We start from the raw sequence: 144,179 nt of genomic DNA, 5'->3' as shown, positions 1-144,179 counted from the left end.
AAAAGGAAAAGAGAAATTTCATTATCAGTTAAGTAATTAGGAACAAAGATTCTAGGTTTGTAAGGCTTTAGGCAAAAAAAAAAAATAATGTCCAACTCTTAACATAGCTTAGTATTTAATATACTGCCCTTTTTGTTTGTTCAGTCAACAAAAATAAATATTAATGAGCTTGATGTCAGGTACAATGATGTAACACTTAAATATTGTGATAATCTTAATGGATCAAGAAACCTACAGGAATAAAAATAGCTCCTATTCATGGCTATAGTCTTGGATTTTTTTTTTCTTGGATCAAAATAAAATACAAGTGTTACATACAATCGCTTTTTCATTGTTGCATTGATCATTTAATACAAATGCTTCTCCTGAAAATTGGGCCATTTTCCAGACATTGTAGATTAATCTTCCAGCTCCACAATTAAAGACATCATGCTGATGAATGAGGTAGTAATGCTGATTTACATTCAGCAGTTATGTGCCTCAAAGATATGATATACAATATCTTTGCCTCTTCAGCAGAACCAGCAAGCAGTCTCTGAAAACCATAGCCCACCAGATTTCTTTGTTACCACTCTCACAGAAAAACCTGTAATGCTTCAGATAGCAGGGAATTCAGCAATACTAGAAATAGTTTTCTTCTTTATCACCTGTTATAAAGGCAAATTAAATGCTTATTGATGACATCAAACTGGTGGTCTTGAAGACAGAAGATTTATTTTACTCAGAGGATTGTCACATCAGAATCAGAACCTGGACCAGTTTTCTTTCCCACTACAGCAAATCAGCCTTGGCCAGAAACAGCTATTCTGAACAGGATGGAACGTATTCATCTTCAGCCATAATCAGTTCTGGATCTCACTACAGAAACTGCCAACAAACCTGTTAATTACAGAGAGTCTAATTCTGTAGATGCTGCTGCCATTGGAACAGAGGCCTTAGAACCTGACAAGTGTCTATCATTTGAAACAAAATGGTGGAAATGCTCCAAGAACAGGCACATGAGAACCTATAATGAATGTGTAAGAGCTTTCAGCTGTGACTTCTCCTTCTGGGGTAAGTCTCTTTACCATTTAGAATAGAGATCTGCTGCTCTTTAAAAATCATCTGGCAGCTTCCGGATTTGAATCAGAGCCGGGCGGGGGGGGGGCAGTGTGTGGTAGGAAGCAGGATGAACAGGAGACTCCTACACCCTCTAGGTCAGAGTGGGGATTTACCCCAGCCTAGCTGTGGAAGGATTTTGGAGAGAGATAAGAAAACAAGGCAGATGTCAGAACAAGTTGCTGGCAGGGATTTTTTCCTGTTTCTGTTCATCTGTGACCAAGACCTTCCAGATCCAAGCCTGTTTGAGTAGGAGAAGGAAACCCTTGCCAAGCTGGGCTCATCCTGGAAGAACAGGCAGCGGAACAGGGGAGGGAGGTGCGAGTGAGTCAATTTTTCACAACCAGCTACGCTTTCAACACCTGGTTCAAAGACACTGCAAATATTTCTACTGAGGAAAAAAGTGCAAACCAAAGCAGATGCCCACTAATCTGAGCAATCTGATCTAGTTGAAGATGTCCCTGCTCATTGCAGGTAGGTTGGACTAGTTGACCTTTAAAGGTCTCTTCCAACACATTCTATTGTTCTAGGATTTTCATGTACTAAATCCTTTAAAAGTGTGTGGTACATTGTTTAACTACATAGGTTTTATACTGTGGCTGCTCACATTCTCTCCATGTCAAATATTCAGCATTTATTTTTTTTGATAGCTACGTTATGGGGTTCATCACTGAAGTCTGTGGTCTTTATAAACTTCTAGATTAAATAACCAGCCTTTCTTGGAACTAGGAAAGAGCAAAAAATAAATTTATGGTTTAGTAATTATGTATGGTAGAACACGTGGAACTTCAAAGGGTTACAAACATTTTTAATGAATTCCTCAGAGTTATAAAAAGTCTACCGGGAAAATCAGAACTCCCAGTGAATGAACAGTATGTTTTCACTGGGGGGGTCGAGGAAATACAGTTGCAACTGATATATAACTCAGTGAAGTTAGAAACATGCTACATTAACAACTGGGTCTTAGTATTTCCTACCATGTGCAGTATACCTTCCCTTGTGCTTTTAATCTCCTTCATCAAAAACATTGAAGGAAATACGGAATATTTAAGTATTGTAGGCATTATAATACCAACATCATATTCAGATAATTAAACCTCTTCTTCACTGAGGTTTAAGATCCTGCCAAATAGCTCATCACTTGTCTGTAGTTAATATACAAAAGGTGCACTTTGACATCATTTTAGAAAAAATAAATGAAACTGTCATAAAGGCTTTTGGTACTTAAGAACAAGTATTAACATAATTGCTTTAACAATATTTAAAAGTGCTGAAGGTCACTTGCTGACCCTTCATGTCTAAGAATATACTGCACTTGGTTTCTGTCTCTTGACAATAAAGTGATCAAGACTGTTTTAATATCCAGATATAATGCTGTCTGCCAATGTTGCTGAAATTACGGATTCATCACAGGATTTTCCTTATCATTCCATGGTTTTAGAGATTTATAACTCCATTAATCAGCCTTTAATATTTATGCAGTAAATTTGCCATCATGTACCGTGGGATTTTATTACTAGATATCTTATTTCCATTTGTGGAAGGGACAAGTCAGATTATTTTCAATTTTCAGAAGACTACTGCTTTTAGACTAGAGGTCAATATACAAACCTTTGCGGATGTCTAACTCAGCATTGCCCATCATTCTGCTTTCTAATACACATGAATATCAAAGACAATCACAATTAAGCAGTTATTTTAGTTCTGCACAGTCTTATGTACCTGCTAAGAAGCACTGACAAGCCAATAGATCACTCACATAACCAAATCTCTTTTCCATACTAGATAAATTCAGAGCTTACGCAAAGCTGTCTATGTCCCTCATGCCTCACCAGGCCCTGGATTTGGAGGTTTTGAAAAGCAGCCACTGCTCCCACTAAGATTTGGTACTTTAGAAAATCAGAAACTTTAATGTGGGGCTTTTGTGAAGCACAAGTGCTACAGGGATTGAGTGCTTGAACAGCACCTTTGAAATCATTATACTTAATTCTTCTAGGGGTCAATTCTGCTCTCAGTATGTAGTAATTAGATTCTTAATGCTAGTATGCATATAAAAATATATTACAGATCAATGCACGGGGATGAATTTCACTCCCTACGCACGATGAATCTTAATTGCATTCTCCTCAAAGTCTTAGATCTTGCCATAGGAGAGCTGTGATCACTCATTTAGACTGGAGAAAGAAGCACTTTTCTGAATAGGTTTCATAGCAACAAAATCCTTTTAGATCCAGTCAATAATGCTGCTACATACTGGCCTAATGAAATATAATTCTGTATAAACTAGGACACATTTTAGACAGTATGTTATATTCAGTCATAAGGGAACACAGGTCACGTACATGGCAGTTATTCTTTGCTTTGCATGTTCAAAGTACTTCAGAAGCAAACTAATTAATCCTCTAAGTAATTAATACTAATTATTTAGTAGATGATAATTATGGTAGTCTACTGCTTTGAACTAATTAGTTGTAAATGTTTTCATGATATGATGTTTTATACGCAACTGTTACGGTCTGCTGGGTTATAATGTGTATCTTATGACATTTATTCTAACATGGTCTGCCATGCATTTATAAGACAGGCCACAACACTTAGCAGATGATCAGATGAAAGCACACACAGGCTAAAGGAGTAGGTTCACACCAGGACTCATGTGCTGGGATTGCCATTACACTAACGGGAATCCAGAGCAAAAAGTGAAGTATTTTGTCCTCTCCACACCATGCAGGGAAACAGTGAGGACTTCAAAATGAGGGGCTTGAGCTAAGTGCGACGATGCACACTCAGGGCACAACACACCTCAGCGGCTGTGCAAGGATGATGGGAAAATGACAGCTGCAGCCCGCTACGTGCTGTTAACAAATGCTGTGTAGGGCATAAGTCAGCTTTAGTACTTAAGGACATACATTCATGCAAGCTTGTTTTCTTTTTCTTAAATCTAGATAGGGTAATTGACTTGAGTTGGTCCATAAGTAAATAACGAGAGACTCACAAGCCCGTAATAGGTATCAACAGTCATCTGAGAGTGAGAAGCAACCAGAACATCCTAACATCCTATGCTGCAAGAGGGAGGACACTCTTTTGGGTGAATGGAGATATGGGCTACAAGCCACTTTGGCAAAGGGGAATCAAACTGGGTGTCCCACATGCAGCAGGACTGCTCTTAGCCCTACGCCTTCCGGCCATGCTTTCAGCAGAACTTTTCCAACAAATTTCATTAAGTGTTTTCTACAGCTGAGGTGGGTAGTGAAATGCTTTGTGAAACCCAGGAAGGCTCATGGACGAGGAACTGAACTGCTCAGCATACCCAGAGCGGAGGGATGTCTAAGCACGTGCTGGAGACACTGGCATCTTTTTGCCTTTGACTATTGCTCTGACAGTGAACAGCTTAGCATCATTTGAATGGCAGTAGTACTTCAACAGCACAACAAGGACAAGTTTTAGCTTTCAGATGCGTTTCAAGTAAGAAAAGAACTGTGTCAGAAATTACCTCATATGGCCCCGTGTTTTGGTCTCCCCTCCAGTGACCCTACATCAAATCCAACAGGCTTGCAAACCAAACGATTTTTCTAAATGTCATCTCTAGCATACAGCATGCCCAAGATCTGAAAGTCAACCTGTGCTCACTGTACTACTTCCACCATTAAAAAACACCATTAAAAATATTTTTGCAGTCCAAATCTGAAATTGCAATTTTTGACAGAACAGAATTCAGCTCAGCTCTCTACAAAATCACTGGTTTAGTACCAACTATAATAAAAAGTTGGATTCCCACTGTGAATAAAACAAAAAGGCAAAGATCACCAGGACACTTTTTTTTTTTAAATACACACACATTTTGAGCATTCCTGTTCCAACACAGACTTTCACCACTTAACCCAACATAAAAGAATTGCGATGAAAATAAATTAATGTGAGGCTGAAGCCAGAACAGTTGCTTACTATATGTATGTTTATAAAAGTACAAAGGGGATTGATTCCCTGAGTTCAGTCAGGTATTAAGGCTCTTCTCTTTCACACATTACAGCCTTTTAAGTCTAGAAAAGCCCATTTTAACTATGTACTCTAACCTCCTGTTTAGCACCAGCTGGTTTTCAAGCAGTAATTTCAGCTTCACAGTCCAACAGCTGGGTTTGAAGAAGACATTTTCTTTCAGAAATATGACCAGTCTTGACTTTACTGTTTCATAGTGATACAAAAATGTGGAACTCTTTGTAAAATGCTTCCATTTTTAATTATCCTCAACATTTAAAATGAACACAGAATAGCATTCTCAGAATTCTCTTTCTACTTTTAGCCTTTTGTTTTTCCTGGACTTTTCTGCCTGACTCAAAAGCCTTTTCTTACCAAATTTTGTGCTTTAATTATATTACTGTCTTTTAAGTCTTTTATAAATAGAGTCCCCACAAATCCACCCATTATTTTGCCAGAGATCATGTTGTGAGATGGCTGTCCTTTAACTTAAACAAAACTGTCGCAGCAGTAGCTTGACTCTAATCCTTGAAGTGTCTGTTTTCCTAATATGTATAGAAAAATCAATATTAACAACCCAGAAAGTTCTTTTGCTAGCTCTTCTAAAACTAATTTGAAAAAGGCTAGCTTTTAAGATGTTTAATTTATGCAGTTATTCTTGTGAGGGAAAGCATGCCATTGCTATTTAAAAATATAAATATTTATCAATGTACAATTTACATTATATATACGTAATATGTATAATATTACATATTCATATACATATATATAATCTATAGCAGTATTGAGAATTTGTACCATGGAGGTCAATGGGACTTTTACAGCCACAGCTCCACCATAAGCTAAGTATAGAAGTTTAAGTGACACATAGGTATTACCTAGAAAAATGCTTTTGGGAGATTTTTAATTATTTTATTGCTTTTCCAAAGTGTCCTACTCAATATTTTCTATTCTCAATATTTATCATTATGTCTGAAATACTGTATATAACCTGGAGCTATATCAGTGGACGCTGTCAACTGAACGTTTCTGGGAAAAGGTTTAGATCACTCTAGTAGCTTTTAAGAGGCCCTGTAGGTTACGGTTCTAGTCATTTGGTAAAACTAAATCTGAGGTTGAAAGTACCATCAGATGTCTGCTGGTAATTATTCACTTAAGCTCACAAATGGTGGCAGTCTTAGCTCTCCTGAGCACCCTTTGGCAATCCAGTCAAATAATCTGTGCCTACCTACTTTAAAACAGTTCAATTAACTCTGTTTAAGTGAAATGTAAAATGAAATTCAAACGTGATTTCAGTGGCCTTCTGTAAATATTGAGTCAGTCAAAAACTTGGACCTTACTTATCCTCTAGATGTATTCTGTGAAGGAGCATACCGTCATGTTGACTGTGTTGGCCTGAATATTTAAGTTTTCCAATGAGCTGCTGCACCCGGAGGAAGAATTAGCATTTAAAGCATATCTGAAATTCCAGAGCCATGCTTCTAAGTATCCTTCTAGACTTTTTCAGATTCTCTTCTCATTAGAAGAGTGTATAGAATAGACTGTGCATTTTACATTTTCTACTGAAGAAGCAGATTATATAGAGAATCTTGGTTTCCCTCCAGATCTTGACTGACATTTGAACAAAGTGGACATCAATGAAATGACCAAACCACATGAAAACAGGTGGAAAAGCCTGTAAAATAAGCAAACAAATTGCTTCTAAATGAAGAAAAGTTATTTTCCCAGACATAAGAAAACTTTGAGTAAGAGTGAATTATGGAGTTCATCTTTTCATATTTAAGGAGAGATGTTTTTCTGCAAACTACTCTTATTGGAAAAAAACCTATTGACTCTAATACTGATGAATCCAGTTGTATGATACACTCTTTAACAGTGTTCTATAGTCAATCCTTAAAAAAACCCACCCTTATATTTTACACAGAACAATGATTTTTCACACAAGCTTTATTCTTGTTATTGTAGGGTTTCTCTTTGATTAGTTCACTTCTGTTGGATGCTCAGATAGCAGTGGGAAGCCAAGAGAACATATTCTCACTTATCTAGCAAGAAAATTTACAAAACAATCCTCTTTATAATAAACCACATTTTCTTTGTCACAACACCATTTAAAGCTATTGTGTTAATTCTGCATATATATGAGAGGTTTTCAGCAGGCAATTTCTTCTTCAAGCACAGTGAAATTTTCTCCTTAAATTCTACTTCCCACACAGGCACTCTTTTTATCAAATAAACATTTTAATTTTTTTCCTCGACAGTTCTAAAAGTAGCTTCTTCCTCTTCTTCCATAGACACATTCTATAATCTAGCTTCATCCTCTTGTACCTCAAATGCTGGATCCTCTTGCCTTTGCTACTTATTTTTCTTATTTTGTTCAAATTGCAGCTCTTTCATTCCCACCGAATCATCCTGTCAGCTTCACTTCTCTGAGTGTCCTCTAAGTTTTCTGACACTTCTCATATCACTATCAAACTTTTCATATTTATCTCAAAAATTATATGTAGACCTAGTGACTTAAACATCTCAGCTTTCATGTCTTACTGCCATCCTCCATATTCTTTATCTCCATAGTGCTTTTGTACTCCCTTTGCCACTAGCTTCCTTACACTTGAACTATTGACCTTCTTCCCAGGAAAAAAAAAACGTACTTTCATCTTTGTTATTCCAAAATTCTCATCAAATACACGTTTTAAAACTTCCTAGCTCAGAAATTCCCTCAATAGATAGCGACAAGTACTGTCTATTCCTGTGCTTCACCATAAAAGACATAAGACAAACTTCATGATCTCTTTTCACTACAAAGATTACCTTAAGACTCGTTTCCTCTTTGTGCATGATCTGTTCCCACCATGTTCTATTGCCATTGTCTATATAATAAATTTATGATTGTGAGCCTAATATTCTTAAATATATGCGGTGCAAAAGACTTTTTTTCTATTACCTCAAATTTCTCCTGAGAAGTATGGGGTTTTTCTCCTGAGCAAAATACTACCTGTGTGTCAGGATTATTTGGCTCTTTCAAATGTCAAGTTCCTATTATAATTCACTGAGATATTAGAGCTCTTCAAAATAAGCAAAGAGAATTTTATAATAGTAAGTACAGAGAAACTATACATAAGGTTTTTTCCCCATTTCTTATAATGGAGCTTTTTGAGTTTCGCTATTACCTTGCAAAGAGGAAGAATATCAGAAACACAAGCTCAGTCTTGCAAAAATTCATACAATTTTTACAATACCAACAGTAATGCTTTGTTTACATTCCACAAATAGAGCTTTCATTCTTTTCATTCCGAGGGAAAGTTACAATTCTTTACAAATCCGAAAAGAATTTATTTCAACAGTGCAACAAAAAGAATGCTGACAACAAATCTGTACTGCTAGATATGGCTGTTGTTTTATAATAAATATTATGTCACAATCACTTTACATCCAACCCATGGAAACCTCATCTGAGCCTTGTGTTGGTATAGAAAAACACTAAAAATAAAAGCCCCCAGAATCTTTAATTATTTCTATTATGAGAGCTTCCACTTGACATTCTTGGGCTATGACCTTGCAAGTTCAAGGAAGTACTTTGCAGGTGTGTGCTGTAAATGCACAGATTATATATGGCTTTACTTGCAATAATGGATTTCTATGATAACTCTAATAACGGCAGCAGAGATAGCCCGCACTTCCAATATTTTGTGGTGTGACTAGTGGAATTTCCTCATTAAAAATATTACTTTTTTAAAAAGGTTACTGCTTCAGCAATTGGGCTGAGCTGACCATAACATCACAGTCCTCTACACTGAATATTACAATTTGTAAGAAATGAGCTGGAGAAGTAAACACATTTCAAGTAGATTACTAAAATGGACAAAGTGAAATGAGACCATTTTCCTTACATGCAGATAGCTTTTTTCCCTAGCCTAGACTGCCTTAACCAATCTGCTCCTTCCAGTATTCCAGAATCACACTTAATAAAACTCAATCTCACTCCAAAAGGCTAGGCCAGTAAAACACAACATATTTCTGTAAACCTGGCTCTATAGCTGCCTGATTGTCACCCTCCTTTTCCCATGTGCAGAAATACATTGCAAATCACTGTCTCTCTTTGCCACCTAGCGGGAAGCCTGATTTTACAATTGCCTTTGAGCTACTTCTCTTTAGAAATATGATCATGGCATACTGCATCAACACAAAACTTGGAAAGGAACTCCGGTGGGCCTTCTGGAAGCATGGTCAAGGTATGAAGTATGCCTACGGTCTAAATTACAGCTAACGTCACACAAAGAAGGCTTTGAGGTATTGCATTGCTTCTCCAAGGTTACATGTAGCTTTTGAAATAAACCAGAGTGTTTTCCAAACTCTTACATAGCATGTAGTATCAAAGTGTGATTCCTTTCTGAAAGAATCAGAAAGTCCCGGCATACTTATTTGCATTGTTAGTATAGGTCTGTTTGTAGGTTCCCCTGCTCTGAAGTTATGTCGGAATACTGTCAAGTCTCTCCTTCCTCAATTTATATTTGCATGCAAAAATTGCTATGGATAAAGATAAAAAAAAAAGTTAGAATTCGTTTAAAATTTAAAGAAAACAAAATCTACTTCAGTTTTTGCCATGTGTCTGTTAAAGTCTTCCACCTTCCAGCTGGGCCAACACTACACATCAAATCCTGCCAATTGCCACCGCTACCATAAGGATGCAAACAGTAAGAACTCAAGTTCTGAGCGATTATATCTCCTGCTTGTGCTTTGCTGAGACACAAGTTAATCAAGCCGACATCACATGCCTGGACTTGAACTGCTTGCAAATGACCCAGCATCGTACCAGCCAAACGCCATCAGTGTTGCAAACTATTTTTTTCTTTTTTTTTTTTTCTCCATTTGATCTTTAAGACATGGTACCAAATCATTGCAGAGCTAAAAACACAGCTTGTAAAAACATAGCTGAGCATTCTCTCCTTCTGGATGGGCTAAACGCACAACACAAGGTAAGGTGAGGACATGGATTTGCAAAACTTGACTGCAGAGGCTGACCTGGCAGCTGGACTCTGGCGGTTGGCCTCAAGTGCTTCAAGATATATCGAGGCAGATTTGACCAGTACAAAAGAGTGAATGCAGTGGAACATCAGAACACTGTTCCTTGCAAGCTCTATACATTCAAAACTATGAAGATCAAAGATCACGAGATCTTTTGGGGGTCAGAGTATACAACTACTAGAAGACACTGACTTCAGGGATTAAAAAAATATATTCATCAGGAACTTGTACTGTTTCTTGCAGCTAGTACTTGAACCTGTAGTATATCAATAAACATCAACTTTAAAGATTTACAGAAACCCTCAAGTATACAGAATAAATAAAACTCTGCTTTGTACAAAAGTTCATAGGCACAAGCCAAATAAAAGTAAGCACCTACCACCAAGTGGTGAACACTCAAGAGAGCCTGAGTTAAATGCTTTATATATCTTTATTCTCTACCATGCAGAATGGATGTCAGAATCTAGCTATTTCTTACCAGTCTTCTTAAATCAGGTCAATAGAGTCTGGCATATTCTATAAGATGTACTCAGATGTGCTGTGTTATTGCTTGTACTGTAACAGCTAAACAGGATAACAGGGCTCTCTCATCTGCTAGCTAACATGAAGCATCATGACATTTTTCAGGCTGTTACACAGAAAGAAAATTACCCATGTCCTCATGTCCCCCTCCTACAGAGCAGATTTATTTAAACAGAAATATCTTCTCCAAATTTCCATCTTGACTTAATATCCTTCTAATGCTGCATTTTCTCTAAAGGAGGGAATCAAGCACTCATTCTTAATTCTTAAAATTTGATAGAGATTGAAATAGTGATTCATTACTTTGACAGCTCTGTATCAGGTCTTGGGTTTGGTACTTTTCCAGTATTCCAGTGAAGTTAAAGACAAGGGAAATCAAAGCAAGTCCTTAATCATGTTCCAGAATATCACAGTTATTCTCAGCCTGGCATTCATTGAAATACTACTGGCATAAATTCACTGCCTGAAGATGCAACTTGCAAGTGGAAATGGGTCAAGAAAGACCCACACTTGATTTGCCAAAGGACTGCTTTGATGAAAAGACAGAAAATGCATTTGATTCATCTTTCATTTCCCCAATGTAAATTCAAGTCCATTACACAAGGGTAAGTGATTAGGGGTGGGGCGCGGGGGGGAAGGCCTAACAGCTTTCAGTGTTTCTGCTGAACTCAATAAATGTCTGCATTCTGCTGAATGGTACTAACTTTTGGATACTTTCCATCTACTGAAGATTGTTCTGAAAGCACTTTGACATTTATAATCATTTCTCCTTCCGTAGCTTTTTTCCATTGCTCAGGCAGATATCCGTATGTAGATTACACATACTATACAATGTAATAATCTGTGATTTTTTAAAATGTTAAGCAAATAGTTTGCTTGATCCCTGCAATGTTTTCCTCTACCATCATTACGAGTTATGGCATCTTCCAGTTACACAGAGCATATTCTAAACAATAAAGGAAGTATGCAGTTATTGTGATTTATGGTGCACTCATCCAAATTATATCAAGTCAGGTATGCTAGCTGAACAGAATGCATACTGTGAGAGGTGATGGACTGGCCTAACATGAATAGCTAAGGCAAAACAGGCTAAGCCTATATCTACACAATAAGGGCTCCCGTTATTGCTGGCAATGTAAATTTAAGTTGATGGTATTATGAAACTCCAAGCAGTCATCTTCTTTTCCTTTTTCTTTTTTTTTTTTTTACATTTCTCCATTCAAGCAATGTTTTATGTACATACGTCGCTAAATTTCTCCATACTCATCACAATTTCTGTATTATTTTTTAAAGTTTTTTTATAGCAATTTCCACACCACACATGGTAGCTTAATATGCAGCCCGCAATGAAGAAGTTTCAGATTTTTGAGATGAAATGGCAGCTTCAGGCACTTAGGTTAAGACCTAACTAATAATAAATTGGTGAAGGAAGTCCTGAAGTGATCATGTGCTCCATAGTTCCTTATCAGTGTTGTCCAGGCAGCTAACCCTCAAAGGCTTTTTTGCTTAAACACAGCATATTCCGAGTTTCCACAAGAAATTAAAATGTTAGTCTCATAGCTTCATTTCTAATCTCTTTCAGCTTAGTTTCTATACTAGGCTTCCTGGAGTTCTCCAACAGCTGAATAACGCAATTAGGAGGAAACAACACAACATCAGAAGTTTATCATCTTCCTCACCAAGAGAGATCACAGTTTAAAGGACAGCTTTCAGTTTAGGTCACCAAATTATTCAAAGGGATGGAGTGAAAGTCACTGCAATCCATTGAAGATAAAGCAGTAAAAGAATGATCCTTCCAAAATACAAGCTTTGTACACTTACGTGTCCTACAGCTATCTGGAAATAATATGGAATTGACAAACTGTTGAAGTGATCTTGAAATGCACCAAGGTAAGAATATCAAGAAATAGTAATAACATTTAAAAAATAGAGATACAATGAATGAATGAAGATAACAGTAAGAGGAGGATTTCATCAGATTAAGATGAACAATTCAATGGCACATCCTTGACCTAGCCATAAAATTCAAATGTATTTTCAAGTATTTATTAATTTTATTCAACAGAAAATTGCTGATAGGTTTGTACACAGAACAAGAAAAAGTTATTAAGAAATCATTACCAGTGCAGAACATAACAATGAAGAATTTCAGGATTAATGCTAACATTGTCAGAAAAGGACCGTTCTTACAAATGTCTGAGAAAATGTCTAGGCATGGACAGCTAACCTAGAACTTTAAAAAGCCTTAATGCTATAACATCTTGTAACAAATATTTTTTTAGAAAGCATTACTCTTATGGTAATGTAATTTCTGTACTTTGGAATTATACTGCTCCTTTTCCCCTGTATTTCAGCATCTGACCAAATTCAGTACGCTGAAATTATTAGTCATTCAGATACTCAGAAGATCTGGTAGGTATTATCACCTATACAAAAAGAATTCCATAAGGAAGTAATGAGCTATTGGTCATACAAACATTTCCCCAATATACAGCTAGCACTATATATGAACAGAGTGCCTATAAGACACAAAGCATCATTTTCTTACGCTGGAGAAACTGGGGACCCCAAGTACATAACAACACAATTTAGAACAGGCCAGATAGATGTTTTGTTGTTATCACAGTGAGAGAACATTCGGACAGCTTCTCCCTCTCTCCTTCCCTGTTCTCTCCCAAATGATTGGAAGGACCCAACCTACATACCATTTTGAAGAAAAAAAAAAAAGGAAAAACAAAAAAAAAACCACAAACCCCAACCAACCAAACCAAACCAAAAGAGGTAGGGAAAAACTATCCTGTCAATGTTTATAAAGCCAAATCCATCCCTGGGAGGGATGGACTCCTTAAGTAGCTTGCTAACTGCAAAGGAATCAAACAGTAAATAGCATGACGATATGGAGAGATGGCTCTTGATGGAGCCTACAGCAGTGGCACACCCAGTATTCCCTTAGCTCGTAAGTGGGGAGTTGGAAACAATCACAGACTGTTAGCATTTAGTCAGAAAGGAATGTTCTTTTAGCAAAGATAACTTCTGAGCCAGACCTCTTAATCTTTAACATTAATGTTTTTAGCATCATACTTAGAGCTTCCACTTAGATTTTCCTTTCCACCCATACAACAATTGGATAGCCAAGACATGACATTTCAGACTCTCAAGCTTTATGTCCATAGCAAGCACTTACCATGGAGGCTTTAAACATGCATGCAAAATTCTTGTAAGCATTAGCATACTAAAAGGACAAGCAAAATGGAACCACAAACAGTTCATATTTCAAGCTGGTATGGTATAATTAAGAATTATGCTCACAAAGTATTAATGACAAGTAAGCAGATTATTAAAGAAGTTAGTAAGTACATTGCTGTTGATGAAGAACATGGGTAAATTAGTGGCCAAGGAAAAAAAGAATAAAGGGTTACAGCAAACTGACTACTACCTTTGCACATAACATTACCAAATGAAGCTGTCAGCCGTCAGAATGAAGGAGCAGGCATGGAGGGCACTCAGCCGTCAGAATGAAGGAGCAGGCATGGAGGGCACTCAGCCGTCAGAATGAAGGAGCAGGCATGGAGGGCACTGCATTCGATGAGTCATAGAGAGAGTAACAGTCATAACAAAGCAGGAGAGCAATAAAATTTGGAATGGCTTAAATTGACTTGAAGCATGGGCACACAAAGTATTTCAGCATTGAGAAGTGGAAGGTAATGAGCTTGTGGGGAAAAAAATTTGGAAGGAAATTCATTCTTAAAATGCATACGTTGCAAAAAGTTTGAGCACAAGTAGAACATAGCACGGTGGTGGCTAAAACTGAGTAGTCTTGGCACTGTGCTTGAGACTACTAAAATGGAAATCAAAAGAAAGCAAGATCAAATTCCAGAAGATATTGGAACAAGTTCAGCTCTGGTGTGAGAAGGTGAACCTCCCACAAGGAAGAGCTCTCTGGTACGACATGTCATACTTGGGCTCAGTACCGGCCAATAAGACTTAGGCAAAATTTCAGGACATATGAGAATTTGTAATGTTAGAAAAATTACTGGCATGTGGCTATACGAACACTGCTATTTTCTCCATTTTACTCATGATTCATCAACATTTCATGAGAAATTCTTGGCCTAGGCTGTGCAATTCATTAATTTGCAGATCACATAACTTATTCATAGGCTTCCATTCTCCAAGCAGAACACAATTTTTAGAATCCTTTTTTCCCCCCAGGAATACTTTGAGCAAGCTTTTCCTGTGCTCTGTGTAATTCCAAAATTGTTTCCATGACTATTGATACGTCTGGGCTTACTCACTGTAATATTCAATGAAAGCAATTAAACAAAACAAAAAAAAAAAAAAGGGAGACAGCCTTTTCTAGTTTTCACATACAGACCTTTTCTCTTCCCTACCATAAATTCTACAAGGTCTGAGGGTTTAGGGAAGCACAAGCTTTATCTTTTTTTTCATTCTCTCCTCCAGCACTTGAGAAAACTGCATTCCCATATAGTATTTCTTTTAAATGTTGGGAGCCATATTCTACCTCTAGCTTAGACTGTGTCCATCTGATTCGATCTGGCCTGCTTCTGTTCACATCATTTCTCCATGGCTGTGTCAAAAGTTGACAAGTGCTCAAAGGAGAAAATGGGCTTCTGTTGCTTCTTTTATCACTATTTGGTAGCAACTTGGGCCATGACGTTTAAAATATTCAACTTCAGTTGCTATTTTGGCTAATGAGAGGTGCATGGAAGAAAAGTAAATAGGAATTTCTAATAATCAGTAAAGCAGCAGAACGGCTATGGAGTTCCATTGGACAAGACAGACACACTTGTTTGTTTCTGAGGTACTATTCCTATTAAGTATCGGGGAGCTACCACAGCATAAGGTAATATCAGAACTTCCCCAAAGGATCACAGCATTCTATCAACTTCACTATTTTATATCTTATCTTTGCGTTCATATTTCCTTTCACTGATATGAGCACATTGCCTAAAGTAATTAGGTCTTTATCTACCACTAGCTGCATATAATGCTTCTATTTAATTTAATGGAGCCTATGGTCATTAAAAATACACAGAACTCTCTTGGTCTTGTTCTGCCTTTTCCTCAGTCTGATATGTTGTTAATATCTGAAAACAAAGACATTAAACTGAGAATACAATTTAAAAAAAATAATCTGAGTTCTTATTGCTGATTGTTTCTAAGCCTTGTTGTCACTTTGTTTAATTTCCACTCTGCTTTAGGTAAAAAGATCTTGTATTGAACTATTTGTGAATATTGGTATAAGGTAACGTCAAAAAAACAGTTTAGATTTTCTTTTGATATAAGATCTCCTCCACTTAAAGTAATAAAAATACTACACATCGGCACAACGCATCATACTTTGGAGAACTCTGAGCGTCTCACAGCAATAAAAGGTATTATATATTTTCTCAAGAGGAATGGCATGCACAAAGTTGATAATGTAATAGCATTTACTGAACCCAGAAATAAATCCCAATTCACAAGCTCTCAAGACAAAGTGGTATCTTTTTCACATGTCCCTATACTGAATAATATAAAACGTGATACTATAATTTAAATAATAATTAACACAGACAAAAGGCAAACCTTTTTTTGAGACATCTTTTCTATTATTCAAATAGAAATTATAGAAGTCAAAAATTCAAAAATATGAGGCTGATAAAATTATGATAAATGCCTATGCTCTTTGTGCTTCTCCATATTAGAGAATTATATCATAAGGCGAACAGTACTTTTTTAAAAAGATTTACACAACAAACACAATATAACATTTTCTATAAGGAACTGTGGACACTGGAAGTGTTTCACTGAAATACTGTGGATAGTAGACTTAGCTATTTTGATGTTTTCAGAGATTACAGAAATAGAAATATATTCAAATCCAAAATTTTCAGCTTAAGACAACTTGAATGAAGCTCAAAGTATGGTAATTGTAACTTTGACTAGAACTAACTAGCTGAAAAATATTTAAAACCTGCTACTTGTGTAGACAGTGTGTAGATATTGATCAAAAATAATCAAACATTGCCAAGAGAACTGATGTTAAAAGGGCGTTGATCTCTTTGGGTAAATTAGCACTATGGATTTTCAGCTGACAAAACTTTTTCCTATCTGATCTTTATTATCGGCACACATTTAATCCAAACTGCTTTTGCTACACGAATAGTATTCTGTTCACCTCAACAAAGATGAACACAGGAGATTCAAAGAGTTACCTATTTAGCATATTTCATCTTCACCTTATCATGCTCATTTTATACCTCTAGGGGACTTTTTCTAATGTTAATGTAAGGGTATCCTCTAATTCACCCACCTACTTCATCAGATTATTTTATTAATGAAAAGTGTGGGGGAGTTCCCCTGCTACTTCTCATTCTTGCCCTAATTTAAATGTACTAGAAGTGAGCAAATCAGACTTCTTAGTAGCCTTCTGTTTCATTATTAAGATTAACCATATTTTAAGTTATTATTGGATATGGTCCCCCAAGTTCTTTTTTCTATCCACTTCATTATTTGCAACTTCCTTGTTTTTCCCCCATTTTCATTCCTTATGTTGCTTCTACTTAATATGCCCTTTTTCCCCTAAGCTTATGGTAATTCAGAGCCACAACTCAGTTTTATACAACTGCCATGACTGTGATAATTGCAACTATATAAGAAAACTGAGACTTCTGATTTTCTTTGTATATTCTTGAATGGGTTTACTTGCAAATACTGGTCACACGTTCTCTGCTTCTTTTTTAAATATATATACAGAATCACATTTGTTTTCATCGATTGGCTGGTACAGTGCATTAACATACCATAAAGATCTCTTCAAAATAACCCTGGGGTAAACACAATCTTTTGCTGATTAAGAGGCTGCAGGTTTACGGTGAGGTGAAGTAACTAGATTAAACTAGATTCATAGTTCATTTAAATTATAGTGATTTGGTAAATGTGTGATGCAATTAAAAATAAATACCAGAATATTTTGGACTACTCACATTCTTTCTGAAGACAGAAAGGTGCTGCTCTAAACTAAAGTATTTTGTTCAGTAAGATTCTTTTTTTGTAGGAAGCACTTCTGTCTCAAGGTGTTTATACCCATGTCTTCAAAATGCTTCCCTCATGCCTTGGGTGCAATCTCAAGTGCTTTTGCACTACCTTTTAGCAATAATTGACACCAGCAGATCCACTTTAAGACAATGAAAGCTACCAGTGTACAGTACTTACAAAAAACTGGGTCCCTAGGGTTGAACACTTATATCTTCAAATATGACCTGATAAAGCACTATATGCCAAAAAAAGTGTCTGCTTTCGAACTCCACCAGTTAGTCTGATGAAAATGCTATCTGTTTTCAAACATTTTGCCATTCTAAACCAGCTTATGTTGCCTATAACAACCTTATAAGAAAAAGACCTTGAGCACAAAAATAAAAACCTCTGCCACTAAACCTGAAGTGATAGTAGCTTTTTCTGCAGTAGCAGTACACTGTACTGCACTAATACTTTTACTTGGTGAGAAATATGTAACATATGGCACATTTGCATTAGCCTTTTAGCTTACATCAGGACAGCATATTTAATGTCAATCTGTTAAATATCCCCATTTACTGCTCTTTCATTCTCACTGCAACGTGGTTTTGGACTGCATGAATTGGTCCTTCTTCAGGTGGAAATAAATCCGAAGATGTACTCCAGGAGGACACCTAGCAACATTAAACCACCTATGTGCATTCCTTCCATGGGACCCCAAATTAGGCTACTGTGAAGTAAAACCTCCTGAAATTCAAACAGCACGGATGTTTGCTCCTCTGTTCCACTGAGCTGCTGCCTGCAGTCCACATCATTTGTTGAACACAGGCATAGCTTCAGTAAACAAGTGGCTACTCTTAACATCTCCAAAAATCAGTTAATCCCAGAAGTCTCTTGTTAGGTACTCAGCAACAGAAGACATTTAAAACTTATGTCTTAAGTAACTTAAATGCCTGGAGAAAAGCTGAAATAGATCTCTACAATCATCATTCCCAGAACAGAACTCTAAATATTGAGTAACATCTCATTTTTTACTTGAGGATAGCAAAAAATTAATTGCTAATGTCAAATTTTGAGAAAAATATATCTGTTCTTCAACAGCTTTATCAACAGAGAAAAATCACTACCATAAATGAAGGAGCATTCAAAACTAGTTCTCTTGCCTGAAATAAATCAACACGGGCAGTGAAAGACACAACAGTCAGTGTCCCAGCCCTTACTCCAGGCACTGTTTGTGAATTACAGTTACAGAATATACTCTAGGTAATTGTCACAATTCAAGGTAATTAAAACCCATTCAGTTTCTTCCCTCAAATTAATTTTAATCAAGGTAATGCATGATGCAGTAGAAGAACTGACTAAATATAGATAATCATTACATTTTTTAATACTTTATTAAGCAGGAGGCATTCAATCTAATAATTAGTGTATTGTGATAGGCAATTGGAAAGCACAGGTCTTAATCCAAACAGAGTAATTTACAAATGAAGAAATACTAGATTATCATTTGCACAGACATTTTGATGCTGACTTACAACATTGTTTCCTAAATTCAATGATGTATGGGAAGAAATTAATATTTGAAAATGAAAATGAGTGTATTTCATCATAACATGATACATATACTCTCTTTGACAGAGACATTATTGGTAATGGCCTCGAGCCAATATCTGGCTGTTATCTTATTTGTACAACGTTGCACTTGAAAATCAGGAACAATAGCTGAGAATGCATTATTTTATTCAGTTCAATCATTCTGGTTCTTTCTCCAACATTGGATTTGTGCAGCAGATGCTCAATATGTTTACTAGAAAATTCTCAAGGCCTATACAACAACTTAAATCCCATTAAAGCTTCACACGGGGACTTCAGTGGTGCATCAGCCCTTTACACATGGGTGACTTTCACCATAAATAATGACCCTTTTGGAGCAAGGTTTTCAACTCTAATTAGAAAACATTTTTGTTTCTCTCCAAGTGGAAAGCTTCCTGGTGTCTCAGTGGTACACCCTTTCCTCTGCCCAGGACTGCAGTGGCTCTGAAGCCCGTATGCCTGCCTTCAGCCACAATGTACAGATGGACGGGTTTATAATCCATAGCATTTTTTAAGGTACTCACTTAAAGAAATGCATGTAGTTTATAACCCGCAGGGGAAATATTCTTTTAATTTTACTTTTTTTTCTTTTACCAGGCAGCATTCATTGTAACCTGTGGAAATTTTTATGAGACTGGCTGATATCTCAGCATCTGTGTTTTGTGCCTTATCCATTCTTAATGGCTTCCTCCTCATATTTGCTTTTCAGGCTGATCTCTATATTACACTCATCCTTTCCCATTTCAAATCTACTGGCAAGAGTAAGAGGATATTTTAAGAAATGTTAAGCTTTACACAACTCCATACTGAATCAGATTAGCCTTTCACTTACACAGGCTAAATGAATTCAGTATAAGTTTCTCCTAGTAAAGCTACAATATGCTTTTCCAGCCACCCCATCCTCTCTCTGTACCATCGACTCAGGAAGTACTGCAAATGTAGTGGAGCAGCTAATTATACTGGAAATAAAAACTAGTAATGTATTCAGAAATTCAATCCAAGAAAGTATATAAACCTGCATATAATACGTATACAGCAGCTGAATTAACAAGATAGCAGAAGTCATGTCAAAACAAGCATGGTCATTTCTTGCCTTTCAGGCTCAAATGCAGACTGTAAAACTGTAAAAAAACAAGAGTAGGAATAATTTTCAACTAGGAGTCCAGTTTCTCTGGTTGAGGAAGATGCAGTTGTGTATAAATAGAAAGAATTATAACATTATGTAATATGCCTATAATTGAAGGGAAGGGTATATTCTTGTTAGAAACTTCCACTTTGAGTCATTACTAAATTTCCTTATTACTGTGAAGTTCAGACATATACTCTTCGACAAAGGTGAATCCTAGGGAAATTTTTAGAAACCTGGAATAGCAACTAACCACTGCTTATTTTCTTAATGGAATTTTATTCCCACAGATGTTTGAAATTATTGGTACTATTGCCTGGTTTTATGCTTGACACAGCTTGTTTGGAGCCAGAATTTGAGCTCCCTCTATGAGTAATAGCTCTGTATTTCTAGATAAACTATTCAATAAGCAGAATATTTTATACAACAGTAAAACCATACGCTATAACACCGTTCACTTTGCACTTGATCCTTGCCTGTCAGCCACCTAGAGCTATGTTTAGCCTTCTTTCTCCTATGCTTTTATTCTGTATAGTATAACATATTAATTATCTTAAAGGGAAATTCAAAAAAGCAAGATCCATGTTCATGAGGTAGAGGAAATGCAATGCTTTTGGTTTTGACCACTTTTCATTTAAGTCTATCTTTTAAATAGGCCTTTCAAACTGTCCAGGGTTACGTGATGTACGTGAAGGAAACTGAGATGTTCGCTGAGAAAGATGGTAGAAAGTGGGGAAAGCAGAATCAGCCTAAAAAAAAAATCTACTTTTCTCATGGGGGTGGGGGCGGTCTTTGGGAGGAAGAGACAAAATTACTCTATTACAATGAAAAAAGCTACAAGATTTCACTCTATAAAATAAGGAGAGATAGTTGCCATGGTACCAGCAAAATTTCTCCTTCCCTTATATGCACACACATGAACCTTTCTTGACCAAATAAAATTATAAATGTGCAAGGTAAAATATTTCCTATCACATTTCTTCACAGTGTTTTAAATAGATATTTGCATTATATTTAGATGAAATCATACAGGTAATAAACTGCTGCAGATCTTTTCCGAAGCAAAGCAACAAACAGCACTGCCATTGAAATGCCTGTCCTCAGAAGGCACTAGGTAACTCAAGGCATGTAGAAGTGTATGTATTGACCCCTCAGCTCTTCTCAGCAAAGAAGGATTTCTCAGGAACTAGAAACTCTCTTAACCTGGACAATATCATATTCAAGAAATATGCAGCTGGCTTAAAGTTTTTTTATGGGATGACTGAATGACTTGGAGTCATGTTCCTGGAGCTCTGTTCTTCATGTTTCTACTGATATTATTACTCTGTGGCCTAAAATAGCATAATCTTATGTTCCAGTCTATTTGTCTTTATAACACATATGACATTTTGTGCCCATTTCCCCAAGTGCACTGAGCACTTAACAGGAAAACTTAAATACAAGAGTTCTTAGACATGCAGTCAAATAGCTATTCAGTGGCCTAATGTGAAAAGACACTGCTAGATTTTCATTGCACTTTAAATGGGTAGGTGTCCATTTCATGCACAGATTTCACACCAGTCCTCAATGTCAGTACAAGCATTGATTTTACATCATGATATTATAGCATCTTGCACCTACAATTGGTCCTTGCAGAGACGTAAATTTAATGACAGACATTTTGAAGACAAGAGGGACCACCTACTAGCACTCAAATAACCTATGTTCTTGCATAACACATGACATATAACTACCGCTTATGCTAATTTCTAGATAAGGAAGAAATTTATATTTCCAAAAAGATCACTGAGGATCACAAATCACTAGAAAAATCACCTATCTTAGAATAAGGTCTTGCAGTAGCTTTTTTACCTTCATAAACTGATTTACAAATATGAGCGTAATTTCTACCTGAGTTTTGTCTGACATCAACTTCTAGCCATTAGATTATGCTGCACTTGCAATCAGCTGAAGTTTTTCCCCATGCAATACACAGATGCGATCAAGCCACCTTTTAAAGTTCTCTTTGACAGATTGTGCTTTTCTAGGTTTCGCTGAAGCAACTTCTGCATCCTTCCAGACAACAGAACTGGACGTAACAGCCCAACAGCAATTTCACTAATGCCATACACACAGGTAGTATCATTTCCTAATTCCAAAAAGAAAGTTCCTTCTTCATAAACCCTCTCAACATGTGTGTTCTCATAGCCAGAGCTTTGCACAGGGAGCTCATGACTGGTAGATTACCCAGTATGACCTGAAAGTCTTTTCCAGAGGCAAAACTGTATTGAGCACAGTTCCTCAATCTGACAATCTGACCTACATTCACTGCTCCTAGATGCATAATATTGCATTTGGTTATGCTGAAGTTGAAGCTGGGCATATTTGGATATTAAAGCAAGCGATTCAGCTCACGCTGCATCATTGGCTTGTCCCCAGCAGGACATCATGTGAAATTTTATATTCCTTCTGCAGGATCTGTTATTTTTTTCTGCAAAGGAGAGACTTCATCCTCCAGTGCTCTCTCCTTTGCACTTTTCACACCAGCGTGACACTCTTAGATAAAGTACTGAGAGGGAAGAAAGATTTCAATGTCATTAGTCATATATTTAACCCTTTATTTTGTCAGCTATCAGCCCACACCCCACCATTTAATCTCCTCAGTGCAGATCTAGAACATACATTCACTGCAGCGCCCCATCGCTCTTCCCTTCTTTTGTTCAGTAAGCAAGCAACAGTGAAAACAGAGGCAGTATTGTGGTTTGCTGCTTTCTAACATGCTGCATGGTACAGACTGACATGAAAGATTGTAAATAGAACAGAGCTTCTTTCTCATTACAGTGATTTTAATGAGAATGATAAATGGGTTCAAATAAAACCATTCAGGCTCCAGTGATAAGATCGCTATCTCTTCCAGTGCCATATCTAACCCAATTTCATGATGTCATTATCTTCCCTGAAATGTAATGGAATTTACAGCAATTTAAAGGATCCATCTTAGTATATTTTCTACATGCTGTGATTTTGCCAGCACAAGAAAATTCCCCTCACTTGATCTTCATTATGACTATACTTCCAGGTATTTCTGCTCACAAATGATAAAATAGCTAGCTACAGATTAACACATACATTGATCTGTATGTGCATAAGACACCTGCCTCTTGGTTGTTGTTTACTCCTAAAAGATCAGAGATCTTCTATTATGACTTGTACTGAGATGAATAATGTAATTAAACAACACCCAGGAGAGGGAGAAATAAAAAATGCCTGAAGAACAAACTCATTTGTTTTTCAGAATGTTTTTTTATAAAAAAAACTGTCAAACTTTAAGAAGGCTGCCAAAGACTACCTCAGAAGAAGTACAACAATCATCAACGCAGAGCTTAAAAGTGAAAAATAGTTAAATAATCCTGAAACTTCATCATGTGTAATTTTTCTGTCAGAAGGTTAGAGACAACTGGAAGTTCACTAGTTACATTACCAGCACAGAGAAGGCCTTAGTCAAGGTGAAAGAATATCAGGCTAAAACTTCAGTGATGACAAGGTCAAGGCAAGTATTTTTGCCACAATAAAGTTAAAAGTTATTGTTCTCTTTAATCATTCCCCTACAAATTTTCTGTGTTGCTTTATGGTTTTCCTGGTCCCATGTAAGAAAAAAAGAGGTAGAGTAGATCTGCAAGACTACGTTGTCACCTTCTAACAACCAGAGTACTCATACACCTTTGTGAATTCTTGAGATTATCAACTGGTTTTATATATCTGATGTTTTCACTGATAGTTCCTTGTGCACATGTTTATCTGAGTCTGAAAAGTCACAAAATACATATTATTTTTCATGCCTTTTTGGGGGGATTTGGGATAGGACTCTTTCTGAAAGAGGTGGGATATGCAACGCTGCTGCCAGAATGCTGTTTCACTGAGGGTTTTGTACAATATCCTTGCAGTCTCGGTAAAAGCCAGAAACTGCTCCAAAAGTAAACAGAGCCTTACTAATTTTAATTGAAACTAGCAATTAATAAATTTTAGTGCCATCAACAGAGTCATCAGAGTACTTCACCTAGGATGTTCAATGTCATAACTAAACCCTAGCAAGGGAGCTAGAATGTCTCTTTTTCCCTCTCCTGCTCTTTCCTGTGCCTGATTTTTAGGCTTACACTTTACTGCTGAAGATCTAACTGGTTTAAGGTGATGCCAAGTATATAATTTCTTGTTGTATACAAGGAAGACTGGAGGAGAAACTAGACCTTTCTAGACTTACCATCTTATCCACTGCTGTCCATTAGTAGAAACAATGAGACTCAATGACATAGTTGACCCTTTAGTTCTGAGTTGTTACGGCTCTCAAAATTTAGCTGTTGGATCTTACGTGCTAGTAAAGTTTTCCAGCAATATAACAGCTCTGTGTACTTAACACTTCACATGACTTCTTAGCATAATAAATTTTGTTTTCTTCCCCTCTTTTTCCTGTTAGGTTTGTCAGTCTCATTAACCAAAACACACAGTTAGCACATATCCATTTTCTCTGACCTCGTGGGCTACATACTAGTTGAGTTTCTACAGAAACATAAGCCAGAATGTTTATTGCAACATTTACACAGCCCTTTGTTCTCTGCAAAATAAAGCAAGCTGTATTGTGCATTGATATTTGGATGAGATTCCCCTTGGCTGAACTGTCTAAAGACAAAGTAAGAAAATAAACAATATTAACAAAAGCCTTCCAATTTGAGCCCACATAAAGCACCAGGTTTTCAAAAGCACTCCCTTTAAGTCAGAAATGTCAATGCCTTTTTCATTACGGCTGAAATTATGGAATGAAAATATCTCCTCTTCTCCACACTCCAGAAGACCCTCAAACACCTCTTCATTCCAAAGATGGCTAATAATTCCTGCATGTATCGCATGTATGCATGAAAGTGCTTCAGGACGACAAGTGCTATATAAATGTAAGCTGCTATTAATTATGGCACTTGAAGGAACATTCAGATAGCTTAGTTTTTCAAACTGAACCTACATTAAAGTTGCTCTATGTTCTAAATTTCATTTTCTCCACACCTTTTAATTTGCCACTCTGTCAAAGAAATATAAATTCACCATTCCAACACACCTCTAAACCTAGATATACTCTCCCTGCTGATTCAGCTACAACAATTGTCTAACATATATTATTCGTAGAGCTCAGCCAAGGCTGGTGTGAGGCAAAGACTCAGAAAGGAAGACGAGAGAAAATGAGTTTGTTTTATATGTACACAGAAACATATACATTTTACAACATGGGAGCAAGAATACTGACCAGGGATATGAAGTGTGAACCCGTTACACACAGATTTTCCTCAGATTTCCAAGAGATTACATTAAAATACAGCAATTGAAAGGGAGGCAGAAGATGATAAGGATTATAACCAAATTTGTTCTTCTGGAACACGTTCAAGCCAGTGTACTCAATTTCATTAAAGAATCAAATCTTATATGGTATAACAAGTTTCCTAAGGGACTGAAAGATATTTTCACCCATCACCAGGATGACGACCTGCTGTTTAACAAGCAGTTAAACATGGCAACTTAACACGTATTGACAACTGCACAATAAAGAAAACTGAGAAATGAATATTCAAAAAAGATGAAGGTAAGAATTCATTAATAGGACTAAGTTGGGCAAGACAGATGCCCTAACATCCCTAGTGCTGCAGTAAATGCCATGGGACTTTTACCCAAACATGCTGTTAGGCTTTCTGAATGCAGGAAGCTATACAACTGTTTATTTTCTGTGATTTTGTGTTAGTTTCTAGTGATTTTGACTCCCAGATATTTTTTTATTAACATAACATAGCAGTAACTTCATTATTTGATGGTCTGCATCTCTCTTCAGCATTGCAAGTTCATTTTTTGCCTGCAATTGCCATCACTCATCAAGATAAGCTTGCTGGAATACACTTGGTATGGCACTATCCTTTAAACACTTTCTAGATAAATCTGAAGAACTCAATTTGTTAGCTTGAGCATCTTGCTAGAACCATTTGACTGCTATAAACTTTTATATGACCTACAGTCACACTGAGATGTACACCTTCCATGCCAAATTTCCATTTTGCTAGGAAACCTGCTCAATCCAGACCTTTCATGTCACAAACAGTGGGCTGCTGGCAGAATGCTTTCTACATGGTCTTCTTTCATTTTTGATCAGGGCCAAATGGAAATTACATCAAGTTAGAAGGCTTTCAGACTGAATATAGATATTTTTTCACATGCTGAGACAAGAGGCATTTCTTTGTATCATTGAATGATTGATTACATTTCTACTTCAGAGATTCAAACTGCATTGTTACTGTTCACCACAGTACTAGAAACTCTTGTCTTTTACCTATAGATAGGTTCCACTTGCCTCCTAAGAAACTGTTTCACAGGTAAGAAAGAGAGAAGTGTGTGGTAAGAAAGAGAGAAGGAAAACATCACCTATTGAATTAACAGTCATTATCAAGCCACTGTAGCTCTTGCTGTCATTACTGAACAAAGAAACAATTTAATTTTCTCATGTAGAAAGATAGGATAGACTTCCAAAAGAAGGCACTATGGTTGAAATGTCTGTAGACAGTAATAGTAACTCTTCCATATCAAATGCTGGGGAAGATGTCCTCAGTATGCAGCCACCCTCAATTTATATGTCTGGACATACAAAGGACACAAAAATACCCCAATGAACTATGAACATGGCAGATGAGCAGTCACAGGCTACCTGTAAAATTATCTATGGAGACTTGAAGTGTCAAAACACAGTACTCCACGTGATGCCTGCTTACTAGGTAATAGTAGGATATCGGGATTCTCTATCTCTGATTTTTAAAAAAATAAAAGGTAAGGACTGCATTACAGGAATCTGAGGTTGTACTTTCATGCAGTGGGTATGAAGGTGACTGTAAAATGCTCTGAGAACAGGAAAGCATACAGAGATACACTGAAGAACTGCTGGGAGAGCACTGGGGGGCTGCAGAGGGTAGAAAGTACCAACATAGATTCCTTCTTGAGTATACTACCTTCATCCCAAGGTATGAACCATCCCAAGAATGTTCCACTTCCATCTCAGAGGGTTGATTTGCCTGGGACCAAGAGGCAATTTAGGCAACTTGGACTAGGAACAAACTAGGATCCACATTATTGACACTAGAAATACTCGAAGTCTGTAACCAGGCAGGATCGGTAAGAACATCAGGCTTCCCCAGTACACAGAAAAGATCTAGACCACCATTGAGCATCTCTAGATTTCTCTTTGAAGAGTTACTTCTTCTTCAAAATGGAAGGGATCACCTTTCCTTTTTTACACTTGTCTTTGTAAAGGGAACTCATGCTACTACAGTGTTTCCTTCCTGATACATATCCAGACAACACAAAAACAAAGAATGAAAAAGCATTTCATATCTTGTACCTGCTCAGTGGAATCTCGTTATCTTGCTTGGTGTGGTTGCTATGGTGACTTGTTTCCTGTGTTATTTGGCATTGACTGTCTTACAATTTATACTACAGCTTTAGACTGATGAATATTTCATTTTAAGAAAGTAATTGAAAATTGGAGATTTGAAACCACGTGCTGGCTGTGCCATTCAAGTCAAACGTCAGGTCCAAACTCTGTCCAGCAGAGTCACAACTGCCTCACTGTTGTCTCCCCACAAGTCAAGCCTGCCTAAGTCCCACCCTGCCTCTGACAATGCCTTCCTGCTCTTCCAACAAGCAGCATCAGAATTTCAGGGCACAGAAGAAAAGACACACCAACACCCCCAACCCACCCCAAATCCATCACTCATGCTTTTCCAAATACCTAATTGAAGGGGATTTAAAATTTTTCTCCTCTAATATTTTCAAAATTAACCTGAAGCAAATGAAAAACGATTATTACTTATTGGTGTCCACATTATCTTACTGTGAATTAATGCAAGATGCAGCCAATATTATTGACTCATAATTATTTCTTAATGGGATGAAAACCAGTGTTTTTTTCAAAGTATAAGGCAAGGTTCAGAAAATTCCTTCCCTGAGCTCTTCTGTTAAAAATGAATGATTTCTCTCCAGGTTTGCGTGTGTCAAAAGACAGACTGGATTACTATTGTCAATTGTCACTCTTTTAGAACCACTTACGAGGAGAATACATTTGGCAGCCCAAACTAGCAGAACTTTGAATTCACTGAGTACCAGTCTAACTTCTACAGCTAGACAACACATTTTATTTCTTCATTTTTGGTGAACAAAGTGCAAAAATCACCTTGTTATCAGTGATAATCTGCTTTCACACAAAAATGCAATTTAGACACCTACAACATTCTCTAGATAAAAAGCTTCTGCAATTCTGGGTGTTGTCTGTCCCTCTCAAAAGCCAGAGAACAGTGATGTTCCCATTCAGTCTAAATACTACAGATAATTCTGATTTGGTTCCGATTAGAGCTGTGAATTGGAAGCTGCAGATAATGACTAAGAGATGGAGTTTTACCATGTGCATAGTTTGGGTGGCCAGAGCTGTGTTAAATAACTTAGCAAAAGTCTAACGAGTGAGAAGCACCTGTAGTCCAGAAATCGTCCCATTAAAAGAGTTCTGTACTACAATTGTTAAGCAACTTTTACCTAAAGTTGAACTACTCCACACAAACACACAAAGCAGTGACCTTTTGTTGTTCTACCAGTAACTGCTGCATTAAAGGGTATAAATTTCATTATACTAGCATTCCCCGCTTTAATTTGCACAGGATTAGTTTGGTTTTACTTCTTAAATTTTCTAAGATTATATGGGGCTTTAATGAGTAACTAAAAATGATCCAGACTTGTTAAGCCTCTGACAGATGTTCTTTAATAATACCATCATTCTTGGTCTTTTCAGAGACTAAACAATTGGGTTTATATTTTGTGGTCTGGTATGCAATCTTTATTAGAATTTAACTATTTCATTAGGTTGCCTTGTGAAGATGCTGTGTTGATGACTGCTATTCCAACTTTACTGTTGATGATTATATTTTTCATTTTTACAAGCACAGCCATACTGTGTGTATCCAGTATACCACCTGTGTTTACTTTCTAAAGATATAAAAAAGCTTACCAAACATTGCCACCCAGTAGCTTTTTATTGCTGCATACATTTTCATAACATAATGCCCCTCCTTTGAATATATCCACGGTCTTCATCTCTTCTTCCTTTACACTAGCATACCATTACCACTTCAGAAATAGGAATAACTTCCTTTTCTGATAGCACAAGCATCACATTGAGTTGCATCTCAGAAAAAGACGTCTATAAGCTTGGGGAGGAAGTGTGGCAGACACACAAAAGAGAAACATGATGAAGCCAAGTATACAAAGGTGGCAAACTTGAAGACACACGCAGCTAGATATCCTACTCTCTTTTTTACCAAAACCCTAGATTTCTTTTCCCCAGAAAAAAACCCAAAGTTTTTGAGAATGCTTTAAGAAAATGCTGACAGTATAAATATCTATTGTTCTTCCTTCCTGGAAGAACAACAATCTGGTCACACTTAAAATATCTCCTTTAAATCACACAGCCTTTCAAACGGGACAGAAAATTGATCCTTGAGCTTCAGCCAAAAAGCTCACTTCAGATATTAACCCCAGCTATTTATGTGTGTACTTTATCGGCACCTACAGCTAACAACATTATGGAATATGTCCATGTAACTTATCTGTAACCAGTAGAGTAAGGGTACCTACTAGAAAAATATATATAATGCTATTACCTTAAGTAGCCCAAGCTGGTTACCTGTCTGCCCAGATTCTTCGGTAATTGTCTGGTAAAGTTCCCTTTCTGGAAACATCCTTGCACTAACAGCACAAACCTCTCAGATTTCCTTTTCAATAGTCTCATTGCTTTTTTTTCATTCCTTCTGAATAATGAAAAACAAGTTCTCTAACAACATTTAAAAAGAGAGTTTTTAAAAAATTTTTCTGCCTTTACTTATGTACCTTAATAAAGTTAAAAGAGCTATAAATCCATAATTACTTATGAACATGGCTCATTTAGCATATTTTTGTTTCACTAGTACAGCAAGGCACATGGCTGGGGGAGGAGGGTAGCATCAATTTACTTATTTATATACATACTTACTTACTTACTTAAGCTCAGTGCTAACACTCCAGCCTGCTTTTGCAGTAATTGCAGCTGATTTCCAGCTATTCCTTATGAGGTTCACCAGAAGGATGCTTCCTATCCAAGAATCCAATCAGGTTTTCTCATCAATCAAAGACCTTGAGAGCAGAATGTTTCCTGTTCCCTAATCACATCCATGAATGCTGCTTAGGAAATCTTTTTTGCCAGTTTCTTCTCCTTTGGAAGTGGACTGAAAGCATTATATTTAACCATGTATATTTTACAATACATACAATCCATTTAACAGAAAGAGGGAATAATTTCCCTATTTCTCTCTCTATTTCTCTCTCTCTTTTCCACATTGTGTCAGGTGATTATATAGCCATGTCTTCACCTAACTCAGTCAGCAGTGCTTTTTTGTCCACTTAAGTGGTATCTATTTCCTAATTCCACATTTTGTTGTCATCTTTTGTTTTCTTTCCTTCCCCTTCCCCAGGTTTCAACAGTGGTAAAGGAGAAGAGGGTCAAAGCTTCAGCAAAAGGCTATGTCCATATTCACAGGTTGGGCAAGAAAACAGGAACATACCTATAGAGCAAAATTCTTGCTGGAGAACTGACATCCACACTATAGAAGTTTCCAGAGTTTTATTTCAGAGGAACTTTAACCTGAATACTCATTAATGACTATGGTATATTAGGTACAACTCTCGAATACATCTACCACTTCATTGTCATCAGAAAACACGATATGGTAAAAGAAGAGATTATTGGGAGGGTTGCTTTTAAAACAGACCCTGACAAAGTCTTTCATATAGACATACCCTAAGTCACTGAATCCAAAGTAATTAAAATCCTAAATTTTCACACAGTCAAATTCATCAAAAAACACATTTAAAGGATGCTGGACCTCAGTTATTGAATAACAACATAAAGCATTTATTCAGGAGACAAGAAACCTGAGTACACTTACCACTTCAACAGGAGGGACCTCAGTCAATATCTTACTGCCACACATAGTACATAATCACTGGCTAATGCAGTAGGAAGGAAGAAAGCATACTTGATCCCTTCCAGAGAAGATGAACTACAGTGGGGCCATAAATTCAAGCTTCAGAGGACCAAAAAAAAAAAATGTAGACTAGAAGACAGGTCAGTCAGCTAGGAAGAAAATCAAAAGGCTTGCCTTTTGTTCCCACAGTTTTTTGTGTATTAAACTGCCCCACCACCAGCTAAAGAAATCAAAAACCATACTGTGACCAAGCTTCAAATCCAGGTAAAGCCTACAGTTCCCCGTCTGACAGGAAGCAGTATGCACATTAGTCTTGAAGCAAGCCTTGTGTACCTGCAGGACAGTTATGGATGCCACTCAAAGATTTGGTTTTGGACCACAGCAGACCAAGGCAGGTCTTCCAAGCATCCAGCTCTCCCTGATTTCTGCAAACATGTTAGTGTTTATGTTCAAAACCCTCAAGAATTATATACTTCAGAAAGTAGGTATTTTTAAGGGTGCTGGAAAATACTTCCTAACCCTAGGCATCTGAATTCCAACCTCTGTCCTACAGACAAAAAAAAAAAAAAAAGGTATTTGTGGTTTCTCCCCTGTGACATTTTGGGGGTGATCTGCACTTGCTTAATTAATTCAACAACTTGCTTAGCTCAGTAGGGAAGTAGTGACTGGGTGATTAGTATCATCACTGCTGAAACACCATCCTTTACATTCCTTCCTCTTTTTCTTTCTTACACTGAGAAGCCATCAGTGTCTCACATTCTTTGCTTTCAGCTTTCTTTACAGCTAAAAGGCTCTGTGACTGGAAAGAAGGCTTATTATGTCTGTCTCATTCTGAATCCTAATGGTGAAAAGTAAATTGCAGAGAAGGTAGCAAAAAAGAGAGGTCTTGATATTAGCATTCATTTTAGAGGAACTGACTTTTCTTCTAATGGAGCTTATTAATTAGCAAGGGATCCTTAAAAACATGAGGAAGTAAAAGTTTTATGAACACTCTTTTTAATGGCACATATTTTTCTTCAGGGTAAAATGCTGGGCTGAAGCATTTCATTACTGTATGAATTCTGATTCCATACAGTAAACCAAAACACAGATATGAACTTTGGAGGAATTAATTGTCAGGCATATTTCATAAGAATTGCAGGCACCCAGGAAACGTTTCTGCTTGTTGGTTTGAAAGGCCTTTCAATCTGCATCCAGTTTCCTCCTACATGTTAAAGCATTTCAGCACAGTCTTTTCACACAAAGTTAAGTGTGATGCATGCCTTGCACATCGTTTTACCCTGGCTCAGACTTTGAACTAGCTGCTAGTGGTAATGGAATATGGAGCTGTCATGTGTTCTGCTATTTAAAACTCGAACTAGGAGCTGAGAGACCAAAAATAGTTACTCTTTTGACTCTCTGTGTTCTGTGTCACTGGAGTCCGAGTTTCTCCTTTAATACTGGAGAAAATCCTGTGAAGTATCACCATCTGCCCTGTCTTCATACTCTCTCCTGGACATCCACTGTTGGCTACTGTCAAGAGATAAGATGCTGCACTGGATGGATTTGACAACGACTGCTGTTAGGTTTGGTATGGTTTTCCAGTTTTATTTTAGTAGCTCATAACTACCTCACATTACCACAGTCACCCTTAAATCATACCTTCAGTAGAAAGGCCAAAGCTTGATATTCCTCCCACCATAAGCAATGCAATTGTCTTGTTGCCTACAATGAAAGTTGCATTAGGTTTTAACACAGAAAACTGTAGAATGAAGAACCTAAAGTGTCTCTCCTTCTCCAAGGTTATCTTTTGGACCACATTCACATTTTTCAGGGTAAAATAATCTCCTTCTGTTTTCAACTTCCCAAGAGGAATAGAAGAATACTGATGCTAGTCACATGAGCAACGACTCCTCGAGTACCAACGTCATTCCTGAGAGGCTGGCACAGAGATCAGCACATAGATTCTGTGTCAGCTGTACTACCATAAGACAGGGGCAGCCAAAAAAGCCCTGCAGGAATACGTGTACAAAGAAAACCATTAACCAGAACTTATCCCTGGCCTATATACTTTAATCATATTACTATTAGTGAGACTTACACATAGATCCAAGGGCAGAATAAAGCTGAAAGATAGCATTTCACTGTAGATCTGTAATCACATTGTTTTTCTCAAAATAATTTTAGATTAACATACTGTAGTACTATGTAGTGAATAGGGTAAATTCAACTTTCCAGCTGGAACAACTCCAAACTAAGATGCTTCCTGATGAATACATAAGCTAGTTCTGCAGTCAATGAAACTATGACATGATGATGAAATATCAATCCAGAGTCTTTTAGACAGTATGCGGAAGAAATAGAATTGGTTATTTACTTGGTGTTCGATATTCTTTTGTTACTGAGGTCATTTTGTATTTCTTTCCAATTAGAGGGAAAGGTTCACACAGGGTCCAATCTGTGTTTAAATTACATTATCTACATGTTCACAGGCTTTTTTTGCCATTTATGATGTTAACTGCATGTGTCAAAGATCTAAGGCTCTGGCATTCATGATGAGTGAGTGCACAAGAGACTAATTTCTGAACTCAGCTGTACAGTACAGATTCAAAGGCATACTATTACCTGTCTCAAAATGAAAACTTTCCCATAGCAAGGAATCAACAGCCTTTGTTCACCAGTCTTTGCCAAAATCTCTTAATCTGGCATTCAACACGATCAGCTGGCAGAAAAGATAGTAACTCTAGTGGTGTACACAAAATATCAGCTGGAGCTTAGGGCAGATCTTGGTCCTAATGAAGTTAATGGCAGAATTCCCACTGATCCCACTGAAACCTGACAGAGAATGTGACAGCTGCATATAAACCAGAGCAGACTGGTAACAGCCTTTCAGCTCATTGTACTTCCTTGGAAACACACAGAGGCTTTCACAAGTCCTTTTGTCCTCTCCAGCAACTCAAAGGAGATTTAAAATTACCTCGAGGCTAATGCTGAACAGTACAGATACAATTGATTTTTAGTTCTTTGCTGTATAAGAAAAATAAAAATCAAATATTGTTTTATGACTCTCTCAGATGAGTGTTTCATTCACTTTCTAGACAATTAAAATTCTAAAATTACTATCCAAGCCAAAACCTGTTCAATGTAAAATCTTTTACAATGCAGTTTAAAAATAAAAACATTCCGATCATTCAGTTCAACAAAATTAATTTTAATTTGAAATCTACTAAAAAAATTTTTACAAGAGCTTTTTGTCTTTGACATGAGCTAATTGGAACAATGCTTATAGAAGTTGTTGAAAGTTAATTTTCCCTAAAACAGTTTTGGTCAAGAATCCTGGCCCATTTTTTGTAGATCTGACCTTTGGATAACATAAGGTTGGCAAAATGGATCACAAGCTACTTCTGGACTCCTTCCCAAAACAAGCGTCTTGCAGTGATCTAAAAACATCTCAAGACAAAAGAGAAGTGGGTTCAGTAACTGTAGTTGACAGAATTGCACCTCCTGTCATGCAGCCACTGTACCCTAAGCCGAGGGGCAGTTCTGGACTCCTGGGACAAAACAAGAGATTGAAAATGGATTTGCCTTCCACCAGGCTTGTTCAGTGCTTACCTCTCTATTGCACTTGCATAGAGCAATGTTCAGTATTTCCGCTTTGTCCTTGATGTTTCTGCTAGCCAAGTAGTTTAGTACTGCTGTACTGAGTCCCATCACTCTGTAGGCTTACCTAATTATGCCTACGAAAAATGTATTTTACCTTCTTTTCCTACTGTATCTTTGCTTTTATAGGCCATATCACAAGTGTTTATTCAGCAGGAAGAATAAGGTCAGGGTCTTCTATTTTTCTTTGAAAAGGGTAACACAAAGGTATCCTGCCTTTTCTTGATTTAATTACCAGTTCTGTGAGGAAAGCACTCAGACAGGTTCTGTTACTGTTACTTTGCTTCATTTGCTTCTTGGGGCCATTGTACTGTCTGTTTTGGATAAGCCTCCGGGCAATTTTGGCCTGCTGAGATCTTTTTTTGACACCCTGAGAACTACTGATGAGTTTTCGTACCCCTGCAGCAGTGCAACCTGTCTCCTTGGCAGCTAAAAATGACACTACACTGGTTGGACTGCTCTCTGGTATGGTTCATGTATTCTTTTCTTGGCACATAATTTTCAACAGGTGTAACTATGCTCTAAGAGGCCTATAGTAGCAGCCTGTAATACAGTAATTGCTTAAAGGAGCTGCTCTTTTAGAAGAAATGATGCCTGCATTGTCATGCAGACTGCTGATCATTGCCTGGCAACTCTGCCCTCAAGGCAGGAGTCCAAACAACTTGTGAGAAGGCACTCTGCCATCTCAGCAGATGGACATGAGCATAAGCAGCTTAGGGACTATGTCTGCATATCAAGCACAGGAATTGAGGGCATGATTCAAAGCCAAGAATGCTGCAACTGCTGTTTATCTTCTGCTTACCAACCAAGGGTTGTTTATCTTCTGCTTACCAACCAAGAGTTCAGGGAATATGTCATTGCTAATTAAGACCTGGGCTGGACTCAGTTTCAAAAGTATAAAATACAACTGTGCAAAACAAGTGGCTGTCTGGCTTGAACTGAGCAGCAAGTCCTAAGAGGGGCCAAGGGAGTTATCAGAATGTAATCTGCACTGGGGCTGAGCAAAACGCGAGGAACGATAGCTCAAAATGTTGCCACTTAATCAGATTCAGGAAAAGAGTAAGGGAAGGGTGAATGGAGAAATCACTGTTAATATATGGGTAGATTTATATTTACTGAAAAGAAAAAGTAAAACTTAGCATAATAAAGGTTTCTAGTTGAAATGGGGAAAAATTTAGGCCCAACATGAGAAAAAATCCTGACTGTAAATTGCATTAATTTACAGCATCATCTCAGAAAGAAAAGCTTAAGAGGCGTTTTTGCTTGGCAATTTTAATACCAGAAAGAAAAAACTCCTTCAAAATAAGAAGACAATACTGTATTTGCCGTGAGAAAACCCAGATGACCTAAGGGATCTTTTCCTCTCTCAGTTCCATTAGTCAGATAAGATTACATTACCTGAGGTACAGTGGTACTACAAGTCCTATAATGCCTTTGAAAGCCTGAACTAGAATTAAGTGGTTCAGATACCCTGTCGTGTACAGAAAAGGAATGAAGCAGAGGATCAGGCAATACATTATTTAAACAATAACGTGAGAAGCTTCTGCTCATTGGAGACAGCCGTAATATCAGGTGACAGGATCAAGGACATGCTGCAAATATTTTGGAAATATGTTAAAACTGGATTTTGATCTTGTCATTGTTATCTGAGTTTCAGGCCAAATATTCATGAAGTATCATAAAATCTGCCCCTTCCTCCCCTTTTACAATTTTAGTATCAAAAATGGTTAGTAATTAGGGTAAGAAAAGAGATCAAGCACTTGCTTTTCTGTTAAAAAATAAATTATAAATAGAAGGAAAGCAAGTGAATAAAAATGCAACACTAAAACTGAAAGGGATTCACTGAATGATACTTTAGTGAATACTTAAAATACAGCACCCTAAAAGGAAAAGCTGCCGCAAAAGTTAAAAAGCCCGACACAAAAAAAGTCATGAACCAGGCACAGCAGATTTCAGAGTTGATGTTCTCTCATCCGGGTCATTATCTACACACTGAGTAACAGGACCATGTATTTGACATGATTTTATTTCATGTATGTTTATTTCCACCTATGAAGATATCTTCATCAAGCCAAGTTGGAAATACATTATGACTGTATGGAAACTGGGATACCAGAAACTCAAGTGTTCTTCAAATCTTTACAAATACATATATTCAGACAAAAAAGTTTCTGTATATTTTATGTTTCTTTTAACATGCACTGACACCAAGAAGTTAGAAATGTCTAGCTTCCTTTCCCACTCTCCTTCCTCTTTCCTGACCTCCAATATAAGAAGAAAAGCCTACAAGGGAGCAAAACCGAAGAACAAGCACAGCTCACACAAACACCCTTCTCTAGTGGTACAGCTGCTAAATTATATCACTTCAGACTCTCCTCCAGCCCTATGCAAAAAGACAGACGGGATTCGATTGTCATCACCCAAATGTCTTTCCACAGTTCTACCAGCTTTCAAAAACAGTGCAGTCCTGACAGAGACTTTCATTATCACTACGCTTGTGCCTATATCAATATTTGAATTTATATATTTACACTTCTGTCAGAGGACCTTCACATATAAGAATAAAATTTATGAGAAAATATCTTTGGTAGTATCACAAAAATGTTGCAAGGCCATCACATCCCCTTGTGCTGTTTCATGTGATAATGTAAATATTCTGGGATACAAAGTAAATTAGACAAAATCTGTAGTTTTGCCCTTGTCTGTTACCATGCACTTTTTCCTACCATAACTATTTTAAAGTCTAAATCAAAGCACAACAATGTTAGAATTTGCTCAATAAAATAACCTTTTCTTATTTATCACACTTCAAGACATCCAGTTTTCATTTGAATATCCTGATGACCTACACAGTCACACATGAATGTCAGCTGAACTTTTCAACTCATTTTCTCAGACCACTCATACTGCTTTGCAGTGCAGCCAGAACTCCCCAACACACCAACAAAGTCAATTAAATGGATATTCTTCGCTTGCTTACAAGATGTAGGTCAGCTATCAGGTTGAAGATGACACATTAGCCTTATCCTCTCTGCTAGCTGGCATAATATCTGATTTTGGGAGGACTGATTTGGAGAAAATGTAGAAAAAAATTGCTCTCCATCACAAATCACAAATACAGGGTACCATGACTGGGTTTTGTAAGGCTGGAGGAAGAGCACTGGGCAGCACCTAAAGAGTTTTAGCGAAAACAAAAACCTGAAGGAAGTAACCAGTTGTTGAACAGCAACCAGCACTAGATAGCACACAGGCAATGAAAATGTGTGCTACTACAGTAGTGATGTTTTCTTGTGTTTTACCTTTAGCTTTTTTCTCCTCTTCTGTGTTATCAAAGCGAAGGCTAACAAGGAGAGTAAGCACCAGCAAGTCAGGCATTCCACAACCAAACTTGCACGCACTTGCCAGCGTCCAGCTCTCCAGAAGGTCTCCAGATGCCTGCCTGAGGTGCCACTGCTTCACAAGAGGTGCACAAAGAGGGTGAAGTACTTCAAAATGGGCATCCAAAGGTGTTTAAAATGCATATGTGGTACTAAAGATAGATACTAGCATTATGGTTGTTCAAAAGATAATTCAGTCCTTCTTGTCTCCAGCTTCTTGTTTTCTCTGTCCACTCTCACAAATTCACACACTTCCCTTCTGAGGCTTGCTCTAGCTATTCACCTCATCTTCCACTTTACCAGCCCTGCTCTAGCATCATCATCCAGTTTCTATCCTGCATAAAAATTCTTACATGCCCAAGCTCTGGCCAAAAGAATTCTTGCACACCAGCTCTCATCTGGGACTTTTTGCCTACCTGGAGATCGGGAGAGCAAAACTCATGCTAGACTTGCTCTAAAGGGGACTTGTATGAACTCCCATCGCTAACCTCAGGCCTTGCATCCCCATTCACAAAGAGATTTCTTGGAAAATTGCCTTTTTCTTGTGTAAATTTCCTTACAGTCCAGCTTCATTGCTACCTTAGCTCACTGGGTAAGCACCATTGGTGGTGCAGCCAGTGCACAGCCAGGCAGCTGGAGAGGGGCAGGAGAGACTGACCATCCTCACCCAGCTGCTGCCACAAGGACAGGGCACGCTGGAGCCTTGAGTCCTCTTCATGCCTTCTTCCTCCAGAATAATTAGCCCACACTAAACAGTGTACATTTTTCAGATGGTTACCAGGGAGAAAGACAGAGGAAAAAGGGAAAGGCAGACTCCGTGATGTTTTCTTGGGCCTCCTAATGCTCCTGAGAAATGTATTTCAAGAATTTATTCTGTGCCGTGGGAGAAGGCATGGAAGGAGGTGCTTTCTGCAAACAGCTGTTATAGGAAGCACTAAGCACAAGGATGTGTTTGAAATGTGACCCTGACCTGCTCTGTGCTTCACATTTTGCAGGAAAATGCTTTTATCTACTGCAGATCCATGGCTTTTAGCCCTTTCCTGAAAGAAGGGATCTGTGACCTGTCTTTGAAATCGCTAAGCAGGGCCTATTCTTTTCTTTTTAAAACACAGTTGAAAGGGGAGATGATGAAACAGCATTGAATAAAATATGAATCCTTGGAGCAGAACTCAAGCTATCCATCTATCATGTAGTGCCCTACCCATGAAGCTATGTTCATACTCCTATTTTCTCACTGGCCTAGTGAATCTTGAGTTCATTTCTATATAACAAACCAGATTCAACAGGACGGCTGAAGAGTACTGCCCACGTATATACCCCATGAACCACAGACACCTAAAGTAGGCAAGAAAATGGGCCATGTGGATCTCAACTCTGAAGACAGGAGAGAAAGGTGAAGGTCATTCTTTTGCAATTACAGGCTACTACATTTAAAAGAAATGTTAGGATGAGGCTATCTTCCTTCTGAAGGAAAATGACATATCCTGCTGCATTTTGTCCAGTCTTTCCAGTTCATAAGGTGCTTAACGAGGTGCAATCCCTTTGAGATTTAATCACAGGATTATCTAATTACTGGATCTTGAATGTGAAGGCATTGTTACTTTAGCTCAGTATCTGGACAAGGCTGAGTAAATCTGAACTCTGGCAGAAGAGGGAAAAGAAACATACTCAAGTATGTATAACCAGTTGCAGCTACTCCCTGAAAGCCAACAGCAGTCAAAGGGCCAGCATCCAGATCCTGACACACAGAAGGAAAAGCATGACTTCATGGTGTATTTAAGCTCACACACAAAGAGGTAACTAAAAAAAGGGAAAATATATAATAAAAATGTCATGAGCAGTACACCTTTTTAGGTTTATTATTAAGTAAGTGTGGTCCAGCAAAGTCAGTATTATCTGAAGTGTGGGTTCACTAGTTAATATATTAAGTAAATTCTTCATTCAAAATTCCACTGGGAACAATAGTCATTAGGCACTGTGACCTACTGTAGATGGTTATGAAGGATCTTAATAGAGGAAGAAGCTATTAAACATTTCATCTTAATAACACCTACCTGCTGTCTCATGGTCTACTAAAAGAGACACAAGAACTTTCCATGATAAATTTATCTCATAGAAAAGGAAGAAGTGCTGCTTGCTACAGACTTTTGGCTGAATTTTTTTCTACTTGTCTTTTTTGCCATTTCACTCCATACACTCTGGAAGCATTTGCTGCTGGAGAGGAAAAATGCCCTGTCCTTATGTGGTGGTCAACATGAATTGCCTGATATAGAATCAGATGGAATAGGTACATGAAGTTCTAACTAGAAATTCTGAATAGCAGGCTCAATAAGAAAATTCTGGCTTAAGCTCAGGATGAATATGGCCTGAAACATGATGATTTATAATCACTTAAATATTATATCCCATTAATATTTCTCAGTTCTTTCAAATTTTAGTTCTGGTAGTTTGATAACACTGAGACCGTTTCAACTCATATTCCTAAACAATATTTCACTCCTGTACTGCATTCTCTTAGTTCACCATCACACGAGTGAAACTGATTGAGAAACAGATTGCTTTCCATCTGCTACCAAAAAATGTGATCTAATACATTAATTATATTAAAATCCTATATTTCAAGAGTTTTTTAATAAAGTGCTAAAGAACCATTACCACCAGTTTTTCCAGTTAAACTTATTTTGGCTCACAGTCTGGTCTAATATTCCAAACCACCCTAACTACCTACTGCATTTGAAGAGCAAGCTATTAGCTTTCTGTTATAACAGATGTCAGTCTGCTTCGCTTTAGAATCCCAAAGTCAGATGCAAATCCCTCAGGTTGCCTCCTTTTTTCTTGACTGCTCTGCTCAGATAAATTTCCCCATGACCACCACCCCCGTTAACGTTTCCTAAACCAGAAATGAAGCATGGGTTTTTAACATAAGCAGTAGGTTTTCACACCGGTTAGCCCAACACAGACAGTCACACAACTGTTTTTTGCATCCTGTTCAACATCAGTGTGTGGGAGAACTGATTTCTCCCCACGCTTACTTCCATTATTCTAGAATTGTGAAAAATCAGTGGCCTTGATTAGGTATTTTGTCAAATAGGTTTTGATGAGATGCGTAGCTAGAAGGATATATGACTAGCTCTGCATCTGTGCTCTCCAGCAGAAACAGCTCATCAGCTTAGCTCATATATTTCAGCAGAAAGAGCAGGATGAAATGTCATGAGGCTGTACTGGATTATATGTGAGGTTTCCTGACCTAATTCACATTCATTTTTCCTTCTTCCCTCCCCCCCTCCCCCCCCCTCCCCCCCCAGCAGTATGCTTCAGTAAACCTAATATCTGACTTTCATGACTATTTTGAAAATTATAAATACCTCTTCAATGAAGCACTATGAAATGTCATTGCATCACAAGCCTTACAAAGATATGCTGAAAAAAAATCTTTCATTAAAAGTGCATTAGGTGCTAAATGAATGTACAAAACCATACTCGGAGACCCATACAATGCCTGTATGGGGAATAAGATATATAAATTTTGTGGCTGGCAATCTGTTATTTAAATGGAATATTAATGTAATAGAAAGTATCTGCTTGTATCAGCAAGACTACCATCATAAACTTCACAGAGCAATCTCTTGCTGTTAATAGCATTTCACAGGAATCACCACAGACAGCACAGAAAACATATCTACTGTAGCAATATACAGCAATATCCAATCGATAGTCCTTTCCCTTCAATGAATTTAATGCAAAATTAAAGAGGGCATTATTTAAAAAGGTCAGCACCTGAATTTGATTCTGGATCTCAGATCCCCAAAATATGAGGGTAAGGTACCAATCTGATCTAGATTTTCCATTTTACCTACAAAATACTGAGAACTCACCAACACTGAAATCTGATACTTAGAGTATAAGGAAGGAATAAATGTTCTTAGCCATGGAGTGTGTTTTCTCCCCCTCATGTTAATGACATGGAATTTAACTTATACTTAATGGATTAAGATGTGTAAATTCAATTGAAGTTTCCAAGCCAAACCCATAACTGATGTAATTCAGATATAGTTCAGACTTAAATAGCACCAAACTAACAACATAAACTACCAAGGAGCAAAACCAATCACAGTAAGAAAGAGCAAATTACTTAACCATGTCATTTCACTGACTAAATAAAATATCAGGTTTCAGTAATTTTAACAATAGCAAGGCTTTGAGTAGCAGTTAATAAGGCGCTTCTGAAAAAAACGTCTTTGTTAGTCTCTTGGTGTCGAAAATAATTGGAGGGGTTTTGTATTGATATTTTGTTTCATCTTCTATCACTGCAAGGCCCAATCAGAAAAATATGTGATGTCTATTGGGCTGCATTTACACTTCATCAGTGAACGGTGGATAAAGATTCTTCTTACCACCCTGAAGTTGGAATTCCTTTCTATTTTCCTGTTTCCATATTCCAGTACAAGTCTGTGGACACTTCACACTTAAAAAACACTGCGATTCATAACACAGACATTCCCCTTTGTCTCCCACCTATACAACATAAATTATATGTTCTGAGCATGTTCAACCCAATGAAAGAGAGCAGAGGAACTCTCCATAAAGTCATCAGAATATTTATTTAGGTCCTGGACAACCCGAAGCTTCATCACATTATAAAACTCGGACCTCTTGACCCCACCAGCAGGACTGGTTCCTAATCTTTCCTTGTGAAGCTCTTCTTCTTTGCATAGAAAAATTTGAAATATTTGTCACTCGTTTGAGATAGATTCTTGGAATTCATATGGGATAAAAGCAAAATTAATTAAATTCCTTGAGGAAATTACTATTCGTTTCTTAAAAGTAAAGAGAAGCTGCAGAGGGCCACAAGCTGCCCAAAGGAACAGACAACTGGGCCGTCCCCTCTGCTAGCCTTTCCCCATCACCCAGTTGTTTTACCATTTCTGCACGCTGACTTTTATAAATCCATTTTTTAGGTAAATATTAGATCCAAGGATTTATAAACGTATCTCTGGGTCGTGAACTCATCTAGCCTTCTGGGTATGAAAAGTTAGGAATTATGTAGGTTAGTATTGCAGCAGCAGAAACCCCCTTGAGAACCTGCCCTCAATGTCTCGGGTTCTGTGTTGCCTGAAGAAGGGCACGGGTCAGTTTATTCTACAGAACAAAACATAATAAAAAACAATTATTTTTTTTTTGCCATGTAAATCACCACTGCCTGAGTCAAGAAGCAAGTTGCAAACTCTAATTGCAGGTTGTCAGAACCAAGTATTTTTCTCAATTCAGTATAATGGGGAACAGTAGTGACAAAACGATCCCACATCTAAAAAGATGACTTACTGTCTCCTTTTTCTGACTTTGAAAAGACTGAAAAGCCTTTGTCTTATTAATAGGGCATACTTTTTTAGAAGTACAAAGTACATATTTGTCCAGAATATTTCTAGATTAGATTTCAGGACAGCCATTAATCTACATTAGAAAATACCTTGTCAAGTAGCTAAGGTTTGATTGTACAAAATGCTTCCTAGTAATACTTAGGAGATTATGTTGCAAATTTTTTAAAGGCTAAAATCAAATCTAATCAAAAACAATTCAGCTCAGCTTCCTGGGGGAAAGGATAGGCAGGTAGTCCACTTACATGTCATCTTTGCTTTTTTCTAGGATTTTCAGAAATATGGATGTAATGTATAGACGCTTGCATTCCAAAGCCACTGAGTGCTTGGAAAAGCCATTTATAGTAAAATTTTAATAAGCAAATCGATGACTTAGGAATCTAAATTCCCTTTCTAAAACTGAGGTAGGCACCAACAAGCTTAACTCTTCTGAAAATATAAGTGACTCAACACCATAATTCCCCAATTCTCATGCACATAACCGATGTGAATTAAGCCTTTTATCTTTTAAGGAACAGAATTACAGCAACTACTTTTCTACTGATATTCAAGCAAATAAAGAGACTATGTATACTTTCTACAGACTCTGTTTTCACATCCGAATCTGAAATGGTTTCATCTTGGAGCTGGTTAAGGGTAATTCTTTCCTGTCTTGCAATTTGAACCCAATCACTTTCATAGCTGTGGGCAGTTTGCAGTAGACTTCTCAAAGAGCATCAAAACCAAACTAGAAAATACAGATGTTTACTATGAAAATGTTTACATTTAGAACAAGGGCAATATATTAAATAGGTATTTCCATGGGAAGGGATTGCCAGAAAAGGAAGAAGGTGGCAATACATGTGTTCACACCCCTTGGTAGCTGGGAAAAAAAAGGTAATTTTAGTTTCTTTCTACAGACCCACTGGTAGTCTGCCAAAATCTTAGTGCAGAAGCTCCTCTCCCCTTCTGCCAGGTAAGAGGGCTGCAAGGAAAGCAATGCACCCAACCCTCTACTTTCTTTCCTTGCCATGCTGTGTGATAAATGGTCCAACTCGCTGCTTCCTCAACCTCAACAGGAAGCTGCCTGTTGGGGACTTGCCTTTCAATTTTGCTTTTACCTTGCATCCAGAAATATCTTCAGTGCCTGAATTTCTCAAGAGGATTTTCCATCAGCTAAATACTTAAAAAAAAAATTCCCCAGACATTTTCTAACATTCAGTAATCTGCTGATTTTCGGAGCAGATGATTACTTATTTCAACATAGACTTTCCTTTTTCATCATTTTTGTACAGTGCTTTGCACAATAGGGTGCTAATTATGTTAATGGTCCTTTGCATTTAAAGTCTGTAACTGGAAAGGGTCATTTCAGATACTCAGGCTTTTCCATTTGTGCCAAGCCCCTAATAACCTACTGTTCTGGGGGAGGAAAGAAAAAATCCCTAAAGCACAACAACATTTAAGCATCTATCAGATCACTAAAGATCTACTTGAGACAATACTATATCAACTGACAGAAACCAATCTGGTTGTATGAATTCACATTTTGTTTCCAGACCATATCAGATACCTTGTCTAAAAGAATTGCATGGATCTAACCTGTTGATTATAACCTTTTCCCATTTCATATAACACTTCTATTGTGATAAACTAATACCAGTATTCATATCTGAATTTGGAACACAGAAACTCAGGACACAATGGTTGCAAACCCAACAGGATCACTCAAAGCACTAAGGTACTCGGGCATAAAAATACACAGTAAGGGATCTTAAACTTGTAAATTAATAAGATTGAAGAATACTCCTGAGAGTAAGTGTGGGGCAAAAAATGGTTGACAATAGTATATTTAAAATCAATAAACTGCTAATTATTGAAATGTAGTGATGCTTGTGCCATTTCTGACGTTACGTGCTTGAAGTGCTTGCTTTATCTGATCAGAGCCTGTAATCTTTGCTGTTGCTATACTTCAGGCTCCTGATGAAACAACCTGAGGAAGACTGGAAATATCTCTTTGAAATGTACAGCAGGATTTCTCAAAAATGAACCAATAAAACTTTGACAAAACTCTGCTGCAGAACCAAAATCAAGAGAAAGCTATGCACATTACAAGCATAAAGACATTTTGACATCTGGGGGATGCTCAGATAGGATTAAAATGGAGGGCAAATAACTGCTTAAAAAAAATAATCAAGTATCGACAAGAGTCCATGCACAGATGTAAGATTCCACCAGTCGAAAGTAAGTATTTGTCCTTTGTTGGTTTTTTCCCCCTCGCATGTATCCAGCTTCTACAACAGCAGATAGACAACTAACCCTGATTTTTTGCCATGGTCTACATGAAAGTATAGAGTAAAATTTTTCTGTCTCAGATGAAAGGTTGGAGGTTGGGGGAACAGACGGATGATGATCTCAAGCTGATGATTTCACGGTAAGGACACAAACAGGAAGCCTTCTGTAGCATCATGCTACCAGAAAATTAGGACATTCTTTCTCAAAATGTTTTGCTAATATTTTATTACTGGTGACATCTCTGTGAGTACCCTGTGTGCAAAAGCTGGAGCGTTGCACTACAAAGCCTGTCATGAAAAGCAATCCCAACCAATGCTGATTTCATTTATAGGCAAACAACATAGGAAAAAAATGAGCAGAAACCCAACACGTTCCCTTGCTATATATGAAACTTTCTTGCCAAAAATAGCACTCTAGAAATCTTTTTTTCTGACTTGCTGCTTTTGCTACATCAGTAAAAGATGACTACCAGCATGCAGTAATCCGTACTACTTTGTAAAACAGATGATAAAACAAACCTGCTTGTGATAGCAGATAGCTGGAACCAATGATGTAGGGACTTCCCTCCAGTACTACATTCCTACAGATGGTCATAAAGTATTTAAAAAGGAAGCCTTAATATGATTTACCTGGTTTTATATTTACTTAAACAGAAGTTTAAAATCTCAAGCCTTGTGACCCCCATCAATAAAAACTGCAATAAAACAGGAAAAAAACTTGTACATCCTGAATGCTATACATCACTAGTAGGTAAATTACAACTTAGCACCTCAGAGTAGTATTGTGCAAAGGCAATACACATCACTGCCACCTACAGACAAACTGAATGTAAAAGTACGCAGGGCAGTACCTGCGACACCCTCCTCTTGAGCAGCTGGTCAGACCTGGGGACATTGCCCACTTGGTACACAGATACTTGTGAGCTTCTGCAGCAGAGACCGCCTTGTTCTTCTGTGTGTTTTCATTATGCAACACTGAGCAGAAGGCAGTCTCACTCCGTAACTGAGACTCTGGGATTCTCTAATGCATGTATAAATAAATAAACAAGCCCACCAAACAGCACTGCACACAGCTCTGGCATTTTTCATAGCCTCTTCTGGACATGGAACCTGCTTTGCATATGATGGTCAGTGTTCACTTTTTCTAACTGTGTCCCTTCTTAGTCTGAAATACGTGGCAAGATTAGAGGGTTTCTGTTGCAGTTAGAATGATTCATCACCCTCGAGCCACCGCAGGCCTTTAAAATATTTTAAAACAAAAGGGGGTGTTTGGGTTTACCCTGCAAAGGCCGAGCCTTATGAGCACTTGATCAACCATTAATCCTAAAAGTGACCTTCAGTCTAACGCTTGCCAGGTAAGGGGTAACGTTACGTTCCAGCCGCCTCAAACTTGCCCTGTTTAAGCGGTGCGGTGCGTTTCGCCCCGGCGGAGCCCAGCTGCCGGTGCAGGCGGCGGCGGTGCGGAGCGCGGGCGGCCAGCCCCCCCTGCCGGCCCGCGCCACCGCCGCCGGCGGGATGGGCCACCGCACCGCCGGATGGGGCCACCGCACCGCCGGATGGGCCACCGCACCGGGGCCGCCGCACCGCTGAATGGGGCCGCCGCCAGCGGCATGGGGCCACCACGGCACTGCTGGATGGGGCCACCGCACTGTGGGATGGGCCACCACACCATGGGATGGGCTACAGCACAATGGGCTACTGCACCGTGGCCTGGCCCACACTACTGTGGGCCACCACGCTGCAGGCTGGGCTACCATGCCATGGGATGGGTCCACCGCACCACAGAGCAGTGTGGGGATAACCACTGGCTCAGTGTGAAAAAAAAAAACCAAACCAAAAAGAAGAGAGTCCCTCTTATTAAGGCTTACCTACTGTAAAAATAGCTTTATCTATGTGTATTTTGAAATACACGTGTTTTCACTTCATATATGCACAATGTCATATGTTTGTGCATGCTCTGCAATTTCCTGAGTCACTCACCACGGCAGCTTGCTTGGCACCGTGCGCATGACAACAGATGCCCATGCTAACCATGACAGATAATCTGTGAGGAAGGGCGACCTTCACCCATAAGTGAGAGATCTGGGTCAGCATCCAGACTCTGCCAATGCCCATGCAGACAGACAATGTTTTCTTGCTTGAGTTCCGTGCCTGCGAGGAGAGGATTCTAACACCTGCTTTACCTGCACGGCTACGTCTGAGGCGCAGCATGAGGATCCTGTGCAACCTAGAGGGCCTGGCAGCCAGCCCAGTCCCATGCCCCAGCCAGGAGCAGGGCAGTTGAGGGCACCGGGACAGCCCCAGCTCCCGGCATCAGGCACCTTCCTGGGGATGGGGATGGACCAAGGCCAGGTATGGGACACCAGCCAGGCTCAACTCGGAGAGGCCCATGGCCAGGCAGGGCAGGGCTGTGGGGAGGTGGGCAGGGGCAGGCAGGGCTGGTGGTGCTCTCAAGACCCTGGCAGGCTTGTCTTGCGTCTTCTGTGAGCTCCTGCTTCAACATTCCTCCCAAATCTCGGGTTTCTCTTCTGCAGTTACAAGGGGTCCTTTGCAGGTCTGCAGTGCATCAGCCTGGACATGGCAGGGGAGCTGGGCTCGCATGCAACACGGAGGGCAGGTCTGCCTTGTATCGAGTGCTGCGCTGGTTCTTGATTATTAAAGCTGACAGATAAAGGCTATTAGGTCTCCTTGCCTGCTTGGTATGCAAATTAAGTACTTTCCTATACCACCCCCAAAGAGCTTAAACAAACCCTGAAGTGGATTAAGCAGCTAAGCAAAGGACAATGTCCTAAAGAAAGAAATTTTAGCACAATGGAACAAATAAAATTGTTTTTAAAAATATGACGGAGAATCTCAAAGCAGGCACATAGGTCCTTAACCATGCCATCTCTAGGCTGCTCTGGTGCCCAACCAAAGCCCAGAAATTAACATCTCATAATCAGAAATTTTTAGCACTTGTTACCTCGTGTCACAAATTGATATTGAAAACACATATTTTAGCAGTCATGCTTAAAGCTGCCATTTTGTTTCCACTGCAGATACAAACTTTTTTGAAATTGTGAAAAAATAGAATCATGATTATATTGGATAAATATGCAACTTGGACTTCAGAAATAGTCCCTTAGTTTCCTTAGGACGGTATCAAGTACCTAAGAAATAACACAGTGAAACAGGAATTTAAGTCACTGGTAGGTCTGAGTTCTGGCAGGACTGCTTTCGCTTATTATAAAATAAGAACAGAACAAATTTCCCAAAATGTTTAATGTCAGTACTTGCAGTTCTCCTTTCACAACAGCAGGAGAAAAAAACTTGTCTAATGCCCAAAAATGACATCTGTGAAAAAAATCTGTCCTAAAAAGCATAAAAAGAACATCTAGTACAATTTATTCACAGAAATGCCCTTAATAGACGACATTTACACCACAAACCCCCTTTTCTACCCAGTTTGTACAATAAAGAAAATTACAGTATTGATACTAGTGTTAAACCAGCTTTGTGTGGTATTGTAAATCAGACTCATGCTATGCTTAGCAGATGGACACATTTCTGCTATGTACTAGGGACTGTATCAGCTAGGCATCTGAGAAAGTCTTATCGGCACGTTCCCCTCTGTCATCTAATTTTTATTTAAGGGCATCACTAAAATCAGTAGCTGAGATTTAAAAGGTTGAGAAAGCAATCAGATCACCAGAACACTCTTTTGTTATATAGCCCATCTCAGATAGCCCTCGCCACAGATTTAAAACTGGTGCTGCAGACAGAGAGCAACAGAGTGAATTCAAGTAGCAGCCATCTTCCCAGAACAGCATTTGAAATTTCACTTGAGAAGGCACATAGTAGAGTCAACCAAATTAACATTTTCACCATTATTGACACTACAAGATTTATTACTCCCTGTTCAATTTAAAAAGATTCCCTGGGGAAATTTTTAAAGGGGTGCTTGCTTTATTAGTTGTTACTGAGTTGGGCCATTTGACAGCTTGTGGGAAATGTCTGAATAACAAAATCCTTGCTAGAAAGAGATCAAGAGACCCCTGGTGACTGATACAGATGACATTGATTGAATTTTAGCACAATGCATTTAGTTGTCATTGTTAAAAGAATATACTGGATTAATTTATAGAATGAATAGTAACTATATGAAGTGTATGCACAAAGGAGTCTGACTAGGGCTGTGATAGAACCTGGAGCCTTACAGTGCACGCAGTTCTTGCTGCCCCAGTAAGCAATACATTTCAGCAAGATTATTCTACCGAGCTGGATTACTGTGGGGAGGAAGCACTAGGGGCTGAACCCTACAACTTCTACACCTGATTTTTACAGAACCATTCCATTAATGTATTCCAGTGCCTGTGAGGTGGGGAGAGAGAGAAGGCGAGAGGGAAGATTTCTATCACCTTAAAGCTCATGAATAATTTTCTTCCAGCATAAATATAAAGGAAGCATGAAACATTCTTGTATAAGCAGGATGTTGAAACAATTGAAGCACCCCAGCAAATACAAACACAGGGTGAATTAGAGTCATGCAGTCATGCAGTTTCAGAGGTATTCTTGGTACTAAAATAGGAAACACAAGGCTAGCTAACAAGTAACAAAACACAAGGTTAAGCACCGATAAGACTGGAACTATTTTTTTAGAGGGATTAAGAGCAAAACAGAGTCTAGGAAAATGGAGACAGGAAAGACCATAAGTTTAATGAATACACCCAGACACTAGAGCATTTATAGAACAAAGACACCAGCTTCCTCCAATATGTTGATAAGAACTTCTAGAAAAGCAGGAATGCATCAAGTTTACATGATTACATTACCAGCATTGTTCGGTAATCGCCATAACGTGTTAAATCCCTCCTTTTAGATTTAGTCAGTAGTCAAAAGTTGTATTGTTGCTGTCAAAATGGCTTTCACTTTGCAATGAAACAGTTGGTGAATATGCCTATTACACCAAGAAAAAGTAGGTAGTGGAGGGACATAATGTACTCAGAGATGGTTGAAATCAATTTATCCGAGGCTTAAACTAAAAGATGAAGATTTGTTAAAAGAATTTAAAATATGTCCTTAAAAAAATGCCTCAAAAAGCCTGAGGTGTTTCAATTTCAGATGAAGTATCTGCTGGATGGGCAGCAACTATACATATTCTAGACTAAGAACTGCTCTAAGATACCTTTCTACCATGGTTCCAAAAATTCCCTAGCCTTGTGTTTTTATTTTCCACCCCCTAGTCCCCCAGCAATAAGTATTTGTTGTGACCTGGTTGATCATCCCTACAATTCTAACCTGCAATCACTGAGAGCCTGAAAAATTACCACATGAAGGAAGTATACGTTTTTTACCCAGTCTGTGAGCATTTGGGGGCATATCAGATCTGAATTGTCCAGTCCTAGAGTTCATTCAAGGTATGATATGAATTAATCATTAGCCCTACATCTGTGCTACATACTGGGCTTTGGCAAAAAAAGTGAGCCAGGCAAATACTTAGATTATACAAGCCAAAAGAAGCCTGGAATCTGTTTCTCCCAGCAACCCAAGGTTACTCAGCAGGAATAGCATTTGTCCCACTGTTTTTCTACCCATCTATACTTTGCTGTGCACAGCTACTGTAATTATACTTAACCCTCTCTATGTTACATATGCTAATGTAATTTTCTGTACTGAATTTGAGTCATCCATAATTCACTCCTGTCTTTGTAACAGAAAGCTTTATGCCTGTGGGGCTGGAACACACAGCTGGTTTTCCAATATGCCAGGTGAATGCCCAAGCCAGTGGGTTACAGACAGTTTCCTTAAGCTTGACTCTCATCAACAAGTCTATAGAACAAAACAGTTTTACTAGCAAGAGATTCCATGGGGTAGGAGACAATCACAAATAAAAGCTCTGACTCACCATTTCTGAAGATCTGGCATTTCTCTCTTATATCCTTGTTACTGACCTACACAATTACCTTGGGCTAATTTTCTCTTGTTTTGATTAGAACAAGAGAAATCCCTTCTATAGAACAAAAGGAGCATCAAGCATAGTAATCTTCTTACTAAAACCGTCAGTTTCAAATGATTAATGATTAGCTCTTGAAAACCAACATTGGACTCTCAGTTTAAATGATATGTCTGTTGTTCCAGTTCTAAGACCAAAAAAGTCAGTGGCTACAAATCTCCAAATGGTGGGTAAAATAGACCCAAAAAAAAATTGCCAGATGTTCCTCAAATGAGAGCTTTGCACATCATCCTAACTGGCCTGCTTACAGCAGGAGCAATTCAAGGGAGCTACATGAGGTACTGCAGTGCAATTCCATTCCTTACACACTGCTCTACACTGCGAAAGCCAGAGACAAGGCACAAATGATTCTTGAAAATCATTTAACAATGAAGGGAAGGAAGAACACACTTCTTCACATTAAACCAAATCAAAATACCATGTTCAAGAACCGAGCTACAGATGACTAAACTTAGCAAATTGGATGATCATATTATGGTGAGCTACAGCCATGGGTATCATACTGTCAGAAGTATCCTGCAACCAAGGAGCAGCACGTAACATCAGCCTCACTGAAAGAATGATTGATTGCAAGCAAAGAAGAAAGAAATTACATAGGATAGCTTTTTCTGGGGACAGTATTCTTCTTTGTGCTCTTTAAACCCCAGACAAAGCCTCTGGGAATGTAAGATGCTCATTTAAAAGAAATTAAAATGATTTCTAACTTGTCATATCAAACCCTTACATAAAAGCATTTCCATTCACTGTGTAATGCCTGTAATGCCTAAAGATCTTCTCAATTATATTTGTTTTCTGGTTGATTCTCCTCATCTAAGAAAGAGATACATTACTACCTAAAAATTAATGCTTCTGACAAGCTTTTTCTCTTTTTCAGTGGCATGATAACAGTGAGAAAAAATCTTAAGCCATTAACTTGAGTGCAAATTTTGCCAGAAAAAATACACAAACTAAATATTTCAGGATTAGGGCCATATAATTACACCGTCATTAGATTCAAATAGATAAATATTTATTCACCATGAATGATACTGTATCACTTCCAAAGGGACCATGCTGGGAACAAAGGACAAGAGTATCAGCAACAGTCCACAGTAGTCTGATGCTGAAACTTCCTCTATACGCAAAAGTTCAATGTCAAATACTTGCAGAGAAAGAAATAGGGATTCATTGAAAGGAGACATAAAATACTTGCTGCTCCCCAAGGGGAACTGCTGGACACTGGGAGACTATTGTGACAGCACCTATCCCCTGAACCAGCAATCTCTGTTTCAGACATCAGGAATCTAGTTTTGCTAGGAAGGAAAAGGGAAAATATGTGGCTGTGCAGGAAAAGCAGAAGGCCAGCCATGGAAGCAGCAAAAATCCTGTGTTGTTGTCATACACTTGTGTCCTTAAGGCAAAAACACTGAAACTCTTGAGGAGAAGATATTCTGAGCTATCTGGGAAGAGAATGATATATGAACCTGAGGGTAGGAGGGAAGGCTGATTAGGGGAGGAATGGAAGAAAGGGGGATATCAGAATCAAGTGGAAAGAGAAGGGATCTGTAGGGTGGGTAAGGAGAGCTAGGTAGCACCAGCAGGACAAGAAAAGAGTGCAGAGGTGAAGAACTAAAAGGCTCGGGGAAGTTTAGTTACATGCCAGAGGAATGCTTAGTAAAAAAAAGTTTGGGAATCACTGACATAAAACACTGTACATGATAAGCAGTAAACCTACATGAATTATTATTCAGATTACACATAATTGTCACTCTGTGTAGAAGTGTGAGACTGTAACATGAAAAGAACAAAATATGAGCTGTGAAGTGTGAAAGAAAGTAGAGAGCGGAGAACTTGTTTTTCTCGGGTTATGTTTTTTACATACAGAGCGAAGCAGAAAACATATTTATTTTGAAATATTAAGAAAATTAAAAAAAGAGAAAGTTACCATTAAAAAAATATTCTTAATTAATAACTTGTTCTGTGGTTTGTCTTGCCTGTTGCTTTTCTTTCTCCCAACTACACTTTCAACATCTAAATCTGTATTTCAGCTGTATATACCTAATAATCCCTACCTATTGAGTATACCTGTCACATATAAGAATCACCACCCTGCCAACTCTGGTACCTAAGTCTCACTCAGTCTCTGTACTGGGACATATCTATATATGCCTCTTTCCATCAGAAAAAAGCTTTACTTCTAGTCATGTCCACAACACAGCAGGCCAACTGGAAGGTGGTCTGAAAGGGAAGCTCCTAAAGGACAAGGCTGACTAAACCACATCAAAGCAGCGCCTTTTGAATTTTCAAGAGTGAAAAATTAGAAAAGAATTAGCAGGAATATAGGTTAGGCTTCTATACCTGACAGCCGTTAAATTGTATGTGAGGTAGTTCAGGTTTTAGGACAATCTAGATAGGTACAAGATGGGAAAGAGCAATGTACAAACTTCAGTAGGAGAGAAAAACTAAGCACAGGTCAGGTTACTCTGGCAGGAGTTAAATACAACACTAATATGAACCATAACACTAAAGCAATTGTGAATCCTCTACCTCCTCATGATCCCTGCTGGTTACTTTGAATTTTGAAACAGCAAAACGGGGCTCCAGCAAAGCTGTTTGGTTTTGGCTCAGATATGTCTACACCCTGCTGAACCAACTGATATCACTGGCAAATTTACAGTAGCTTGAAACCTATCACTGGAAATTATTTGTTGCACAAAGCCAAGCTCACTTGGCCAAGTTCACAACAGGTGTAAAAAAAATAAGGAAAGAGACCAGTCACAAGTGGTGTTCCCAGGGCTCCATGCTGGCCAGCCCTGTGCCATGGCTCTGCCCACGGCCTGGGCCAGGGGGGCAGCACCCTCAGCCAGCTGCAGGGGACCCCAGCCAGCCGGGGAGCATGGCCTGCGGGGGGTCTGCAGAGGGGGCTGGGCCCAGAGGGGCTGGAGCGTGTCCAGAGAGGGAGAACAAAGCTGGGGAAGGGGCTGGGGGCTCAGGGGGGACCTGATGGCTCCCGACAGCTGCCTGGTGGGGGCTGTGGGCAGGGGGGGTCAGTCTCTGCTCCCAGGTAACAAGGGATAGGACAAGAGAAAACAGCCTCAAGTTACACAAGGGAAGGTTGAGATTGGATTTTAGGAAAAAAAAAATTTCACCGAAATGGTGGTCAAGCACTGGAACAGGCTGCCAAGGGAGGTGGTAGAACATAAGATGTACCATCCCTGGAAGTGTTCAAAACCCATGTAGATGCGGTGCATAGGGACACGGTTTAGTAACAGGCTTGGCAGTCCTGGGTTAACAGTTGGCCTTGATGATCTATCTGAAAGGTATTTTCCAACATAAATGATTCTATGAAAGTATCTGGCACATTTTTCATACAACTCACCCATGGCCCTATTTCCTGACATACCCCTTATCTGCTAGCTAACCACTTCTGAGATGTGTAGTATAAAAACATGGAGCAAAGTTCCTGTTGTTAATAATTTTATCATTGAAACTTGAATTGATAGATCATCACAGGACTGCTTCAATCAAAAATGATGAGTAGTGACAAGGCCAACTGTTCTGAAAGAGGAGTTGATGGCCATGCTTATCCCATCACTGTCCGGGCTTATTTTTTATCTGAATTTAAATCAGCATTGAAAGGGTCAGTGTTAGGAATCCACACAGGGAGAGTTTCAAATCTAGCTTCTCATATAGTATGCAGTCGATGCATGTAGCATGCAGTGTAGGTTGCACTCGATATACGATGGAACCATGGCAGGGAACCTACCTGTGTTTCAGAGTTTCTTGTGAGAAAAGCAATAGAAAGAATGACATTATTCCATATCCCAGCTCTAAAACAATCTAATGACAGCAACAAGAAAAGATGAGTGAAAGCCTATGGGAGACATGTGAAATGGGTTTCTCAAAATATAAAAGAAGGGCTCATGAAGCAGCATGGGACTCTTGACTATATTTCAGGAAAGGACTGTATGAAAGTTGCTGGTCTTTGGAGGAGGAAGCTGTCTTGTATGTTTTAGTAAGACGTACCATAGTAATAGCATTCCAACAGTTAATTCTCCACTACCTGATAACATCGCTAAAAAGATTAGTGTTAAGAAAGGTTGACTGAATTAGAAAATAAGAGCCCCAATCTAGCAGCAAAGCATGATCTTGAAAATGAATTCAGAACAAAGATTATCATATGTCTGGTTAAAAAGCATTATAACAGCAAAAGAATAAGAGATTTTAAACATGAGTTCTGGGCATGCAGATGGAAAAAAAATTATGGACTCTTAGATCATCAGCATTTCTTAACAGCTGTGGTATGGAGATGTTAAACCATAAGCAGACAGTCAGAAATATTTAAAAACATCACGGATGCTCATGAGTGCAAGGTAAAGAGAAATGCTCTGCCTGTTTCAGCTTTCATTTGAGCATGACAGGAAATGTGTGGGGAGGACACCAATTTTAAAACAGAAACAGAGGGATGAAGCTTAGTAACTTCATAACTTTGTGAAAGTACAAAGGAAATGAAGAAAAAAGGTGCAGCAGGCCAAGGCAAAGTTAGCTAATAAAGATGGTGACTCATTGGCTAATGATTGATAACAGCAGCGATTACTGACAGTTTTTAAAAATGTCATTCTATTTTAACTCTCAGTCTGTCAGACCCAGGAAAATTAAATCACATCAGAAGCCACAGACCTATTACTGAAAGGCCAATTTTTATGAAACTTTTCCTCAATAATTTTAACAGAGAGATTAACTAAAGCCTAATCCATTAACTTGAGTCAGACAAGTTTTAGGAGAACATCAGGCAGAAATGGACTAAGAACTGTTGTACTTATAGATACTGCTCAAGGCTTTGCTTCTATTTCCAAAGATCACTGGGAAATCAAAGAGAAAATTACCTTGATATTCATAGTAGTAATACCATTCAAGGCATATCAAAACATACAGATGTGCTTTGAACTGAAAAATCAAGTAGCATCACTTGTCTTAATTAAGGTAGGGATGGATCAGGCAAGCTGGTGTTACCTCTCTTCTGTAAATTCACATTCACTCCACTAATGCACCCATTAGAACTGGTGGGGCAGGGTATGAGGCGATTCAGGATCAGACCACTACACTTGCAAATCCTAATGCTGCAGCTTCTTCAGTAACCCATGGAAGGGCGTGAAGGAAAAGATTATAATCACTCAGTCCTCGTGCAACTGACTGGTTTTAAAAGCCAGGCCAAAAAGCGTTGTGTGTTTTATACTAGCTCATTTATTGATTCATGCACAATTTAAAATTGTGAAGCACAGACTACGCCTCTGAGAAGCTGATTATAATTGTGCTGGAAAACTGAGAAAACTGAGGACCGGGTTTGATCCCAGAAAAGGAAAGGTTACTCTAGACTTAAGGGTCTAGTTCGAAAAAAACAGCAATGGGAGTTGTTGATAAACAGACTTACAATATATTTGCAGTACCACAGTTTATGTACAAGATCACACAACTATCACTTTCTCTTCTTTACACTATAGAGGGCTATCAACAAATGTCTGTGTTCATCTTTTATGTTGGACGATAAGGATAAGCCCAGTAATTTCAAGCGTTTGACAGGTATGCTAATACCAGCTGTCTTAGCAGACTGACTTACCTGAAGACTTAACTTAAAGGGAATCATCCAAAACTATATATTGTATGCTCATTAATAGAAGTAATGACTTCAACAGTCCGGAAAAATCTTCACAATTAATACAGTAAGACTTGAGGATTTCAGAAATTATCCATATGTTACTGCATAAAAAACAATTATGGTATCTTTTTCCCTCTTTCCACATTTGAACTGAAGTGTAAAACACTAGCAACTTTAAAAAAAGGGAAATAAGAAATGACAAATTAGACTCTTTCTCATGTATAATGTGCTTGCATGGATATCCAGGAGGGCATAGTTAGAAAGCACAACTAGTTTGTCTTCTGCTAAATGATACAATTTGTAATTCATAAGAGCAACTGTATTATAGACAATAGCAACAATCTCAAAAAAAGAGATTTGACTTTTATTAGAGATGGCATACCACCTCTTATGAATTCAGCAGTTTATCAGGAAACGAGAATAAATATTTTGAGAGGTAGACACTGAAGAAATGTTAAGATGGGAGATTTGTTCTACAGAAAATACAGAATTATGGGTTGGCTTAATTGTGTTACACTTTGTCCTTCCTACCTGAAGCCAGAGGTACACAGCAAAAAAAGAAATTATGTTGTTGGTACTGATAGGCCTCTTGGAAACCAGGTGAAACAAAGTAGCACCTTGTATTTTGAAAACTTTTATCTATTCTCCTTCAATTTTAAATATACTTCCCTGCAACTGAACATTTTAATTTGATATTATATTTTTTGTATTTATTTCTTCTATTCTTTTTCACTCTGTTCCTCAGGCTCTGCTTTTTCCTGTTTAGAATGTGTACATAAATTACTTGATTATATTGATTTCATCCCACTATTCATACTTATCTTACTTTTTAAATACTGATTTTTAGATACATCTTTTCTGCTTAAATTTGTCACTTCACTTTCCACCTGATCCTTCTGATACTGTTTGACGTGGCTGAAGGTGTCCATGCATTTCGTGGCTCCTGCTGCTCCTGGATGCTTATCATGCTCGCAGAGCTCACACAACTAATCTGTATGCCCAGCCTCAGTTGTGGCTCGGATGGACAGGCCAGCTGGGGCAGCCCTGACAACTTTGCACAACGGTTCCCCTGGGTGGGGAGATAAGCACTACATTATGCAGACAGGATCTGGGATAAGGATCAACTAGGGCTACAGACTGGGGAAAGGCTGGAAACCATACAGTCACCGTATCTCACACAGTGTGTGGAAAAGCTGTGAAAATGAGAAGGAAACTGAAAGGTTGCAACAACCAAGAGCTACCAGCTCACTTATCAGTTTTATTAGTATTAAAAACAAGACTATCAAGGCTGATGTCACCCACTATTTAATTTACCTCTTATGAGAAAGGCTCCCTTCCAGCATATGTTAGTGTTACTACATCCATTGGGGTGCAGGTCAGCACAGGCATCCACAACCCCAGACAACAGCACCCTGACGCACGCAGCTGGGCTGTGAGATGGTATCAGCCAGTGCACAGCCCCAAGACTGTGGGAAAGGCTGTGTATGCTTGGCTAGGCTTGGTTCTTGCAGAAACTGCCTGGGACCATCACACAGCCTTCCCTAAGGCAGACAGCCCTACACATCCTCATCTTGCTGGCTCCTAGAAATGCTATTTTTTAACTTTTTCTCCTTCTCTCCAATATTTTCTGTCTCTGTAGAAAATTACATATTGTTCTCCTTCCTGTCCCATCTATATTCACTCATTTCTACCTGCAGCCCTACACCCAGACCACTCTCTAAGGTAAGAGGCCTTTGTGGCTGCTTCTCTTGCTTTTGCATGGGAAGAGGAGAATGGGACTGCTGGCAAAGAAGGGCAGAATTGGAAGATGCACAAGCTTGTGAAGGATGTAAACTTTCAGCCAAGGTATTGGAGCTAACCTGCAGAGCCTACCCAAGGAGATGAGCTGAGAAGAGATCATGGAGCTTGATTATTTGATATCAGAGAAGCCAACATGGAAAGATGCTTCCTTTAAGTTGTTCATAGGAGTGCTGTATATGTGCACTGCAATGAATGGAAGCTTTGAAAATTAGGTGTAGGTTTACCAAACATGCAGAACTTAACAATAATTTTTAACAGCAAATGTGGAACATTTTCTTAAAGCTCTCATTATAACTACTGTTATTCTTCATGGAGGGTGTTACAAACAGCAGAGAGGAACACGGCCATTCAATACTGCCCATAGGATTATACAATCACTTGTACCATTATTTCTATTGTTGTCACCAGCCTGCCAGCTAAATAAGATGTGAATTAATATCTTGCACAAAATGACGTGTGCTTGAACACCTTGTCTTATTAATATGCATATTGAAGGACTTACCTTTTTCTAGAATTTTTGACAAAGCTGCTGATCTCTTGATATAATTTTACATACTTTTTAACAAAATACGTAATCAAGGACAGCTAAAAATGTGCATATATGAGAGGTGCACAAGTCATTAAAAGTATGGTTAGCACAAATTCATTTGTGATGACACAGAATATTATTTGTGTGTACCTTGTATGCAACTGCAAGTTTTTGTTCACTTGTATTTTTAGGATGTATTCATCATTCAGTTATGCTTTACTATCTAAGCTGATTAATGCACACCAAACTGAACTGATTTTAATATTTTTGCTAGAGCTACTGAAGTCGCCACATCCTCCCAGTGCTCTGGCTTTCACAGATCAGCCTCATTTACTCACTCCAGAATCCTCTATGTCAAAAAAAAGAAGAATATAATCCGACTTTATGTTATCTCTTTATCACTCTGGGAGATCAACAGATAAATACAGATAAAAATCAAAATGAAGCATGAGATATCAGTGTATCTGCTTTCACAGAAGAAAACACTGTTCCCACCAGAGGGCACTAAACCCTGAGAAACTAAATCGTGTATAAAAGGACAAGAGAGAAAATGGATGATTTCACCAGAAGCACACAGGAATTTACTAAGATGATGCAACTTCTTACCTTAACATTGTCATATAAGTGCCAGAACTGATCAAGTGGCCGCATTCAATAATACTTTATGTGAGCATACCTATCAGCGCACAACCTACCAGAATTAAATACTGATCTTCACTCACGCTGTTTAGGAGCAGTTTAGCAAAATCAATAGAACTATATCCACAGAGACACGATGAGAGTGAAGAACCATACCTCAGACATTGTTAGTGAGTAGATTTTGTATATATTCAAGTATCCCTAAGAATGTCTGTAGCAGCAGGAAAGAGGTGCATTCCTTCTACTCCCCAAAAGACACCAAAGTAATTTTTTATTGTTGGGGGGTGGGTGGGTTTGTGGTTTCTTTGGATTATTTTTTTAAGAAGGCTTTGATGGCAGCTGTAAACCTGACAATGCAGTTACGGGAGTGTAACTGCAAGATTACAGAACTAAAATGCCTGCTTGCGCTTGAAACAGGATGCAGGCTTCTGTTAAGATTACCTTTATCTCTAGCAGCTCTCTCAAAACTGCTGTTCCTCGTGCAGAGGGCGCAGAGTCGTTGTCCGATCTCAGGCTTTCCTCCACTGGGACGTGGTTGGGTTTAGCTGGGACCGCACCCATACAGTTTCCTTGCCCTGGGGAGAGTGCAAACCGGGTGGTTGATTTTAGCTCTGCTGTCGCAAAAGTGTAGTAACTCTGGCCAAGATAAACGTAGATTATAGTCTGTAAAGTTATCTGTTTGTTTAGATAGGTGTTACTCTTACCTCTACCGCTTTCTGCAAACAGCTGACTAACTGAAAAGTGATGGAGTAGGAAAAAAATGCAGTGAGCAATGATGAACTTTTGCACACTACACAAAACTTTTTTACTTCCTTTAAGAACTGTTTCCATTCTGCTGCCTTGCACCACAACTCTTTATGGCACTCTCTCTTCATTTCCTGACAGCTTTAGGGCTGTGTGGCAGCATTAAAAAAAAAAAAGCCTGTGAGAAATGAATGGCAGTTCTGGGCATCATAATGCTGGGTTTGGGCACCGAACTTTCATCTGAGTCCCACTTAACCTTTCTAAGCCTGTTTGGTACCTGGCCCTACTGGTCTCTAAAGGATTAATTTCTTTCCTAATGACATGGTTGCTTATATTCTAAAGGGCTCATCAAAGACAGAGAAAGAAATAGGTTAGTTCTTCAACTAGAAAGCCTAAGTGGCCTTTAATCAGTTGACAAAAGCACACTTTTGAAGATGTGGGAGGCAGCAACATTTGTTTCTGAGATGGAGCCCATGTGTGCTGAAATTTCACAGTAAAGCGACTGTCTGTGAGGTTGTTCAGTCATCAGAGGAGAAAGAGCCAGCTGAAGAAGCTGGGAAGGAGACACACTCCTTCCCTTTTGCTTCTGCATCTGTTTCAAACTTGTGATTTTTTGTTTCTAACTTGTGCTCACAGTCTGATTTGAAAACTTACTAGAACTCTAAATATATATACATATATATATAAACTTTTTTAAACAAAAGGAGTGTACGCAATACACAGATCTTCAACAGCAGCAAGTTGCTGCACTTTCTGAGACAGTGACATGGATATATGACATGCATAGCATAGGGAATCCTGAAAGCATACGTTATTTGAAAAACCTACAGGTAGGTCCCCAAGTGGTAAATGCAAAAGCTGTATATATTAGATTCCTTCGCAGAGGAGAGATAATGAAGAATGAATTTATTCAGATCATCTAACCAATAGACACAAAAGCTCAATTTTCTACATGATCTAGGAATCAAGGTCATATTTTCAAAGATGTTTTAGTGCTGTAAGGTTTATACAGTCCTCAAACAGGACTTTCAACAGTTGGGATCTCCGATTGTAAGTTGTGAGTTGTTTTGAACAGGCCTTGGGCTACCTGAGACAATGTGGGGTGCAGAGATATCTTTGAAATCTGACTCTCCAATCCCACCAGTTTTTTGTGTTTAAATAATATTTTTAAAAAAAAAAAAACATGAAGGCCTGTAAATCAGCTCCATGCTTTTGAAAAAGCCCATCAATTGAAAGCAAGACTATGTAAGGGCTATAAACTACCTACTCTCCTTTAGCATAAAGGATTACGCTTTGCTGCTGAATATCCTAAGTGTAATCACTGCCAGTAATTTTTGGTAATGCTTGCTACCTACACCCACAGCCTTCTAGGTAATTTTTGGGGTTTTTTTTTTGTGTATACATTGTATTAGAAACAGCATTTGAACTTCAGGCCACCAAAAGCAGAAATATTATGGTGTACCTGGTTCTTGTATTGATATCTCAGGAATGAAATGGTCCTACCATTGTGTGGTTGCCCATTTTTTCCTTTGTTTTACCAGTACCTGTTGCTTGCAGTGATTCATGGAAATAAAAGCCCAGGGAAAATACAGATCAATCAGTTTAACAGGTTGACCTGAGTCATTGTATCATCTTATGATCGATCAGCAGTGAAAATGGAAGGTGGGAGGGAAAAAGCCTTTTGAAGGAAGCGTGGTCCTGGATCACTTAGGCATACTGTGAAATCACCACGTCAGACAATGGCTGGTTAAACTCTGAACATGCAAGAAATGTTAACATGGGTTATTGCCGGGACATCCCATGTGCCCACCACTGGCACAAGGCCTTCCAGAGATAGCTCCCTCTGGAGCTAACACAGGCCACTGTGTAATTTACACAAATTCAGTGCCTCAACAAACCACGAGCCTGTCCAATTACAGAGACCTGCAGAATCCTCTTTGGCATTCTGGATGTGATACTTACATGGATTTAAGTATGGTTGGCTTTGCTGCTGCACATGCTGGGTGGAGCTGGGAAGAGCGACCATGTAATTAGAAGGCAAAACTCAGTAACGGCCTCTGCAATTCTTGCTGTTTCTGGCTCTTGTTGAATACCGGCTCTAATTGCATCTTCTGTGGGCATAAAAGCATTTATCTGAGATATATAATGCTGTGAGAAAATTAAAGGCTTACAAAATACAGCTTTTAAATTGAACCTTGTGATCTGGTGCATTGTGTGCAGCTACAAGCTGTTTAAAGGCATCTTTTGCTGTGCTGTGCCCATCATCTTTGTTCCACCCATCCTGCATCATGAAACTAAACATTTCAGGCTTTGTAAGGCCATCAGACACATTTTTAGGTCTTGCTGCTGACTAAAAATATACTTCTTGAAGCAGTAATGCCGCCCAGCACAAATAAAAGCCTAATTCTGCATGTCGACTTTAACAGGAGCCCAGCAACTCACTGTACTTCAGTTTCTGATGAAGAAATGCTGTCATGAAACTGCTGTTGCGTTACAGTTACCCAAGTAATGAAACTCGCTATCAGTTCGGTGCATAAAATAATTACTTAGGCAGTAAAAGCCAAACATAGAAAAAGATAATCTGAAAGAAGGCCTGAGATGACATGAATGAACAAAAAAATACGTGAAACCCACGTACTGAACAAGCAGTGGATTGGAAATTACCTCAGATTATGAAGGGAGCGATGAGAAGAGGGGGCTGCCTGAGGCTTGGAAATGGCGCCAGCCCTGGGAGAAGGGGCAGCTGCCGCAGCGGGAGTTTCCCGCCCTCGGCGGCACCAGCGGGTGCTGGTCCTGGGAGATGCGCTCTGCTTCGGAGAGCCTGTCTGAGGGATCAAGGCAGCATTTCTTATCTCTCTCAATCCAACAGTGGCAATGAAAGACCTGTGTTTCATCTGCTGCCTCTTCATGCCTCATTTCCCCTTCCTCAGGCTTTATTCTTACTTCTTTCTCCCTCTTAAGCTCTACTTTAAAAGAATCCAGAATCAATAGGTACAATGACGCTTTTGCTAGCTCTGAATCTGTAATCAAGACAGCAAACAGTAGTATCCTTTATTGCCTGACACCAGCTTAAATTTGTCCTGAACTTGGGAGAACTGTATGCTGTTCTTAACATCCCTGCAGGATCAAGAAGAGCAAATCAATCCTCAGTAAAAAAGAATCAGTGACTGTCCTGGGTTTGGCTGGGATAGAGTTAAATTTCTTCATAGTAGCTTGTATGGGTCTGTGTTCTGAGTTTGTGATGAAGGCAGTGCTGGTAGCCCAGGGGTGCTTTAGCTATTGCTGAGCAGCAGCTGCCCAACACCCAGGCCTTCCCTGCTCCCCAGGCTGCCCAGCCAGCGAGCACAGCAGGGCAGCGCAAGGGCCTGGGAGGGGACACAGCCGGGACAGCCGAGCCCCTGACTGACAGGACACCCCATGGCATATGACAGCATGCTCTGGAATAAAACTGCTGGGGGGTGAAGGTTTCTAGGGGCTGCTGTTGCTCCGGAACCGGCTGGGTATCAGTGGGTTGGTGGCGCGCCATTGTTTTCTTTGGCATTGCTTGTTTTTCTTGGGTTTTATTTTCCTCGCCATCATTTTCTTTTTAAAAATTATTAAACGGTCTTTATATCAATCCACATGTTTTTTCCTCAGTCTGACCCTTCTGGTTCTGCGCCATCCCACTGGGGGCATGCACGCTGGGGACTGTGTGGGACTTCTCTGCCAGCTACTGTTAAACCAGAACACTGACCCAAAAACAGAGCATTACTTTACCCCTGTTTCCTTCCCCTCTTCTCTCATGAAAGATCAAGTACTATAAAAGATGTAGACTGACCAAAAAAAAAAAAAAAAACCCACAAAAAAAAAAAAAAGCAAACCCTTTGCTCTACCTAAACGGAGAGATCAAACTGTTCAAAGGGGTTGCTTTTCCCAAACGCCCCTGAAGGACTGAGCGAGTGCGTAACGGCTCGTTCTGGCAGTGATCCCACTTCTCCTTCGGGCGTTTCTCTCTACGTAGCGGAAAGGCGAAGGGTTTAAGGCAGCCCCGAGCGAGGCGAGCCCGGCCGCCAGGGAACCAGGAGCCCCCGTCGGGCGCGGCCAGCGGGCGGGTCCCTCAGCGCCCCCGGCACCGGCCGCACCCGCGCCGGGCGGCCCCCGCCTGCCCCTCCCGCCTCCGGTCCCCGCTCCGCCTCGGCGGGCAGTGCGCATGCATGGGGCGGCCCCCCAGCCCCTGACTCAGCCCCGCTTCCCTCGTCTGCTGGCGGGAGGCAGCCCCCGCCGCGGGCCAGGAGCAGAGAAAAGGCGGCCACCATGAATCGTTTGGGGAAGAAGGCGAATGAGACGCTTATCGAGATGGCCCTGTCCGCGGACGGTAGGAGATGGCGGGGAGCGGGGGGCTCGCTGCTTTGTTCCGCCTCCCCGCCGAGAGGGGGGTGCTGCGGGGCTGGGCGCGGCCGCCGCTTCCTGCCCGTGGCGGCTCGGGGCCCGCGGGCGCGTGGCGGGTGGGAGGCAGCGGCCGCGCCGGCGGCGGGGCGACCTGGGGGCCGTCTGGGGGTGCCGTGCCGCCCCGGAGCTCAGCCGGCTGGGCGGTGGGGATGGTCCCGGCTGACTCCGGACGCCTCCTGACTGTCTGGAATCCTGCGGTTTGCACTGGAACACCTCTGCCTGTGGGTGGCTGGGTGAGGGCGTTACACCAGAGAAACCCTGAAGAAAATGGTTCTTCCATCAGCGCGCAGCTCGCAACAAAACCGAGGGATGGCCCTTGGTTTTTAATTTTAAACACCCCTCAGATATAGAGGTCGCTCAGCCTAACAGCAAACTTCCAGCCTTTCAGGGAGCACCGGCTGGGCCGGAGCTGGCGGCCGGGGCGGGGGGGGGGGCAGCCCCCCGGTCTCCCCCCGCTGAGGCGCCGGTACCCGGCCAGCCGGGGCGCCGCCCGCTGCAGCGCGGCCCGGGCCTTGCTGCTGGCGCCTGCCTTTGTTTTAGCAATAACCAGGGTACAGTTTTCAGTTCGTGTCAGTATATAATGTAATTACTCGTAATAAATGTGGTAGTATTAGGATTTCGTAAAACAGCATGACGCAGACACTTGGGTGTATTTATCAGTGTCTCATCTGGCAACGTGAATCAACAGTCCGATGGGAGACAGTCCGGTGGTATTTTCAGAAAGATTCTGTAGCTACTTAAAAGAAACATTTCTTTTTGGGAATCACGCTTTGCCATCAGTCCTAGAAGTGAAGATCCTAAAGCAGGGAAGAACCACTAAGCGGGTGGGTTGGCTGCTTGGCTTCTGAGTTTTCTCTCACCGCTTGACTACGCTGTCTTGTAGAAAAACATATAATGCCACCTTAAACATCTTGAGCACTAGTGTAGAATCGTGACTTTCAAAATACTTGACAGTCTTGTTTCAGAGCTATGCCAGCAGGCAACGACTATGGAAATCTCCCAAAAGGAGGTGGTTACGTGACGGAAGCAGAGGTGTCCGACTGTGGCAAGGCGGGCGCCCACAGCCAGTGCCAGCCGTGCTTGCCCTCCGAGCCCGGGGGCGCTGGCACCCAGGCAGATGGATGTCGGATGGGTGTCCCAGCCTCTTGGCCAGCAGTGCTTTTCCAGAGTCTTGTGGGGAGGCCTGAGTCATTGCCCATCCCGCTGCCTGTGAGCAATGAAAAGTGCTTAGGGCTGAGCTGCTGTGGTTGTTCTCAAGTAGTTTGAGACTATTTATATTTACAAAATGGGTGATAACTGTTCAGGGAAAGATGCTTGTAAACATAATTTTGCAGTGTTCAGTTTTCCAATGACTGTCTTGGGTTTTTTTTTATAGTCGTAAACATTGGGGATAAGGAGATTCGAGGGGTTTCAACGAACAAGGATGATTTAGTAGGATTTACCATACTGGCACATAACTATACATATAAAATGTGGCACCAGTTCAATTTTTTTCATTAATCACTTTTCTAAAACAGAAACAAATTGAATATGGGATAAAGTGAGTAGGCTTTTTAAAATCTTATGTTCATTTGTTGTCCAAAAATCTCTCAAGGTTAAAAAAAATAATCTTCCTTAAATAATGATTTAGAAAAACTTCACAGTATGCTTACATTGCCGCTGGGACTTCTCATAGATCTAAACATCTGCTCTGCACTTTTAAGGAGAAGATAGCCTCTTAAGGAGGCTCCAAGCTATAGATGGCTGATGTGCTCAAGCAGGGTCTGTGTGAGTCAGGAGGAACAAGGCAGAAGAAAAAACATCTGCTACTTACTTTCCTTAAATACGTCTTCATATTTGGATAGTATATGTGTATTTAATTCAGGTTTCCTACTGCTTTTCATGAAATTTGAATGCTGAGGGAACAGGTTCTGGGAATGAACAACGGTTTACCAGCAGCAGAAAGTTTAACTTGCAGACTCTGTTCAGAGACTGCACCAGAACGCCTACCTTGAAGGAAGCTTTCTGGGTTCCTGTTGAATTACACTCGCGTGAGGTAATAATGTCCATTTCAGTGTACGAGATTTTGCATTCTGTTGTAAGATGTGTGGCATTTACCTCCAATATTAAAACTGAAGAAAACTGAACTTGCAAAATTGGAATGTAAATATCAGAGGAAGAAGACCACGGTATGTTGTTAGAAATTTTTCTTCGTGTCTGTGCTCTCTTTCAGTCTTTTTTTCCAGCATGAAATGTAAATGCTACAGTAGCTGGGGTGTGGGGTATATCCCAAGACTGTGGATCTTCTGGAAACCTGTAATTGGTTCTGTGCTATGATTTGAAATATGCTGCCCTGATATGCATGGTTCCCTTCTAAAACTTCCAGGAGTCTGGTTTGACCTGGAAATGCTCTAAGACTGATGGGAATTCAAATGCTTATTTGGTCTGTTGTCATCTTCCTCGCGTTCCACCTGAGAAAGGCAGCAAAACATTGGGTATAGCTGATGGCATGACTTGCAAACTGCTCTTGTGCAGTGTGCTGGCTTCTCATAATGCCTCAGCATTCAGGGCCATATACTCCTGTCCTTTAATAGAGTGATATTTCACTTACTTAATCAGAATTATTGTGATTGATACTAGTAACATAAAATACAGGCCTCTGTTCAAAACTACATCTGTGTCTAATTACTGGAGCAATGTATGTAGCAATTTCTGATCTATTTGTGGAAACACTGAATTGGGCTATCATGTTCCCACCCGGCTAAAACGGAGGGTTTGTTAACCCTAAAGCTGTTTGAAGGATTATTCCTAGGTAATGAAATAAAAGCTCCAAGAGATTTAGACATAGTTCAGAATATAAAAGGCAGGGAAGAAAATACTCCCATAGACCAATCAGTGTGTAGCTCCTGAGTGGAATTTCTTTCCTGGCAGCAATGCGTCACTGCGGGGGTGCAGTGTAAATACAGGTTGGTTATTGGAAGGTAAACCTCCTTTTCATGGCAAACTCCAGTTCGTAGTAGGAAAGCTTGCTTTTGGGAACTGATCCCAACAGCTTGCACAGTATAGCCTTATAACTGTGGTGCCTTTAATAAGGAAAATGGAAGTGTCAAGCCCATCACATCACAGTTGTTAAATACGAATTTTCATCCAGAGATTGCGTCAGTTAAAAAAAAAATAAATAAAATTGCCTTGGACTGGTGACTGAGACTTAAAGGAGTTTTCTTTTACACGAGGACCTTGCATATGAGGTTTTAAGTTGGGCTCTCTGCAGCCCAGTGAGCAGCAACCAGAGCAGCTCCACAGGAGGGATTAAGTCTTTGGCATGCCACCTTTACCCAGTAGCAATTATGTGGGATGTTTAAGCCCGTCTTCGGAGAGCTGGGCAACACAGCTGAATTCCCTCAGGTGAAGAGCTGAGTGACTGTCCTGCCCATCGCAGGTGAATGCTTTTTTAGCCTCTATGTAATAAGGGATCTGTTTTCAGCTTCACCTTTTTTCTCAGAAAATGAAAGAAAATGCTCTACAGCTGTTGATCCCTCTCACCGGTTCTGGGAGGAGGGCCTTGGTTCCAGCTGGGGACAGAGGTTCTGGACTGCGAATACCGAGTAAAAGCTGAGGAAGTTGCTGAAATCCTCTTGCAGTCTAGGGCAGAGTGATGTTCTTTCAGGGTTTTCCTCTCTGGCGCTTTGCACATAAGGTACGTTCTGGTGTGGTGTCCCATTTAGAGGTGTTTATTGGACTAATAGAAAGGCAGGTTTCCAGTGCATAGGGGCTTGATTTTAATTTTTTTTAAATAAAAAATTGACTTTGGATCTGAGTAAGATTAAATATTTTGAAAGTATAACTACAGCTGCTAAGTTCCCAGTCTTTGCTGCTGGTCAATGAAATTATGCCTTAAGTATGTTGTCACACCCTGGAAGGATTTTGTAAGTAATTCTTCTTAATTTAAAAACAAAATCAAAAGTTACTTTGCTTTTCAAGCTTTTATCTAACAGGTGCATTAGCGTCATGTGTTAAGAATGGAAAGCTGTGTTGAAATGCTAGTTTTTGCACTCCAGTAAAGTCTATACAGAAATAACTGTATCATAAAATGGAAGGGCACTTTAACACCTGGGTACAAATGATTGATAATTAGTATGATGCAGTGAGAAAGTAGGGTAAGATATAAGGGTGTTCCTGAAAAGGTGTGTTTAAAATTGTGCTGAGAACTATTGGCAAATGCTTTATAAAACAAACAAACAATGCCCCCCAACCCCCTTAAAAACACACACACACACACCCAACATAAAACCAAACAGCATTGTCTTCATATTTAGTATCTGTAAACTAATTAATGAGTTGTATACATGTGGAGAAGTACAGTCACCTAATGTAAACATGTAATTCAGAAGGTATAGGTGATGTAAAAAAAGTTGTGAGAGTTGCTGTGCCAGATACTAAGTGGCGAGGTAATAATGCAGGGTTGGTTTTTTTCCACTAGTTTTTTGGTTGTGGGTTTTTTGGTTTTTTTTGCTATGTGTGGGTTGAACTGAAGAGCAGTTGTAGCTGCCAGGTTGTGCTTCACTATCTAGTGGTAAATTCATTATATTTTGCGGTAGCTCTTTATGTGCACATGTGTGTAAATGCACAAAGGGGCAGGAAGATCCTTGTGTTGTACTGCTAGGGATAGTTCTTGCAATTATAAGTAAATATGGAAGGATTTTGAGGTGTCGGCTATGCAGAAAGCTGAGTAATACTCCAGGAATTAATAGATTAAGCCATTGTGTGGGGGAGAAGTTGATGCTAGGTTGGGACTGGGTTACTTAGGTTATACTGGAGAGAGGTGTGTTTTTCTTTGAAGGGCCTCCTGCAAGAACCTGCAGCTGTTAAACCTGTGTAAGTTCATTGCTTCAGTCTGAGGCATCCCAAGGAACGGTGTGCTAGCAGGCTAGTTGGCCACCACTGGTAAAAAAGTGCAGAATAAGGCACGATGCCTGAACCAATGCTGAAAGCTTCACAACTTGTGCAACTGTGCTGACATGCATTGTAAGGGCTAATTATCTCTCTTTACGTAATATACTACAATTCTTAACTTGCCTTAGCCTGGGTAGGCTGAGGGATGTAATGTGAAAATCTATGTGTACGTGTAGTTCTCCAGAACAGCTGTACTTGTATTGCAGTAATCCAGTAAAGGCTTCTGAGTCTATTTCTGTGTACTTAATAAATGCATGTAGCTTTGGATCACTCTTTTCACACCACAGCAAGGCAGAGCTAGCACGTTCTTACACACTGTAGGCTTACCATCAGTCTCTCTTTAGCTTCCATTTTCATCATTGCGTTCTGCTAATGTAGGGTTTCTGCTTTAGTTGTCACTGGTGCCTAAGAAAGGAGGAGACAAATTGTCCTAGATCCTGTTAGCACAGTTGTAATCTGGAATTTTCAGTAGATCCTATAAAGGATTATGGGATTTACTTTTTTTTTTGGCATTTGTATTGTAGTAGTCTGTTACAGATCTGACCACTAAGAATAAATTAATAGACCAACATTTGATGTTATTTGTGTTTAAAGACTTCATTCTAAGCTGTTGTTTCAAGTCAGACTTCTTTTCCCAGTGCACGTGGATCACTCGTTTACACATAACAATATAATATAATCACCTCATTATTACATCTTGTTGGTTTGTCTGGTCTTTTGGTACAGTTAGAGCCATTCCCCACTGGTCAGCAAGGGCCAGTAGAGGTAGGGAAGTTCCAACTGCTGTTTTTTAGAAAATCAGTATATCATTGGGTGAAGTACAGTCTTATAACTAGAAATCCCATGGGATCCCCTCATCTTCCTTAGCAGGCTCCCAAGGGTAAACGTGAAATTTGAGGCCTTTGGCAAGACAGCAGAACCCCAGCAAGCCATGTGGGTAGGGCTCGTGATGTGAATGGCTGCCCTTTAATTCTCTGCACCAGCCCTAAATTAGAATGGTTTGTTATTGAAAGGGGTTTTCTAAACTATCAGGTTGGAAATCAGCAAACTTGTGTTTGCAGAACTTATAGTGTGCTAGAAATATACCATGCTAATGAGTAATGACTAGCAGATGTGGTTTTGAGGCCATTGGCAAGTTGGATGTCTTTGTCTGCCTCAGTCCCGTTAGTTGACTTGTGCTTACATAAAAAGAAGCCAGGGTCTATTGCCCTGCTCATTTTCTTGATTGATAGGAACTTTTTCTCTCTGAGGTCAGTATATGACTTCCAGATTTGTTTCATTGTCTTTAATTTGGGCAGAAAAAAAAAGTTTTTGGAATTTGTCTGTAAAAAATGTTCCTATGTTGGTGTATTTTTATGTTGTTTAAGATGAGAAAATTAAATGGTTGGTGAAGACACGAGCAGAATCCCCAATGACACATTTCATGGGAGGCGTAGCCAAAATAGTATTGAACTAGGTAGAGCATGAGGACCAGGAGGAACAAGAAATTGCAGATGAAATTGGCCATCGGAAATGAAATGTCTGGGTAGAATGAAACGGAGGAATACTGCTAGAGGACAGTAAACGCAACGTGTAGTGTTTTATATATTGCTTTTTACTTTCTTAATAAAAGTAAAAGTTATATGGGGTTTTAGTTTATGCTAAACCTCATCCCTATTTCTCAGTTGTTAGTTCCCTCTTCATGCATCACTTCTGTCTTTCGGTATCTATGGAACATCTCTCATACAAGGATGGGAATATAACGTCTGTCCATAGAACACATAGTACTTAGGGCTGTCTGCAACTTTTAAAAACTTGGGTGTTGCAAATGCCAAAAGAAATCGGAGTTTGTGTTGCTTCAGGATGACATCAGTGACTTCAGTGCAAGTTGGAGAAATGCATTAATGAATGATGCTATGAAATTTTAAGTGTGTCTCTGGGAACACTAGGAAAACAAGTCTATACCTAACACTTAATGAAGTGCTTGTAATACCCGTGGGCTGTGATGAAAAGCAATACTGTGGTTCAGTTTTCCTTATCTTTTCTTGACGGAGATGTGAGAGCACCCGCCACATGTATGTGCATTGCCTGAGCTGTTTGCATCATCGGTCAGATAGTGCTATGAAACCTGGCCCTGCACGTATAAATGGTCTTAAGTGCAAACAAACACAGCCATAGTGCTTCATGAGTTGTTGGGACTTCCACAGTCTGGCATGTTACCACCCTGCTCTTCAGAGGTTTATTTGCCATCCTGTTCCCCCTTACTTAAATGCATGTAAATGCTACACGATTTTAAAAATACCTGTCTTTCCCAGCTATCACTGGGCTGGGTTTCTTTTTTCAGTTGTGTTTGAACCTGTTAATCAGTTTCTGTGAAGTGGTCTGTAAAATGATGGTACCTGAAAGGTGTAAGTGTCAGCTTCAGTGCTCATAGCATGCTTTAAGTATTGTCTGTGCTGGTACATGCAATATGGTAATGGTTATCGCCTTACCCACGTTAAAATGTCATTCAGGTTCTGTGTTACAACACTATGCTTGTGTTTTTTTGCTAAAACCAGATTTACACAGTTCTTTGCTGCCCCTCCCCCCCCTTTTTTTAGCCCAGTGCTTTTAATTGAAAGGGGAGGTTTATGGTTCTTCAGAAGCAAGGCAGCTGAGGGTAGACCTCAAGCTGTGATTTTAAATATCCATTTACTATAATAGAGAACAGAACTGAGGACTTAATGTGTTTTCCAAATGCTAAATGAGATTTTCTTCTTGTTAGGAGCAGATTTCTCATCTGTATATATTTATGTCTATATAACAGGGTTATTTCTTTTACTTCCTACCTGTTAATAAATATTTGTTCTGCGGAATCGCTTTTTAAAAAATTAAACATATGCTGAGAATTAATATGTCCATGAAACAGCCTATACTTGAATTAATACTTTTTATTAAAGGAATAATAACATTCTTTTAACATGTTCCCAATAAATTTTATTGGATTTACTGAAACTTTTAATGTTTTCATTGTTAAGAAATAGTTCTAAATTTTTAGGAGCATGTCTGAGTGTGCATAAACCACCACTTCAAGGATAAACTTGAGACTGAATCTTTGGCTCAGCAGCACAGTTACTACTCTTCAGACGATGCCAGGTGAAGTAATAATACTTATTTTACTTGCTCAGGAGCCAGCATACTAGGTGGGTCCTCAGTTCCCCATGGTAACTCAGTCACCCAGCTCTGGGAGGTTACGGTCGACATACACATAAATTGGTTAATATGTCATTTTAAAGGTATGTTTTTATTAGGTATGGAACTGGTGAATACAGTCATTATGGCGTTTACTTGGAACGAGTGACCTTATTCTGGAGAGGCCTTTGTTCAGTCTGCGTTTTTGTTAGTGACTCAGGGCAAAATCAGACTCCTTATCAAGGTGGAAATAGGTCAGAGTCGATCCCACAACAGTAATCCCATGGTGATCTTCTAGGAGCAAAGAATACAGTCCTGTAAATAGCACATTGATTTAGTGATAAATAATCATGTTTTAAATTGATTTTTTTTGTCAGACAGGAGAGGTTATTGAATAATGGCAGAGCTTAATTATGATGGTAACATCAAGACATGTAGGAATAAAATTTTCTTTCGTTACTTGGTAAGAATGAATATTAGGAATTTTCTTTATAGTACAAAGTAGCTGCCTCATAACAACTGCAATGTAAGTTTCAGGGGTTTTGGTTTGGGTGGCTTTTGTTTGTTGTGTTTTTTTGTTTTGTGTTTGGTTTTTGGTTGTTTTTTTTTTTTTTCATTTTACCTGGACCATCAACTTTTTCCTCTGGGGATATGTATGTGTATAAACTGATACATCAAAGGTGTCAGACATATGCAGAACAGTATGACAGTTCTGGAAGCTCTTTCTACGTGCTTGGTTTTGTTGGCTGAAAAGGATGCTGTTACTGTGTCTAAGAAAATGGTGGAAATAAATGGAAGCAGTAGTTTGGAAACAATGCTGAGAAATAATAGCGGGACCCATAGTAATACTGTCTTATTGCAGCTAAACAATAAACAGTTTTTCAACAGCTGCCTGAGAGTCCTGGTTCTGACTTGGCCTTTGGAATAGCTCTGTCAGAGGTCTTTAAAGTGTGCAAGTGCAGGTGATTTTCTAGTTTTAGTAGCAAAATGAACATTTTGATCCCTAAAAATGTCTATTTAGTTGCCACTTGGCTTTAGAAGCCTCTAATATATTAACATTTTTACTGGTAGTAATGCAGCTAGCAAAGAGCTCTGCTTGGTGCAGCTGAATCAGGGTGACAGCAGTTGAAAGAAAGGAAAACTGAGCTGCTTTCTGTTGCTGTTTCCTGATGTGGAGTGGCTCTGCACAGTGCCAGACTGCAGCACGCCAGCTGCTCCATGCCTAGCTGTACCTTGAGTGTGGTGTCATCGGCCAAGCTTTCTTCTTCCCATCTGCCAGCAGATCCCAGCTTACTGAGGATGCTGAAGTGACAGAGTTCATTATCTTCCAGGGAAATTGCAGGTTAGGTATGGTTTAAGATGCTCGATTATCCCTGGCTGTGCTTGTGCTAGTAATGAAAAAGACCAAAGATTTTTTTCATTGTCCTTGGAGGACAAGTAGCATGGTCCAGCCATGTCCATATGGCTAAACTCCCTTCTTTCCCAAGCAGGGCAGACTTCTCCATACTGTTTTGAAGACCAGCACCTGGCCTGTGGTGTCTGCCAGAGTGTGTTTCTGCTCTGTCCGGGAGAGTGCTAGAAGCCAAAAACCATTCCACAACGTGCACTACTAATGAAGTCAAGTGAGCAGTCCTGTGGCTGGGCTTGTATTTGCACCTTGTATTTGCCTAGCTGAGGCACAGCTGTCATGAGCAGGACATGGCCTGTGTCAGGCTGTGTGTCTCTCAGAGAATGTGCGGCTTGTGTTTGGTGCAGGGGGATGTGTCACTAGTCCTGTGGTGTTGTCGAGCTGTGCTGCTTACCTTGCCCAGCTATTGGAAAATGGGCTACGGAGGACCTTGATTTACAAAGGCGTCATTACTTTTTTTGTGACAGGACTGAATACATTGACTTGTGTTTTATGAGATCATTGACAATTAAATTAAAACAGCAGCTGTCAAAATAAACAAGGTATTTTGCACTGCTGCTTTACTTGCAGGCAATGTCTGTTTTTAGTTTTATGAAGTCTGTATTACCATGGTAGGCATCGAAGAGAATTGGTCACTAGGTCATGCATATGGTCTCCAACCCATCCATCCGAGTTTAAATATGTGACGGCCAGTCATATGTGAACAGCTTGCATGGCGGTTCTGTAAACGGCAGATATGGTAGCATCTTTGAAAAATACTGAACATGTTGGTGTCTAGACCACTAAGGGTTGGGATTTTTCATTATGGAATGAATAAGAAACTTTTGAAAGACGTTTTTTTGATTCCTGAAATATTCATCGTATTGAAGTGCTTCTTTAACCAATGGGTCCAGATGTGGAGTTAAATTCCTTTCATCTTTTAGTTAAATCATTAGTTTTGCCGTGTAGAAAAAGAAAGTGATTCAGGCACTGTGGACAGCGTTAAAACTATTGTAGAGTGACTAATCATTTCATTACACAAAAAGCCATTTTTCATGCTGGTTGCAGAAATCATAAGACTGCACTAATAGAATGACCTTTTTTGTGGGATAAACTACTTGTATTTTAAGAGGCAAAATCAGTCATAATTACATTTTGCAGTCTTCAGTTTTGAGTGTTGATTTTTATGAACTGTTAGGATTACTATCAATTTGATCATCCTGGTCTGTAATTGAAATAGTCTGTAATTCTTAGGGGTGGCATACCAAAAGTTTGTAAATAGATTGCCCTGTGGCAGGGTGTAGTTTGGGACAGCAGATGTTAATACCACAAAATTATAGGCGGTGTTAAGCTCACTTCTTTCCAATAATATACAAACCCCAAGACACACATTTTTAAGGAGTTACAAATAGCTGTGTACAGAACTGTAAGGCTGTTGGAGATTATATTTACGTTAGGAAAGAGGAATTTCTTTCAGCTAGGGTATGTGCCTGCCCATGAAAGGCCAATGATTTGAATAACCATTAAAATCGTATGTCTGAAACAACGAGTTTTGATGGTCACAGTGTTGTTCTGGAGTTAATTTTGAATAAAACATTGCAAGGGCTGATAGCAGTTTGTGCAAATGAATTTTGTATTGTAGGGCCACTTATATTTATTAGATGTTCTCATTCATTCTTCTTGGTGTGCAGATGTTTCTACATCTGTACATACAGTAGAGCATCTAGTATTGAAGAACAAAACCATTGCCTTAAATACGTTGGTTTTATCAGAATGTTGTTTTACCTCTATCTTTAGGTAAGTTGTAATTTCTTGAAGAATTTTAAAGGTGTTCTCTTGGCTAGCAGAAACTATGGGTCTCTCTGCCGCTGATATGGCAAAGTAGATGTTTGTGTTGTCAAATAAGGTGCCCAGACAAAAAGGTGAATGTTGGTGTTTTGAGAGGAACCTGCTCTGTGCTTTCTGTCTAGGTCACAGTCTCTGGTTTCCAGGGCTTACTCTTTTGCTGCGTACAGTGGCTGTATTGTAAAGAATAGAGGAGAATTATTAAATAAGTTCATGTTAGAAGTGGATATTACTTCTGTTTTTTTACTGAAGTGTTTTTTTCCTTTTAAAGATGACATTGTGATTCTCACCAAGTTCAAGCCATCGCAGTCAGAAGGTATCGTACTTGCCAGTGTTATGCCTTCCTCCCTTTTGTGTGCATCCTGTGTCCTTTTTTCTCTGCTGAGAGCCTCTTGGAAATTAGACTTAGGTTCATATGAGTCATTGGTATCACATATGAGCCAGGCTTTTTGCAATGTGATGTGCAAGTCAGTTCTTAGCTATCCGCGGGCAGCTCTCTTCGTTAAGAATTAATTGGGCATCTCCTTTCCTGGTGTTTGTTGCAGTTGTGGGTTGTGGCTCCTTCACGCCTTCCTGCAGGACTTGGATGTGCATTTCTTGCGCTGTTCCTGCTCAGGAACCTGTTTGTGTGTTTTCAGGGAGTGAATGTATTAAGTATGTGGTACTTCTTGGTTAATATGTTTTTCATTCTCTTTGTCATCTTTTGTGCTTCTCTAGGGTTCTTCAGTTTTATTCCCCTGGATCCTCAGAGATACCGAAAGAATTTCCTTCCCCTAGTTGCATAAGTAATCAGCTGTGGTACTAGAAGAAAATTTTAAATGCAGAACTCTGAATTGTGCTTGTCCCTGAGGTTAAGCTTTTGCAAGTACAGAGAGGACAATCCAGAAAAATCAAACACCAAGGCGGCTGTTGTAGGCCACAGAATTGGTTCAAGTCCTCTCAGCAGCACAGGCAAATTGAAAGTTACTGCTCCAGGCAAAAGGTGCCAGGCTGCTTGTGCCACGGAAGGCTGTGTGACGGAACATTTGGGCTTTATGCTCCTGGGCCCTGGGCTTGCTACCTTTGGCCAAAGCTGCAACAGCCACCTGCTCCCCAGGGCTGCAGGCAGAGCAGGCAGCAGAGCGGGATGGTGATGCTGCCTTTCTTTCATCGGGCAGCGGTCTGCTGTCCTGGGCAGCTACTGAGTTTGCGTAAGCTTAGAGCCAGCCCTGTATGGAGACAGAGCCTCTCTGTCCTTGCAGAAACAGTTTCTCATGTAATTTCATCTGAATATTTAGATAGCTGTTGTTTTTGGAGTCAAGACTTAAGTGTTCTTACTAGGATACTCTGCTATTGTGTGTCGTTTGTTTCTTGTGCATCTCAAACACTTTTGCTGCGTTGGCATGTGAACTGAATTCAGTTCTGTGCTGAAGCTGTTCCTGTAAAGCTTTCCTGTGTTTAGTGTTCTCCCTTACGGTGTAGTACCTGCAGCATTTATGATGCATTTGGGTAGGAAGAATTATCCCAAGTTAGTTACTTACATGCCAGCTTTTTAGAGGTGATTTAATGTTGGTCTCTACACTTGTATCAAAATATGGAAGCACCTTTCTACGAGTGCATAAAGTAGAATTTCAGTGTTCAATTTCTATCTACTAATATAGATTTTGCAGGCATAGTTTGTTTTAGCAGGATGGCACGTAACATTTGAAAATGTCTTAGCATTTAGAAACTTCATTTTATGTTTTATACCATTATATAACATTGCCCAGTTTATCATAATATCATATGTACACTTATAAATTACAGATACCATTTTCTATAAGTGAACTTAGACAAAGAAATTATAGGAAATGAAATGTTCTCAAGCTCTAGTTAAGTAGCTTATTACAGATGTTTCAAGAACCAGTTTATATCCTGCCTGGATGCAATTTTGACATGAAATATTTACAGGTTACCAAAAAAAGGAAAAAAGAGTAGGTTTGTTTCATTGGTAGGAATAATCATATTGCGGTTGTCTTAACAGCAGTCCAGTCTAAAATGTGCTAGTCCGTCTGCCCAGTCTAAGCTGGACACAGCAGCACTTCCTTGATGGAGAAGGGAGTATGATGAATAGTTTTGTTGGAAGAAAATGGCACCATTGTTAGATGCGTGCTCTAGACTGTGATGAGCTGTTTTTAAAACCACTTTTTTTCCATTGGTGGTAGAGTTACGGAGATGCCCGATTTAAACCAGTCTGTCTGATCAGCAGAGGGTTGGTTGTTTACAAAAAGTTCTTGGAGCAGGAGCCTAGCTTATGGGCTCTGAATTGCTCTCTTGAGGAAACTGGTGACAGAGTAAGTTCAGAGCCACAAACCCCGCCAATGTCTCAGTATGATTGAGGGATCTGAAGATACTCTCTGTGATATTTCCCTGTAATGTTAACATTTAAGTAAGTGCCCTTGGTGAACTGACTATATTTGTGGGAAAGTCATGCTGGAGTAGAATGCTGTTGTTAAAATGGAGGTGGGATGGTTTTGTGGGATTTCTTTTTTTTAAAAAAAAAGATCAAGAAGCTTGGTAATTTTAAGATACTGCTATTTTGGATCCTGTTGTCATATCTCTGGTATGTGAGCATCTGTAATCTTGAGGTTATGCATCATTAATCCCTTAGCAACACAGAAACTAATTCAATTTCTTCAATTTCTAGCAAGCAACCTCAGAGATAATTAAACTTTTACAGCTGAGGCAGCTAAGCTCTAGGTGTGAGACCCTCGCAGACAGTAACCTAGCAGACACTTGAGACAAGAAAGATATGTGATGCTGACAAATTTTTGTTTGTCACTGTTAAGAATGTGTTTCTGTGACTGCAAGGTTACAACTAGGTAGTACAGACTGAGTATGTTATCTCACAGCCCTTTTTTTCCCTTCAAAGTGCCATTTTTGAAGATTTTCTGTAGCTGAGCATTATTTGCCAGCTTTTGCTTTTGCTTGTTGATGGTTCCGTGCCTTCAAGGTTCACATTGTTTTCAGATACAATAATATTTTAAAATACGGAATGTATTTATGTGAATCTGTCTTTCTTTCTATGTCCCTTAGGGGAAGAATGCAATGGACCTCTATGTGAAACTATTTCAACTTCAGGATCAGAAGTCCCAAGCAGCTCTGAGGTAAGGTACAGTACCGATGGCGTTAACATATTAGTGGAAGGAGGAAAGAGGAACAGTGGTTTGGAAAGAGAGAATTAGTTTAAAAAACAGTATTTTGGTTTTTGAGATTGCCTTATACCTCCTTTTTTATCCATGTAAACATTTTCTTCCCCTAGTGTTTTGAAGGAGCAAAACCATGAATATAACAGCAATACTCTCTGAGTCTTACAAGAAACTTACCAGTGTTAGTAGTACACCGCAGTAGTAGTAGAAAACAGTATGGGTTTAACAGTGTTTCCAGTATCAGTCTTGAAATGAGAATCATACGATCATTTATTGTTTTGGCAATTGGAGAAACATAATGCTTCTGCATGGACCCAACAATTCATTTTATGCTGTGTATTATATTGCTGGCTTGATAGGGAAATCAAGGCACTCATGCTTTCCTCTGCTCTAGTAACTTTTTGACAGTGCAGCAAGATTTATGACAAAACAGGTGAAGATTTGTGTTATAAGAATACCTCTTCCTTGCAACATGAGCAATACAAAGAGCATCATCAGCTATTTGTTTTTTCACAGTACCTCATTGCTTACTATATACAGCACACGATATCTTAAATAAATAGTGGTGGGTGTGGTTATTACTCCGTTAAGAACCAGATTTAAAGAGCACTGAAAATATGCATTCTTGAAATTTGTATTTTATTTTTTTATTATCTGATTTCTTTATTACGGTATGCTTAGGGGAAGACAGAAAGAGTTTTAGATAGGAAAAGAAAGAGTTGCTCTGAAGTAGTCTCATACAGGCCACAAGCACTCATCAGAAAGATGTCTATTGAATTGAGTATTGAAAAACTGTAGCTGTTCTACTGAACTTCTTAAGAGTAAAGCTTGTCCTCACCTACCTCTGAAGAGGCAATTTTGGAGATGGTCATGTGAAGCACTCAGAAGTGCTTCCTAGATTACACACATCTTTACTCTGTCAGCACATGTAACCATATCGTGTAACGTCTTCATAAATCTTCCAGTTCCACCTTAAAAATTGTTAGTATGCTTAACCAGCTACTTTCTGAGTCTGTTGTGGCAGTAGTAGTAATCTTTTTCTCCAGGAAAATTTTCAATGAACAGCCATATCAAATACTTCTGTGAACCCTGAATAGATGTGATCACCAATTACAGCATATGAATCATCATACCATAAGTACCAGAGTTTGGAGCTTATTCTGAGTTCCTTTAGGGCATGTCCAAGTGGATGTAGACGACCTATTTCACCAAAGCTTGATAGACTTCGTTTCATGACTTAGAACTTAGGAAAAGGCAGGAAATGTGGGAGAAAGGGTGCAATGCACGTGTCGTATATGTAGATTTGAACTTTTGCTTGAAGGGTGAAGGGTTCATGATGGGGTGGGAAAGGCAGCTTTGATCTTCAGCACTTCATTGTCTGAGAGGGGGTAGTCTCCTTATGAAAAATATATTTGGTTACCCACAAAAATCTCTCACTGGTAACTTCATGCTGCCTTTTCTCATTTTCTACTTACACATGTTCCTTACATAATTTTTGTTCTTAAATATCACACAGTATTGTCATATTGGCAGTATTAGTCTGTAGTTGACTTGACGCTTTGATTTTCTTATTTTTTTTCCCCTCTCTTTCTTGGAAGAGGTGGCTTATTTGGCTTTAGTTTGTTTCTCCAGATCAATGGTTATCTGATGTTTGCTTACGTTTAAGTTGGTATTTTCCTGTGCTTTGCATTATCTTACCCTAGGTCCCCTAATACAGTCTCATTTATCTGATTTTTGCTTTCTATGCATTAGGCAGACACAAAGTTACAGAATTACTCTTAATCTTTTTGCCCAGTTTCACATTCTTGTCAGCTGTGACGGGCTTACTTCTTGATGATTAATGTCCTAGATATTCAGGTTAAGTTTATCCTTCAAGTTTTTCCATTAATTCATTCCAACAGTAAGATAGCCCTGGGGGTGTGTGGTTTTTTTTTTCTTCTTAAAGTGCTAATCCTTTATCTTCGTGTGTTGTCACGACTTCAGTTTTCTATGAACTGGAAGAATTCCTTTTCCCTCAGTTCTTTGCTAGGCTGCCTTTTGTCATCCTTGATGTGTTCCCAAAGGAATTGACAAGGGTCATCTGTCCTAGCTTGAAAAACAAGCCATGGTTTCTCCTACTTTCACCAAGACCCTTCTGAGCTCAGGTCAACGTGCTTTGTTCTTGTTTTGTCACATAGCACATTTCCCTCATTTTATGATTTCATTCCTGTGATAGGTTGGTAATTTTCTTGTTACTTAGCAATGTACTTAACTTTGTTTCTGTAGCTGGAAAATAATGAGCACTTGGAATTCTTAAAACTATTTAAGACAAGTAATTTTAAAGCAAAGTTGGAATTCATTTGTACAAGGACCATTGGGAAAGAGTTAAATGAATGTACGCTCAGGTCACAACTTCATTATGCTTAGGCTGGCTTTTTTGTGTTTTTTTTCTTTACAGAAAAGCAGCATAACATGCAATAGCAATATGCTTCTTTTCAGCAGTAGCGAGAAAAAGTGAAGGCCGTATCACTGATGTAGCAACAGAGGAAGGAACAATCGAAATCTAGACGTAAATACAGAAAGTGGAAAACATTACCTATCCAAATTTCAGTGGGTTTTTAGTTTTTTTCTTTTGTGATATGTAAAGGAGTCTGTGACTTGGACATAAGGAATGATGCAAATAAACAAAAAAAAAAGGTGAAAACCAATCTGTAGTGAAGCCTGCCAACATGTATGCAAAAGTCAGGTGAAGTTCAGGACTTGTGAAGCGATTGAGTCTGCCATCAATGGTGCATTTGCTCCTCCTCCATGATTTTGCATTTGTGCTCTAATCCACTGTTTCTTGCCTGTTTTACCCTGTGTTTTTTTCTTTATTTTATGTACTGCTTGTTGAGTCCCCTTAGTTTTCCTCTTCTTTTAATTTCCCACAAGGACAAAGATCACTTGGAGTTTGACAGCTTTTCTTATTACAAGCCTTACAGCATGAATCGTTTCTAGATGCTTTGTCATGCAGGGAGACAAGGAGATACTTTCAGCAAACAGCATTACTGGAGAGGGGAAAAAAAGGCTATGAGAAGGATGTTTCTAAATAGGTGCTGCTTCATAGCAGCTTCAAATTAAATCAGTAATTCACAGACGGTCACTTTGTTAGGGATTGGCAACTGTCCTAATTGAGCCTCCATGTAGAATCTACCTGAATCAATCTTAGTGGAGTTCCTGTTTGAAGAAATACATAAATGCCTCTGAAAGTCTTTTCAAGCAAATTGGAAAATAAATTAAATAAAACCTGAGAATCTGTTATTCCTCTGTGCTTTATATTTATGCGGAGAGTGCTAGAAGAATATGTAATGGCACAATTCTGTTCTGATAGCATGGTGCATCTCTATTCAGTCAGTTGTTCCAGTTCTAAAGCAAATGAGGATGAGGCCCACTGACAAGAGTTCACATTCTTAAGAGGAAAGGAGATCAGTTAAATTATTCAAGATCTGAAGAAAAGTTTAAAATATCGAATCCATATTAAATTTCCTGGTAGTAACATTGTAGACTGTTGAAGTGGGATAACTGTAAAAGTAGTACATGTTTTGTGGAAGAATGTCACTAGTTGGTAGTTTACACCTCTTAGATATACAGAGGACTATTTGTCTGTCTGCTATTTCAGTTAAGAATTACCAAGTAACTTAAAATGTTTGCTTTGTACATATGTATACCCTTAGTTTCTCACCCTCATAAAAGGCAGATGGCTGCACTACTGTGAGTAAAGCTGCAGGGTTGTGCCCTATTCTAGCTGTCAGACGGTAGGAATTAATTTTGCAGTTAAATACTAAATTTTCACCTTTCTTGCGAATTTCACACCAGTGAAATATGCTCACTGAAAATTCCTCTTTATCAGCATTTTCTATATTGTAACTTGACAGTGAGAAAACCTGAGAACAAGCTGTCTGTATTTAAGCCAGGTTAGCAGAAGTAAATTGACAGAGCTTGATAAAATGTATTAAAAGAAATGCATTTTACCACAATCGGGGATATTTACACTTAGGGGTTTGTTGTTTGGTTTTTTTGGAGAGCAGCAGGTGCTGCAGGTGTTACAAATTAATTGGTTTGTTGTTTTTTTTCTGAAGAAACACCATCATAGTGTAAGTTTCCTTTCCTTGCTTGTTCATTTCTCAGTTCTGTGGGTTTTCAGGGAGAGAGAAATGTAACACTGTTATTAGTATTGTGAAGACGGACCAAATCAGTTCCAAAATCTAGATGGAAATACAAAAAGACTTCAAAGAAGTGTAACTACAAAACAATCTGAGGGATCTCTTGGGGAGAGAATGCATCAAAGAGTTACGAGAGGGCATTCCAAAGTATGAATGACGCATACAACACTGCTTCCACTGCTGCCAGCCTTCGTTGGTTTTGGCTTTGAACTCATCACAGTTGGACTGTTCGAGTGTTCGTGAAAACACTGGTTAACTCTTGATAATGTATGACCACCCCAAACAAGATTGGAGCCCCTTTATGCCAAAATCTATGCACAGCACGTAATGAAAAAGTGGTGTCTCTCTACCAGAGCTGTTAAACCTCACATGTGCAGGAGAAGGTTTGATCGCCAAAATTACAATAGTTACCCTTACTTACCCCTGTGACTTGAGCTAATTTCAGGCAGTTGTACTGAGAGCAGAAGTTCCCTAGAGTAACAGGAAAGCATTTCACAAAATGCATGGGAATGTACCAAGGACTCTGCTAGATGGGCCTTCATCTCACAGTTTAATGTTTCACTAAAATTACTTGTATTTTATCTCCGAGTGAAACAGTGCAGGCAGCATATGAGGACCAGTGGGAGGTTAAACCCCATATTTACATTTAATTGTGGAGGAGGTAGGAGTAGTACAGGGTAGAGAGGTGGAAGAAAAGCAGGTGTAAGGGCACCAGCTTGGATGAGGGGGCAGGTGTGCAGTGGAGAGGTCAGGAGCTGTAGGGTGGCAATGAAAAGCAAGGCTGCACTTCTCATTGATGTAAGATTTGTACAGTACAAGGCAGATGTTTTCAGTGTATAATTGGAGAAAAACTTTCTGCTTAAGTGTCTCAGCCCTTAGTTCTTTAAAACAGTACAGTTTTTTCCAGTAGCATTCAGTGACATGAGGATTAGGCTTCTAAACCCAGTTCAGACTATCTCAGGGTTAAGAGCAGAGTGCAGCTGTTTATATTTACACCATTTCTCATGTGGGTTCCTTGCCAAAAAACAGATCATTCTTTATGTGCTTATTTGACTGAGTTCTGAAAAGGACATTTTAATCTTACTTTGGTAAGCAAACACTCAGAGAGGCAACATTAAGAAAGAACATCAAGATGCGTGTATGTATTACTTGCAACGTAAACAGGAACTAAAATAGCATGTTTCTTTGACGAAATTGTAGGAATGGACCTCAGTGGGTTGTCTCAAATAAAATTGTAGTAAAAGTGAAAAATATTCAGTTGTAATTTTAAAAAAATCACAGACAGTACTTCATGAAAATTGGATTTTAAGAATATACTTGTTGAAGTATTACAGCTCTAAACCAACAAATAAAGATTGAGTAACGAAATAAAGTTTATATTCTGCTTCTTTTGAAAATTAATTTAATCATAGAGAGCTGTCATATTTCTGTAACGTGCTTGCACGATTTGTTTGTGCTGTTTTAAACCCGTCATTTGTTTTCAGAAGCAAAATAAAAGGAGTGTGAGAAACTACTGGCTAACAGAATTAGCGCAAAAGATCTTAAGTATTGCAAACCGTTGTTCATTCCAATAGTGAAGCCTGGTCCCCAAATCCCTTGCTCATGCAATCCCACAGGTGTGGGCCAGGACCCCAGATAGCATATGGACATGTTTGTCTAGGATAGCAGAGTCCCCTGCTGTTGGTGTTCCTGTCATCCCTGTGTGGAGTCTGGCCAGAGGACTTGCAGCACTGTCCAGGCCCACATGCAGGAAGATAATGAGCACCCCCAGATCTTGTGCAATTAAAATCAGAGTAGGGCCTCACCAGGCATGGATCAAGACTGGAAGCTGGGAAGCTCTCGCTAGTCTCATTAGGCATAACTACTACAATTTCTGATACCAATTTGCCTTGCCTACACAATGAGATTAATGATTTGTCTGTTTGCATTTGGTTTTGTTCAGTGCACATAGTATAACTTCAGTTTGTATTGGAAAAATAGTGAAATATAGGGAGTCACATTTGTTCGGAATGCAAGTGCAGCTGTCTATGCTATGTATGTGTTCTCTCTTTGATATTAAAAAAAGTACTGTTAGAAGTTGTTCTTCATAAGCTTGTAAATGCTGATCTGTGCCAAGTTATTTAGACTTTACTTTTTTAATAATGAAAATGCTGAGGAATACTGTACAGCTCTTATCAAAAGTTGTTATTAACATTTAAAAATTGATATGGGCCATGTAAAAGTCAGTGGTACAGGCTACAGACCCAGCTCAGCTGAGGAAATACAGGTTTGTTTAAACTTTGAGTTATTAGACTGAAAATCCAGCTATCACTCAGAATAGTTTTTCAGCAGCTTAAACCAAAAGCTACACTGTTTCTTCTGAAATAGCCTTTTATTTTAAAGCATCCTTTGCATCATTGCTAACAAGGTTATGTTTTTCCCGTGATGACACTGGCAGGGCCTAAACAGCACTGAGACTACTTTACTCATCCCTGAGCATCAAGTGGTAAGCAGTGAGCAATATTCATGCTTCCTTGCATGAATTTGTGTGGCGTCTTCTATTACCCTATGCCAAAAAGTCCCTCACCAGAAAATTTTCCAGTTTCAAGGATGCCATCCTTCCAAAACGAATCGTTTTTTTCTACTTATAAAAACATATGTGGTTTTTGCGTTTATTCCTCGTGATGGCTTAAATGATAAACTCAAATAAAAAGGATAATAGACAAAATTGAAAAGATTGGTGGAGAAAACTGGAAAGTTTGCTTTTTTTATCATTGTTTTGGTTTGGTGGGCTATAGGATATATTCTGACTGTGGTATTATTAACAAACGTGGGATTCTTCTATCATGGTAATGTGGGAGGCTCTGTGAGTCAGCATGATACTTTAAAAAGTTTTAAATAGCAAGAAACAAACATTGACAGATTTTGAACTGTGTTGCCTTTTTTTCTTATTGTAGTAAGTAATAAGGAAATGCTCAAAATATCCACTTAGTGAAATTTTCAGACAAGATAATTGTATTAATTGTCTAATATATCAGAAAACTTAAAATAGCCATTATTCTTTTATGGAGAAAAAAAATTTAAAAAGTTCAAGATAACTGAAGAAGTACATGCTGAGGTATATTAAAACTGTCTGCTTGCTTACATTAAGCTCTGGTGTCTTACATTAACACATATGCTCTCTTAGCATACTTTTAATTTTTCTTTGTTCTATTCTTGTTTAATGTGTTCTTTTATCCAGAGAGGCTTTTTCTGCGCATTTAAATTTGAGTGCAAATATCTTGGTGTCTTAAACTGCTTTGAAATGCATGTTTTCAAGCTTTCCGATTTTAATGTGGTTCAAAACTGGAACACGAGTGTGGTAAAGGTGCAAAACGCAGCTTGCAAGGTTTAGCTACAAGAAATATGTGGTGTTTTGTGTTTGTTTGAATGGTAAAGATTATAGTTTTGTATGCAACTTTGTAGCCTGCATGAAGCATAATTGGGAATTGGGTTGTGTGGTGTTAATACACTTCTTTAGGAAGCGCTTCAGTTGCATGGATTCCTCCAAGGATGAATTTTGAAGAGAATTTCACGCAAAGGGGATTTCTGATATAATGGGAGCTGAGTTTATGGTGCATAAGCCAGGAGCTTGCTGCCTTATTTTTCAGTAAAGTGCCTATATATTTGCATATGTTGTATAAATTAATTTCCAGGAGCTTTTTGCTTTGGGAAATTTGTACCAAACAGTTACATTTAAGCATAGCATCACTTAAATTGGCATGTTTTTTTCCTACAGCTGTAGGCACATTTAACTCCGTGAAAAGGGGGGGGCATGTAAATACTCTGTGCAAACTGGGGATCAAAGTGAGGGTGATAATTTTGTTTTAAGCCATTGAGTGTTTCCTACCCTTTCATTTATGGAGACTTACTGTATTTTGATTCAGCTTTCCAACCTTTGTATTTTTGTCCTTTTCTGTATTGTGAAAACTCTTCTGCAGTGGATTGTTAATTTGTAAATTAACTAATTGCTTTGTAATGTAGTTAGCTTTTTTACATTGTCTGTGATTAAAAAAAAAAATATCTGTATGATTATCAGAGGTAAGCTGTAAATAAAATAAATACTTGGTTTGCAAACCGTATCTTCTAAGTAAAATGTTGCAATTTTTTTTTTTTAATTTCAAGCAGTTTTCTTGTCTGGGAATGTAGGACTGTGGTGATACAACATGTAGATGTGCTAATGGGGATCATATTATTAACGTACTTCTCACCATACATGTTGGTCACAGCCAGAGGTCTTCACTGTGCTGTAACTCTAATGAAGCGCATGTACTGGGTTTCAAAACCACCTTCCCACTCTGAGGTACAAAAAGCAGAAAGGGAAGGCTGCGGAGGTGTGAACCTGCAGTCCCAGCTCTGTGAAGCTGGACACTTGTGAAACCTCAAGGTCCGGGGAATTGAATTTGGCAAGGGTGTTTCTGAATGTAGGCCCCGAAGCAACTTGTGTTTTTCTGACTGAATATTCATCTGAAAAGTACTGCTCTAAGCCAAGTTCCTCTGTCTTTGAAGTATGGACTTGGAGAGTGCTAGGATACATAGCAGTAAGGTGTATTTGGAGGAAGCTCTGTTGCCTACAAGGAGAGGGCTGTGCTCTGTGGCCTGTAAGAACATAAATTTCCTGTTAGGTGGGTAACCAGAAATAGAAAGCCCCCTGTCCTGTGAAAATATACTGGCTTAAATCATTCAGGTATAATCTGCAAAATATATTTGCTTCTAAGTACTGTGATATCGTTAGACCACCGAGGGCTGGCTGACGGTACTGGCTGAGGTCAGCTGTCTGTGTGCTTTGGTGGGGGAGCAAGGCCACAGAAATGCTTACCGCAGACTTGGTCCCTCAGCTTCAATCCTAAGTCGTTTCTCTGAAGCACTTTCAGTTAGTGTTTAGTGGTCGATGCCACATCCAGCAGCTTGCTTTCCCCTCTCCTGTTCGTGGTGACTGACTTGTTTGCTTTGGCCATGGAGAGGGATGCCTGAGCCACCCGTGTATTTAACAGCATGGGAGAGTTTTGATGGATTTAAATGTAGCGTGTGATCACCAGCCAGCACTTCCACGCTTTACCCAACTTAGTCTAGGCAGAACTGAAAATGGGCTGGTTTAGCTTTACGTTGTCTTGAGCTGTGCATTGTTTCTTTCCCTAGTGACATCTTGATCTTTCCTGTAACGTGTCCTCTTTGAGTCGGGATTTCCTCCTGCAGGGCTTTAGTTCATGTCTAACATGAGGATTACAGGTCTAGGTACGGGGAGTGTTGTTGGGTTGGACATGGTCCACTACCCTGGCCTCTGCTGGATGTCTAGAGAGAAGCTGTTAATTTTGAGGTAACTAGAAATCCACCTAGGTTGGAAAAGATATTTAAGATCACAAAGTCCAATTGTTAACCCAGGACTGCCAAGTAGGCCAAAGCATGTCTCTGAGCACCACAGACACATGTTTTTAGAACACTTCTGGGACTGGTGATTCTGCCACTTCATTGAGCAACCTGTTCTGGTGCTTGACCACCCTCTCAGTGAAGACATTTTTCCTAATATCCAATCTAAACCTCCCCAGCACAACTTGAGGCTATTTCCTCTTGTCCTATGCCTTGTTCCCTGGGAGCAGAGACTGCCCCCCCCCCCCCGCCACCCCCCAGCCCCGCCAGGCAGCTGTCAGGAGCCATCAGTTTCCCCCCTGACCCCCAGCCCCTTCCCCAGCTTTGTTCTTCCTCTCTGGACACGCTCCAGCCCCTCTGTGTTCCTCTGCCACGAGGGGCCCAGAGCTGAGCCCAGGGCTCAAGGGGCGGCCGCCCCAGTGCCCAGTGCAGGGGGACAGGCACTGCCCCAGCCCAGCTGGCCATGCCAGTCCGGCTACCAGCCAGGAGGCTATTGGACTTTTTGGCCACCTGAGCCCAAATATTGATGTAATTCCATACAAATCCAGTAAGTTTGCACTTCTGTAACCATGTGAAAATTCAGCTCTTGGTGATAGACCATTACAGCGTTCAGTCAGCACATCTGTCCGCAGGCTATGAAGTCGCTTAGTTCTTATAGAAATGATTAGACTATTAAAACCAGAAACTTACAACAGGAGGGTAGTAGTTGGTTTTGAACAAGCAGGTTTTGTAGGTTTCCTTTGTAGCCAGTGGATTTATTCAGCTCTTAGGAAGTGCTGGTGCATGCTGGAGGCTTGCAGTAACACCATTTCATAGAACCATGCAGTGACTTGGGTTGGAAGGGACCTCTGGAGGTTTCCTTGGCCAGTCTCCTCCTCAAGGCAAGGCTGACTTTGAACTTAGACCAGGTTGCTCAGTTAGGGCCTTGCTTGGTGGAGCTGTGTGATCTCTGAGGGTGCATATTATGTAAGTCTCTCTGGGCAACCTGTTGTACCGGTTCCTGTTCAACCACACCCTCACATCCAGTAGGAATTGCCCTTGTTGCAGCTTGTGGCTGTTGCCATTTGAGTTTTCACCATATGCCTTGGGGTGCCATCTCTCCTTTAATTCCTTATTGGATTTTACTCAATTATTCAGAAGCTTTAGATTAGTTACTTGTATTCCAGAAGGTACGTATCACAGAAGAGCTGCTCTGATGAGGTGTGACTTCATTTAATAATTGCATGTTGTCTTAAGTTTAATTCATTTGAATACAGTTCTGGAAAGAGCTGTTAAGAAATAAAATGTGCTATATCCGTAGTGTTTTATGATTCAGTGATGCAACCAATGCAAATTACTAACACTTTATGTATTTTAAACCTGTCGGTGCACATGTACGCACAGAAATGCATGATGGTGCAAGACTGATCTTGTTCTTGAAATTCCAATTGCAGCAAAATGGAAAGGAATAATTTATGGGTTTAATAAGTAGGCCTGTTGCTATCCATGATGAATAATCCGACATAGATGACTACTGTATCTTAAATTGATAGTCAGACCTCTAAAGACTGAGCAACATTCCGATAAGTCCTAGAAAATGAGCAAACTTTGATGGCAGTAAAGATAAAGTATTACTTCAATTGTATGAATAATCTAATTATAACTGTGCTACGCAAAGAATTTGGGACACTCCTTTGGCAGGAGCTTTTTTTGAAGTAAATGTTATTTATTGATTTTCTTAAAAAAGTTCTTTGCTTTCTGTATATGAATTTTCCTAGCTCACTAAGACAACATCTGTGCTTACACAGTCTCTGTCTTTTTCAATTAGTGGTTGTGGTGGTCTGTTTTTAGGCAGATTCCCAATATTGTAAGTTGTTAGAATGCGCTTTAGGGTTCACTTACTGTAAAGTCAAATAATTGCAGTACTGTAGATGCTGTGTAGATGTCGGTGTGGTTCTATGCACTATGTTAATTTCATTAAATTGTTATCTTAACAGTTGCAGTTCGCTTGTAGTCACAATCATATTAAAAAAAAAATACAAACCACAACCCCCTGTAAGCTTGTAATAGAATAGGAAAATACTCTTTGCTTCTTCTGTTGGATTCCCTGATTTTTTTGAGCCTCTTAAGTCTTGCATCATTATGTACCGCATTTGATAGCAAAAACATTTTCTGAGGGAACTGTCCTGATTTCAGTCTTACAAAGTAGTCTAATTGGTCTGCTCTAAGTATTTCTCAAGAAGAAAACCAACAGAAAATACAACAGAATTGTCAAAGAGGAAAGGTGAAGAGAGGATTGCAGCATTTTAAGGAAATAATTTCTTTTATCTTTTTTGTGTTACTTTGATTTGTAGGATAGCTTCAGAAGCACAGGAGTTCTCCGCAATGCATGGATGGTCCAAGTAGGCTGCTGTCTGGTTTCAGCCGTTACCAGTGTCTCTAGTGAAGATGCATAAAGTTGTGCAACACTATGGAACAATAGAGATTTTCAATTATTTTTTTTTTCTTTTTAAATTTGAACCTCTTTGAAGATAGACACGTGCTGGAAACTGTGGCTATTACTGCTCGTAATTTTGTCAGCTCTGGAATGATGCGGTTGCCATGCATCTTTCTGTGTCCCCTTAGGTCTAACATGAGCATAACAAACATGTGCGCTACTCATAAGCCAGTGCTTGTTTGTTGCCTTTGCATTATATTCAAAGGAACTTTCTTGTGTTTTTTTCAAATCTGCTGAAGTATCCAAGTGACAGCAATTAGTATTATAGGAGTCATTTTTAAACACCCGAGTTTATTATCAAAATGTATGCCCGGACAGCTATGCCTTTAATAAAAAAGACATTATAGTCATGAAGTTTGTGGGTGATTGTGTTTTTGTAACTGTTGGAGGCTTTTCCTGGCTTTTTGAAGGAGGTGGATTTCTTGCCTGGGGGTGTGTGCTGGAAGCAGTCTGTTTGGCTCTTGGAGAGGACTGGTGGGCTTGCTAACTACTTGTTGATTATTTCAGCAGAGCGGAAGGAGATACAATCTGTTCCTGAAGCGACGTCTCAGGGTAAAACGGTGATGACTGATATTGCAAGTGGCTTGGATGGCTGCAGTAATAACATGCTTCACTGTGTGATGCCTTTTGTTAACTGGGAGCAAGGTTCACAGTGATAAATATTCTGTGCTTTCGCCGAGAACTTTTTCATGTGCGTTCTTGCATTAAGTGGGAGAAGACAGAGACATAACCCTCTGAATTACTGTTCTTACTGTTTCTACTCTTAATACAATGGAAACCTAATTCAGTCCTATACAAATACACTTTTGCTGATGGGTGTGGTTAAAAAAGCCAACACCAGCCTTCCTTAGCACGGAGTTAAATTTAGACCAGAGTGTTAGCTTCTGTGGGGAGCACTTTGCTGTATGATCCTCTAGTCTTGTAAACAATTTGGTAGAGCTGAATACTGAGCTGTTAATAAACAATATTACCATATTATGTTAACTTCTGCAGGAAGGTGAAGTAATAGTCTTATATTTGTTTACTTGTTGTAGCCTAATCAGTGAAAAAAATGAACGTTGTTACTATGACATTCTGGCATGCTGATAAATAAAAATATGACCTTTAAAAGATCAACTGGAATACTAATAACTCTGTTGCATTGATACCTTTTATTAGTATTTTTTGGTTTGGTTTTTCTTTTCCCCAGTACCCCTGTATTGTTTGTGTGCTATTTTCGTATGTGGACATTGCTGAGACATATTCCTCTGTGCGGTTGGTTTAGTGAATCTTGTTATGGAGCAGAAAATGCATGCTACCTGCTTTGAGTCGATGAACTGTGCCTTAGCAGGCTTTTGTGTAGAGTGGTGTTCTGACTAACTGCAGAAAAAAATCATGCTGTAAACTAATGCTTGTCTTGATGATTTATGACGCACTGTAAAGACTGTGAAAGAATAAATGGCAGCATTGTTCACAGGTATGCTACGCTAACATATTTGTTCATCGTGTACCAGTTATTTACATATTGTGTTTGTGGATATAAGCAGTTAATTTTGAAGTTATTGTAAATGGATACAGCCCTTACGAGAACTTGCCCAAGTTATAACTTCAGCTATGAAGAAACCGAAGAACTGAGGCAGTTTGGGGAAACTTCTTTGTCTTCTGTTAAATTCTAGAACAGCAGCTATACTTGGGTCTTTTTAATCATGTGCCTGTATCTTCCACAGATTGATAAAAGACATCAAAGCAAAGATTCTATTTTCTTCAGGGATGGTGTTAGGAGAATTGATTTTGTTCTCTCCTATGTGGATGATCTTAATAAGGACTGGGAAAAGAAGTTGGTAAGTTTGTCTTTTTGAGGTGCTCTTAATTCTTGTCTGTTTAACTTGTGTATCAGTTACAAAGCCTTTCAAATCACTACACTCAGCTGGAGTAGGACTCTGCTAAAAATTTTATAGCTGTGTGAAAAGCCATTCCATGTACTGAAATCTCTGTGTTATTTGCTGTTGTACATTGTGACCCAATTTTATTACATTTTTGGGGCTTTGTTTACTGTATTGATCACTCTCCATTACTTAGGGTTGGTCAGTATATTACACAACCAATGCAAAGTAATTGAAATGATTTTGCTTTCTTCGTTTAACAGTCTTATAGTTAGCTGTGGCTTTGGGGGGGATATCTGTAAATACTCTTAAAGGAATGTTTCTTCTAAATAAACACAGCATTATCCAAATGAGACTTAAGAATAACTTACCCCCCACCCCCATCCTTTGACTTCATTTAGAGCAGAAGTAGATTTTTGGATCCAAGAATCCATGCTGTTTTCCTTTTAAAACTTTTCATTAAATATATACTCTGATTAAAACAAACACAGCGTATCCTCTGAGCCTTTTCCATGTGGTTGACTTGCTCTCTGCACATGTGTATTCATTCTTTTAGAAGGATATTTAAAGTGGCTGTGATAAGAGACCTCCTATGTAACAGAGCACAAAGTACAAGCTTTGTCTAAAATGCTGGTTAGAGATCATCCCTGAACTTCCCAGCAAGACCCGATTGCCTGAATGGCTACAGTAGGTCAGATGGAATCAGTAAATGACATGTACTTGTTCCTTGCTCGCACTGCCATTTGAGGTCCTACATGACTAACATGTAAATTCAAGCTATTCAGAGAAATCCAGTACTATGAGATGCAGACAAGACCAACAAACTTTATATAAAACACAATATTAAAAAAAATGCAGAGTTGTAGTGATTGTAATTAGTTTGTTTTCTCTTTATTTGCTGCCTTTTTTTCTGAGCCAGGAGAGGTTATATTGCCAACTAGTCTCTCCAATATGTATCTCCAAACTTTGTTCATAATAAAAAAATAAAATTGAGAGATCTAAAAAATGTCATTCGTATGTAATTATATTATTCTGAAAGATAAGGATATCTGAAGAAATTAACTATACTGAGGCTTATGGCAAAATCAGATCAAAACTAAAGGTTTGTGAAGTAAAGAACGCTTATCTATATCTTGTCATATTAAAGTGTTTCGTAATTAAAACTTTCCTTTAAACAAAACCTGCAAGATTGGGCTGTTCAAAAAAATTGCTTACTGCTTTCCTTCCTTTATGAAGGAAGCACTGTGTTCGTGCAGGACATGCTGCCTGTACTTGCATCCAAGTGTGATCCAGTGTAGAACACAGCCCCTGCATCTTACTCGTGTTACCTTAAAAAAGCCATAATCTCTCATTTTCTCTGTTTGGTGCTTTTCCCAGCTTAAGTATCTCATGGTCAGCTTTGCTCAGCTGGCCTTACTTGGGAGACAGGGGTTATATTATAGCTATGGTACCAGAAGTTTATGTCAAGGCATGCGTTTTCAAACACACACTGACTCTTCATCAGATTGTAATCCTAGCTAGGTTTCTTCTTCTCCCATAAAGCAAAATGCATGTAAAAAAGAAGAGAGCAGTCACTGCAGAGAGAAGAACGATAGCCATGCAAAATATGTGAAAGCAAATCTTAAAATAAACTTTTCCATTAGTCATAATTGAACAACATGAGAAAAGAAATGGAGACTATTTAGGTAATCTTTCCAGTGGAAGGAAAATGAACCAGATGTTCAGTCTAGTCACTCATTTGCATTGTGTGCAGTGATTTTCTTCTCATGGTGTTATGGGTCATTAGGGGGTAGCAGGAATCTCTGCCAGGCCAGAGGCCATGTACCTGGGTGTCATTATTGGCTGAAGGATTCATGTCAGGAAGAACCCAAGAGTTAGTAGCTAATATTGTAGGTTCTCTTTGAGGTAAAAGTGCACTTAGGAAGAAACATCCGTGTCTTGCAAAAGGCTAGAACATCTGCATCAAGTTTTGTGAGATTCGATTCCGTATATGTCTGTTACTCACCAAAGAGTTAATGGCCCACTGGAAGGAGGCGTTTGGTCTGTGGCCCTGTAGGTTGGTTCTGCCATCTCAGAACGGACGGACGGGGGGGGGAAGATGTCAATGTTACAGCACATCAGTTTTCACACGGTTGCTGAGGAATCTGTTAAGAAAATGAAATTTGCCCTGTATTGTACAAAGAATACACCCATAAATTAACACAGACTTCTTAGCATAGAAGTACCGTGTGGTTGTCTGTGGGAACAAGATTTAAATACTGATGCACTGCAGCTTTTGGAATTCATCTGGCATACTGTCCTTGCTGCTGTACAGTCATCACAGGCAGGAAACATGAATTTCTTTCACTGTAGTACGATGACACAGCGAAATGAAACAGCCAGGAATAGAAACGTTCATAGGAAGAGATCAACAGTTGTGACAGAGGGTTTTGTTTTCTTGTCTCAAGGAAACGGCTTTATTCTGCGTCCTAAGAAAGGGATGAATAACTTCTTTCTGTGTTTCAACATAGCCCTGATACAGATGAAAGGATGGTCTGTTCATATTCTCCCCCTTAGCTTCATGCAGAACAAATGCATTAACTTCTTTGATGTTCTCCAGAAGCTTTCCAGCTTAAAACACTGTTTTGAACTTGCCTTCTCTAAGCTGCATCAATGAATCCTAACCACAAAGTCTCTCCAAAAAAAAATGAGGATTATATTTTTGTGAGACAATACTTCACATTTCTTCCTCCAAGTCTCTTTACATTTTTCCTCTAAGCGTCTAGCAGACAAGTGGAAGTATTTTACCCACATGTGAAATACATGTGAACATGGGAAAATAAATAACAATTTTTAAAAATACCAAACAAATTACTCGAGTATTATCAGGGCATGATCTTCATTTGTCCATAAGTGTATTTCTTCAAAAGAAACTCCAGAGCATTAGGACTCTGGGTTCTCTGTGCAAAGTAACTTGTTCCTGTGTTTACTGGAAGCAAAGTCCCCCTGACCCTAGTGGGTCATGGAGGTACAGAAAGAAATTTTATCTAGCCCTTTCCCACTTCTCATCAGCTGAGACAGAAACTTCTGCTTTCTAACAGGCACCAGATAGCCCAATGTTAGGGAGCCAGGGGCAACAAAAAAACCAGATGCTTGTTGCTCCTGCTGCAGGCAGTTAGGCTGCTGACTGTGAGAAGCTGTGTCCCCAGCCCTGCAGGAGCAGCTGAAAACTGGGCTTGATCCGAACTGGGCACCTCTGCATGGTGCTTTACAGCAGCCTGGCTGGTATGTGCAGAAGGCAGGTGTTTGGCATCTCCTCCAAAGTGGAGGGCATGTGGGCAGTCCCTGTGGTGCTGCAGTTAGGGCAGTTCATCTCATTTGTCTCATCAGCTGCCCGCTCTTGTGGCTGCAGCCAGGTGAGAGCACAAGAGGCATTATCTACACAGGCTTCATCTCACCTGGAATGTTCTTGCTAGGAAGCTGTGTGAGCAACCTGAGCTCAAACTGAGCCCAGCTATGTTAGTTCTGTGAAGTGAGTTGTGTTTTCTTAGGGTACAGCAGAGTTCTTTATGCTTTGAAGTACCATGGCATTATTCCTAAAGGCCATATTTGTTTCCCAATATCCTACGCGTGACTGTAGTTAGAAGCAGCTCAAGTATCTTGATATGTAAAAGGTTTTTGTAAGCTTGGCGCTCCCTTCCTAAAGGAAGGGGAAAAGCGAGGAGGAAGAGTTAGTTTCAGGAATAGTATGTTCTAAACTTAAAATTATTTTATTCTCCTGTTTATGGAATGTTGTCACTAGCACTAATTACATTGTTATCAAGGAACAGGTTTTTATCAGTTGTCTGTCTTCGGTACCTAATTATGCAGTGTTGCATCTGCATTGGGCATGTTAGTACCGCTGGACTTTGGATCTGGCTTTGTTAATCTTATCAGGATGGTTTGTTACAGCCAAGCATACACAGACAGTAAAGTTACTCTGTAAAGGTGTGTGGGATATCCACAGTAGTGTTTGCAGAGGTGAATGCTCTGCTGGCCTCTTCCCTGTACAGGCCACAGCGGTCTTGGAAAATACGGTTTCACCCTTCTGCAGGTGCTTTGGAGAGGCTTAAGAACTGTACTTAAAATGCGAGGAAGGGCATTAGGCTGCTATTACTGGTCTTCACTAATGTGATTACTTAGGTTGCTTCCCGCTTCCTTCTGTGACTGCATAGTGGCATTTACGGTGGTGTCACAAATTTGTGCACCAGGTCTAGCCTTTTAGGTTTGGACAGTAAGCTGAATTTCTTACAAGCACATATTTAAAAAAAAACAACAACAAAACCCTACCAAGAAACAAACAGTACTGCTCTAAGAGTACGTTTTGTCCATTTTAAGCCTTTGTTGGCATCACAAAGGTATCCAGTATTTGGCAGGGAAAGGGGGGTACATTGATTTCCTTTTTAAAATGGTTGGTTTAAGTGACTAGAAAGTACAGTGCGTTCTCATGGTTTCAGAGAAGGTGGTTTATGGGAAGAGAGCAAGGTGGGAAAATGAGCGTAATTTGTATTAGAGCACTGCGATTTATCACACCAAGTCTATAGTAAGGAAAGATAAGTAAGATGAGGCCTGACCCTTTGGCTCTGTCTGTTATTAAGCTGCACAGCTAGAGGAGGAGCAGGGCACAGAACCCTTTGAGCTGACTCACTTGGCTCCCTCCAGTGTTTGCTGGGGAAAGAACACGTGCCAGTATGCTTTCTTTGGAGAAAATGTAATCCAGAATAGCACGTAGCTTTGGATACGAGGCTTGAATTTCAGCTTTCATGTAGCACTTTCAAATGTAATCACAAATCACCTTTTAATTGTATTGTTCTCTATTAGACGAGCAGGTCTGCAAACGAGTGCTGTGGTGTGTTTGTAGGCAGGTTTGTGGAATGGGTGAATTAAAAAATAGTGCATGGGATTGCATCTGCCCCCAGCATGTGCTAGAACTCAGGGATTATCACATTTGCAAGTTTATTTAGGCCAGCATCTAATTTAATATCTAATAACGTTTAGAAAATCAGATGTGACAGGTAAAAATGCAAGGCTGTTAACACAGGAAAATATATCAATACATCTTAACGTAGATTTAAGGGCCCTGAAAGCTACTCTTCAGTCTGTATTCATTTATCCAAGTAGTTTATGCAAACTGAAATGCAAATAGGATAGCCTGCTCCTCACAGACATGCAGGAAAAAAAAATTGGCTGAAAACTACAGTGTGTTTGAAAAGTGTCATGTAAGACTTTTCAGTAGAGAAAACATTACACAGCTCTGCAGGTTTTAGCTAGAAATAAATCAGTAGTCTAGGGTAGTGCATTCTGAAGAGGCTAGGACACAATATTTTGCTTAACTGGTAGTTATTCTGGCAATTCTTCAGCAAATGTTATGTAATTAAAAGGAAATTAATTCAGTCTCCCAATAGGAGCAAAAATTCTGCAGAGAAGAAGGGGAAGAAAATGTTCTTACCTGAAGACACCACCTAGGAATTACTTGGCAAAATACAAAGTTCAAGGAGAGTCTCAAATTTACCGAGGTCATGCAACCACTGTTCACTGCCACGGGCACGTTCATTTATGTCTGTAAGGAGTCTACACTGACTTTATGCAAGCCACACATATGTAAGCTTACACGAGATGACTTGTTAGTCTTACCTAGTTTTACAGTTCCATTGTTTGTGAAGCACACTGAACTGTCTGTAATCAGTACCTGAACATCTGTATCGGGCATGATTATTAAACTGCTAAATAGACATCACTACAAGCGGTCAGCCTACCACATGCTTCCAGATTTTTTCATCTAGTTTTAACCTTCTCTTAAAATTATAGCTAAACTTGAACGGTAACAGACCACAGACACTGCCTCCTGATGAGTCAGAAATGCTCAAGATGCATGACTTCGTCTACTTCGCTGGTTAACAAGATGGCACAGGTTTTGAGCCTATTCCTAACAAGTAGGTTTCCTGTTTCAGTGCAGTTCCCGATGTGTTGTCCTCACTAGGCTGGCCCACACTCAGCAGCGGCAGGGTGTGCATCAGCTGGTTTTTGTCTGTTGGTCTGCTTTCTTTTACAAAGGTCACATGGCATTAAGGGGTTGTCATCAGGGCAGTTAGGAGGAGTGAAACTCCGTAACTCAGTGAAGTCTTCAGTAAGTGATCAGTTAGTTGCTGACTTCATCAGTTAATAAAATGTGTTTATTTCTCTTCAGGAAAGAAGAAGAGAATTTGAGAGCAATCTGCAAAAGGCTGGTTTAGAACTAGAAACAGAAGACAAGAAGGTAAAAAAACCAAACCAAACCAACAAGCAAAAAAAAAACCCAAACCCCAGAAAAATCAGGACCAAAGAAATAGACCTGCAAATTACTAATTAATGTATACCACTTTGTTTCTTTGAGAAGAATTATATATTATTCTAGCGGGTTCCAGCGGAGTATGACTAATTTAGGTGAAACAAGCTTAATGTGTTTATTTTTCCAGATATGTTCATAAGAATTGTGGAAGCAAAGTAATTTTGAATCAGGAGGGAGTGATGGCTTTTGATTTCAGCACAAAAAGAAAGCAGTTCCAAAACAGTGGTGACTTAATTTAAACCCATGTCAATGGGAAGTATGCTCACAGCTGAATTTAATCCCACCTAGCAACTGGTAACATGTTTGGAAGTCAGTGAATGGATTAGTGTATGCCCGCTGGATGTTGTCATGTTGAGGAAGGACCCTGGTGTAACAACTTGAGGATGTTTGATTAGTGTTACTGTTTCGTTTAATAATTGGAGAACACGGGATGCTGACTTCCTCAGTCAGCGTGCTCTTTTTTTCTGCCCGAGTGGGGCAAAGCCCTGATGAGGTTCAGATTCTGTAACATCCGTAGATGGGGATTCACTGAGCAACACGTTAGAAATACTTGGATCGCTGTGTTCTCCTGCGTGTGAAAAGGGACGCTAGAAGAACATGCACTGTTGGGTGAGGCCTATGATAAGATTATTCCTTATTATAGGTGTGAGGCTGTAATGGATCTTGGCTCTTGTTGGCAAATCCTTTTTGCAAGGAGGTTCGTAATCTCTGATCTGCTGGATGAAAACTGCCGCCTCCAGGACAGGGAACAGCTTGACAGTCCAGCACGGTGGCCTGCAGGATGCGCGGGCTGCCAGGTGGCCAGCCCTGCACTGCAAACCCTGGTGTTTCCAGTGCACTCAGAGATACGTAATAATAATAATAATAAAATATTTATATATACCCACACACAAAAAAATCCCCCTACCTCCCCTTCTTTTTTTTTTTTTAAAAAAAGCTTTCAGAAGTATGTAAAAGGCAATACATTTTGTATAACAACTATTTTTATAAATCTTGCCGTAAAACACAGTTTAGTTTGATGTCTGATTTACCTTTTCTGGGGCAGGAATCCGAAGATGGCAAGATTTACTTTGTCAAGATCCATGCCCCGTGGGAGGTTCTGATCACGTATGCAGAAGTGCTGAACATTAAAGTTCCGATCAAAGAAAATGACATTCCCTCAATGGTGGAGAACCCCCTGGACTGTATGCTTGCACCGCTCAGGCTTCCCAAGGAGGTGATGCACCCTGAACCAGACTATTTCACAGCACCGTTCAGCAAGGAGAAGCAGGAGCTGTACCTCATTAATGATGAGAGCACTTTCTTCTCACCATCCATGAGAAACAGAATAGTACGTAGTGAATTTGCCGACTTTATATTTACATGGGGATTTACATGGTCCTGTTGGAATATTTATATGAGGAAAGAGTATATAAACTGTGATATCCATGGGTAAATATGAGGGAGCGTAGGTGTCTGGACATCTTTACTAGAAATCTAGAATAATATTTGTTGTAATGGATCTTCTGGATGTCTACAAGGTAAGTGTCCGCTCAGCGGTCTCGTACAGGGTAGGGCCTTCTGGAGAAATGCTTTTTGCCTTTGTGTCTTGTTCCTGCAGATTACACGCAGTGCACAACCATTCTAGGTTTTTGTTAAATGGCCTTAAAGCAGGAAAGGTCTGAAATTCTGTGTTTGAATCACAGGTTAATTATATTCTTACACGTTGCCCATATGGAACAGAAGAAGGGAAAAAAAAATTCGGGATTAAGAGACTGCTAAATAATGGCACCTATTCAGCTGCATACCCTCTTCATGATGTAAGTATTTTAGCTTTCTGGTCCCTTGAGCATTTCCAAATGTTTTTTCTCTTTTACCTACTATGACATTTGCTGTTTCCAGCAGAAATGAAAATGTGCTCAAACCTTCCATTTGTCCCAGACATAGATTGTTGTTGATGATACACAAGATGTATCTGCCAGCCCTCCTGTTTGGCTTTGATGTTTGTGCTGAAATGTTTCTTCCTGTGGATGAGTTTGTAGGATATACTGATGTGTCAGTCACACAGTTTGTTAAGAGACTTATTCCATAGTATAGTCCTATAATGTCTATGGTACAGATTATTCAATAGCACATTCGAAAGATTATAATAAGGTGTGAACGCCTACTGTAGATGCATTCATTCGGCAGTGTGTGTGTATACAGGGTGTGTACATACATATGTTGTAGTTACACAGTAGTGCATACTACCTGTAGTTAGATAAATACTCTTGGGATCATACCATGTTTGGACTGAAGTCAGATGAGTTGCGTGAGCCCTCGTGTTCAGCGTGGGGTGATTGCTTGTCAGTCTCCTAGTGAGCTTTGAGCAACTGCAAATATTGGAAGTGTGATAAGGATGGTAAATACTGTAGGGTCAATTTTTTAGTGCAACGAATGTGGATTTGACCCTGAAATCCCTTGGAGAAAACAAGAGAGAGATGGGTTACTGTATTTTACAGGGGTTTCTCATATTTCTTTTTTTATTTTTCTTCTGAATATTGTTTTTAAGTGGTTGCTTAAATCTTAATTTCTCTGCTTGTTTTTAATAGTTATTTCAGATCTCTCACAATGCTTTAGAGACCTTAAATTGCTTATTTATATTTGTGAATTCTACCACAAGGTATTTTAAAAAACTTTATATAGATACATATTTTAAATGTTTTTAAAATTTTTTCCTTCCTTAGAGAATGAAAAGAAACAGATGAACTTTTTAGGTTTTCAGGGGGAAGTTCAGCTGATCAGTCTCTACACTGTAGAAGACTAGTCTAAGCTGGAAAGTACTTTATACTATTGGAACTACCAAAACCACAGATAATAAAAAACAGTTGTATAAGAATCTATTCTATACAAGTACAACCAACCATAAATGTTAAGAAATCATATGAAAAAAGTTCCAAAAATCATGAGACAGATTCACAGATCATTGTCTAAAGAATAACTATTTAATCTTTTAAAATATTTTTAAATGGTAAGCTTTAGGCTGTTTGATTTCCATTTAGAAACCAATTTTCGTGCTTTTCTTTGTGATTTAGAGACGTTCAGAAAAAAATGAAAACCAAGATCAGGCTGAATATTTGACATAGCCAAATATTTGTAAAGGCAGAGTTCTGCAACACCAAATAAAATCACAAGAGCTGTCAGAAACTGTGGTTATTTTGTGCTGTTCAATTTCTAGGAAACTGATGAAGTTCCAAAATTTTCTTATTGTTTGACAGGTAGATACATGATGGTGATTAACTACTGAAGTTAATTAGTGTCACAATTTAATTTTACATGTCCTTACCTTACAGTTTGAGAAGCCACAGCATGGAGTATATATAGTGCTATGGCTGGAGTCAGGAAACTTAATTTATATCCCCTAGTTTACATCTCTCAGTAAAATGCTTTTGGCTGTGCAATTTGCAATGAGACTGAAGTACAGAGAACAGGATTTAAATCTGCATTATTTTTACTCGAGTAAAATAGTGGTTTCTACTTCAGGGAAGCTTGAACTTCTGCAATTGCATATGCTACACCAGTGTGAAGGAACAAACCATTCACTGCAGTAATTTACCAGTGCAAATGAGTATGTTGTACCACCACAACACTGGTGTAACGCAACATAATGTGGTTACAGGCCAGACTAACTTAATGTCTAAGACGGATAGATGTTTTCTGAAAATGTATGTTACTTAAAACATTACACATATAAAAAAGGGTTCTACTTAAATAAAGCAGTGGAGTGCTAACTTTGAAATTCAAATCAGTTTCATCGGCGCAATCTTAAGAGGGATGCGTCATCATTAATATTTGTTTCTTTCAATGTAGTATTTGAGTCTGTCGATGAGCTGTTTTGGCTTTACTCTGATTTGCTTGCAGTGCCAGTACTGGAAAAAGGCAAACGATCCGAACTGTGACAATGAGAGGTATACGCTGTACATGGAGTGGGCCCGTTTCTTGCGGTTCTACAAAGAACAGCCTTTGGACCTTATCAGGTAAAATGCTGACTGTGTTTTCTTATGTTTTCTTGGTTTTCACTGTAATACGACCCACCAGAGGTTTTTACTAGCAGCTGGAAAAATGGTTTTCTCAGCAGCATCTTTCAATCTAGCCAGTGCTCCTGGGGTCAGGTACATTACAGATAATTCAGCTATAAAGGAACACCTATGTAGAATACCTTGCATTTTATAACCAGTATTTGCCACAATTTTTAAAGATTTATTTTTAATTCTGAAATTTCGACATAGACATGAAAAAACACTGATAGAATCCATTTTGAAGCCTGTCTCTTAATTCAGTGCTGAACCCAGTTTTAAACTGACCTTACCCAAGATCTCTTTGATTCAGCTCATATGATACAACAAAAACGTTCGTTTATTCACAGGCTCCAGTTGCCCTGTACACAACCAGTTGTATTTCTGTGAATTACCCTTTCGTACTAACAACATAATCAGAACTGTATAATTGGTATAACTCCTTGGGAAATCAAAAAGTTAATCTTTGTTTATATTATTCTGTGGGAAGGAGAGTGACTGGTTTTTTTATAGACTTTTTTTGCACTAGAGCTTCTGCTGGGAGGAAAAAAAAGAGTCAGAAGAGGCCATGTATTTTGTTTATTCAGCTTGTGTAACTTCTCACAGCTAGCTTCAAATCTCATTTTTCCAGTGTACATCAATGTATTTACTCTTCTGCTAAATGAGAATTTTGCCATTCTTCATTTTGACTCTGGCCAGTTTGCTCTATTGCAATCTTAAAGTTTGTTTTGTATTCCTATTAATTGCAATTTCTTTTTTTTTTTTTCATTCAGGAAGTACTATGGTGAGAAGATTGGGATCTATTTTGCCTGGCTAGGATTTTACACTGAGATGTTATTCCTTGCAGCAGTAGTTGGCTTAATCTGTTTTCTTTATGGCTTGTTTACAATGGATGAAAATATGAGCAGGTGAGTGTAATGTTGACAATCTCCTGGACTTAAAATGGGAAAAGCTAAGCAATGTAGAAAGAAAAGCAAGTAACAAGATTTTAAAGCTTGTCAGAGCTGACAAATTTGTTCTTCAGCTATCTTTAACTAAAATGGTGGTGGACAGCTAATGCAGAACTTGTGACTATTAATTAGTCAGACAATTTGTAGGTGAAAAGCAGTATTTTATTGCCATTTGGCAATAGCTTTTTATATTGGAGTACCTGCAATACATAAAGTCTTAAAGACTACCACTGACATCTCAGAATTGTTTGTTTCAAGTGTTTATTATTGCCTTAAGCTTTTCTATTTTAATCTGTCTTATGGAGTAGTCCATTGACCATTTTGTGTACGTCATCGTTTGTACTAACTACCAGAAACATGAGTACAGGACAGAGCAGCAGTGTTCTTCCATCAAAGAGTGATCGGGTACCTCGGAAGCCAGAGTTTGCTTCTTTTTAAATAAGCATTGTATTTGTTTCTTCAAGGGTCCCAAGATTTACTGTATTCAGGGGTTTGGTGGGGAAGAGGGCTGACATTTCATTGCTCACTGTTTTTTGTGAGACGGCTTCCAGGAAATTTTAACCGTTAAAGGTGAATAACAGGTTAAAATTCTCAGCCATTCTATTGAATAATGTAATTTTGAGACTTTGATTTTAGCTAGGGTCAGAATTCATATGGGAATACTGCTATACATGTTCATATTTCTCTGGATACTAGAGGACTACTGTAGGATTGAGAACTTAGCCCACTGTAGTAGTGGAATTTAAGTAGCACATTTTACTGTAGATAGGAAAGCTGAATTAATACCTCTACTTTTAGAAAAGGTGTTTTGAACCCATTACTAACCTCATGAGAAATAAGATGGTTTATATCTCACCTGGAAGCAGTGCAGGTGCAGTACAGCTCCTTGGAGACTTGTGATTCGTTACTGATAGAATCAGAAAGCCCACACCAAGTGAGCTGCTAGTTCTCCTTCTGGCAACTGCTACGTTTCTTGGCTTGCCCTGACCAGCCACAGGTTTCCACTGGTGAATGTGATAGGACTTGGCATCTTCTTTGTGAAGCTGCAAATGCTGAGCTTTGAACAAATGAACCTTGTAATTTACTTTTCAAAAAAAAAATTTCTTATAGCAGCTCTTAAGATGCTGTGCAAACAGATACTGTACAATGTTTTCCTCCTCAGCAAAGAAATCTGTGACCCTGCAATTGGAGGAGAGATCATCATGTGCCCTCTTTGTGACCGAGAGTGTGAGTACTGGAGGCTAAACACCACCTGTGCATCCTCAGAGGTCTGTATCTGGTTCTCCAGCCACTTCTCATTTTTGTTCGTACTGAAAGCTGCTTTGGTACTGATTTGTTCCTGTGTATTCTTTTACAGTATTCCCATTTGTTTGACAACGTGGCAACTCTTTTTTTTGCCATTTTCATGGGCATATGGGGTGAGTACATCTGGTAAGATTTACGTCAAGCAATAAAGAGATCTTGGCCAAACTGCTGAGGGACACTGGAAGTGGGAAGAAAGGGAATAATGACTTTGCTATAATATCCTGCCACAGATGCAAAAGTGATAAAAGAGTAAAAATAATAGGAATTTACAGAGTAAAAAAAAGCCCAAACAAAACCCAGCAGATATCTAGGATATCATAGCATTGCATACTCTTAACTACTAACATTTGTTCCTTTCCTTCGTAACCTAAGATGGAGCAGTCTGACCTTACGCAGTCCTTATAAGAATCCTCTCTACTAAGCCCTGCACATTATCAGTGTCCCTGTGAGGGGGCAGAGGCCTTTCACTGGATGGTGGTCTGTCACTGCCACTTTATTAGCAGCGCTTTTAGAATGAGAATTATTTGGCTTTTATTCCAAAGAAGTTCATACATTGTAGTATGTTTGGATGATGCAGGAATAGGTGGATTTCCTGACTCTGTCTATGAGCATGGTTTCACTCCATGCGATACTTGTTCAGGCTTAAGATCGTACTGTCTTGAATACATGTTCCTGAAGTCTGCGAAGGTTCATAGATGCAGGATATTGTAGTTATTGTTTCTTATTTCTTGAAATACCTTGTATCCTGTTTCATACCAGTTGTGTGAAATATCCCGATTAACTCTTCGGTTTGACTATAGCTACTTTGTTAGCACACGGACATCTGTGTGCTAATAGAAAATCTATTTGTGTATTTTTTGTCGCATGATCTAGATACTAACATTTTTCATGGAGAATTCTCAGAAAAAAAAAATATCAAAGCGGATGATGTTGTATGATTGTTTACTAAAGTTTCCTTGGTTTTAAGCACTAGTGTTTGAGTGACAGGGATTAGTCATTCAGGAAGTACCAGCAAAAGATTTTGGAACTGCAGAAGATAAGCTTTCCTGTCTTTGTGTAAAACTGTAAAGCCTCTCCAGTTCAAACAAGAACAATCAGATTACTAAAAGTTTACATGTTAAAGTAGTTTATAGAGGGCTTTGTAAATGTTATATAGTATTACATATTACATATTACATTATATAGTTTTTTGGTTTATGTATGAAATAGTTCCCTCTAGTGTTTTAAAAATGCCTTAAGCCAGCCTCATTCTTGATCATATGAAAAGCATCAGATACTCACTGTCTTTAAAATGACTGTCATATCAAATAATCATCAAAAAGCAACAGAAATCTTCAAACTTACTACTTGAAAACATTTCTGCTTATTTTAATAGTTGTCCATGTGTTACAGGTTTATACACAAGCAATTAGTTGAATTATCACGTTCCTTTGTTAATTCCGTTTTTCTATTTGCGTATGAAAAGTAGTTAAACTGTAATTGAACATGGTTGTTGCAGCCATGGAAATGCTCGTATCCTGTCTTGGCATCTCTCTTGTCATCCACTTTGGAAGTTCAGTTAGCTAATAAGTTACTTAATCCATATTATGGTCTTGGCTGTGAACTGTTAATAGGTAGTCAAAAACAGATGGGTCACACTGTGAGGGTAAACAATAGACCACAAAATAGAAGCCAGTGCAGAAGTAAGTTTAACTTCGTTTGTAAACATGTTAATTTCTCCCTTAACTGTGTTGTAACATACTGCAGTTACGCTTTTCTTGGAGTTTTGGAAGAGACGCCAAGCTCGACTGAAATATGAGTGGGATTTAGTTGATTTTGAAGAGGAACAGCAACAACTCCAGCTGAGGCCTGAGTATGAGGCAAAATGTACCCAAAAAAAGAAGAATCCTGTAACTCAGGTAACGAGCCTGCTGGGTTGACATGCATGCAAATGTAATTGTGCACTGACATTTTGGTAATGTGTGAGTTCTGTCTCAGGAACAAGTCTGTATCTCATGGCTAGGTAAAGATTTGTGTGACACACGTTAAGCAATACTGCGTTTACATTGGAGCAGGGCAGGCCCTCAGCTCTTCCATCTCCACGGAGCAGTGTCTGTGACAGCAGGGAGTTTGGCTGAAATGTGTAGAACGTGATGCCAACCACACCCTCACTGAACACAACAGATTGCATTGAATATCAAAGCAGAATTTGGTAGCACATGGTTTTCTTGCTGAAGGCATCCAGTTGATGAGTGCTGAGGTGTGTGCCCTTTGACTGGCATCAGAGGTAAACACTTCACCTGCTGAAAGCAGCATAGCTGTGCTAGCGTCAGTAAATCCAGGGGTCTGTTTACCCTGGCGCAGCCGTTGCGGGGTGGGTGTCCTGCTTTCCAGTCTGAAGGTAGCAGTGAGTGGAGGCCATCAGCACGATGGCCTCCTGCCCGTGACAGCCATGCCCCACCTCTTGGCCCGTGGCTCTCTTCTGCAGATGTATTTTGTCATCTAGGCTTTTGACACAGAATAAATGAGAAATGGGGGGTTTGCCCCTGGGGTGTGCACATAACTTCGGTTATCCTCTGCTTTTAATTTCCATTGGAAACTGATACATTAAATCAGGAATACAAAGGGAAAGTTTGAAGCTTTCACTTGGCTAACACCATCTTTACAGTGTCCTTCACATCTCAAGGTAGCAGTCTCTGAAATCTTCGCACCTTTAAAAGCACACATTCTCATCCCTATACATATGTATGCATATGCATATAACATATGCAGAACCAGTTGTCTTGATCTGAAGATACCGTAGTGGGACTAGCTGTGCTTTTACTTCTGATACAACCGCTTTGGGGAATGCTAGAGAGATGAAGGTTGCTGCAGCCCTTTGTCTGAAATCTAATTGAGATACAATTAACCACGCTATTTAACTCTGTTAAGTGTTCTATATAAATACTTACTAGAATTAATTGTCTGTCTTTAAATTTAATTTAGGTAGGATTTATTTGACAAGTTTAAGTATCAGATGGTTACGTTGCAATACAACATCTACCACCTCAATTTGATGTATTTTTAAATCAGTCTTCCTCATCCTATAAATGACTTATTTTCACTAGTCATTAAGTACACTTTGGTAACAGAAAAGAAATACAAGCTTGGCCAGAACATGGGGAGAATCATTGTTATATAAGAGTAGCCCTGTCTTTCAGGGCTTGTCTCCTTAATTAGCAGGAAACCTATGCAGTAATGGTATCTCTTGTGAGAAGCAGTTTTTCTGTCGCTCCTTCCCCTTCTGCACATACAGCGTTAATGCAGTTCTTCGTAAACCTGTAGCTTGTACGCTGTACAGATTACACAGAGATCTTTGATAACCATGAGCCATGATTTTGAATGTAGCTCTGCTGAGATACTGATTTCTGCAGGCTCAGGAAAACAGTTTCAGGTAAATCAATTTTTCATTAGCTAGTTTTGCTAATTGAAAACAGATACCTGCCTGTTGTGTGTTATTTGCTAGCTTGCATCCCTGTGTACGCTCAGGTGCAAAACCTCCCCTTTCTTATGTGGCTGCACAGTGACCAAAACCAGCTGAACCACGGCGGTTCTGCCGCAGTTGAAGGAGGGAGCAGGGGGAAGTGACACGGGCAGTTCACGGCCCCTGTGTGCTCTGAAGTACCGGGCTGCAGCAGAGGGTAAGCGTGCCAGGACGGGGAAGTCATGGGCTGACTCCGACGGTGGTTAGGTACAGCATGGACCACAACCTGCCGTCTGGCGAGGGGAATCAGCTGGAGCAGGGCACGGCCCAAGATGGCCTGGGTTAGATGTATTTGTATAATTGTCCTGAGGGAGAAGATTTGTCTCTCAAAATTCTTGCAGATGTCTTAGGTAGAATGGTTTATTTGGACTTCATTTAGAAAACAGAAATTGGACCTTAGTGCATTTTTCTTACCTCAGAGTGAGATACTGCGCTGCTCTGTGCTTTCTAAGCAGGCATCAACAATTACCATAAAAATGCTATGACTGTACAATCCTTTAATTTATGAGACATCAGTTTATTACCTTGGTGGATTTTCAGAAGCTTTTGTGTGGCAGGGTTTAGCAGTGATCCTTACCAATATGCAGTTGCAGCAAACCGTACAGGTTAGCCACACGGTAGTGCAATTTCCTTTCATTATCTAATGTGCAATACTGAACACATGAAAGGACAGTGCTTCCAAATGAGTTAGTTCTGCAGACTGATAAGGTAATATGGACACAGGTCACTGAGTTTCTTGCGTCCCAGGGCTGGCTTTGTTTCACTCTTAAAATTATTTCCTCATTATTCCTGGCTGTGATTCAAAGTTCTACATGCACTGAAACAGAAATTGCCCATCTTGAGGCTTTAATTAACACCTCATTTGCTCGTGGTGCTAATATATCTGGTTAGGTCATGGCTAAAATCTGGTTTTGCTGATTACAGTACAATTGTAATTTACATAAATAATGAAGCATTCCATTTATACTTGAGCTCTGTCATTGCACATTAGTGCCTACAGTTCTAAAGTAGAAAACTTGTTGAATAGCCTAGAATATGTGAAACATTTGTTCTTAATACAGAATATATGTCTTATTTGTTAATACAAAACAGGGATAAAATGTTATGAGCTTCTGTAAAGCCATCTGATATCTATGCTCGTATCTTATCTGCAGCTGGTTTTTATAGGTCTGTTAATAGAGCCTTTAACTGTTATCATCAGAAAACTTGTTGTGACTTGAGACTGCAGTATTGGTAATTGCGTGTAGTAAGTATACTGAGGCAGATACAGGCAGTGTGTCTCTCCTGAGAGAATAGCACGTTACACTTCAAACGAAATCAGGGTGGTCTGAGCACGCTGTTTGACTGAGGGGTGTCGCCATCAAGAAACAGCGCTTGTAGAACAACTGCACCTGCATGGTGGTGCCAGGGAGAAACGTACAGCTCAGGGCAGCAACTGTGTTCAGCATAATTACACCACATTATACCAGTGTGTTTGGCACATTCTGGACTTCTGTACAAACTCCCTTCAACACCATTTTACAGGTTCCATATCTTCTGTTGTCGAAACAAGCATTTTCTAGTTCAATATACTTATTGATAATATACTTAATATTGTCCCCATCTGTAGTAGTGGATGCCCCTTTGTCCAAGAGAAGTGTAAGCATGCTATGATGCCTTGTCCCAAAGATTTATCAAACTCAGATTATTTTTTACTGAGTCTTATTCCACTAGCATTAGTTCTTAAATAATCCTTTTTTAACACATGTAATCTGGTATTTTAGGAATTAGAATTGGTTGTGAAAAAGAGAACTTTACACGAACATGGAAAGTTGTTCATGTGCTATATGGGGATACTTTCTTGGGTAAGACCTAGCTGCCTGATGCTGTAGCAGAGAACAGCAACTAATACAGCCATTTCTTCAATTAAAAATGAAATTGAAGGAGTGGAGGAAAAGGCGCTCTGGCTGTGTGGAAAAGCATGGCACATCCAAGTAAACGATCATTTTAAGAAACCTCAACATGAAGAATTTCTTAAAATTGAGTCCGGTTTTGGACTCAGAGCTGAATGGCAGCTGCCCTAGCACTACAGAAACAGTTCTGGCCTGCTCATCTGATGAAGAAGTTGATCTTTTTCCTTCAGCTACCGATTGATCTTTGCAAAGGTTTAACCATTCTTTCCAGGTACTTTCTTTAGGTTTAGCATTTTTATGGCCACTTCTGTCCTGACCTTATTTCCCACCCCCAGCACATTCAAAATCATGTCTTGTCTGCTCTTTTAGAGAGCGGGGTTGTGAATGGTTTTCTTTGGATGTGGGCACTTTCACACAGCTGATGAGCGCGCTGTGTGCTGCTTGATGTTAAAATAAGATTACAGATCTGTGAACTGTGCTGTGCTTGCTTGACTTGTTTCAGGAGATGGAGCCTTACTTGCCTATAACTAGCCAGGCTGTGCGATTCTGCATCTCAGGAACTACAGTGTTGTTCTGGGTGAGCATCTTTTTGAATCATCACTTTAACATCTATCAGAGTTGCTGATCATCACTTGTGACATTAACACAAACTGGTTTTATTAATGATATTAACACATGCTTTTATTTTTGTCCTGCAGATTTTTTGCTGTAATGCAAAATGCACTTCAATTCAGATTAAAAAAAAAAAAAAAAAAAAAAAGACCAGACCTTGGAAATATGTTATTAATCAGTAATTTGATTGGACATTTTAGCATAGGAAGAATTCTTTCTCTGGGTTATGTGCTGAACAAACCATACTGAAAAGAATTGTAGTAAAGAGGGGAAAAAAAAGTATTATTAACTACCATTAAATATATATACATTCCTCAGTTGAAATATCTGCAGAGTGAATTTCAGGGTGGACAATATAAACTAACTTCACCCTTCCATCTCCATTTCTATGAGTCTGTATCCTTCTGCACTATTTTTTTTTCTTTTTTTTTTTTTTTCCTGTTGGCATTGGATCTTCTGCTTGTGTTAACAAAATAATTTTACTGAGTTTAATGTGCTTGTGTACTTTGCATTTCAGATCTGCTGAACTCATACCCATAAAGAATAAAATTTAGAAAGTATAAAGCGTGGTGGTTTACAACTTCTTTCAAATGTTGCGTGCTTGTAGCTGTACTAAGCGCTAAGTGTATTTCAAATCTCTGTTGTTTTCTTAGGTGTCTCTTATTATAGCTAGCATGATCGCTGTGATTGTGTACCGTCTTGCAGTGTACGCTGCCTTTGCCAGCCTCATGGAGAACACTCAGACTTTACAGCCCATCAGCGGATTGCTGACCCCTCAGCTGGCAACTTCAGTCACAGCCTCGTGCCTGAATTTTGTAATCATCATGATATTGAATTTCTTATATGAGAGAATAGCCATCTGGATTACTGATATGGGTAAGCAGTGTACTTGAAGACTAAGCTTTTAAAGAATGACTACAGGGAGAACCCATCTAGAGATGCACTACATGGCTCTCAACTCAGGCACAATGGGACCGCTAGGACTGTAGACTACCGAGTCTGTAGCTTGCAGCAGTGACTCAGTTGTATCCATGACCATACTGAACTTCTTCCTTGCATTTCAATAGTTACCACAAGCTGGTTTCTCTTAGTATGTTTGCTTATATCCAAACTAGTCTACAGAGACAACCACAATTCTGAACATAATTAAAAATTATCATGTCTTTAATATATTAGAGTCACTAAAGCAAGATCAAACTCTTGATTTAGCAGTATTTCAATTAGAAATCCTGAAGATGTATTTTTTTTTTAAATCTATCACAGCTTTCACAGCCATCTTTACAAGAAAAAAGACTACAGAATAATATCTTGCTTAAGGGGGAAGATAGGAGGATGGGGGATGGGGGATGGGATAGGACAGTCCATTTTTCATTTTTTTTTCTGAGCCGTTTCCCTTAGCTATGGCTTTACAGATCTGGAGTTACACAGGTTGAAGACAGAGATGGAGCAAGCTGAGAAGTTGGGCATGAGATACATTATTGTCGCTGTTGGTAGCGTTGCCTGCAGTAGGCTCACTCCAGAGCTGGAGGAGCCAGCAGGCAGGCCCAGAAAGATCTATTACTTTTTTTTGTAGCAGATTTTATGTTTTGATGTTGCTTGCTTGCTGGAAATACCCTTCCCTAGAGCTCTTCTGAAGTATTTGATTTTGTTTGCCCTTAATGATTTAGATGTACAAGTCCCTGCAGGTGCTTTATAGAAAGAAATAATCACAGAATATTTAGCTTGAGGGCAGGGAGAGCTGAGAGTATTAAGTATTTGTAGCTTGTACAGCTGTCATAAAAACAGTTGGGTGATTTTTTTTTTTTTTGAGGTCTTACAAGTGGAATCAAGAATTGAAAGGTGTTTCTTGCAGACACTTAATGGGATGTTGCGCTGGGTTTATTTTGATTTATCATGGACCATCTCCTATCTTGGAGATCTATATTGCTTATCTCACTTGGCCAGATTAGACTGGAGAAAGACAGAACAAGTAATAAGTAAAATTCCCCCTAGCAAAACCAAAACCAAACAGAAAATCATCATTTTTTTTTAATCTTCCTTCAAGAGCACAAATTATAAGCAAGAGGGTGCAGCACTGTTGTTTTGCTGCTTCCAAGTGTGGAGGATTGATTTCTGGAGTGTCAGTGGTACCTGCGGTTCTCGTCACCGAGGGACAGTAGGTTTTACATCGGGGGGCTGCTGCGCTCCCCTGGCGGCCCCGGCAGCCGTGCCTGGCTCAGGCTTGAGATGTGCTTGGGGCCAGGGCATGAAATGGCAGGAGTTCAATGACATGAAATGTTCAAACTCTGTTCATACTTGAATTCCTTAGAAATGTTAGGCCAGATTTTGCTTTCAGACATGCAGGTGTAACCTACCTCCAGTGCTCTGAACTGTCTGTCTGTCTGACAGAAACTTTTGAACAGCTCACTGACAAAGATGTTTTAATGAACTACAGCCTAGGCAGACTGCCTCACCTGAGTGCTGCCTCCTCTATAGTGCAGTCATGTTAGGTTCCCAGCAAATAATGTACTTTCTTCTGTCACGAAAACTTACACCAAGCTTGGAAACGTTAGTTTACTCGTATATATAAAATAACTTTACTGTAGGGCAGGTGAATTCAGCACGTCTGCCAGGTCATGACCAAATCAGAGGGTCCTGGAATACTTGTGGTGTATTTTCTTCCCCCTTTTCCCAGCTTGACTTGGTTATATGTTACCATTTAACAGGACATTTTACCAGTAAGGTGCTTAGGGCTTCCTGCTACCTTTTAAAAATGTAAACATTGTGGAGAATGTGATTACGAAGGCAGCAAAACCCTAAGCAAAAGTGCTGAATGATGATGTTGGTGATGATGTTCAGTACTGTTGAGATGCCTGTATCCTTCCCTGTTCTTCCCCCCCTGACGAGCCTGATCTTTTAGGGGCACAGGGCCCATCCATTTTCTGCTGATTTCAATGTTACACACAAACAGCATATTGAAAAAATCAATACTATAACATACTTCTGTACCACAAAGAAAAAAATCTTTATGATGTGCATTGTTAACAGTGAAATTTTCATACTCCAAGAGACGCTGCTAGTTACTCTTTGAGATTCATCTTGGATCTGCTAAAATAGCAGAAGATTTGGGGAAGACAAGTGCTAGTGGACAGTACAAAGAAGGGAAAATTGGAGCTTTTATAAAAGTTTCAAGAATTAATTTCATTTGCCTGCCTACTCGGAGAATTGCATTGTAAATTAAGGGTAGGGTATCTGAGAGCAGGAACACCATCTGCTCAAATGTTTGTAGGTGTTTTCTTTTTCTTTGGGATATAACGGCACAGTGCATGATGAGTATTTATGAATCTGTATCCTTCTAAAGACAGTAAAGGAAAACAAAATTACCGTTACAGAGATTCCCAGAACTCACATGGAGTACGAGAACAGGCTCACGATGAAAATGTTTTTGTTCCAGTTCGTCAACTACTATTCATCCTGCTTCTACGTTGCCTTTTTCAAAGGGAAGTTTGTTGGTTACCCAGGTGCCTACACATACATGTTCAATCGCTGGCGAAATGAAGAGGTAGGACTTTGTCAATTACGGTTGATTGAATTATAATAAACTAGTTAAACTCTTTATCGCCTCCAACCTGCCCAGTCCTAAATTGCCAGCTGCAGGTTTGGTCTGGAATGAGCTGGACCTCAGCTGGCTGTCCTGAGGCTGATGGAGGGGCTTCCAAGGATTCTTCCTGCTGTTGCTAGTCAAGGAAGCACCAGCAAATCTGTGCACAAGAAAATCTGTGGCTGTCAGTCATAAGGGTGAAAAATCGTAAAGCTTTTCTTGCCCTCAGTTCTCCTGAAATACCAGTAGATCTTGCCATAAGTCTTGAAAGTGATCCCCTAGGTTGAAGAAAGCTAATGTAAATGGAAATGGTCTCTGGCTTTTGGGTGTCTTCATTAGCTGTGTGAGGGATGACATTTTCAGAGAAATGGTGTGATAAAAGGCACATCTGTAAGCTTTTGCTTTTTTCCTCATCTCATTGCTAATTGTGCTGTTGGCACAGACATGAAATGCAGGACTTAATGTGAAGTGTTGCCTGGGAGTCAGTAGTACGGGAAAAACTTAATGCAAAACACAATGAAGTAATGCAGTGCACTTGCTCGTAGATTATCTCCTAATACTGGTCTGGCTGCTGAATTCTTAAGATGGATTCAAGAAAGAGTTGAAACTTTTGTGTTGTCAGCAAACAGCAGAGACCAGATACTGGCTGGTATTTGAATACCTCTGGTGTACGGCTATGAATAGAGAGCTTGGGTGCTTGGTAGGTCCAGGTTGGTCTGGTGTTGAGCTGAATGAGCGCCATAGATTCACCTTGCTGGGGCTGCAGGGTGGCTGCTGCACGCAGATGCTGCTGCCCCGTCTTTGTGTATCTGCACAGTGGTCAGCCTGAAGCATCTCTGAATTACAGTACACTGTCTTTTAAGTGGCCATTACGTTTTGGTGTGTTTTTTATCAAGCACGTTGAGCACTGAAAGCCTTTCTATAACAGCCTTCCTGAGAGGACATCTTAGTTGGTAGTCCAGATGAAAATTAAGTACTGTCCTAATAAGTTTGAAGAACTCTTTTTTTTTTTTAATTTATACAGTAGTGGAATATAGTTTATGTGGGTAGTGTCCATTATTCCTGTCTGTTAACCCCCAATTTGTCTCTGCCAGTGCGATCCTGCGGGCTGTTTGATAGAACTGACGACACAGCTTACCATAGTCATGGCTGGCAAACAGATCTGGGGAAATATCCAAGAGGCCATTGTACCGTAAGTTATCCCTTACAGCAAGATGCCCGTGTTATAGACAAAAGAAATTCTTGGGATGAGTGGTAACAAGCAGAATCATAGAATCATTTCAGTAGGAAAAGACCTTTAAGACCACCAAGTCCAACTGGTCACAGAGCTGGGTTGAACCTGGTGCCATTGGCCTCGGCCCATGGGCTCAGCCTGCCCAGCCCCCCCGCTGCCCCCCCAGCCTTGTGCCCCCTCCCCGGCCGGGGTCCCCTGCAGCTGGCTGAGGGCGCTGCCCCCCTGGCCCAGGCCGTGGGCAGAGCCATGGCACAGGGCTGGCCCCAGCACGGAGCCCTGGGAACACCCCGTGTGCCCGGCGCCCCCGGGAGGTGGCTCCATCCACCCCCGCGCTTCGGGCTCGGCCGCCCGGGCAGCTTTGACCCCAGCGCAGAGCTCGCCCGCCCGGCCGGCAGCAGCCGCTGGCACAGGGGGTGCTGGGGGAGACGGGCCAAAGGCTCCACTGGGCTCCAGGTGGGCAGCACGCGCGGCCTCCCCTCACCCGCTCGGCGGTGATGGGTGTCACATGGGCTGACCTCCCGTCTTTTGGGACCTCCCCGGTTAGCCAAGAATGCTGATAAATGAGGGAGGGCAACTTGGCGAGCTTTTCTGCCAGCTCCCTCGGTACCCTCGGGTGGATCCCATCCAGCCCCGTGGACTGGTGCGTGTCCAAGTGGAGCAGCCGGGCACTGACCGTTTCCTCCTGGACGGTGGGGGCTTCATTCTGCTCCTCGTCCCCGTCTTCCGGCTCGGGGGGCCGAGTACCCAGAGAGAAGCTGGTCTATTAAAGACAGGCAGAGAAAGCTTTAAGTACCTCAGTCTTTTCCTCATCCTTTGTGGCAAAGTTCCCCACCACATCCAATAAAGGATGCACATTATCCTTGGCCCTCTTTTGGTTGCTGCTGTATTTGTAAAAACACCTTTTGGGTTTTTTTTACAGCGGTGGCCAGCCTGAGTTCTGGCTGGGCTTTCACCTCTCTAACCTTCACCCTGCATAACCTCACAACATCCTCATAGTTGCCTGCTATATTCTGCGTTGCCTGCCTCTTCTTCCAGAGGTGGTAAACTCTCCTTTTTTCCTGGAGTTCCACCAAAATTATTGCCATATGAAGAGGCTAAGAAAAAAACCCTGTAAATCAAGCACAAATTCTGAGTAGAGTCATTTTGTAGAGGCTTTTGGCTTCTTTTTATGAAAGCCATGCTTGTAAAAGCATGTTGCTGCAAGGAGCTTGCTTAGAGAAAGGGCTACTTGATCTGCTTCTCTCATTTGTAACTTTTTTCTGCATATACAGCTGGATTTGTAACTGGTGGGGTCGTCGGAAAGCCAGAAATAATCCAGAAAATTTATACAGTCGCTGGGAGCAAGACCATGATTTGCAGATATTTGGAGCCTTAGGACTGTTCTATGAATATCTAGAAATGGGTAAGTTTAAAAATACACATTTGGAATTGAGGACAAGACGGCTTGTGCTGACACAAAAAAAAAAAAGCTTCTCAATTAATAGTTATGGGTTGATGCCATCACTTTCATCTGGTAAACAGTAGACAGTTAACTGCTGGAAATCATTAAATAGGTCAGCCTGATTAAGAACAAAACAAAACAAAAAAAGCTGCCTTTGCATCTTCGACTGCAGAGAATTTCACAGAAACGCTGCAAAGACCGTTTGTTTCCCTTGTTTAAACAGGGAACATTTTTCTTGGTGCAGCCAGCTGTCTCGGTGTCTGTTCTGTTCTTGTTCCCAGGCATATTCTCAGCTGATGTCAGTGGAAATTGTAAGTATGGGATGGGTGCCAAATAGGCTGTAAGGATGGGTACTGCAGATATGAGATCTACAAACTGGATCAGGGAGAATCCGCTGAGTTTTAGGTTTGCACTGCGTAGTGCCTTGCTGCAGTCCTGCAGACCAGCAGAGGGAGCATGGGTAACAGAATAGGATTTTTCAAAGGTAATGTGAACACGTCAGCGTATGGAATGAGTTTACAAAACCTGAGAAACTAAAACTAGAAACTGAATCCAAACTAAATCTAAAAGACACTAAACCCCATAAAATAGTATTTGTCCATTACAAGGACAAAATTTGTGGAGAAGTGGATTTTTGTGTTGTATTATTTCTACAGAAATAATTCTAAATGCTCTAGATTGCCTAGAGGTGTGGAGTTTTATTATTGTCACTTCGGACATGGTAGTTCATACAGGGCTGGGATCTTACAAAATTAATACACTCAATCAGTGTTGTCAGCCATGCCTGTTAATAGATGTCCTTACTCTTCCTCAGTCAGCACTGAAGCAGTATGCTCCAGCAATGTCCTGGGGCTGCCAAGCTAACAGGAATTTTGTTGCTTGTCTAAGATGAAGAACTCATCACTGAAATCATGGAAGAGCTGATGACTGGTGTATGGGAATTTATTTTTATTCACTGCCTAAACCAGATAAGATGTTCTATTTCCTATCTTTAACATATAGTGGCAGTATTGGCTCGGCACCGAGTACTGTCACATTCTGTACCCAGAAACATTTCATCCCACTAAAGAGATCATTCGTGTATTCTATTTGCAATTCTTAAACTAATGTTAAGGCTCCCCAGTGGAACTATTGAATACGGAATTGGTATTAATATTTTGACTGAAGCATTAACAGTAGGTGGAGGTAAGGTTGTCATAGAAGTAAAAGTAGTTCCTCTTTTTCATTTAGGAGCGTAGCTGGTAAGTAAAAGGAGAACAGGCTTGCTCTGTACAAACTGCAGGAGAGGAAAAATAGCCTGGTTTTGTTCCTGTCATAATGCAGAAATGTGATGTATGAGTACATTCCAATTCCCCTACAGTTAGTGCCATTCGTGAGAGAACTGCAGCACCGTGAAAGAATCAGTATCCAGCACTGCTGGCAGCATCGTCTGACAGGACCCAGATGTCCCTTGGGTGCTGCAGGATGGCAGCCCTAAGAGACTAAAGTCTCGGGTCGGGGACAAGTCACCACTTAGCGCATGCCAGGGCTGGAGGTGACTTGTGCAGCCTGGCAGAAGTTTGCCCATAGTCTGCTAGAGGCAACTTGCGTGTTTCATTGGCATCCTGAGGGTACTTTTGTAGGGGCAGATTTTGGCACTTCTCTTTTCTCCCTTGCAGTCATTCAGTTTGGATTCATTACGCTCTTCGTGGCGTCCTTTCCCCTGGCTCCCCTTCTTGCTCTGATGAATAATATCCTGGAGATTCGAGTAGACTCCTGGAAATTAACCACTCAGTACAGGAGACCGGTGGCTGCAAAAGCGCACAGCATAGGAGTTTGGCAGGAGATCCTGAACGGAATGGCCATCTTGTCTGTTGTCACTAATGTAAGTACCTTAACTGTGCTACATCAATTTTGATTCTTCCGTGTACTCGGAATTTGCAGATTTAAAAATCAGCTGATGCTTTTTCTCCATCAATAGTATTCACGTTATCACAAGGTTTGACCGTATCTCTGTAGAGTAACCTTTGGGTGATTCAGCTTGTCCGTGTGTGGACGACACGCAGCTCCCAGTCCACATTGCGCTGGACAATAACCTTTCATTCACTTGTCTGTGTTTTCCAGCATTTTGGAATGGCACAAGCCGGTCTGAAGCTTAGTCTGATGAAGCACACTTGATTGCCCAGAGGGGACCGTAGGGGACAGGAGAGGTGGATTAATTCTGTCAGCCAGATGACATTTCTGTCTTGTCGCTATGAGGCCTGTTCTGTGGGAATTCTGCTCGTTCATCTGCTTCTGGATGCCCCTGTGTGGGGGCAGTGTCTCAGAGTGCTTTTTATACACTGTAAACTAAGTGCTATGCTGGTTATTTCATCTTAAGTATAATGTAGACGGCTGAGCAAAAGACTTGCCTCTTTTTAGTGTAGAATATTCAGCAGTATCAGATCGGCAAGTATCTGAGGCAACAAACCCACTTCACTTGCCTAGTGAGCAAGGTGCCTGAGCATCTTCAGTGTCTCAGGTTTCCTGGCAAAACGTGCTGGTAGCCATGTTTCCTTTTTAAATACAGCCAGAGAACATGCCGCCCCTTCTTTCTTAAAGTGATCGCACACTGGATTTGGGTTGATCCTTTCTCACAAGAACTCAAAGCCATGTCCCCCCTTTCATGAAGGAATGCCATTATCACAGATAAAAGGCAGTTTGGTGTGAGGCGATCTTTGGTGTTAGGTGCCCCTTGTAAGGGCCATTCACGTATTTTGTTCACTGAGTGCTGGTGTTTGCAGCAGAGGCTGCAAGTCAGCATTGTTACAAGGTCAAGTGCCCGAATCGTGCTGCTCACCCTTGCTTAAAAGATCCTGGGTTATGCCACAGTGCCACGGTACCAAAGTCTCTTTATGAATCTGCTCAGCACAAGTTTTGTGCACCATTTCCTTAATCTCTTTCTCTGATTTTTTTTCAGGCTTTTATTGTTGCATTCACATCAGATATGATTCCTCGTTTAGTTTACTACTATGCTTATTCTGAAAGTGAAGACTCACCTATGTCTGGATACATAAACAATAGTTTGTCAGTGTTTCAAATCTCAGATTTTCCATACAGAAACAAGCCTAAAATGAATCCGGAAAACTTTGTCATATGCAGGTTGGTGTTGGTGTAATAATAAATATTTTACCACTTTGTTTAGAATACAGCATAAGAAATCAAGGCAGATCTTAGTGTACTACAAATTAAATTACGTTGTTCTCATCATTCTAAAGTGTGAGAGGTAATATTTAAGCTATTAACAAGGCAGCGCTTGAGATGGTAAGAGGTCATGCCAGTAATAAAAATCACCTTTTTGTTGTTTGAGACTCTCATTGCTAATGTCTTTTTGTTTGGTTTTGCTTTTTTACTTAATCAAACTATTAATCTTTGAGTGATGGAGGAGATTTATGTCCCTAAAGTTGCAAACTTCAGCCTATATTTTCAAAGGGGTTTAGGCTGTAATGCCTAAGTGGACCAAGAAGTGTTATTAAGGGGATGTTTAGATTCCAAAGCTGAAAATGAGAGGTAGTATCTAAAATCAGTTGTTGTTGTGCTAAATAACACCAAGGATCTGGGCTATCCTGCTTTCATTAAAAAAATAGCCCTTTCTTGCTAGAAGAAGCATTGGAGGTTCTAGAATAATTGCAGAAGAACTTTGGAGAAGTCCGTGGTAAAAAAAAAAATTGATTTCATGAAAAAAAATATTCCCAAAACAAATGATCCAAAGGAAAAATCTCCAACACTTTAAGAAGCAGCTACATTTGTATGATGTATTATCTTTAAAGCCCCAGGAGTCTTTATCCTACTTGTACCTTTAAGTGTAGAACACGTACTCAAGACTGTCCTTCCATTAAACCCTGCATCTGTCCAGTGTATAAACTGTCAACGTGTGTCACATTTATTCAGCACTTGCCCATTGCTGTGTGATACATTCCATCAGTCTGTCCTGTATGATGTGATCATTGCCTGAAAAAAAAAAGTAACCTATGTACAAAATTTCACTCCTCACGCATCCTCCTTTCTACTCTGTTGCTGTGAACGTGAGGGTGTTTGCTTAAACATAGGATGGAAACAAATTGAGAGGCAACCTTTTTCTGCCAAAAGAAACAGACCATTAAAAACAAGATGAAAAGGTTCTTTAAGTGACAGCTGTATTTGCCTGTAAGTGTCACTGAGCTTGTAGTCTGTCTCAGACTGAATGTGACGTTTCACCTTTGCATGTTGTTCTGTCCAACAGGTACAGAGACTATCGATATCCTCCGGACCATGAGAGGAAATACTTACACACCATGCAGTTCTGGCACATTCTTGCTGCAAAACTGGCTTTTATCATTATTATGGAGGTATGTTCCCTACAAAATTTCCTTCGGAAATTGGTACCTTGTAGTTTCTCTAGGTAGTCGCTAATGTTACAGAAAACAGAATTGCTGAGAGTATAACATAGTTTCTTCCCTAAGTAATACCAAGTATTTGTGTCCTAAGTGGTTACTGTAACTAAGTCGTTTAACTTTAGGGAGTTAACCTCAGAGTAAGAACCGTGAAAACAGCTGAGGAGTCGGCTAAATTTGATCGAAACGAAACAGCATAATAAAAAAGGTCTTTATGCAGATGGAAGAGACATGAACCACCAAGAGTAGTGCTTTCACTCCTACTGGTTTCATTAAAAAGCTGTATGTGAGATGACTCTATTCAAAATCCCGAAAGCGTTTTACAGCGATGCATATTGGCCAAAAATAGCTGAATCAATTATTTGGGTAACGAGCACTTCAGTATTAAGCCACTGGCTTGCAAGTTCTGAAGGGAAAAGGGAGTTGATAAAGTGCTCTTCACTTTTCCTACTGTATCTTACCATTTTTGAATAGCTGAGCGTTACAGCACAGCTGTGTGAATTCTCTTAAGAAATCACACAGAGGTATCAGAAAGTGATGCTAATGATTCAGAGCCTTTCCTCCTGGGTTTGCTAATTCATAAATGGTTTGGAATTAAAGTTTCTGCGTGAAAGGAAGCGTTTTAGTCTTCATGCACATACCAGATACACATTAGTTTGTTACGTGTTGTTCCAGGACAGATAAGGGCAATGTGTTCTGTTTGTGATCTGGTTTGTGTTAGATAAAACAATAGGTGTTTAATTCAGTAATGAGCTGTTACATTTCCCCTGTCTTCCCCTTTTTTTATTTCCCCCCCCAGCATGTTGTATTCATCGTCAAATTCTTTGTAGCATGGATGATTCCTGATGTCCCTGCAGACGTAAAAGCAAAAATAAAACGTGAGAAATATTTAACACAGAAAATCCTGCATGAGTATGAACTTGAAAAACTGAAGGAGAGACTGTGTCAAGGTGATAAAGGAGCCACGGAAAAAGAGTTCATCGCCACAGAAGGGAGAATGGAGTTATCCAGAGCAATGTAGTTGAAGAAAACCCAGCTGTTTGGGATTTAACTTGGTTTAGCTTTTTTATCTGTGATTTGCTCAGTATGCATCATCTTGAAAGCTATAGGATGGTTTCAACCCTTTGCTTTCAGTCCAAAGATTTTAGACTTTTCTTTAAAAGTCTTACTGAGCATTCTAGGTTTAATAAGTCTACTTAACTGTATGACTTCAGCACTGTTTTCTATTTACCCGCCACTTTAATATTGTGTAATCTTGTAATACTAGAATTTGGATTCCAGCTACGGGGAATGTTACCTTCAAAGGGCTGACAGGATATAAGGTCATTACCACCAAGCCCTCCCCCTCTTGCTAAATGCAAAGCTCCAGGCTGTATCCCAGCTGAATGAAAAGGATAACATAGAGGACTCCTGCTGTGGAAAATGCTGAGAATTATTATTTTTATGACATGATCATTTAAATAGGAGAACACTCCAGATACAAGGGTTTGGGGCTTTTTTTGTCCAGTATGTCTTATGAAACATTTGTTTGCAGCTTTGAACTTCTATACACTTTTTTAGAAAGAATTGATTTTAAAAAATATACTGACTTAATTCCACTTGGAATTGTTTATAGCCACAGAATTTGGTTAATACATACTAACAAAGGAAAAGAACTCCATAATTTGTTTTCATAAAGATCTCATCTGCCAAAGAGTTTGCTCTTTAAATGCAAGTATTGTGGAATCGTCTAATTGCAGGTTTTTTTAAAAAAATCTATACAGTTTGGAGAAATATAGTTTATTTATTTCTCAGTCTCAAAACCTGCCATTGGAAGGTAGTGCTTGATACTAGTTTTGGCCAAAGCTACTCCTTTGTGTGGTTTCTCTGTGAGTGCCACCAAAGGGCTGAAGCTGTGCGGCTGTACTTGCTGCACACTGTGGTGTGGTGCAGTGCCTTGGGAGCTGGACCGCCACACTGGTTGATCTAGCAGGATGGTTTGTACCTGGATTTGTAATCAGAAGATTTTAAGCATGCCAAATAATCTGTGTTTACGTTGTTACTGTCCTTATACATAGGATCCTGGGAGTTTTGTTTTCATTCTGGGGTGTTTCTTTCTTTTTAAGAAGGATTTTTTTTTTCTGTTTTGTCATGGGGCTTTTCTACAAAATTACCAAGTTTATAAATATATAATAACTACTTGTGCAAAGTAGCTATCAGCTGTTAATGAATGTGCCCTCATTTTATAATTTGAAGCAGTTAGGCATTTTTATGATTTTGCTGTATATTTAAAACATATCAACACTTCCATGCTTAGTGCCTTGTTTATTTGCATTTGGCAAAAGATGTGAAAACGATCACTATGGGGAAATGCGTGTTTCCAAGGCGTGCTCGCAGGCACTGTGATACTGTGAACCTGCGCGTGGAGCTGTACAGTGTTAGCCAAACGGTGCCTGCCCTGGCACGCTTTTGTTTTAGTGGTATGCGAACTGTTCGTGGAGAGCAGAGCGTACCTGGACTGCTTAGATGAAGTTGCACCAGGCTATTGAGCTCTCTCATGCTGAAGTACACTAGCTGGAGAGTTTAGAAATTTTACTATTTTTGCACTTTGAAAGTTATACTTCCTTGCAAGTATACACACACACACACACAAAAAATATATTTGTATTCCTTATCAGCCAAATGATGTACTGTTTACTGAATCCACAACTTAAGGTTCTTGTGTCCTGTTTTTGCACACCTAGCCTACATCTTGGAATACTTGGCTAGTAACCTTAATGTTGTAACAGAGTTTAAAACCTATGTCTTGAGTAGAACCGTCATTATTAGCAAAAGTTTCAATATTGAAGTGCCTACCTCGAACAAACATCGCATGGTTTGGCTGCCAGTCAAGGAGTTGAGGCAGATGTACATTTCTCATTACTGTAAGTTATTCAGCTTCATTCTGTAAGTTTGGTTGGTAAATCAAGCCTGTTGGCAATCCATGTTTGTGATGAACTGACCGTGTTTTTGAATATTCGGATATATTTGAAGTAATGGATTAATTGGAGGAACACATGTTTAAATAAATTAGCTCTGCTGCTTAATGTATAAGCCAAAGAAGAGTATCAGTCACCATAATTGTCTGTGCAACACCAGAATTAACACAATGCAAGCACTGTGCTGCTGCTTTCTTACACATATACTGTTAACTAAACTAACTTAGATATTATGGTTTTGCTGCTGTTAACAATGCAAGCAGTTGCTTCAAACAGTAAAGTCACGTGATGCAAAGTGACGTTTCTATGCAAAATGTACAATCTAATTGAAGCTGAAAACCGATCGGAAAATTCAGCATTAGATGCACTATTTCTGCTTACAGAATGTTAGTTTCTTCAGGTCCTGTAATAAAGTGTCCTAATACACTACACTTGAAAAGATGTCAGCAAAACAGTTGTGTTGTGAATGAACAATGCTATATAACAGCAAGATGGAGGAAAACAAGGAAATACCTTAGTTGGGGATACGGCGTTGATGTGCAGAAGCTCCCCATGCAGACTCTGAATTTCAGTTGATGTTTTGACCCCTACTTCTTGCTTCCTTCAAACTTATTTTTTGAGATCACTTTGTACTTTGCTATACAAACAGATGTTCTGCAAATGTATCATACAATAGAAAGTGGAAAAAATCTGGGATCAGCTTATTTGAAAAGAAATATATATATCTTAAAAATATATCATTGCACTTTGTATATAGAAACTGTTGAAAAGAGAATGTGTTTCATATTAAGAGCTAATGTCACCTAACAAAATAAGTAACACCTCTTTACATAATAGTTTGCTTTATTTGTCATTAAGCAGTATTTTCACAAGAGATTATTGGTGTGATTAGGATGATAATGGTTCACATACATACTCATTCTCTGAAGTGTTCTTGGAAAGTGGCAAAAATAAGAGAAATGGACTGGTCAGTTTGAGGACGTGCTTATTCTTGTAATACTTTGATTTTGATCTGTTTAATATAAGTATCTGAAAGTGTCCTTTAACCAAAGTGAAGATAGTTCTGGGTTGGAACTACTGTAAGCAAGAGTAGATTGCTTCATTAGAATTACAAAAAGAAAATTGGCCTTTCAAGTGTAATAAAATCAGGGATATTTTTTTTCCCCCCATTAAAATTTAGTAATTTTACCTTGGAAAGATTTAGTGTGGTATGTTCTAAGCAAATGACTGCAAAATAAGAGTGCTACTCTTAAGATGCTATGCTGTTTTTTTCTAGAAGATTTTGTTAGTCTGCTTTTCCTTTTTTATGTAATACTGTCAGTTTGAGACAACAGAACAGAATGAAAATAGATGGACTTTCCTACTGTTCTCTGTGTCCTGGCTTGTTTTGACTTGCACCGTCATGCGATCTCAGTGGCGTTGTTTTCTATGTATGTTGCTGATATATAGGATACACTAATGTTGGAATAAATTTTGTAAACATTGTGTTCAGCTAACATATATTTACATTTAATAAGATCTAAATCTGGCAAATAAAGCAGTGTTTATTTTTAATGTGTTGTCAACTTGCTTTTGAAATCTCAAGAATTCAGAGAGGAGCTGAAGTATTAGAAGTTAAATGCCCAGAGTCTCATGGAGAAAATTATTCCTACAGCAGGATATTTGGATGTTGTATGTATGTTTCCTCCAATTGTAACTTTACAGGTTTCTTATTCAGATTATTGAAGAAAGCCTCAATCTGACTGCCGTCTTCCACTTGATAATCACAGTGTGACTGTCTCTTCTGTCTTCCTGCATTTTCTTAAGAATAAATTACCAAGGAAAACCTGTACTGAGCTCTGGATGTGCTGTAGGCAGCACACATGGAGCGAGATGGCACAGGTGTGTGAGAGCCTATGAGGGAACTGAACTTTGCAGATTCCTTATGTTAGAAGACCACAGTTCAGTGTAACAGACCCAGGACTTTCACCTTCCTTTACGTACGGTGCAAACAGGATATTAACACACATTCATTTCCAGCCAGGCAGCTTTTCCCTTCGTTCTTGGGATACAGTTTTCATTCTTGCGATGCCAGGGCCTGAGGTGACTTCTCAAGTTCTCAGTCAGTCACACACGCAGTTTTCACACGCAGCGCGAGTGGTTCACATGTACACTCAAATAGCGTTGAGCGCATGTATTGGAAAATATGGCAGAGCTAAAGCTTTTCCGAGGGACTGGTGAAGTCTTACTGTTTGTAGATAGCTTTGCATATTTTAATCTTTCTTAAAACTCAGTTTTGGCACCAGTGCAGGGCTTTGAATTTAATCACAGAGAATCTGGATTCAAGTTTATGACTTGTTCTCAATTGACAGCATCAGCACATGTTACCTCTCCTGTTACATTGTCTTAGAACTTCTCTGGGAACAGGATCACCTGCTAGACTTGGTAGGTCATTTCTTTTGTAACTTTGAAATGATAAATTAAGAGATGCAATAGCAGTAATCAAATTAAAGAAACATATGATATGATTAAAAAGATCGTGTCTATATGAAAAAAAAAAAAAAGACCAAAACAAGCAAGGTGTAATTATGTAAATTATGTATTAATGCTACTACCACTGTGCTGGTTACTGAGGTGAGATACCTTACTTAGGTATCAAAAGGAGGAATGAAGCATTAAGAAAACTGGAGAAGAAAGTGGTACAAAAGGAAAGTGAGAAAAGGGAGGAGAGGGGGAGGAAGGCAAAGGAAGGTGCTGTTGCTATGCAGGATATAGGGCATATTTATGTATTACGAAAGCATTCGGGTGCATTCAAGCTTTGCTCTTGGAGTTTAAACCTTTCTGCCACTGAGGCCTGGGGTAAATGATAATAAAGTTTATTTGGGGTTACAACTTCATCCAAAGCCAAGTAAGTTTTACAAGTAGCATGATCGCTTGTGAGACATTCACAAATCTGGGAACACACTTGGCATTCCCCGTGAACAGAAATTGTAGCTACCCTTCGGAACTCTTAACTCATTTATCTTCTGCAGTAAATGAAGAGGTGCACCAAGATTTGGCTGGTAAAAATAGGAAAAATAGGTAAGGCATCTGATTTTCTCAGTGTCTTCATCTACCCAGCTTAAAGGGTCTTTCTAAAAATAAATCTGTGTTCACTCTATGCAAAGAACTGTAGGGAGCACTGAAATAGAAGAAATGTTTTGAACCTGGACATCTCAATCAAACTTGTGTAAAATACATTGACTTACAGGAGCAGAAAAGTATTTACCCCCTTCCCTGGTAGATCAGTGGAAAAGAATAGCAAGATGTGGAAGAAATTATATCCCAACATCTGAAGTCTGCACATTTCATGTCTGTTTTGCAAGTGTGGGCTCTGTAACAAATCTTGTCTAATGTTTCTCAAAATGTTCAAAATGAAAAGAAAACCAGTGTTTCTGAAAACACCTTAAATGTGGCACTGAAAATACATTGAGGTCAGCATGACTGTACGAATGGCAGCTCCTGCAATCTGAGAGCCCGGCTTCTAACTGGAAGGTTTAGAGCAACACACAGCTGCGAGACACGGGATGGGGTTGGGGTTCCTCATGGCTGGTGTGGCAAAGAACTGTACCAAGAGTGGGCCAAGGCAGCCCTCGCAAAGGGCTCATTTAGACATGATAATCCTTCCTTCCCTAAACAGATGGAAAGAGGTAAGATGGTGATCGTTACTGTGGGAACGGTAACAAAATAATTTCCACAACGTTTAAATTCCGTTGTAACCTCATTAAGCCACAGCTACTATTTCTTGTCTGTCTTCCTGCGGGCGCAGGGTGGTCACAACAACTCTGCGGCATAGTCTTGGTGTCCTTAAAAAGGAATAGCTAAATTAAATCTTGTTCTGGTTTTAAATAATCAGTTGTCTCTACCCAGCACTTACATCATTCAGATGCAGCTCAGGAAGGGTTTTTTTATGTAAGTACGCATACTGAGAAATCTGCTGGGGGATGAGTAGGATGTGAAATTCAGCAGCCATATCAATTTTTGGAAGGCACATATGCACATTCCTGTGCAATAATTTGTGACTATGCTTTCTCAGTCAGAAATGAGTCAGTCTGAAACATGTAGTTAGGGTATGATGCTTCTGAATTCTTTTTTTCAACTCCTCAGCAAACGGGTGCTGTTAGCTAGTCAGAACCACATTTGTATTTAAATTACTGACTGACTTAGCTTTGACCTTGGGTGTTCCAAACATCCAGCACTATTCAGCATTTCAGTTTTGGTACTGAAAGATGTAGGGAACATCACAACTACTTCTGTAGTCAAGAGGTATGAAATAAATGAGCCTTTCTGGTATGTTGTCCCTTCCATACCACAGTAGGTTTGAAATGCTTGATGTTGCTAGCACATCTGAACCGTACCCTCCTCGGCAGTGAAAAGCCTCGGTGGAAAAGTTCTGTCTCGGAGGGCCTCTAGTTCCGTGTGTCTCCTATGCTGATGACTTCCACTAATTATTCTTGGCTAGTGCTCGGTGCAACAAATTAAGAAGCCAGTGTTCAAGAAGCACGCTCTGCATGCTTACTGGCTCTTTTAATCAGTTTTCAAAAAGGAATAAAAATAGTCCAGACAGAAGGTTTTAGCAGGGGAAACTGATAGCTGGATTCTCTGCCATGTTACAACCTCATCATAACAGCCAGTTTTACTATTAGATTCTCTTAAATAAACTTTTCTGTTGACATTAGCCCGCTGGTAGAGTGTCAGCAAACACTATTGCTACAGCTAAGCCTGTTTTCTGGTTGTGGTATCTGTATTATTCAGACAAAATCCTGGCTCCGTCTCTATTGATGGAAACTGTACTGATAATTTCAGTTGGGGCCAAGACTTCAGCATTTCTGTAACAAAGAACCGGGTAAAAAAAACCCAAAAAACCCAGCTGGAGTAGGTGGGCTGGGAAATTTCCGTGCAGATGTCTGGACTTTATGCTGCTCTAAGTGCATTGCAGTCAGGAAGGATTCCCTTGCTTTCCCCTTTCACATAGGATTGCCTCTGTGTCATGACAGGTTTTTTGGCTTGCTCAGAAGCAGTGCAGGAGGTAACGTGGCAGTAGTACCAAACACCCAATCCTAGGTGCCAGGTCACACTTCCACTCCTGTGGGAACAGTGGCTGCCTTGCATGGGTTTCAGTTTCTCAGCTCTAAGTGAGACTCATTTGCCTCCTGAACATCCTCCCAAGATGCTGCAGAGTGTGAAGGGGCACATGACAGCCAACAGAGCATTGTGCTGGGAAGAAGGATATTTGTGTTGATGCCACACTGCATGAACATTTCAAGAATTATTCCTCCAGTCTCAGCCAAGAACTCAGGGTGCTCTGTCAGTGATGGTTCCTGCCACTTAGCTCCACTGAAGCTGGTGTGTGGAAGTTCAGGCCAGAGAAACAAGGAGATGTGATGCTGTGGGGTGTGCCAGGGGTGTTTCCTTGGGAAAAGATAAAACACCCCAGCACTCTACCTATTATTTTTTTTATATATATATAGGACAGTCTGATACATCATCATGAAGGGATTTTTCTCCAAATTTCTATGTAAAAAAATCTCATGTTTTGAGTAAGGGAACAACAAGATCCTGTGTGTTTTATGGTAAGCAATACGTGGCTCAATGCTTTTTCATTATATTATTGTTGCTGTGCACTCATGTGAAAATAGCAAGTGACTGTGGCTACAACCAGCCTGTCACAATGAGTCGTGTTTTAATTAGGTGCCGCAATGTGCTGAGTCACCATGTACCAACAGACATCCAACTTTTTTATCAGATGGAAGTGTGCTTTCTGCAATTGGTACAAGGGTGATGACCTAGTTAATGTGGTCACTACTGTGATTAACGCTGAAGGAGGTGACATGGGTAGAGGAAATCAAAGCAAGAAAGAAACCTGCTTTGTACTTACACTGTAAGTTCAAAGTGCTAGAGTTACCTGCTGAGTATGTGGAGGGAGCGGCATTTAGCCAGGACCTATGAAGTCCTTTCTAATGACTATCTTCAAAAGGGAGATGGGTGAATAAATGGGAGTGTAAGGGCTCACGAACCAGAGAAGATAGAAAAACTGAGGCACCAGACAGGCCTGAAGCCAGACCATGCAGAGAAACTGCTATAGAGACTTGCTAATACTCAGATCTGTAGAAGAAGCCTTTAAATGTAAATGCTAGTCTGTCAGCAAGTCTCCCCTGCCTAGGAGAGAGGAGCCAATTTTATTAGCAGTTAATACAGGAACTGAAACAGGCCATCCAAGAGGTTGATTCTGTGGGGAAGGAAAAAGCGGGCTTTCCTCTGCTTTTGCACCTGGAAAAAATTAAATGCAAAGAAATCATTTGGAGCATTTGCTTCGCTTTCAACCCTGCTTCAAATGTCGATCCAGCATAACCAGACACCTCCCTGTGCACAGCACAGCCTCCCCTCCTCCTGCGCACGCACTGCTCGGCAGTGATTTATCCCCGCATCTGTCATTGCAGGGACCTGACTCATTCCTGGGCACAAAGGCGGTCACAGGAGCAAGCTCTTTTCCAAAGAGCTCGGGATGTTTGCTGAGGATGGGGCGAATGCTAGCCAAGGTAACTTCAGTTTCTTTTCTGGAGAGAACAGTTATGACTTCCTATAAGGCTACCTTGGCGAGTTTCTTCATTCTGCAATAAATGCCAGTTTTTGGCATGTGTTTGGCACAGAGTTCTCAGTCATCCTGAAACTTTATAATCAAACCTCTGTCCTGCAGAAGGTTGATATTATTTAGCATAAGAGAAGCCAGTGATAAGGGATCACTGTCTTTGAAGAGTATGTTCCTTGCACTTTTAAAGCATGCTGGAACAGCATCTGGGCCTTGAGGTGTTCTGATAGGGCCAATCCAAAGCAGTAGGTAGGAATTTCTCTGTCAATTTTAACGCCTTTAATCAGACCATAGTGATTGGTCAGTAAAATGTCAAACACCTAAAAAATGAAGACAGTTCCACATAAATGTCTTCTCTGTACTGGCAATAATGATATAAGCACTCACAAGATGTTCATGTGAACTGTAGCCCAGAGAGGAGATGTCTCTCACGTAAAGTGGAAGCATCGTGCTTTATGTCTCTGCCTTTGGATAGAAAACGGAGACAGATTTTTGTGGAAATGCAGATGCCATCTTGGACACTGTTCACAAGACTCTCCTTCCAAGGGCGTTTTCTACATCCCACCCGTGAGGCTGAGTGAACATCTCTGTTATATGGATTTTCATCTTCAGGGGGAGATGCTGGACTTGGAGAGCATGATTTTCCTTCACAGCCTGGTTTTACCTGAAACCATGTTGCTCCCAACCCTTCCCTCTCTGACTACCTTCTGAGCCAGCTGCACTGTATCTTTTGAGATGTTTTGTGTGCATAACCCGGACAGTCACCATGTTTGCTACTACAGTAACATCTATTCTGTCACATGTTGGAGCATGGATTGCTATTTGGCCCTGATGCATTCAATAAAATCCTTGAGGGTGTTAAACAGTGGTGGGTTCTGATTTGTCTCCCTGTACGGACAGTGACTACCCTGACCAGTGTGCCAGTTGCCTGTTGTCAGTGCTCAGACGTGTTTTGCAACTATTTGTTGCCTCTGTGTAGTGTTCAGCTTCACTCAGCCTGCCCCCTTTCCTTGAGCAGTGTAGTTTCTGGCTGCTTACTGGCCTTCGCTGGTATTTGCTGAGGTTAACAGCAGCACCAGAAGGATGCCCTCCTTCCCTTTTCTTAAGAGGAATACAATCACCAAATTTAGGTATTCCACTCTGATTGTTATTGCCTGCCTTTGTTTTCCTTAACCCCTGTGAAGAAAAACTGGCGTCTTTTTGAGATCCTGGTGGCCCACTGCCAGGAGGCCCGGTAGGTGGGTGGATACTTCTGAAGACAGCGGCATGCAGCCTAAGTACTTGCATCAGTTCTTTCTTCTGCTTCTTAGCTGGTGGGGATTTTTGAGAACAGGTTGCTCTCAGGGTAGCCTCTTCATTTTGTAACAGACAATTCCAAGAAGTCAGCAGCAGAGGGCATCTGTATAACCAGTATAACTCCAGCCTCCCACAGTATTAGCTGAAGAAAGGAATTTTTTGTGAATTTTGGAATTTTTATGCCATTGTAACCAATAGCAAAGGTCCAGCGACTTCCTAAAATGGGATTACACCATATATGTAGAAAATATACTGACACACTCATGCTATATTCCTATTTATTTGGGCAGCTTGAGGGATCATGTGAAATGGCTTTAGGCACCACAACTGTCTATCTCCAACCCTGAATATTCAGTGATTTTGCATGAAGCGATGTAGGCAATGAACTGAGATAGCAGAAAAACTAAAACCCTGACTAAAATTATGCTTTTGAAATTTTCTTTTGAAGACTCACAACTGATCTCTCCATCAAGGTATGTTCCTTTATTTCTTCTGTTGCTTTAATACATCCCATGTACTATTAAGAACACCAGTGAAAAGACTTATCACATTTTGACCCCATATTTTTGGCAAATGAAACTATTCCCTTGATTTTATTTCCTGGTTGCTAACCCAGTGTTTCTAAACTAGCATTTTTCATGAAAAACAAACTTCTATGTGGACAATTTTTAATCTGAAAAAGCTTTAAATCATGCAGAATTTTCTAAATGGTTGTTAAGTATGCTCTTGGGAATATTTTAAAATATTAAGAACAGGAGTCCTTGTTATTTTTTGTTATCATCAAAGGCAAAAAGTTTTCTGCTTCTTGAGATTCTCGATCTTCCGGCTTGTTCTGCAAGACTGAGTTACCAGTTCCCCCATCCACATCGCATTTCAGCAACTTGCATGCGTGGGTTGTCATGTGGCCATAATATCAGACAGATTACATATATGATTAGTAGCCTATTCATATTAGCTGAAGAACTAATCTCAGGGTAATTAATCAGTAAAAATCCTGACAAGTATCAGGTATTTGAATGTAATCAAGAAGAAAACAGTTCTTGCACATGCTCAGTTTACTCAGCCCTCCCTCCTGATGCACAGAGAGCAGAGAACTTCTGAGCCCGATTTCTCTTGCAGCAGCTGCTAGCAGAAAAAAATGGAGAAGTTACACTCTGGTCAAGTATTTGTTAAAAGAGTATCGGAACTGGGCCCAAATGTTTAGCAACATGATCAACTGTTTTTAATTATTTTAATTATGAAGGTGATCTTTTCCTATTTGAGTCCCTCTAACCTTTTGTAAAATAATGAAGATGAAATTAAGAAAAAACTTGGAGAAGGTGATTCAGCTGTCCCGTACATTTGCCATCCCACTTCTGCTGATAAAGAGACATTAATTCAAACACTGGGAACCACTGGATCCATAAACTCCTTGTTACCCTACTGGAGGGAATGGGGTAGTTGAGGCATGGGCAGATGAGGCGTAGAATATTTTGGAAAAAAGAAATGTATGTGAAACAGAAACCCCATCCACCTGCCACGAAAGGCCTGGCTGTGGTCTGCTTTCAGGCTGATAACCTGCCTGTGGTATGGGAAAGTAATTCCAGAACATGAATTGTGAGATTTCCTGCAAAATATGCTAGTTCTCGTGAGAAAGTCCTACTGTATTTAAAGTCCTACTCCTTGAGACCAAGTTCAAGTAGAGAAACTTGGGCTGTTTTTTATACTGTCTGACCTCCCCTGTGCCCCACACGGACTTAGGAGAGAATCCTGTTCTCTCTTTCCCTCACTGGTCATATTTTTCCATCTCCGTCAGGCTGTATGGTTGGTCACCCATCCTCTTAGTGAAGAAGGATTAATGAGGATCATTTTGAAGTCTATTAGAAGTGCTGGAGAATATAGGGCAGCTTTTGAAAGACAAGCAATTGATTTATGAAGCCTTTTGGAGAACACTAAAGGTAGAAGAAATGAGTAAAGGAAAGATGCCCATGTAGACCGGGAAAGCGTGCGCTGCACGAAGCCCTTAGGTGTAATGTTAACCAGATGCAAAAGTACCTCTCAATGATTTATGATGTGCACTGATGATGGAGCATGCACCGTTCAGAGAGTGATTAATATTCTTGTCATAAACGGAAAGAAATTGGCAGCCTGCCAAATAAATTTGTCTGCGAAAGCAGAAGACCAACTCAATTCACCAAGAGTGACTCAGTAATACGAGACTGACTGACCTCATGGATTCAGTGGAGATATTTCGTGAAGATAAGCTACCTCCAGGGAAAGGTGTTTCCATAAGCCGTGGGGGCCTCGTAGTAAAGGGGAATTTGGAAGTGAAGAAGATGAGACTGACAGAATGGATTTTAAGGATGACTTGCTTTCCAGCCATTCAGTTTTGGGATATGTAGTTACTTCAGACCTTTGATTATTATATGATTATTCCTAACAGAAATTAAAAAAAAACCTGTGAACCTTGTTGTTCCAAAGGCCAAAGAAGCTAGCCTTCGTAATGGTTGTGCTGTGGTCAGCCCTTCAGAAAGCAGAAGACATCCAGAAAAAAATGAATCTATGACAACATGATAGGGGTGAATGAATTGGCAATCTCAGACCACTTACTGGACACACGGACCACTCTAAAATAAAATAAACCACAACTAAAGTAGGTGCAACTAGTACCTTCCTTATTGAGTTAAAAGTCAGCCTATGATGATAAGGGGAAAAAAATGATCGGCACAGAAAATTTATGCCACGATTCAGATCCTTGTAAGAAAACTTAGATCCTTTGTTCTGGAAATAGCCCCAGTGATTTTACTGGAATTGTATATAAAGTAAGAACTACAGTTTGGAACTGTAAGAAAATATTAAGTGAGAGAGAACAAGAAAACAAACAACTAAATTTAACAAGTTATGTGTTGCAGAAATTAATTACCCAGCTGCAGCCCCCAGGGTGTGATCTCAGGACATCTGGCAAACAGCAATAGAACCGTGCTTGTAACCTACCTTTTCTTACGTATTTATACACATCTCAGTCTTGATCTTTGCTTGGCTGTAGCATAATGCATATGTTCCAGGGATAAAGCAGGCTTCGTATCTAAGAAATACCTGTTCCTCAACAGGGCTTTAGAACAACCAAATTGTAAGATGATTTTTGAGGAACTGGCATCACTTCTGAAAGGAAAGCACAGAGGATGTGAAGCTGTGTGTGGAAGGGTTCTCAGCTAAGACAGACCGCTGGTAAAATGGGATGTGCACATTAAAGTTAGTTCCGTACAGAAGACCAAATCGCTAATTCCTTTCTTGTTATTCTGCAGAGACGTGCCTCTTGCTCAGTTAGGTAGGAATACAGCCCAAGCAGGGACATTGACATTTGTCTTTTTCCTCTTTTAAGTTGTTATTTTTCTAATGGTGTGAGAAGCTTCTGCAGCACTAAAAAGGAGAATAAGTAGCATTGCCTTATAAGACCTTCTGTCTACACTTTAGTGCGTGGCTTTGGCAAACAGAGTGGGATTCATGGACCATACACCACAGCATACAGAAATAGAACTAATGGTAATACTGATCATTTCTCCAGCTGGGAGGGAGAGGGAGGGCAATAAAGCCAGTTAAGAAGTGCCCATGAAGTAGTGCCCTTTAGATAGAAAAGGGAAACAGAAAATCTTTGGCACAAGGGGAGCCGGAAGGTGCCTCAATTACAGAATGATTTGTAATAATCAGACATAATACAGTGAAATCCATGGTGAAGGCCCAGTAGATGTCAACTGTTAAGCTGGGGGCTGTTGGGCTGAAACCCAAAAGACAGAAAAGTTTGTCCTGGCTTTTACAATGAAGACGCCAACTTAAGAGACAGACAAGGAACCCCTGAGCCTGGTAAGAGCTGAAGATTCAGCATAAGTCTTTTGAACTGTTTGAACTTCCAAGTCTTGTAAATAGACCACTAAATATGTAATTAAAATTCATTACTCCTGAAGGAGAAATCCTGGAAGAGCTAAAGACATCAGAACTGGTCACACAGAGACTGAGTCACACAAAAGTCAGTGGGGTCAGTTTGGTCCAGATGGAACTGAGTAAGTCAGAGGCATTCCTTGAAACATTTGAACTTACGGCTAACTATATCCAGAGGAACCTGGGAAAGACGGGGAAGGACAGACCGGGAAGTGAGTCAGAACTCTGCTCTTAAACGTGTGGATCTGCCTGTCCTTAATCTGGTATATCTATATATAAAATTCAGGTGCTAAATAAGGGTCCAGAAACACTACCCATTTCACTTTGTGCCTGTAGAGCCTAACCATGCCCGAGCAGTGCCAATGCAGCATAGCTGTCAAAGCTAGTATCACCCCATGGCATTACACAGCGCACTTGGAGCCACACCTGCATCTAGAGGAATCAAGTAGTTAATCCACCAGATGTGGGATGATTTATTTATAGCAAACAATAAGAAAAAACAGATACAAAATACTTACATTAATCATCGGATTACAAAATGAAATGCACATGAAGCCTAAGCTTGAAGGTGTTCCCTGTGACATTTAGAAAAGGGATCTGAATTGACAACTTGGTATTTTTAGTTACATTAAGAGATCACAGATGTTTTGAAATGGATGGGTCAAGTGCTTTGGGCTAAAGCTAGCTATGTCCTACCCCAATCTTCCCCCCTGCCCTGTGGAACACAATGTAATCACCATTGAGCTCATTAGCAGTGCCCTAAAATAAAGAAGAGATTTTCCTCTCATCTTGAATTATGTGCTGCTCTAATGTTTCCGGGAGAGAAGGAACATCTTATTCCCTCAAAACCTTTTACAGTCTTTGGTTTTCCTTTGTATCTTGTGGTAAGAAAAAGAACATTTGGACTTTTCTGCCTTTAAACCCATGGACATGTTCTCCAAAGAAGATATCTAGCACCTGTAAGTATTTATTGTAAGTATTTATTGTATAAAAGAGGTAAGACCTTTGTGGTTTATGGAAAGCAGAGAAATTGTTTCTCAATAGATAAGTATCAAAGATAACTTCCATTATTAATGAAACATGAGATCAACAAAATCAACAGCATTTAACGTTGATTGTTTCAGTGTAGTTTTCTAAGGAAATGAGACTCACACTTTTGGGGTTTTGGTTTTTTTTTTGGTTTGGTTTGGGTTGGGTTGGGTTTTTTGTGTATGTCACCCTTCATAATCACTTTTGAACCCATTTCAGTCAAATCTGCCAGAAATGTAAAAATGCTAGAATTAAGAGTTCCCTACAATTTTCAGAAAAATAGTTTACTAAAAGCAGTTTTGTAAAGAAAAATAAGAGACATGATAAGGGAGCAGGAAAAGGCATGCTGATGACTTGATAGGAACTAAGGACACTGACAGAAAATCATTAGGGAACGCACAGGGGAAAGCTGGTGTTCTCATAGATTCTGACCAGTGCCTGGTGTGAGGAGAGAGGAGCAGAAAACTAGAATTACTGAAGACAAGAAGCCTCAGGGAGACAGAAGCATTCATTCTGATGCTCATAGAACAAACAATATTTAGGTTTATATTATAAATAAAATGAAGGGCTCTTTTGATTAAAATACTAGTCATTTGAGGATATGCTGACATTGCTAGCTTGGATTACTGTTATTCGATGCAGATGCAAACATATGATGTAAGACACACCACCACCCCAGACTCATTTTCCTATTTTGGATGCAGACTGGAGACAATTCTGTTAGGCTGATTCTAAGGAAATGTAAGAGAGGAAATGTGATTACATTCAGTCTCAAACTCATGTGATGGTTGTCAGCTTGTCAAGAAATAAAACTAAAGAAGGAAATATGGGATGAATGGAAGCCTTCCTCAGTGAGAAACATGGTTCTCATGGAAAACATGGAAGGCATGAGAATAATTTCCTGCAGATTTCATTAACCCCAAACACCAACTAAAGAAACATGCTTCCCTTTTTTTTTTTTTTTTTGTTTACTACACTTGTACACGCTGTCTCAGTATCCTTCTACACAGAAAGGCTGTGATTTAGCAGTTGAAAATACGCAAGTGTCCTGGAACCTGTTCTGGCAGGGTCTAGTGTTGAAGGCAAAATATGCTGGCTGGCTGTATCACCAGCAAAATACACTTGGTGGGTATAGATTACTAGAGTTTTATGTATGTGTTTCTCCCTAGAGAAACCACTTTACATGTAATAGAATCTCCATGCATTCGTCCTACAAAGCATTTTATGGATTTTGGTTTAATTTAGTCTATTGACAAACCAATATTTGTCCTAAGGAAGAATTATTCTCTTTTTCATAACAAAAAAAGAGTCACGGAAAACCTGAGTGACAAATTCAGGCTGTGGTATCAATCCCAGACCCAACATCGTAGTCCACGAGTCTGCCCACAAACTCAGGTATCAGTTCCCTGTTGTACTAAGCACAACTATGTTCCAAATATCTATTGTGAGTTGTATTACGTTGTATTTCCCCACCAGGAATAGTTTTCTGATCGAATGGTATCTTTTGGTATCTCTTTAACAGTTCTAGCAAATGAATGCCTACAATAGATTTAAGCCCTGTTCAAATCAGTGTGACCTGTGGTCTCAATCAACAGAACTCCTCTCCAAACTTCTCTTAATACATTTTAAAATAATGTTAAAAGACAAGTCAACAGAAAAGAAAGGACTACTGCAGCCTTGGAAAATCTGGTTCTGATTTTCTAATTCTGGCAACAAAAAGGCACCATAATACTCCAGTGTGTACATTTCCCTCCAGGCTTTCCACACAGTGAAAAGAGACCTATCACTAAGACCAAACTGACTCTTGCATAAATGCCTTGCCTAAGCTGTTAAACAATCCAGTGATGGACATAATGGAACAATAAAATACTGATAGATTAATGATGATATAAAAGGTCATTAACCAACACATTAATGAAAGATAGGATAATATGCTGCAGTCCTTGGCTAAATTTCATTGTGGGTAATTGCATCCCACTCACCAAGTGTTGTGTAGCTTTCTTGTGTACTAAGAGAACGGTTACTCTGGCTCAGCCCCAGAGGTAGGTGCATTTCTGTCTGTGTAACATGACAGATGGCTTGAAGTCCTTTGGGATCTTTTGCATTTAACTATGGAGCAGTATAGGAATTCAATGGAACAGATGTTCCTGTAATATCTGGAAGGAGGATAAGCATCTCCATCTACTTTTAAGATTAATTTATTCAATGCTGTCAAATTTCTTTAGAGATATACCAAAAAAAAAAAGAAAAAAAAAAGATTTTTAATACTAATATCATTGCTTTTGTAATTTAAAAGGCATTTGCCATTGGGTGGATTTTTATTACCTTTTTTTTTTTTTTAATCTAGTTGCTAATGCTAAAACCAAGTTAGATTTTAGACAGGAAAGAGAGGACAGAGGAAATAAATAAATCTTTATGTAATGTAATGGGAAAATTTCCAGCCATTTGTTTACCATAAATTTCCATATATGGTAACTGCAAATCACCTAGTGGTTGGTTAGTTTGGGTTTCTCGCAGTGAAATCCGCTGGATTTATGTGCTAGTAGACCAGAGAAGTGGACTGCACTGCCAGCGCCTTAATGGCTGTAACCACCAGAGGGCTGAAGCAGCAGCTTCAACAGGATAAGGAACCTGCCCTGCTACGCAAGCCAAACACACCGTGGATTATCTGAAAATATGCATTGCCATTAGAGTTAATACCATGAATGGATATGCTTAAAAACAAGGTATTCTTTAACACCCAAAAGTTCAGCTTTCAGATGCTTTTATGGTTTTTCCTTTTTATTTTTTTAAATGGCCATCGTTACCATCACAGAAAGCAATAGCTGCTTTCCGAATACTGGAGTTTGTAGCCAGTCATTAGAGTATTTAATCATCTGTGTTAGTGCAGAGGTTTCTGGGCAAATTGCCTCCTGTTCAGCTTAGAACTAGAAATCACCCTGACAAACTAGTGTGTGACTTCTCTCCTCTATTACGTATCATTTCTTGTGCTTATTAGGCTATTGGCAAAGCAATATAATAACGTTCTAGCAACTGAATGGGGGCATCTGAAAGGCAGGTGCCCAATTTACAAGCTCTAAGTGTCGTATATCACACTTAGCTGAGGCAGTGGAAAAGCTACACAGCTTTGCTTGACAAAATCCACATAGTTTATGTTGCATATGCAGCCAGCTTCCAGCTAGGTTTTTCTATTTGTCCCTGTGATCTTGGCCCAAAGCTCCAGATTTCTATTCCCAAGAAACATGAGCTGGTTAAAAGTGACCTTCCATGTCTATGTTCTGCCCAGACACATGCATTCTTTAGCATGTTTCAGCTCAAGCCTGTTCTCTTTGGGACACAAAATGAGAAAGATCAAGAATCTTCACACCGTTGTAGAGATACAGAACCAAGATCTGATCCAACACCTCAGCTTCTGCCATGTTTGTTTTGTAGTGTATAAATTACCAAACCAGCCCACAGTTCAGGAAGTTAAAATATCATTCAAGATGTAAGCAACACAGATCAGGAAGAAACAGAAAGAAATTCTGTGAACTTCTAGCATTACTGCACATTACAGCTGCTCCCTTCAACAGCACTGTGTAACGGACTTCTCAACAGGACGTAATAACGACACAGTGCACACAATCTGGGTCTGGAGTTATATTTTACAAAAAAGAACAAGGACATTTTGTAAAACATGTGTTTAGCCACTGTTGGTTATACCTCCAAAAGGCAAAATCATCTATAAAGTATTGATAACCCAGCTTTGTATAGTTTTAGCTGGGGTTTGGGAATCTTTACAAGTTGGAATGCAGGACTCGGCATAGACACGTCTTTAATGTGTCAACGCATGGGACACTACATCTAAATCCTCAAATTGCTCAGCTGTGTAATTTTTTAGGAGACCTGTTCAGTTGTTGCTGTGAATCACCATGACCCTGAAGGATAAAACAAAAGCCCACCTAAGTTGTTCTAGGGAGTGACCACAGAAACTTTCAGGGAGAATGAGGAAACTCCTGGTTTAAAATGATCTTTTTGTCCCCCTTTTCTGCCTCTTCACTCAAGGGCTTGGCACAAGATTTTATGTGAATACTTTTTTTGAAATATTGAAGACTTATTTTCAATAGATACTTCACTGAAGAATAGTTCACAAAGCTGTTGCTTCTTCCAGACAACCTCCTTCCTGGTGACCTGACAAGCAAGATCATTATTTTGGCACTGCTTTGGAATTTTGCAGTTCCCTAGACCCAAAGAAGGTAAAAAGTTGCTTTGTTCTTAAATCAACATCCAATTCCATTAGATTCAGTGGACAGCTACCATAACTAGGAGAATTAGATCATAATTTCAGAGGCATGTTTATGCTATGCTCAGTCCCAAACAACTCTGTATTACAGACATGCATTTAATGGCATAACTAAGATTTTAAGCACATAATTTATTTCTGAAGATGATGCTGTTATCATTGAGAACAGTATTTTGTCACCTTTGAGTAGATGGGGAAAACAAAATCTCTTGGATTTTATCTGTATGACCATATATGAATTTAATGTAATGCATACATGATTATTTCTCAAATTGGGTCATAAAATACATATTCATTTATAAGGTTTGCATGCATGACACTAGGGAAAGAGTAAATCCACACTGCAGTGTATCAGCAGCAAAGATAAGGTCAAAAATGGAATTTAAATAATCCGTATTTTTAAATCACTGGTATGTATCACTGATGAAAATTTTGGGTTGTCGTTTGTTTCAGCAAGACTAAAACTTAGAGAAGAGCAATGTGTATTGCTGTTTTGACTTTGTAGTCCTCTAAAAGGTTTATATTATATTTAGACACTATTCTGAGGGTTATTGTGGAAAATTTTGAGAGTAGA

General features: G+C 39.6%; 1 protein-coding gene across 4 annotated transcripts; it reads left to right on the top strand.

The window, feature by feature from the left end:
• The first annotated feature begins 65,495 nt into the window (after positions 1–65,495).
• ANO5 (anoctamin 5) lies at positions 65,496–128,030 on the top strand. 4 transcript variants are annotated; one of them, XM_055813550.1, is made up of 22 exons: positions 65,496–65,773; positions 77,433–77,477; positions 80,216–80,286; positions 86,947–86,994; positions 94,077–94,190; positions 100,438–100,506; positions 101,624–101,908; positions 102,264–102,377; positions 104,458–104,573; positions 105,386–105,520; positions 106,725–106,830; positions 106,920–106,980; positions 108,614–108,765; positions 112,764–112,838; positions 113,527–113,749; positions 116,245–116,414; positions 117,548–117,645; positions 118,959–119,089; positions 120,787–120,992; positions 122,067–122,248; positions 123,369–123,474; positions 124,319–128,030. In XM_055813550.1, exons 1-22 carry the CDS (start codon positions 65,713–65,715, stop codon positions 124,538–124,540), a joined length of 2,790 nt encoding a protein of 929 aa, XP_055669525.1. In that variant the 5' UTR covers positions 65,496–65,712; the 3' UTR covers positions 124,541–128,030. The 4 variants fall into 4 exon arrangements, with proteins under 4 accessions (XP_055669525.1, XP_055669526.1, XP_055669527.1 ...); XM_055813551.1 differs by lacking the exon at positions 77,433–77,477 and having other exon boundaries at positions 65,498–65,773; XM_055813552.1 differs by lacking the exon at positions 86,947–86,994 and having other exon boundaries at positions 65,498–65,773.
• The last annotated feature ends 16,149 nt before the right edge of the window (positions 128,031–144,179 follow it).

Source organism: Falco peregrinus, chromosome 9 (genome assembly GCF_023634155.1).
Source record: "Falco peregrinus isolate bFalPer1 chromosome 9, bFalPer1.pri, whole genome shotgun sequence".
NCBI classification, from domain to species: domain Eukaryota; kingdom Metazoa; phylum Chordata; class Aves; order Falconiformes; family Falconidae; genus Falco; species Falco peregrinus.
Note: the sequence above shows the minus strand (reverse complement) of the source record. Positions and strands in the feature narration are given on the sequence as shown.

Coding starts and splice junctions, on each gene's coding strand:
- ANO5 (XM_055813550.1), top strand. CDS start 65,713: ATGAATCGTTTGGGGAAGAAGGCGAATGAGACGCTTATCGAGATGGCC. Junction 102,378..104,457: donor CTGCATACCCTCTTCATGAT/GTAAGTATTTTA, acceptor ATTTGCTTGCAG/TGCCAGTACTGGAAAAAGGC. Junction 123,475..124,318: donor CTTTTATCATTATTATGGAG/GTATGTTCCCTA, acceptor TTCCCCCCCCAG/CATGTTGTATTCATCGTCAA.